Source organism: Electrophorus electricus, chromosome 22, assembly GCF_013358815.1.
Source record: "Electrophorus electricus isolate fEleEle1 chromosome 22, fEleEle1.pri, whole genome shotgun sequence".
NCBI classification, from domain to species: domain Eukaryota; kingdom Metazoa; phylum Chordata; class Actinopteri; order Gymnotiformes; family Gymnotidae; genus Electrophorus; species Electrophorus electricus.
In genome coordinates, this window is record NC_049556.1 from 7,482,147 (window position 1) to 7,609,435 (window position 127,289).

Genomic DNA, 127,289 nt, shown 5'->3' on the forward strand with positions numbered 1-127,289 from the left:
GACTAATTTCAAAATATTCTATTTTCTATATCATTCTACCGTACGAGGGAAGTTGTAGGATGTTGTAGGAAGTTGTAGGTCCCGCTGACCTTTGGTCTCAGTATGAACTTTGTAGAGCCGCATGTACTGCAGCAAAGAGGGTGTGCAAGGACTTCCTTGATTTTCCCTGGCGCATGCATATTTCTGATCTCCTCAGGATCATGTTTCCCAACAGCACAGCCAAAACAGCTAGAACTGCATCAGCTCTGCTTTTCAGCAACTGGAGAATAACTTTAGGAGGTCTGACTAAAAAAAAGCTAAAACACCGTATGCTAGTGAATATTACATAACTAAAAAAATGCATGCATAAAAAGTTGTCAAAGAAGATAAGCAAATTTCCTACCGATGCCTGTAACTTTAGTTCTGTCATTGTTTCTCTATTATTCTGTAGACCTGATTAGTTAAAGACTACCTGACCTGAAAACCACTTTAATGCCCCATATAACTGGCATTCAGAATATAGTTGTTCAGATTATTATTATGTTATTATTACTTGTCTGGAATTGCAAATAATAACTAATAGTGTAATAAAACTCAATTGCGCCATTACTATTCAAGTATGAATCTTGATGACCTCATAAACGCATTTATCAAGTTCTTTATTGCATCTCTCTTCATTTTGATAATCATGACCAGAGGAAACCAGTTGTGATTGTTTGGCATGTTGATAATTCACCACGAGATATTGATTTCAAGTATAGCATTTTCATACTGCAGCTACAGCATTTTTCTTTTCTTTATTCTTACTAGCTTAAGCCACTACAAAGTCAATGAGAGACGAGAGCTCTGCGGATCCAGAGTGTGTCTTTTTGAACTGCTATTGAAATAATTGTTAGCCTTCAAGTAAATGTAATTGGTGCCAACTGACTTTCAAAGTCCATAGTCCATACCAAGTCCATACAGTGTAAGGCAGAGGGTTCAATAGGAAATAATGACGACGAATGCAGACGATACTGTGTTTCAGAGATAATGCCTGGGAGTGGATCGTTGTACGTGCTGAGCATACTAAACACCATTGAACTATTTCCTTTCCATTTTCATGTCTCTGCATACTTTGTCAGACCCCCAAGCAACAAACCTAAAATACTACGACAACACTACAACAATCTTTATCAAAATTATTCATGATTGCTTAAATATGAAGAGCGATAAAATTCAACACTTCTGAATTAATAAACCATCAACATGCAAAATGGGTTAAAAGACAACATATAAATGTATTCGTATAAGCTGTGGTATAGTATAAGTATATTGGTATAAGCTGTGGTAAATTAATATGTAATATATGCTTTTTTTATTTTTAAATAAATGCAAGCATTATTCATCACCTTGCTTGCTGAAGGTCAACAAACCTTTGAAAGGAAAAAGGAATGTATTTCAGAAAACAAATAAATCGACTCTTCTGCTGTAGCTGAAGCCCCACAAATATATCTAGGGATAAAAACTTGCATTGTTTTCACAGTTCTACAGCAAACACTTAAAAAAACTTAGTGTTAAAATGTACCTGATAGGACTGTCTGGTGGAAAGAAAATCTCTTTGTGGAGTAGATGAATTATTTGGCTCTTGGGGTCTTCCTTTGCAGCACAGTAAACCAACCTCATACATGCTCCTATACACGCCAATCTAATTTTGTAGAAAGTGGTGGTTGAGCTGGTATGGTGGAGAATGTGCGAAACATCACGAACTGGACGAGCCACACAAGGGTTTGTTCTCTCAGTGAGAGAGCAGTCCATACAGCTCCATACTGAAACATATATCAAGCAGAAGCTCAAAAAAAACCAACAAAAAAAAAAACCTGCAGTGATTAGCCCTGTTTGAAGGAGGGAATCCTCCACTGGCTGCAGGCTGGTTGCTATGGATTTCTCTCCAAAGCGCTTAATGGCACATCCCACCACTGATGTCAGAGCTTGGAGCTGTGTATGTGTGTGCATGCGAGTGAGTGTGTGTTTGAGTGCGCGCGTGTGTGTGTGAGAATGGAGTGGGGGGGGGAGGAGGAGTAGGTCGCTGTAGCCTGTTGCTCATGTTCAGGCAGTGTGCTGGTAGCACTCCTGAAACGCAGCGCTTGTTCTCAGATGACGTGGAGCTGGAGCTCTGAACTGCAGCTCATGTCGTCTCCTGCTTGCCTCCTGTTCGTCTCTTGATCGTCTCCTGACCGTCTCTTGGCTCATCTCCCTCTGTCCCCCAGCGTTCTCTCTGCGCTTCATTTACTGCTGATTTCCAAACACCATGAACATGATAAGCTGCAGGTGAACTAACCCAAAACTGCGGTAAGTATTTTAAACTGATGTGCTTGCTCTCGAGGGTTTGCTTTCAGTTTTTTTAGTTACAGAAAAATCACTTTTAATTTTGCAGAGTAAACATGCATCTAAAATGCCAAAGTAGGACAGAAAATTTTGATTTTGATAAGTGAGAATACTGCCATAGAAAATTTTGTGTTGCTTTCTTGTGCACTGTGCTAGTATGTAATGTGTTTATATATGCAAAAAAAGCATAGCCTACAGTGCTGGGCACTGTATTACAAATGCAAGGAAGTGTGAGTCTGCTCACTTGACCTTTTCATTACACCATGTCTGCGCGCCACAGACTTAATCTAATGATAAATATGAGCACGCCGTTATCTGGTAACTGAATTAATCTTTTTCAATCTAATCATTCATGTATTAAGTTGGAATTCAAAATGTATTCATAAAATCTGGTTTTCAAAGAGAATCACAGACTTGCACATAAGAGTAACAGATTTATTTCTGTAACAAATTTGTTTAAGTATATTTATCATTGATCACATTTTAAGACATATTAAGTCAAGTGATTTTATGAGTTGAATCACATAAATGAGAACATAAATCTTATTGTTGCACCCGTAATAATCACCTTATCATAAAATCAGCTATAACATGACATATATTGCAACCACCTATGCTATACTTGTGGTATAATCAGCTTGTACCTCAAAAGTACATAAACATACCATATGGGTGTAGATTAATATCAGAACTTTGCTGCGCTTGATGATGTAGGTTTTCTATATTACATCATTATGACTATATTTATCACTACATTGATTTAATAAAAATAGCTCCAGGTGGAAGAAAACAATACATCTGATCAGACCGGTGCTAGTGATTTGGAAATATTTTGGCTGGTGGTTTGAATAGGTTTTCTACCTTGTCTGCTTTCACATGATAAAAGGCTACTAAACTGGTATTATTATTAGGAGCACTCACAACAAGTTCATAAGATAAATAAGTAATTAAGTATCAATAATGTCTTGATTGTCAGTGCTTAATAGTTTGTGCTGTTAGTTCTTCTTAGATCCAGTGAAAATAGGAAATTCAAAGGTTAAAGAACTAAAAACTAATTAACACTGCTAAAATAGCTTTCAAGGTGGTAGGCTGCAAACATCATTTTTCCTGTCAAATGAAAAATGGTTAGTTCTTTTCAAGCACTTTTCTGAGATTCATCAGTTGAACAGTAGGATAAAGTTATCTTTAACAGGCATACTAAATCAGAACAATGGCATATGCACTAGTGAACACAATTTTCTTCTTATCAAGGTCTTTCTGAGCAACCAAACGGAAAGGGAAATTAACAAGTCCACCTGAGCTATATTTGTTCTCAGCTGAAAGTAATATATCTAAATTTTCCTCGCAATGCCTCTGAATCTTTGTTGCAGTTTCCATAATAAACATTGTAACTTGTGTTAATCCAAAGGCACTATGTAATTACATTTTTGGCAGGACCTGATCTGAAGTAGCTTTAACTTTGACGGGTATGAATTATCAGCAGGTTTTCTCCCTAGGAGATCATATACTCTGCTCATCAGTCAGAGAGACACTGTCTGACAGTATTCCTGTTGCTATACATTAGTCTAAGGGGATGAAGAGTTTGCCAGGATATCAATCTGAATCCCTCTGAGTGCTATATTGCCATTATGTGGCTATAGGACTATAACTCTAATGGCTATCTTGAGGTTAGAGGCGATTACTATTTTCACATCATGAATTTGAAGTATGGAAATAAATGAGAAGAAAATTAGTTGAGTTGAAGTAAAAGGGAGTGATTCAGTAGCCATCTTTGAACCAGGTCACTGACATGGTCTGAGTAGAGTCAATCTCAGCATGCTGATCATAGATCAGCTCTCCGGAGACACAACTGGCGAATGTATGCTAACTTATAGACATGCACACACCACACATGGCAGCATGATAGATAAAACCAGCATACACTGCCATGCATACCACCTAAGCTGTTTTCTGTGACTATATAGAACAATGCCATTTTAGGGATCACTCCTTTCTTGAGCAGGTTGTGGCCCACATGTTGTTTTTCCCACATATCTGTGAGTACAATTGTGATGGAGACAGTGTTGTCTTTGTTCAGTTCAGATTGAATGTCCAGTTTGCCAAAGCCTTACCAGCTGAATGTTCCATTTAACTATAAGACAAAGTGTTGACGTTGATTTAAACTGGCTCTGCCATCTTGCTATATGATCTTAGTGTTCTTACATAATGAAAACTCTGACATGCACACCCTCGCATTCTCCTATGTCCATTTACCAAGCAAACAATGATACTGAGTCAATAACAGCCAATTCATTTGAAATTTTACTGCAAGCTTATAAAGGTTCATCTCCACAGACATTCTGCAGGCTGGTTATTTGGCTTAGAGCTAATTTTATTGATTTTAACAAATTATCTTTATAGCAATTATAATAGTAATTATTGCTCATTGTTCTCAGTTGTTTTAGATCTTCACAGCTCATCGTGATATGGGCAGGTGGGTCATGACACCCTGTTAAGGTAATAGAGTTTTATTATGCAGTGAGTTTTTTCAAGCTTTTCCAAATTATGTTGATTTATTTGAGATAAACCTATTGTTTGATATCTGGTAAACCTAATAAATTTTTTTACTGATCTTGTCAGGTATATATTTGGACATTAAGCTATGGTTTTTAAATTTTACTATTGCTGTGTTCTAAAATGTGCACACCCTCTCACACCCCTTTACTTAGCTTTATAGGAAAGTCACTACAGTCAGTAAATGATTACTGAGTTATTAAACAAGTTTGGTAGTATGCAATTATATGGCAGACAGTGGAAACTCTGTTTTGAAGACGTCTGTGGGTTCGCAGTGGGGACCAATCTCAGGGACCACCTCAGCCCACCTTCCAAATATTACTGATCACCACACCTACAGGACTCAAACATTCCTCACCACACCCCTACGATTCAACCATTTCATCACCACACCCACAGGACTCAACGATTCCTCACCACAGCCCTAGGATTCAACCATTCCTCACCACACCCACAGGACTCAACCATTCCTCACCACACCCCTAGGATTCAACCATTCCTCACCACACCCACAGAACTTAGCCATTCCTCACCACACCCCTAGGATTCAACCATTCCTCACCACACCCCTAGGATACAACCATTCCTCACCACACCCACAGGACTCAAGCACTCCTCACCACACTTACAGGACTCAGTCATTCTTCACCACTCCCACAGGACTCAACCATTCCTCACCACTCCCACAGGACTCAACCATTCCTCACCACTTCCTCAAGACCATTCCTCACTAGCGCCACAGGTTACAACCATTCCTACCATGCCCACAGAACTCATCTGTTCTTCACCTGTTTGACATTTGATGAGAACAGAGATCCTCCTGTACCCTCCTGTCTCCTTGAAAGGTCATTGACACCATCCAGCAATTCTGGATGTCCTGCTGCCCACCACCGCCCCACCCAAAACCGTGATCTGCTCAGCTCTTCTCTATGTCTTCTTTTTATTCCCTGCCTATGCATGTCCTCCTCTATGCCGTCCCTCAGATGCCTGCTGAGCAAAGCCGATGAAGAGATTAACTTGAACACTCAGCCAGCATCAGCGACATCACTCTCGAGGCACTGTGTTCCTCCACAGACCACTATGCTCTTGATTCCTGGAAGTGCTTTGACATAATGGAGCTTTACCGCAGAGAAAGCTATGAGCTCACTGGCCCGCGCCTGCATAGTGCAATGAAGATGGACGATAAATGGGTAATAATTTGTGGTAATGCATACAGTTGGTGGCAAAAAATCTTATGTAATACTTATGTAATTCAAATTGAGGTCTGGATGAGTGCAGCCCTATGATCTATATTTGAAATTATGAAAATACACCAGAAAGAGAGAAAGAAATGAGAAAGAAGAGAGAAAAAAGTTATGTTTAGTGAATGTCATGGATCACTCAAACATTTTGAACAGATGCTTTTTAGACAGCCCCTATCGTATTCTACTAGGCATAACCCTGATAATATGCATACAAAAAGAGAAGGATAACTGGCATAAGTGTGCGTGCATGCGTGTGTGCGTGTGTGTGTGTGTGTGTGTGTGTGTGTGTTTGTGTGTGTGTGTGTGTAATTTCAGTAACTGCCCTAACTATTTTGCAATTGCAGTTGCATCCATATACAAACTGGCCAGTGATAATACAATTTTTACCATAATAAATATGACTACACACAACCTATAGAAATAACAAAGAATAACAACAGCAGCAAAAATGTGTCAGGACCAGTGAAACTGGCCATTGTGAGGCTGAAAAATTAAAACCATAGACAGCCAAAACATGTTAAAATCAACTACTGACTCTGGCAGCAAGCTGGGACAACATTGAATACTTCAACAACACTGTACAGAGCCGGTGCAGTCAAATACAACTTGAGTTTAATCATTTGTCCAGCCCCTAACCGTTCTCTGCAAAGGGACAACTATGTATCAAAAGGACTTTCCTATATTATTAATTTCTGCATTATTTTTTGTACCCAGCAATAATAATCATTATTTTTACTGTAAAGTTGAAATGATTAATTATATTCAATTCGAATAATATTTTATTTATGTTCTTATTGATTTGTCAGTTATCTAAACTAAACTAATTTTTATGAAGTTTTATATAAGATAATGAACTCTGGAATTAGCCTGAATCAGCACTGTGGCTAAGGTTCAAATGCTCCTTTGCCCACAGTGGACCATGGTGAAACCTGAGACAACAATTATGGAATGTTATAGAATGCAATGTCATTGTTTTAATATATGCACTGATTTATTAAATCCACCCATAAAAAAATCTAAAATCTGTTTTTTTTTTCTTTATCTGTTCGTTCTTTATCTGCCAGTGCTGGTACAGGCAAAGGTCCTACAATGTAATTTAGACTTGTGATCTAGACAGGCATTTTCAGACCCCAATACTTCTATGTTTGAAACTTTTTGAGAGTGTGGATGTGTGTGTGTGTGTGTGTGTGTGTGTGTATATATATATATATATATATATATATATATATATAAACTGGGAGAGAGAGAGAGAGAGAGAGAGAGAGAGAGAGAGAGAGAGAGAGAGAGAGAGAGAGAACCAGGACAGGACAAGAGAAGACATAGCTCAAAAGATGTAAATGACTGCCCCGAGGTCCAGCGATGTGTCAGAGCTCTACATGGGCTCAGTGGGACTGAAAATCAATGCATTTGCAGTACTTTCCATCAGAGTGGAGAGACACTGTGTGCATACCATGTCGTTTTCCATTTACCCTGGACAAGCCCCTCTTGATTGAACTTAGTTAGTACTGCATTTGGTTAAAATGAAATTATTCCCTCTTCAGTTTACCTAGATATTTTTTTCACCCATTTTTTGTGAGTGTAAAGCCAGGAACAGCATCAAAATTAAGATAGGTGGTGAGGACAGCTCAGGCAGAAAAATCTGATACATCTTATCAAGGGCACTTACAGAAGAACGACAGGCATCTTCAGACAAGCACACACTCCAGGGTGAGAGAAAAGCAGAGTCCTCCAGCCTAAAGCCCAGCTCCTGGAGGAGCTGCCAGAGGGAAAGGGCACTTTGGTGGGCAGGAAAGGGGAATGCAGAAGTCAAGCCAAGAGAAGGAAAATATCCAGGATGCAAAACAAGGCAGCGGAGCCGGATGGGTGGGAGGCACCAGAGCAGAGCATGAGATGCGTGGGAGGGGGGGGGGCCAGGGTTGCCAAGTGTTGTCAGAAACGGGCAGAAACTGGAGGGTGCTCACATGGTCACCAAATGGATAGCGTTTCAGCTTCCAATATGACAAACCAAAAGCAGTGCAATAGATGTAATGGATGATGTCTAACTCGATTATCCAAAGTATTGGCACTGCCAGAAAATCTGAAGTGAAGATTTGGTTTAGCTGCGAGAATGCTGTGACCTGTTAGAGACGATGTTCTAGACAATGGGCAGTATGTTACTTAGACTGACACCTGAATGCTTAGACCTGATATTAGTTATGGACAGTTGTGTCTGGGAGGCTTCCCTCTAGGCTTTGCTTGCTATTTCATGGCCTTGGACCAGACTGCCTCCATTTCCCCTTCACTGTTGCAGTCTTCACACTCATCAGCATTTTCTGAAACACTACTGTTTTTAGTTGCTCTAGCTTTATGCATCACATGCATTGCTGATCCTTGTTGTATCTTGTGGTCTCCTAGCTCCTAGCGATTTGGTTATTGTTAGGCTTTCCCTTGCCTGATTTTTTTTTTTTTTTTGTGTGTGTGTGTGTGTGTGAGTAATTGGATTCGGAATGTGCATATGCTTTGAATTTAACTACCTGCCCGTACCATAGACCTACATTTTATGACTATTATGCCTGGATGAATACTAATAAAATCCTTACACACAGGTATCCTGCCAAAATCTGCCAGATATTACAATAATCTGATAAGTGTAATAATACACATTAGTGAGAGATTATTCTGGATATTACAATAATCTGATAAGCATAATAAATATTAGTCAGAAATTATTCCAGATGTTCTAATAATCTGATAAGTGTACTACATATTAATCAGAAGTTATTCCAGATGCAGCTGCACTACCCTGGTAGGATATTGGTGAGTACCATGACCATAAAAGTGCACAAACACACACACATTTCTGAATTTGATTTTATGTTATTCCAGTTTAATAAACATATTATGCACTGATATACAAACTATACAAATGTTGACTAGATATGAATGTTTCATCTACTGTATTATTGCCTGAAATCAAACATCATCTTCTTCATTAGCAAAACATGATGGTATGCAGCATCTCCAATATTTTCCGTGAATTTAGTATGCACTGAATACTCTAAAAATATGTTTTGGGATATGATGCATCTTTGAAGTCACATCACATCATATGCTTAATGAATTTCTAACAGCACTGGCACTTTCACACATGCAGAAACAGTCACGGGGTTACAAACACATCTCAACATGCACAGAAGCCTGTAATCATTTAGTCAACTGTTCTCTGAATGTCAAATAGCTAGACTTCCAAACACTGACAGCCTAGATTTACATACAATTTAAATATTGAACCAACTGGACTGTTCAAAAACAGAACTGTTCAAAAGTTTTACATGAACTAGCAATTTCAGGGAAGCAATTTGCACATTGGGTAAACAGTAGATAGTGTCTGACTTGTATGAGATGGTGCCATAAACACTGAGCCATTTTTGAAGTCGATTTATGCACAGTCGCTTTATAGAGTACCAGAAGTCAGCAATGTAGGGTTGGAAGGTATGCTTGTCCTGGTTTAGACAGAATCAATTCTGTGAGTCAGAGGCAATCTGGAGAATAAGCCCTGGAGCAAAGCTGTGATCACACTGTTGCTGGGAGAGAGAGAGAGAGAGAGAGAGAGAGAGAGAGAGAGAGAGAGAGAGAGAGAGAGAGAGAGAGAGAGAGAGAGAGAGAGAGAGAGAGAGAGAATTATGGCAAGAAAATCCAGTCAAAAAGGATATCATTAAAACAATAAAATGAAAATGCAACCCACAGTTGCCATTTCGTTTTACATACACATGCGTAAATATTCTGCCTGAATGAAAATTTAAATGAAATTGCGACATTTTCAGTTTAATCTTTCATCCAAGAGGGAGTCATGTGGCAAACTGTAAATATGGCTATTTAATTTGCTTTTTTATTTTTGCATACATGTATGGAAAACGAAGAGGATGTCCAAGTGTTCCATCCATCCAACGACCTTATATTTAACCCGCACAACAAACGGGACATGCAAAACCACAAACACGCAATGGCATACTTTTTCAACCGCTTGATCATTTTCGGTTCTCTTAATCAAGATGCCAGAAGAGATCTCTTCTCGGCTAGCCCAACGCACACATCAGGGCACCGTGCCGGCGTAGCCCCCCGCCCTTTCCCACTTAATTATTCCTGTCTTATCGTTGCTCTTGTGTGCGGCCCTCCGCGGGGCCCGAATCTGGCGTGGGTACGAGCAGCGAGAGCGGATCTCGCCAGCTGATCCTCCCCAGCAGAGCGGGACCTTCTTTTGACATGCCAGACACAAAGGGCCAAGCGTAATCATTATCCGGCAATGACTGACATTGCAGGTGCTTAATAAGCATCCCGGTGACGCACTCCCGCCCTGGTTTTAGGCAGCCGAGAGCCCCCGTCTTGTTCTGATTGGATCGCGACCGCACAGGGGCACAGCCACTAATTTGTGACTTGTGAACGTACGGCGTTTTAATCACAGCAATTGATTTAATTAGTTTGGACACAGGCCAGTGGAAACGGTGGAACTGCAGCCGCGAGAAATGCCTTCCTTCGCTTTCGCTGCTGATAAGATGTATGTATGTACACGATAATTTGAGTCTGTTATGATTGTTGCACAACGTTAATATCAATTGGGGTGTAGATCAACGCAGATCAAATGAAGCATAGATACAGAAATCGAAATGAAATATAAAACAAAACCTTTGTGCGCATTTTGCTGGTCCTGGTATATTCTATTTTGCAAACAGAATTGTGCTAATATCCTACAAACTTGTTCTATAAAGTTCACTTGTATAAGTGTCACCTTATGCATCACAGGGTGTTAATGTTCAGTGCTTCAGTGCAGATCTAGTGTGGTGTTCACAGCTGCGTGAGAACTAGTCTGTGACTCTTGGCCTGACCTAGAGGCCAGCAACACTGGTGAAAAGATCCTGATTACTAAATGCAAGACTAATTGTTTCCTGCTAGGTACTACTCACTGTGGTTTGCGGCCAGCATACAGCTAACAAAACCACAACCACACACATCCATAAGTGTGAAGCAAGCAGAGCAGAGCTCCTGAAATAGAAATCTCCACCTGTGCCAGTCCTGTGGTCCCTCTGTGGCAACAAGTGCATTAGTTCAATCTTACAACTCGTTGGCTATTTTAAATGCTAATAATAATAATAATAATAATAATAATAATAATAATAATAATAATAATGACTAGTAGTAATAATAATGCATTGTTATTATGGTTGTTGTTGTTACTATTATTATTTTAAAAATCAGGGAAGAAGTTGTCATATTCTATAGACTTCATATTTGTTGAGTCATAGCCTGCTACCTAAAAAGCCATTAGTAATTGTGTTAATGTGGCAGTGGTGGCCATCAAAATAGTGTTTTTTGGTGCACTCATCTGAGGCCATGCACTCATTGTAATACCATTAGGTGTCTGAGCTATGGGCTCTTTTGGCTAGGTAATTAGAGTTTCACTGGACAAACAAGGTGGCATTCAGTCTTTGACAATGAAAATATACTGGTCTACTTTGTGGAACACCTCAGCTCTGTGGTAAGATCTTAATGTTTTTGGAAAAGGCTGTTTACAAGAATCTTAAATATATAAGGACTTGTCTGCACTATTTATTAACATCTTTTAACAGAAACATATCTTAAGGTATAACATATTTGTAATAATAAAATTGTATATTTATATTATCAAACTCTTCACAGAACAAATTAGAAACCATACCTGTTGATATTCCAAACAAAGACAAGAATGCCCTTGACTGAAAAATTCACTTTATTTGGAATGTTTATCTAGTTTATTACTTAACTGTTAAATAAGGAGATCAAACATAAACTGTCAGCCTTTAGTCTGTCTTTAGCCTTGTAGTAAATACACAGTGACCCAAATGAAATTATATTGAAGAGGAATGGTTGGATATGACCTTTGACAAAAGCAGTAAACAAAAAACAGACCAATGACATCATGTTGTCTATAGCAACTCCCAGAAATCAACACTGACTCTGTCCTACAGTGACGTCAGAGCCATATGCTCACTAAATGGAAACAGCATAGTCCGGGAGTTGTGGACAATGACACATTTTTAGCATTGCTATAAAATTGTTCAGTATCTCAAAAATGTCATGTTTTTTAAAACATCATAAATTCCCCTGTGACTGGTCCCCTTTAAGTCAGGAGAACATTTTCTTCCTTAGTCCTATGTTAATGTGGTGCTACATTTTACACATATCCTAGCACAATTTTAGCTGTTGTATATTAGCACAGGCTGAACATATGATTTAGTATGTTTAGCATCTGCACTATCTACACATGCAAACAGCAGAAATGACTCACAGATTTCATTTGTATCCAGCTGGACTGAACTCTGCAGGTGTTAATTCAGCACCTTGAGGATTTTGGTGTATGGGGACTGTAATGAATGGGCTTAATTCAACTGAGGATTTCGCTGTATAGGGACCATAAGAATTGGGCTTGCCCTACTTGTAACTGCAGGTGAACAGGTAAAGGCTTATGTACAGTTGTTTTTCTGTACTTTAACAATGTTGAATGAATTAAATGAATGTTTTCAATAGAAGATCAGTTACTGTGGAACAATAATTCACATAATTTCACTTTCTGTTAATATATTCCATACAAAACAGTAGTTCCTATTCTGTTACCAAAGAAACTTGGTTTTCCATTGAAACCGTTTGTTATACTCCCAAACAAATTAAGGTTAAAGAAAAAATAATGCCAACTATTCTATAGCCTGTAAGTCTGTAAACTGCTAATGTGTATATGTGCAAAAATGTTGGTATCCTTCTTGCTAGTATTCAGTTGACTGAGACCAGCTGTGGTGTTGTTCAGGTCAGGACCAGCATGTGAGGGCTGGCGGACTGGCATGTGATCCGCCCTGAGGAGCAGGTGGCCGGGTGAAAGATGACTTTGCTGGCTGGCGATGGCTCTGACTATGACTACAGCGCCCTTAGCTGCACCTCAGACAACTCCATAAACCCACCACCTGTCCAGGAGCAGGAGGCTCTTAAGGGCGTCTACTATAAGCGGGCTCAGCGTCTCCTTGCGGTGACCCCCACCGGCGACGGTTCGAGGGCGAACGCCCCGGGCGGGGCCCCAGCCAGTGCACAGCGTCCACATGCCATCATCAACGTGGGTGGCTTGCGTTACCGCCTGCCGTGGAGCACGCTGGAGGAGTTCCCGCTGTCACGCCTGGGCCGGCTGAGACTGTGCAGCAGCTTTGATGAGATCATGCGCGTGTGCGACGACTACGACGTGGCACACAACGAGTTCTTTTTTGACCGCAGCCCGTGCGCCTTCCGAGCCATCCTGACGTTCCTGCGTGCTGGCCGGCTGCGTGCGCTTCGCAACACGTGCGCCCTCTCCTTCCGCGACGAGCTGCTCTACTGGGGTGTGCCCGAGGAGAGTCTGGAGTGGTGTTGCCGCCGGCGCCTACTCCAGCGTGCCGAGGAGTGCGATGAACTGGAGCGTGCCGCCGCCGAGGAGGAGGAGGACGAAGAAGAGGAGGAGGCGGACGAGCAGAGCGAAGGCGGCCGTGGGGGCTCACGGCTGGCCCGCTGCATGGCCAAGCTCAGGGACATGGTAGAGAGGCCGCACTCAGGCCTGCCTGGAAAGATCTTCGCCTGCCTCTCTGTGTTGTTTGTCACCATCACGGCTGTGAACCTCTCCATTAGCACCATGCCCGCCATGAGGGTGGAGGAGGAAGCGGTGAGTGAGCACTGCAGAAGAACTGAACCGTGGTTTTCAATTTTAGATCACTTTTTGAAGCGACTACAAACTGTATTACTTGGTTATATGTCAGACCTGTACAAACGATGCCTGCTAGAATCAATATAGAAAGCATCTCTCTTATGTAATCAAGGCTCCTTTTAAATTTAATCAAACTAGATTTGGGGCTTATCTGATATTTTACACAAAGTCAGCCTTTAACTGTACAACCAATGCTAATATGTTGATTCAACATTTTAAAAAGGACTCTGAAAAAAAGGAGGCATAGCCTTTCTAAGAACAGATCCACTGCTACAACACAGGCACATTGCAACGTCAGATGATCTTAAACCAGAACTAATGTGCTGCAGTTACAGACTCACACATTTAGCAACCTCTGTTGCTAATTGAATTTAGAGGCTCGTTATCTGGGGTGGCATCAGTCAGAGGACTTATTAGTGTGACTGCCCTCTGCTAAGCAGCAAGGCAGGACCCATCATTTTCAATTAGAATTTGAACATTGCACTGCCTTGAAAGAAACTGTCCACATTCTAAAATCATATAAATAAGGGAATCAAACCTGTACAAATGGCGCCTTCTACCATCAGTATACAGGCCTAAAGCACTTCCAAAAACAAGCACGGGGAGATTATTAGAGTGCTTTCATGATATGCCTCCAGTATGAGTTTAAATTGGAGCATAATGCAAACATTCTGAGCTCCAAAAGAAAAATGCCAAAATAGGGTTTTTTTTTGGTTTTTTTTGTGTTTTTTTTTTGCTTTACATTTGCTTGCGCTCAGATCACAGAGTTTAAAGGAATTTGCTGTAGCTTGTACATTAGCCAATATTTGAAAAAAAGGAACACCCTAGAATGTTCAATTGATGAACTTTCCACAGCAATTTTGATAAAGGTTTATGCATGCTTCTGTCACTTAGGCACCACTTAAGCCATTTCCGCCTTTGTGGGGATTCGTTTCCTAATGCAGTGAGCTTGGGTTAAAGTGGAAACCAAAAGCTCAGCTAGGATGTGGTGGCTTTGCCTAGGCAGGCCAACTGCAATTTCCTGCAGTACAGGGACAAATACATTATCTGAAATGTACACCTATGTGCAAGGTGGTCTGTTTGTGCCGCAGGACACTTAATAACAATATTTCCGTCCTCACCTTCGGAAACCTTGTTAGAATTTCAATATGCTTAGTCATTGCTAGCATTCACAAAGCAATAATCATCACATATGCAGCCGCTGGAAGAAAACAACACATTTGTCACTTTCGAGAAAAGTACAATGTGCAATCACAGGCTGGTTTGTAATGGCAGGATTTGCTGAGCACAAACAGAAACAGACGTGTGCGAGGAGAAACCAATTCAGAGAGAAATGTAGAAAACGTTTTGAATTTGAATGTGGTGGGAAGAGGATGTAACAGGGTGCTTGGCCAGGTCTCATGTGGTATTGTTTCCCTCTGCTGGTCTCTGCTTGGCATTGCACCTACAAAAGCTAGGTCCCTAATGCCGCGAGATGAACCCTAGTGCATCGTTTATTTCCAACTCTAACGCACCTCATCATGACCTTCATAACATCCGAAAGTCTGCAAGTTGGCAGATCTCCAGAAAACTCCTGCTCTAAAGTATCCTAGAGAAAAAAATAAAATAAAAATAAATAAATAAATAAATAAATATATATATATATATATATATATATATATATATATATATATATATATATATATATATATATATATATATACAAATTGTTCAAGTTTCTCATACTCAAAGTTTCTATATTCCATGTGAGAATAATGTGTACTGAAGTAAATTATGTAGAGCTAATCAAAATTGTAGTGAAGTACAGAAAGTTTTCAGAGAAACCTGACGTATTGGACAGAGGTTTTTCTTCAGCTGTACAAGCAAGTGAATATATAATAGCGTTAATGATATGATATGTGAGGATCACATTAGATCTATGGCCTTAATTAATTAGAAATATTTGAATTAAGTGATAAAATACTAATCCTTCTTATTCTCTGTCTTAGGGAAAGTGTTCTCAGATGTGCTACAACATCTTTATCGTGGAGACAGTGTGCGTGGCCTGGTTCTCGCTGGAATTCACGCTGCGGTTTATTCAAGACCGCAGTAAACTGGCCTTCCTGCGGCGCCCGCTCAACCTGATCGACGTCGTAGCCATCTTGCCCTACTACATCACGCTAGTGGTGGACAGTACCTCTTCGGGTGAGAAGAGGCTGGGATCGGGGAGCAGCTACTTGGACAAAGTTGGCCTCGTGCTGCGCGTGCTGCGCGCTTTGCGCATCCTCTACGTGATGCGTTTGGCGAGGCATTCGCTCGGGCTCCAAACTCTTGGACTGACGGCGCGCCGCTGCACTCGCGAATTTGGCTTGTTGCTTCTCTTCCTCTGCGTGGCCATTGCGTTGTTCTCGCCTCTCCTCTACCTTATCGAGAACGAGGTGGCAGCCACACAAGAGTTCAGTAGCATACCCGCCACGTACTGGTGGGCGGTGATTACCATGACGACGGTTGGTTATGGTGACATGGTACCGCGCAGTATCCCCGGGCAGGTGGTCGCACTGAGTAGCATCCTCAGCGGGATTCTTCTCATGGCCTTCCCCGTTACGTCAATCTTCCACACGTTCTCGCGTTCCTACGTCGAGTTGAAGCAGGAGCAACAGCGGTTGTTGCAGCGACGGACTCACTTTATGCTGCGCAGCCGCATGGCTGGCCTCGGCAGCAATATGTCACTTGAAAGCGACGTCCTCTTCCCTAGCGCCTCGTCTGATCCAAGAGACGCAAATGACTGACAGAGGAATGACTGGAGAATACTGTGGACAAGGACAACCATGTTTAGAGACATTGCTTTATCAAATCCGAAGTGAGAGAGCACTCCTGAAGCTTAACGTAATAATCTCAAAGTGCGCCGAGCTTTTCAGTGCACATAAACATAAGCGACCTCATAAAACATAACGCATGTTAAAATTAGCGTCAGTGTTTCCCAGTTTTATCCTTCTCAGTTCCGGCGAGGGAGGCAGGTCCCTTTGCTCTTAACTATTAATAAATCTACTCGGTTTTTTTAAGTGGTTGCATCAAGGAAAAAGTAACCTACCGTGTGTGTATGTTTTTGATTCAACAAATTATTTCTAAATGTTAACGACTTTGATGCATGAGTTTAAGTCTAAATGGAGCTCTTGTCCCCATATATTTTAAACAGCCAGATCATTGTAACTCCTTTGTGTTACTATTATTGTAAGTTTCCAGAATGTGGTAATTAAGAACATTGATTTGAAGTTATTTGGAATGTCACTTTTTGCCGGTAATTATATAGGACTATTTTTAATTTATTTATTTTTTTTGAATAATTTCTTAAATACATATATAGCATACGGACAATAAATTTGTTTTGATTTCCTTTGGTGTATTTTACTCTTCACATACAACAAATAATTTGTTTGTCAAAGATACAAATGTTCAAAAATACAGAGACGAGTTACTGTGCTATGGTGTTAACCTTAGTTTAACTATAGTATTTTTCCACAGAGTAATGTCGGGTTAATTTATTTGGTTTCGATGTTCGTAGATTACCCTGTCCATGTCCAAACCCGTTTATCTCATTTAAACACCAGAGGGCAGCATTGTGACACATACTGATACAAAAACCTAATTGTAATCTAAGGTTTTGCTTTCTTTTGTTTTTTGGACAGAAAAGTGGAAATTTCCAGAAATAACGCATAACTCATTATGAAACTGTCATTTCAACTGTTGAATTATGTATCCAATATGCACATGACTTAGAATCCAGATGAGACTTATCAGTCTGATTTAAGTAATCAGTAAAAAGGACAAGCAGAAATCAAAATGAGTTTTCACTGTTCATTTCCCAAATCTAAGAATTTTTTGTAAACCCCAAACATGGGCGCATTTTCATTTTAATGATATTTTTAAAAAGCTCTGGAGAGGCATGCTTACCATGGCTTCTCAAAGTACTTTTGAACTCTGGAGAAATCTTCAGAGTTTAACATAAAGTTATATCTCAAGAAGCAGTCTATCTGTTTTCTAAAATAGCAAAGCAGGTTTTGAAGCATATCAGAAAATTAAACGCATCCTTTGAATCCCATGGAAATACTGTTTTGGCTGGAAGCCTAGAACTATTTTCCCTATCATTATGTTTTGCATTATGTCTTTTCACTTGTTTTCTCCACCAGATGCACTTAAGAGAATTCACCTACACAGCGCACCTGTGTTTTAGAGGCCTGAAATGCCTGAGGTGGCCTAAGAGCAGTGAGTATCGACCATGCTTGTTACACGTGCAGCGCCGGCATGCGGACTGGGAAACCCGCTCCTCTTCTCATCGCAGCATGAAATGGACTTTGTCATCAGTCTGGTATGTAGTGAAGCCAAGGGGAAAAATGTTGCTCACAAAATGTGACAAAGAAGCTATCAATCTGAAATCAAGCGACTAAGATACCTGGTACAGGCATCCTAGGAGTTTGTTTAGAGCAAAATTGTGGACGGTCTGGTGGACCTCAAGGACAATGTTGAGAAACTTACATAAAAGACTTATGAATAACAGAGCACATTTAACGCTGAGCCTATTTCAGGGAGGAGGCACCACTGCCTTCATCTTGAGCTGTCCCACAGAAGTCAGTATGACGTTGGAGTGCCCTAGTTACAGCAATAGGTGTCCCGGTTACCTTAAAGTCCTGCTGTAGTCATGAATATCTTATCCAATGTGACATGGTGTTCTCTGCTCATCAATGAAAAGAGACAGGGTTTCTTCCAGCAGCAGTTACAGCTCATTAGTGGTGTGTGCTGGTAATTTGCCAGCTAAAGCAATTACTTGTTCACACCAGGAGAGGGTGCAAGAACAAATCGTTTATTTCCTATGAAAACTACCTAAACAGCCAATCACACTACAAATGTTTAAATGTTTAAATTATAGCTACCAAAGAGAACGTTGATTATGTTCAGTTTAGAAGCTGCACTTTAGTAAATGAAGTACCTGTTCATGAGATAGGTGAATGAATTCACCTGTTCATCCAGTGCATTTATTTATTTATTTTACTTCTAATATGTTCATTACATCTTTGTTAGTTCCCTCAAACTGCCCAGCATCACATTTCCAATAGACTTTCAAAAGACCTTTTTGTCCCAATGTTGCCCACTGGTCCCTTCCAAGAGCTTGTCATTTTCCAGGTATGGAGCAGCGGTTCTTTATCCTGTGGGAAGCAGCCAGGTCTTTTTATTGTTCACAAATACGAATATTTATTGATTATAGTTATTATGTATCTGGCATATGTGGCAGGCAAAAATCTGTGGAGACAACCACCCCCCCGCTGGTAAAGACTAGAAGCTTTAGGAAGCGACTAATGAACATCTGTTTTTGTTTGTTTGTTTGTTTTCAGTCTAAGTGCTTGGGTGTAATTCGCACTCTTGTCAAGCCTGACTGAAAATGGACTTGCTTGACCTTACCTGGTATGAGTCCAGTTTCTGCTGTCAGAATAGTTCTTAGAAGTGTTCAGTGGGTACTGTACACCCATATGCATTCCTGCCCATTTTCTTATCTCTTATAAAAGCCTGGAATAATTGATGAAAAAATAAAATAATTTATATTTATTTTAACAGATATACATAAAACCCTCTTCCAGACAGAACATCTTTAGCATAAAATGAATTGTCACAATACTTTTAAAGTAAAAAACAAAACAAAAACAATTTTAAACACTACATAGACTAGATAATATGTGGTTTTAGTAGCCTATTTCAATATTAATACAATATTCAATGCAATTTAAACAAGACCATAACTGTTTAAAATAATCTGATTAGTGAAACAATGGATTTGAGAAATCCATCTCTCCTCGCCAGTTCGTGCAGACAGGACCGAGTTGTTCTTTCGCCCCCTCTAGTTGCTAGAAGGAACACACCAATGAGAGGTGAACACACCAATGAGATACAGCACATCGCTCTTCTTATGTCAAATTACCACACACCCTACTCTTTCTCTTCCGCCAGATTTGCTCATTGGAAGAATGGATTTGATTTCCCGTTGTCTTAACGTTGTTCCTCATCAACGCTGGTGAGCCTAGGAGCGTTTTTACGCATTAGCATTCTCATGGTTCTTTTTGGTAACATTTTCATTGTTAAACAATGGACTGCCCCTTTATTGCAAAATATTGTCACATTTAGGATGTATGCTACGCGGATTCTCAGGCAATCCCCGACATGACCTCACTAACCCGCCCCTCCAATACACTGTATGGATTTCTCACCGCGTCGGTTATCCTTATAAACGAGCGTTGTTTAATATCCGTTTTCAGAGTAGATTTTTGACAATGGGAATCTGAGTTAAACTGTTTCTGCCCCTACTATAAGTGAATCAACACACCCGTTCAACAAAGGAGAAACGCCGGGGTGAGTATAATCGCTATTTTGTATCGTGTTTTGATGGGGGAACCAAGATTATGTAGCTAGCTACTTTAACAAAACCTCTAGTAGGTAACAGCAATTGATCAGATGAAATTGTACCAGCACAGCAATGCCTGCATAGATCCAGGTTGTTATTGACTAAGGTACTCATTGTCGCATGGCTCAAGAAACATACATACAATCACAATTAGACTAATGTGCGAGTTCATAATCAAACCCCCTAAAATCCTGTGCAGGAACACCAACGCAGCCAATCTGGTTCATTTTGTGTAGACTAGCAGAGTAGAAACCTTTCTGGTTTCATTTTTGGTTTTCCATCCGTATGTGAAATATTGTTCTTATTGTATTACCGGTAAGGAACTAATGCTTCTTGCCCATAAGAAAGTCTGTGAGCCATCCAGACTCATCCGTCTGTGCACCAACTTACTCTCCTGCGTTGCTGTCTGCGGGTGTTATACACTCGGGATTATGTTTCTCCCACTCATAATGACTCAAAATGCTCAACATTGCGATTTCCCCGAGGCGCTGTTTTTCTATTTTTAAAGATCCTTAAAATCTGGAAATCGAATGCGTTGGTTCATGTCAGACTGATAATTTTACAGTATTTTTGGTTTTCCTAAGGCATTTGTACAAGCTTTCTTTTTATCACTACAAAACCGAGAGTTGTTTTTTTTTATAGTAAAAACCTTAACTCTTAACTAAACGGGAAAACTGGAATAACTTTGATCTACAAGGGGTTTTCCTTAGCAGACCGTTATGGATGAGGGATTTTCCAGTATGGAAAAACTGCATTTCTGCTAGATGAAAGACTCTAGAGGTAGGCTTTGCTTTTGTTTGTCCAAAATCAAGATTAGTTGTTTTTTATTTTCTCCCAATTTGTTGAACCACTTAAATCAATTAAAATGACAAATTTGAACTGTCCTTTTATTCTGCAGAAGAGTTTAGCTGGCCTTAAGAACTAAACCAGTGAGTCGAACAGTGTCAGGGTCATCGCTTCATATTACCTTTCTTTTGGAAGAATGTACAGTCAGAATGAGCATGTTATTTTATTGTTGGATGACTAGATCAATTGAATATTAGCGCAGTAATTAGAAAACTACGACTACCTCTTTTAATTGGTAATAAATAGCCTACCCTCTGGAACTTTGCATGCAGTTGGAATTTCCTTCGGGATCAATAATGTGTTTTCTTATCTTAGCTGTATGCTGTCAAATATTTATCTACTGTTATTATCATGCAAGATAATGCAAGAGACATTTATATTCCCACTGTCTGTATACACACACACACACCTGCACAACCATGTCCCTGATGCTTAGTTTTATCTTGCATTGTAGGATCTCCCCCTAGGCTGGGTTGTTGTCTGTAGGGATCTGCAGTGGCACAGTCACTGCAGATACAGTAAAACCAAGCAGTTTGTTGTTGCTAGCCAAACTCCAGCAGGTTTATGCTCTTCCCTTTTTTGGGGCTGCCCCTCCCTCCCTCCCTCCCCCAACTGTTTGTGTGCTTGCCAATTTACAATCGTCTCCTTTTTTTTTTTTTTTTTTTTTTGCGTTTAGTGCCATGTTCTTTATCTGTCCTTTACTGGGGCAATTTTAATGGTTGAATGTCAATTTTAATCCAGTATGAATTCTGACCAGATTTTAGACTGCGCATGTCAAACAGGTTATGTCTGTGTTTTGTTTGCATGTGGTGTTTCTGCATGCATATGTCCCATATGTTTATTTATTGCAACCCCCCCAAACAATGTGTTTAGCAGTTGCAAAAAACAAACAAACAAAAAACAACAACAAAACCCCCAGAGGCATTAAGATGCTGGTATGCTTTGACCCCCTCCTGAAAAACAAGCACGCTCAGGCACACATTTCAGCGTGGGAACATTCATTTGCCAGCCAGACCCAATCCCTTTCTGCTCCAACTGGGAGTCTCTTCACATCTGCTCTCGCATCACATTCACATACATGCCTGCAAAGGTCAGCATTTCAGTTCACAATGCATATAGAAGCAGAGCTGCATGGGTGGATTTAAAAGGAATATTTTTAATGAGCATCTAAATTCTATGTCCAGGTTTTGTTTTTAAAGAAACCGATAACGAAAATTGCCTAAACCAACGATTATCATCCCTTTGTAGTACAGTTAACTAGGGCACCCTGGAGTCAAAGTCATTGATTTAGATTGCCATCTTTGTGTTTTTTCCGGCACACACTTGACATTTTGAAATTTATTAAAACCTTTATACAGTATCACTGTGGATATGTCAAAATGGGAGCAATAAGCCTATCAAGTGGACTTTATACATCTCAAAATTGTGCAAAGGCCTCAGAGCGAATATGATGCACAATTATGATAGATTACGCAAATGACTCAAAATTAGATCACTGGCAAAGCAGCACTGGAAGGCACAATTCCTGTTAATTGGTAGCATGCCGATGCACTGGTGCCTTGGTCCACTGTGGCACACTGGAACTCTCTATCCGTGTGGACTCATACACTGGGCTTTGCGCTGTGCTGTCAATGACTTTGTTGTTTCCCTGAACTGGTTTGAGATCTGGCACATCATTAAAAGTGGCTTCATCTTTTGAAATGTGAGTCTCTCTTGAGAGAGAGAGAGAGAAAGAGAGAGAGCACCCAACGGAAAATCAGAGCCCAGACTCCCCCAGGGAATCAGTTTGAGATAGGTTGCTGAAATGTATGAACTACCCCATATGACCAAATTATATAGTTTTCAAAAGGATTCCAAATGGCGAAGACTGGAGCCATTTACATCATTCATTAACGAGAGTTTCAGATTTGTGTCAGTATATGTCTTGAATACTAGACATCAATAGGTTGCCTGTGAGTAAACTTTGCTTGAAACTTGAAACTGTCTACCTCAGTGAATGCCATACTAATAACTGTTTGAAAACATTTTGATTGCCTTGATGTATGGGTGTGGTGATGAAGAACGTAATGACCTATTGCTCAACATAAAGGTCTGTTGCTGCCTGAACTCTCTGATGCATCGTGAAGTGTACACTGATCCCTGATGTGATGGATGCTTAACAGACAAAAGCCTTTAACTATTACAACACAGAATGACATTCGCTTTGTCCATGAATTTTGCGATTCCCAATGGACACCTGCTTTTGAGGAGAGGATCGCTGTGGCCTCCCACAGAACTCATTAAACATTTCAGTGTGTCGGCACCTCACTTCTGGTGCTGTGTGTAACTGCCTCATCATATTCTGCCACACTGGCCCACTTCTTCTCCTAATTAGTTCCCTGTGATTTTCAAGGACGCTTGTCTGACTGGGGAAAAGCCACCTGTTTTCACGGTACACAGTGACGCCATTTCTTTTTCTTCTCTTCCTGGATGCTGTGTGGCCACAGGTTATGGTCACTTTCAGTCCTGTTCTAAGCATGTTTCCAGGGGCATTTGTATTAGGCAATGATGTCAGTACTTTTGAATGTGGTTTTCAGCCTGAGCAGAGTGCTTTGCCATTCACTGTGCTGGTTCTGCATGCTGCGCACCGATTGTCCTTAGCAGTCACTGGTGAAGACAACATTAAATGTGCCCATGTATCTGCCAAGTAAGAATATCTGGTTAACTACTAATCGGAAATCAGTGTGAATGTGCTTGCCTTTGCAGAATGAGAGGTTGTTTAATTAGCTTGCTTAGGGTCTTCACAAAAAAAAGCCCTTTCACACTGGCCAGAGCTCTTATCTGACGTCCTGCATCTGTAAGACGTACTTGAGCCATTTGAATGGATGCCGTGACATCGATTCATTCTAAGGAACACAGTGTGACTCTGTCTTCTCAGAGTTCAGGCCACTTCCTGTCAGCTCGGCAGAGGAGAGGGGCCACAGATGCTCTACATCTCATCTCAATTCCTCTACTGTTCTCTCCTTTCTTTGAGCATGGTTTTTTTTTTTCCTACCTCTCCTGCCCCAGGGTGACATGAAAAATGGGCAAATGGCATTTAGTGCAACAGGGATGTATTCTTCCTGTTTTACAGCCCTACAGAAATATGAACCCTTGAGTTAGTTATTGAGTTCAAATAAATTCAAAGTTATGAGTTTTGCAGGATACATTGAAAGTCAGGTCATCCTGTATATACAACCAACCTTTTACTAGTCTCCTTGGCCTAATTCATTTATGTCGTAAACGCACTTGTAAATACTGTTTATGCATATGCTTGAATGCAGAATAAATGAATATATATGCATTATATATGCATACTTGCACAAGAAATCCAGACATCACCTATGTTTTTGTAATTATTATTTAAACAGGTAATTCATAAAAGAGAACAAGTGCAGAGAAGACATATTACCCTAGTCAGTTAACGTCTAGAACATGAAATCAGTGGAAAAATGATTAAGTTTGTAGGTACATCTACAGAGTAGATGTCCTACCTATAAACTAGCAAAAGCAAGACAGTATTGAAGAAAACAATGTAGTTAATTTTTGTGGGGACTGCCGCCAGTTTTCAATATGCATTATGTAAGATTCAAAATGTATTTGAACTTCCAGACCAGATAACATGTGCTAAATACATTAGAATATGCTGAAGGTTGTAAAACAATCATTTTCTGCAGTTGTAATGGTGTTGTGTCCATAAGTTCTAAATACAGATATACTGTACAATAGATGTTTACAGCTTACATATTGCCTTATTACCTTACTACTTACGTACTACTCCATAGATTATTAGACAGCTGAAAATCCTTTTGGAAAACCCAGGAATATAGAAGTCAATCAGAATGGTGATGTGACAGTTTGGTCTGTAGTTGGTCTACAAAACACTATCAAGGGTGCTTCACTTGAACATATTAAATCTGGATTGTTAGTAGACCTTCTTGCAGCTTGATGGAATTACCATTATACTTAAGGATTTTTATCCTTTCCTAATCCTTTTTTTAGTGGGGCACCGCTGCTGTATGTTAGGTTGTCCCAGTTCCACATCATGAAGAGCCATCTTTGGAAAAGCTGTAACATAGCAGGATATGCACTATGTATGATTATGATTGTGTGTGTGTGTGTGTGTGAGTGTGTGAGTGTGTGTGTGTGCTCAGTGGTGTTTAGGTCAGGTGACTGTGAAGAAAAGTACATGAGTCAGCACTCCTTAATCTTCAGTCTTCTAGTAGTTGTTGCAAAGCTTTGAGGTGTGTTTTTGGGTTATTATCCTGCTGCAGTATGAATTTTTGTCCACAAACATTTAAACCAAAGGTTATAAAATGTTTCTGAAGCATGGGTTGGTATTTCTTTTTTGTTAGGGTTTACCTGATTCTGTGCAAGTGCCTAACTTCAGAGTCGGTAACACACCCGAGACGGACTTTTGTACTAAGGAATTGACGGTCAATTTCAGATATGTACTTACTTGCCTTTCAGCAGTACCAAATTCAGTCTTTTCAAATATTAAACCTTTCATCCAAACTGTTATGCTGATTATGTGATTTGTACTGAAAGCAAATGATATGGACCTCTGTCCAAAATGTCCTATTTCTCTGGAAACCTTGTGTACTCCACTACAATTTTGGATCTCTCTATATACCTGCTAGCTCTTTCCGTAATGGTTTTTCTCTGGTATAACTAAATCCATCATTAAGACATCAGCTTGAGGAAAGCTGGACACTGGTGAATCGCAAGGTCATTTACATATTCAAAAAACACCCCGAACGACGATGGAAATCGAGTTGCCATTTGGTGGGCACTCTAATCTCTGGAATGGAAATACTGGGGCCATGAGGCAGTTGAGTGTGGTGACATTGCGTGATTGGACATCATTTGTGTATTTGCCTGGTCCCATTTTTATATTGGCCCATTCCACTGATGGACCGTAGTTTGATGCTTTTGTGTAAGCAGTTTGCCTGATTATTGCTGTGGCTGTACTGTCCGTCCCTCTAGAAAGCGCTGCTGGGTGCGGTGCTATTGCGTGTTCCTTGCGTGTCGGGGCATTGTTGTATGTTCTAGCTTTTGGTTCTTGCTTCTCCTTCAGGACGGACAAGCTCAGGAGAACACGGATACGCTTTGGCTGTACCACATGGTCAGTCTATGTCAGCTATCCTTCCTCCCCCTGCTGTGCTGCCTGCATGAGATGCTCCTAAATCAGTTCCATTTCTATACCTGTAGTGGCTTCCGCACATCTGTCTGTTTTTATGTGCACGCTGTAAGCATTTCACACCTCTGCTTGGCTGGTAAGGTTATTACTCAATCAAAGTACACTCATGTCTGAGCAGGTTAAAAGCAAACCTGCATGAATTCCATGTCCATATCTCTTGCTGTTTGCCTCTAAGATTTAATATACTATATGTAGACTCAATCCAGGGAAGATCCGCTTAATTTCCTCTTCTATTTTGAGTCACAGATGAATATTGTTTCCTTGACGATGTCCGGAAATCGGTTGAGTCTCAGCCTCTGCGTCTGTGAGCACTCATGCTCTCATGGCTTGATTCAGGAATGTGAGTGATGACTGGAGCACTAGCATCAGTGAGTGGCCTGTCCATATGCTTTTGCTGTTTGCATTGCGCTCGAGAGCATGAGGCGTGGTATGTTTGTTACTTGCTGACGGGAGGTGCCAAGGAGGAGCGTTCATGGGAAGAATGCACGCCCTGCAGCCCAGTCTGGTGCAAGGTGCCCCAGCACACTGCTGCCATATCAGCTGCTGTGGGGGGGTACGCAAGAGATGTCAGGACTCGTCTTTTTCGGCCAGCTCGACATTCCTGAGCTGGAGTTGAGTCATTCTCCATCTCAGTGTGCCTGGCCCTCATGCTTGTGCGCACACCATACACACACAGACACATACACATACACACACACACACACACACACACACATATAAACACACACACAGGGAAAACTGGGCTATACTTTTCACCATTTTGCAAGTTCATAATGTTGAAAAACTGTATCCATTAGTGAGTCATCTGTATCAGAGGGTCTCTTTTTTTCTTCATGCCATTTCAGTAAATGTAATGGACTATCTGGGCTCCGTGTTTTCAGTTGCACTCAGCTTCTGACAGTATAATTCCTATGCCTTCATTGCAAAATGTTTAGCATTTACATAAAAGCAGAGAAGGAAAGAATGAATAAGAAGGCAAGAATGAATAATGTATATATTGCACATCAACATACTTATATTTGTAACCATTTAAAGCGTTAGTACTTTCACTGGCTGTCATATTTTTGCTTCCTTCCCCACCTACCCCTGGGAAATATTCAGTGGGGATTCAGGGAGAACTTAAGAAAAGCAGAAGGCAAAACTGTGGGGATTATCTTTCGTTTCTCCATTTATCACCCCCCTCCCCCTCCCAAAAAAAAAACAAAAAACCAAAAAACCATATGACCACTGATCAGCAGTCTCTGAACATGTCATGACCATATTTAGATGAGGAAGAGGAACAGTGGCAGAATGATTATTTACAGATGATAGCAGGGGACTTTTACGAGTGCGTCTGACTAACACAGCTTTTTAAGTAACGGACTGCAATAAACCAGGCCGTTTATTATTAGCCGGATTATGCCGAAGTGCTGCTCTTTACTAGGTCATACAGGTAACTAATTTGGTGTGAGGCCAGGGAGGTTTGTCTCTGATCATTTTGACATCCTGTACATCAGGACAAAGTCACCGCCGAAGATGTTCTGGAATGCAAAACTTACCATAAACGCTTCATTACACCTGTCTGTTAAAGGTCTGTCTACAACAAAGTTAGATTTGTGTTAAGGTATTTTTGTTTTCTTCAGACATCTGAATTTAATTCGAGATTTCATTGCATCTTGGTATAACAGACTTACAGCCAGCTAGTGTAGTGAGTCCTTTGGTACATATGAATCAGGATCTTCACCTCCCTTTTATTCCACAACAGGAGGAGTGCATTTTCCAGACAGACCTCTCAAACCATGATGGGTCCCAAGGTCATTTAAATGTTGGCCTTAACCTTATCGAGGGTTTTTTTTGTGTGCCACATTGCTGTAATCACACAATGAAAACCTGAAATGCATGACCACGACCTGAATATTGCACTATTGATGCCAAAGAATTTGCTTTTATTTGTGACTTCACCAAAAGTCAAGGAAAAAAATTATTAATTTAGGATGTAAAGTGGCTTTATGTAAGGGGCAGGGAATTATAAAACCATCATGTACTCACAGTTGAATTTGATATAGTTTGCTACTGTTTAGCAAATGCAAGCCCAGTTAGCCATTGAGTGTTCTTTCAGCTTGTAATGCACCCTGATGTCTTTGGTATTAACTCCCTGACAGATGTAGATAGGTGCACTGACATGCTTTGATTTAGATGAAGATCAAGTCACATTTTAGGAGTCTCTTAGGCAGAACTCCAAACATCTAAATCTGAATGTTCACCCACAGGGTATTTAGCCATTCAGTGATGTAACCCATCCTAATTTCCCAGGAGTACAAGGTTTAAATGTGGGTCTTGTTGTCATCCCTTTCCGACATCTGGTGTTAAAGGGTGCTACCCTTTCATGTTCTGCCTTGAATTACATACCATCACATTTGCATACATCAAGGATGAAAATGTTGCATCTCACTTCTTTCCATTGATCAAATCGATTGCTGTGATTTGCACTATGGCTGAGGCACGCGGTGTTGGAAGGGTGGGGTAAGAACAGGCTCGCGTGAGTGAGCGATTTGAGATGCATTCATTTACTTGCAAATGCAGTAATATGTGTGCGACTCACTGAGTTGGAGCATGCTGGATGAACCCTTGGAACTGTTTACTGATGGGCACACTAGCTGCTTAAGCTACGCAGACAATATTTGCCATGGAATTTTTTTTATGATGAGATCTGTGATGGTTTCATAGTTGGTCTAATGTGAAAGCATCTTAAATCATCATTTAGTTGTAAATTGTACATGTTTGAAAGGAGAAAATGCGTTTGAAAAGGTAAGATAATGAATCGGTCTTTATAACCCTCTATTAATGCAGTGAGCCAAGAATGTGCGCACTGCATTGCGAGACCTCCAGGTCTTCTAGTGCTTGACGGCAACCTCCCCTCGTGTATTTCAAACAGTGCTAAACAATGTCTCCGTCCGCGACCAGGGAGCTTGAGCATTTACCGCGATCTCGCCTTTACCTCCCAAAGCCCGGGACCTCCCCTCCCTTCGGCTCCAGGAATGCGTCCGTGTTGACCCCTGACCCGCTTCTGTCAGCCGTAGTAAATATTGACTCCGGCGCCTCTCGGCACAGCTGTCCTTGTAGGTCGAAGAGTTCGGCTTTTGGCCGGCCACACAGACGCTGCTGTAATCTGCATTGCGCTGCCTGTAGCGTCATTGCACCAAAAATGAATGACGTTCGGTTCACGTCGGGTCAATGTTTGTGCAGCGCTTTTAAGCAGCAACGCACATCGTCGTGATTTTAACATGAGCCGTCACTTATGTTCAACACTACACTGCCATTTAGTTTGCATTCTCTGTGCTGCCAGATACATAGAAACCTAGGAGATTAACGTTACAGTGCAGGCTATTTAGTTGCTGCCTTAAAAGACCAGGTTTGCGTCACGACTTTACTTTCTTACAACATTTATCTTCTGCCTCAGATTAATGTTTGACTAAAAGGTGCCTGACATTTGAGTCCGCATGGACCTGGTCCCCGTCACTGACGTGTTTGTTTTGACGCTGCTGTGGAGAGCCAGTGTGTAGTGTAAACATGTAGCCGGAGTCATACTCTACCGCGTTTCCTTGGGTGACAATGTAAATACACCTTGATCGCAAACCATCTGTCCACAGCGAGTGGGACATGGATAGGGTTGTCAACAGCAGAGTCTCCTTTTAGTGCTATTTGGAAGGACTCTATCATGAAGAGCATTGGTGAAGCATGATCAAATGGCACTATATACGGATAGTAGGTGTTAATTGTGGTATACCAAGTGCAAGATCACACCAGTGTAACTTGAATCAGCCCTCACAAATGGAAGATTTTTAAAATAAATTCTGCTAATGATATCACATTTAAAGTGATGAACCATGCATCGATGCGCTAGTTCCTGTATTAATGTTTAGAGGGGTTATTATTGTTCTCTTTTTAACTCAAAAGCGTTTCTGTTGGCTGGTCAATATAGTAAGTAACACTTATTTCTAGAGCACATTGCAACTGTTTCAAATTGCTGTATAACAATGAAATGATTAAAAAAAATGAAATGGACATGAGTGTTTTTTCAGTATACATGTGCAGTTTTTTAAATTTATGAATGAAATCATGTTCTTGTGTATATCACCTCATATCACAATGACTCCAGTATCATGATGTTATGCACATAACATGCTGGGTGTTTACCATCCCCTGTCCCTGCACACACACTCTAAGCAGGCTGGACTGGATGCATAATGGTCAGAGCTTGTGTCTGAGTGCTGGATTCCGTCATCAGATGGTTTTGCCCTCGTATTGCTTAGCGAACCCTAGATGGAATGTCATCACAGCCTCACTGTGTGTGATTAAGGAAATGATGTGGATGAGCTTGCTTAAGAACATGATCTTGGATTAGATTGATGTGCAGCGATGCACAATGAACGGTCCCTACTCTCCCTCCCTGTCATTACGGCCAGCGCTTCAAGATAAGATGCCCTCATGTCCATGCACTTGCCCTTAGTTTTAACTGCTAATATCCATTTAGTAGTCTGCAACAACGGTTTGCATAATGGTCAACACATAGACTAGACCTGATGACCTGTAAGCTTCGTCATATCATTACTCATATCCTCCATTCTATGTGTCTGTGTGTTTGTACAGCATATTCCATCCTTTTAGCCCCGATATGGGTAAGACCAACTAGAGTGCCACTCTAGGCTAAACACTGAGTAATGTAACAGGCCCAGCTCGCCAACTGCACGCTGCTGTTTCATTCTCCCTGTCAGAACGCACCACCCCTTCCGTTCCACTGTAACGCAGCACGGGACTCTGGAAAACATTTTCATCCATGTGTTTCCTCCAAGGCAGCCACCACCGGACAGACTGTACTGCGGGAGCGTATCCACGTCCAGCAAAACGTTTGATGTTGGCCCATGCAGATGCAAGAAAGATGAGATGGCTATCCCCAGCATCCCAGTAACTGCTGCCCTGGTTGGGTGTAGAAGCTGGGAGAGGAGTGGAGGTGGTCTGCTCTACTCAGAATGCCACAGGCCTCACGGTGCACTCAAGCTAATGGAGTCCGAATGGACCTTTTTGGTTTTGATTTATGGGCTGCAGCTCTCTCTCATGTTGGCTTTTAGGTTTGGGTGGATCCGTGCGTGGGTGGGTGTGAAACACCTTTAAAAAAAAAAAAAAAAAAAAAAAAAAAAAAAGCACTTGAACAGCATTGTAGAAAGACATGCTTTTTTTTCCCCCCATTGCAAGAACTACCTTGATCAACCTGACATATGGTTTAGGGGTTGGGTTCACTTTGTGTTAATCTGCTCATATTGAAATACCAATCAACCAAACCCTCCGCCATCTCTGAATTGCTAAGTGTGAGAAGGAAAAGAGCTTTTCTGAGAAGTGAATGCATAAAAACGTGACAATCTGTTAGTTGAACTTTGACAAATGTCATCTTGTAACATTAAGACTTTTTCATGTGTTGTATCACTGTTGTGTGCAGCTACATCATAAATTGCAAAAGCAAAAACCTTCATTTGGAAAAAAACAGACAAACAAACAAACTAGAAGAAATCCTGCTAGACTCAGTTCAGCTGAAATTACTTTACTAAAGATCTTGGGAATTATGGGATTTATAATCCTCCGGCTCATCTCTTGAATAATTAAGCAAATCCACACCCATGCCTGGCCTCTGACCAACGGTGCTCTGAGCAGGTGCTAACCAGCCAGTTAGCTTTAGCTACTAGCTGCAGCTGTGCTCAGAATGCAGGTCTCTGTCCTTTCTGTGTGGTTTGGTGGATTTGCTTCTGGTCTTCAGTCCGGTAGGGGTCAGATTTAAAGAGCGGACCTATTGTGCACCTGCCACAGAGCAGAAGGAAGAGAACTGTGGTGATGTCCCCCAGTTCAGACTAGATTTTGAGGAGGGCAATGGAAATAGTTTTGACTTGGATTATGAGAGATGTAGGTCACTTGGCCTTCAAGGTTGAAATTTATGAAAAGAATATTCTGCTTCATAGAGAGCTCATGTTCCAGAATGTTGTTTACTATCTATCAGTGGTGTTGTCTATATTTACATATGCATAAGGTACCAAATTTTATGACATCGAATATACTGTTAAATTCACTAGTAGAGTACAAAAATAATGTTGTTTACTAGTCCTGCCAGTATCATTAATCATCTTTAACAATCCATGGAGGACATACAAATCTGAAGCAGTAACAGTGTCTCAGAAAAACAGGCATTCAGAGAAACAGAAATGTGTGGTGGTTTTTTATTTATTTATTTATTTATGAATGATATGGTAGCAGAAATGCATTTATGGTACTTGGAAAACTCCCTTATCCAGAGCAACTTGCATATTTATCAGTATGACTGTACGTGTGCTCCCTGGGAATGGAAATGACCTAGCAGCTCAGCTGATGGTTACAGGAGATGTGTGCATGCATGTGTACATGCTTGGGTATTTCCTATACGCACGCACGCGCGCACACACAAGGCCATAGCTTGTCTGTGTGGTTGTGTTCCTTTGTGTTTTGGCATGACTGTCTTCTTTGTCCATGCATGTCACACTCCGTCCATGTGTGTATGAATAAGCGTCTGTGCATCGAAATGCAGCAGCTAGCCGAGTAAGTCTGTTCCAGCTGCTCTCTACTGCACAGACGACCCTTGGAGCCTCCGAGCCCCCTCCCCCTCCCATTTGTCCTAGCCTGGAGCTCCAACCTGACGGCTGCCTGTCACGGTGCCTGAAAAACATGCCCCCTCTCGCCCAGAGTCCCCACTCTACATCCCCCCCCGAGAAATTGGAGCCTGGAGCCACGAAGCTCCAGCTGGCTGACAGGCGATCCATGCCAGTAGTGCATCTGATCTGCAGGAATCTCTTCAGCTGGAAGTCGACAGTGGAGGCCCTGCATTCTCGTCTCCCAGAGCGCTCCCATACGGAATGGGGGCCCTGCCCCGACCCAAAGCCATGGCTCTGATTTCCTATGCAATTTCCCAACGGTCCTTTGCACTCTTCTCTGGGTTACCTGACTTCTCATCATTTAGTGCTGGTGAGAGGCTGCATGTGGCAGGAACTTGCTCAGGAATAAAACTTATTGCTCTTTAATGATTTCCAGAAATGCTGGGTCAGCAGAATTATTATCATGGCCTCACACAGTGAGTCACTTGGATAAAGCTGTGTAAGACCGCTGCTCTCAAATAACTAACTTCCTTAAGCACTTAGTAACCAGAAGCTGATTAAAGCAGGAATATGGGACGCCACTCTAGCTTGTACTCAGATTAGAGGCACACAAATCAGCCCTGCATGTGCAAAGCGGGAGATTGATTAGACCCGAATAGAGGTGTGGATTAAAGTAACGATCCCCTTGCCGAAATTGAAAGCAATTGAGTGAAATGCATTCATAGAAGAACTCCTAGTGTAGGAAAAGTGCCATAGTAAGCTTGATGCTAAGCTTAATTCCATCTAAGACTGTGCAGACAGAGGCCATTTTGACACTGGAGACTGTCCCATTTAGCGCCGTTCACTCATGTGCAAACACCCCCCCCCCCCCCGCTCTGTTTAATGTTAAGTTCTGTGCAAGTAATGCATGTTCTGATCGACCCTCTAATGTCACAATCGACTTGGCTGGCTGTGCCATGTCATGCCCTCCACATAACATGAAGGTCCGTCCCGGCAGCCGCTGCAGACGAGAACCAAAGCGCTTCCGTGTAATGATGCCTATACTTATGAATGGGAATGTCGGGCAGGAGCCGCTCTTCAATTATCCAGAACTGCCCCTGGCGTATCTGGATCTGCTCCTGACGAAGACAGCAGTGCTACACCAGACTGCAGCTGCTTTGTGACTTATACTGGTGGTATTTCTCTCAGTACAGTGCACATGCAAATATTCCAGTGAGATCACACAGTCGATGAATTATTAAGATGCTGAGCGTATGGTTGATTAAAAATACTGATTAGCCATTGTGGTTTTTTGTTGTTGTTGTTGTTTTTTTTTTTTTCCCTCCACTTGTGATGTGTTACTGTCCTTACATACTTACAGTTAAATAATCAATTGCTGTGTTTAGAAAACTGCAGATTAAAGTCTAGACACCTTTTTTGGGAATAATTAGGGGGAAATGCCCTTAAGATATGCTGTGACCCAGACTGATATGGTTAAAAGTAGCTTGAACTGAGGACATACTGAACTAAATTGCCAATCAGTGTCCACTGAAATTAGTAGAGCCGTAAACTTGCTGTTTCATTAGAAGATACTTTACAACTTTGAAGGAGAATGCTTTGTGAGACTTATTAAAGAACTGATAGTATTTTTACCTATTCTATGTTTAGCTACTGTATTTGCATCTTTGTGTAACTAACTCACATGTAACCCAGGTAAATTTCAGGATAAATGTATTTGTATAATTTATAGGTTATTCCAAACAAGTAAACAGTACTTAAAGCAGAATGGTAGTCAATAGGGGGAAAAAAAACCCACTGTGGTTGGTCCATAATACAAAGTTAAACCGTGAATCTGAAAGCAGCTTTTCCATTTGTCTGGGTGAATAACTTGCTGTGTGAGCAGAGCCCAGTAGCTGTGCCCTGACCCCATGTTCACACTGCTTCGCTGGCATTAGTTCCAGTTGGCAGGGCCTGCAGCATTTCCAATAAGAGCTAGAAGAAGGCACAGAGCACGGAACTGCCACTCAGCCAGTGGTTTGAGGAATAGTGTCTCTCGCCTCCTGGGACTTCAGAACCTCTGGCAAGCAGGCACTTGAAGTGACAGCAAGTGATGAACACTGCCTGAGTGAGGAGACCGGGGAAAACGAAGTGAGGGGCCAGACGATGTGGGGGCGTGTGCGCATGTGTGGGTGCATGTGTATGTGTCTGCAGATTGTGTAGCAGGCAGTTTTATAATGTGAAGGAACGCACACATCAAGGGGTGTGTCTGTATGAAGGAGGAGGAGAACAGTGTGAGGATCTGATTGCAGCAGCTGTCAACGTTGTGTGAAGGGAAGCAGCTGTCGGCTCTTACTGTATGGCAGGGCTCACTGTGGAATGGATTGGGTGCAACCCGGAACCGCTAGAGGTCACACACACAAATGCACACCATGTCCCTTTAGTTTCTTATCTTTCCCTATGTCCTTTTATAGCCTTAGCTTGAAATGTTGTATGTACACTGAATGTTCATTCGTTATTCTAGCAATGGTTTGTTTGGAATGTTGGATGGACTGTTTCATAACGGATGTCGTTTTTTTTTGTTGTTTCACAAGTAAATTTCAAAGTACACATGACTATTTTTAAAGTGCTATCAATATTAATTTGTACACTTTAAAAGGAATGCTACCATATTTCTACATAGCAGGTATGGTATATGGTATACATTTTAAGGGAGTAATGCATAAATCATTCAAATTGCATCCTGTACTAATGGTATTAGAACCAGGTTTTCTCAAACATATATCTGACGACTTTAACAAAATGTTATTGACAAAATCTGGAAAAAGGTCTGCTTTGTGAAACACATCTGCAATAAAGATGGCACAGATAACATGGCTGTTATTTAGAACAAGTGCTTCTAAACCTATAACAAATATATTACTGCAGTTATATTCTGCATCATATATAAGCAGATCCTATGTTTTTCACTAGCATGTTTCACTAGTGTGTTATTTCATGCATGTGCTTCCTCTGCAGACTAAGGCCATGGGGGCAACAAAGAGTAAGCCCAGAGAGCTGGGCCCGCGCTCCCGCAGCATGGATGGAAGCATGGGGCCGTGTGGCGGGGGGGGAAGCACCGGAGGGCACCACCTCAGTCCATCCCAGCAAGCCCTCACGCCCATCCGAAACCAGGCAGGGGAGAGCACGCAGCGCAGCGTCCAACCCATCGCCAATAGCAGCGAGCTGACCCCGTTCGGAGGAGTGGACTCCTCCATGAACAGTGGCACCTCCCCCCACTGGAGCGCGCTGGCAGCAGGTAGGAACAGCTCCATCTGCTTGCCTCGGCAAACACCTGAGGGCCTACAAGGGCTAGCGTGTGAGCTTCAGAAGCAGCTGAAGAATGTTTGTCAAGACTCTGTGTGGGTGTTTCTCTCACAACCAAAGGGGAATTTTAAATAGAACCATCTATTACAGAATAGTAGGACGTGAGACTTCTAATGTGGAGACAAAATGTTACATAATTAAAAAGTATTGTTGAAATCTAAGGTGCTTGAGATTGGTCTATCGCTTCTTCCTACAGGGGGCGTGACTACGTTTGTGGCATTGTATGACTATGAGTCACGCACTGCCACCGATCTGTCATTCAGGAAGGGGGAGCGGCTTCAAATCGTCAACAACACGTGAGAAAGCACATGCACAGCCTCACACATACACGCTTATGCACACCTCCCTCCCCATCAAAAAATACATGCTCATGCTCTGTTGTCTGTTGTGCACTGGATGTACCCCTCGAGGCAAACATCAACATACCCACCTTTACCCCTATGTGTGCATACACACATACATACACGCGTGCGCACGCACACACACACACCTTGCCTGTCTGGGTTCTGGCTGTGTGCACTGACTGCTGGGCCACCAAAGAGCACATAGCACCCCCTTCCATTACTGGTAACCATAGGAACAGGCTCCCCTCTGAAGGCTCTGGATTTCTGGGATATCTTTTTTTTTCCCACTCCTTTTTTGAGCCTCCTGCTCACTAAAGCTCAGCTGTGTCTTTGCCTTCTCTTCCAGTCTTGGGGCGTGAGGGTACGCTCTCTCTGCCTTTATGCTGCCGACGATCACTTCCTGCGAGGGGTGTGTGGTGCCGTCGTTAGAAAAGAGCACCCTCTGCAGTGTAGCCCTGCATTCAAGAGAAAAGACGCAGGGCTAAGGGTTTTTTGTTCATGGTTAATATGAAATCAGTAGAAGGGCAGCATAAAATACTACTTTGAGTACCACTCCAACCATTACCCCTCCCCATTCAAAGATGACCCCATTCAAAGGCTTCGATAAGAGAAAGAAATGGATTGTTAATTATGTCCCTTCTGACTCTCAGATTCAGTACTGGGTTAAACCAAGTATAAATACAAAAAAAAAAAGGTGTCATCACATTTTCCATAGACATCATTTTTCCCCCAAATATGCTAAATACGAGCTGTAATGTATCCATGAGTTGAATCAGTTATTGTACTTAAAGTCTCAGGGTTTTGTCTGTGGCTTTTGCTCTAATTCCTGCTGTCTGTGTTTTTAACCCTTTGAACCCTTTCCATGCCTCTTTCCTGTGTGTCTCCTCTCACATGCGGTCGCTGTGTAATATAGGAGAAAGCTGAACTGCAGGTTAGTGAACACTGTCCTCTTCTGTCACCTGCCACCCTCATGGCCTTCGTGCACACGCCTCCCACGTTGTTCCGCCATATTTGCCTGTCCACCAGAGATCTGTCTAGGCTTCCGGAGAGTGTTGGAGAATTCCCTTCTCCTGGAAAACTGGACCAGGCGCTGTCATTATCATTTTGTCCTTCAAGTCCACTCTCTGCTCCAGCCTTCATTGTGCTAATTTCATTTACATTTGCTCACTTGCAATCCCAAGTTTTCTTTTTTTTCCTCATTTTTGACCACCTCTTTTCTTTTGTCGAGCCCCATTTATATTCAGCACAATCATTGCGTGGGATCCATCACTGTATTTGTCTGTCATTGTTGCTTCATATCCCCATGTCATAAAGATTAACCGTGTCAATATCCTACTATAAATAATTCATGTATTAATGTCTTTCACATGGCATGCTGTGAATGAATACTGCTGGTGGGTTATGAGTGTATAGACGTGTGGCCTCCCTCAGTGTTTACGGGGTAACGGCAGTGTTGTAAGGAGGCAGTGGGAGCTAGCTCTGAGTTTGGGAGGTTGTGTGTTGAGTCAGCATGTCTGGGCGGTATTAAGATGCCAGCATTATTGCTTCAGTAAAGGGGTGGAGGAGTGAAAGGGTCAGTGATTCAACTCAGTGAGGCTGTTAGAGCCTGTCTACTCAGCAACTGCAGAGACTGATAGACATTTCGTAGCTCATTTCAGATGTTAAGTTTCATGAGGCCACTCAATGGTGTTAAAATCCATGAACCTCAAACTGTGAACCAGCAATAAAGAATTCAGAGCTTAGCAAAGAGTAAAGAAAGTGAAATTGAGTAACCCTGTAAAATCTACAACTGTGTGTGTGTGTGTGTGTGTGTGTGTGTGTGTGTGTGTGTGTGTGTGCGCGTGCATGTGATCTCCTTGTAGGGAGGGAGACTGGTGGCTGGCCCGCTCACTGACCACAGGACAAAGTGGCTACATCCCCAGCAACTACGTTGCGCCATCGGACTCCATCCAGGCTGAAGAGTAAAGGCCATTTTCTCCCTCTCTCCTATCCTCTCTCCTCCTGTACTGCCCCCTTTTAGGTTCTTGGTGCCTGCTCCTGCCTGCTTTTTTCCCCTAGTTCCTTATATTCCCCATCATTGTTTGTCATCTCCCTTCTCTAGTCTGTTTTGAGGCTTTATTCCGCTGAATGTCTCATTTTGACCTGCACATATTACTTCTCTCCGTGAAGGCTTGTCTTGTGTTTTTTTTTCTTCATGAGCCGTCACATCCTTCTTTATGACAGAGTTCAACCTGAAGGCGACGTCCTCACCACCCACTCGTCCATTAGTCAGTGTCCCAAGCTTACTTGCCTTTTTTCTCCACACACACACACGCACACACATACGCATACACATACACACACGCACACACGCACACACACACACATACGCACACACACACACACATACGCACACACACACACACACATACGCACACACACACACACACACACATACGCACACACACACACACACACACACATACGCACACACGCATACACACACACACACATACACATACACACACACACACACACACACACACACACATACACACACACACATATATATATATATATATATATATATATATATATATATATATATATATATATATATATATATACTCAAACACAGAGTTATCCGGCTTTTCTCTGATCTCACATGACGAATATTGATGTTCATAACTTCAGGGAGACCAAAGTGCATAATTACTAGATTAATGTCATGGATTTATTAGCAAAAAAAAGCAAAACATATGGATTCCAAGAGCAGATATATGCCTCATCCTCTCCAGTTAACTCATTTCACATTGCACTGACTGAAACCACATGCTTCCTCTAGCCACTCCTGTTGTGGAGGAAGCTGAACCTGCTTCACCATGCATTAACTGCTTTAACTTCGCAAAGTTTTCAAAGCATCCTAAATTATTAAATCGAGGGCTTGAGCGTTCCGTTGTGGAGCTTGAACCGTCTACATCGTATTCCATCTGCAGAGGATTGCACTCGACTGTGCAAAAGTGCTGGTATTCGTCCACTTTGCCCCTTACATTTCTGGTATGTGCCACTCACACAAATGTGCTTAGATAAAGTCAGCATTTCATTGGCTGTAAGGTCTCGCTTTTTCCACCTGTGTCTTGCCAGTCACCTCAGACTGACTGTGGAAAAAAGGTAAAGCCCGGTGACTAAGCAGACTGAGCAGTTTCCTGCTCTTCTGGTCTGTTCTAGGTGCTGCATAAAACTGGCTAGTCTGCTCTGCTACTCTGCGATGCTTGGATGCACACAGATCCTCCACATTTAATCTCATGTTGTTTATTTTGTACATAAAATTCTCTCTCCCCCCCGTTGCCCTAGGTGGTACTTTGGGAAAATAACCCGCAGGGACTCTGAACGTTTGCTCTTGAATCTTGAGAACAGAAGGGGAACTTTCCTGGTTCGGGAGAGTGAGACCACCAAAGGTGAATAAACATTCAGGGAATGTTTTATCACAAACGTCACACACTTCTAACCATTTCAGAACATAAAACTAGAAGCAAGAATCAATGGTGCTCGGATGGTGTTTAAATATAGGCTGAATGAGGACACTTGCCTTGCTGCATGCCACACAGGTTAAAACAAAGCTTTGTTCTCCTTGTTGAAGAAGTCACGGATGCTAGGGGCAACGGTTCCCATGAATGCATATTCACAACAAGATTGCATAATTCTGTTTGACTCTACTCGTGTAGGTGTGTGGAGGTGTGTTTGGGTGTGTGGGTGTGTAGAAACAGGAGTAGGTGGGGGAATGTTCAAGGTGAAGGAGGGGACATAGTGCAGGAAGTGAGAGACAGAAGTAGGTCATCACATAGCGGTCATTATAGCCAGCAACCATGTCTCCCAGTTTATACCCTCAAAGAGAGAGGGATTGGGAGCAGGAGAGGGAGAGGGGGAGAGAGAGAGAAAGACAGAGAGAGAGAAAGGGTATGATTGAGTAAGAAATAGATAGGGACATATTCAGGGAATTAAAATCAGGCAAGTGTCATGAAAGCATAACCCATGGGAGTGGCTGAGCCAGTGTATGTGGTCTGGTACACAAAGATAAAGAATGTCATTGTTGGAACACTGCCCTCTGCTGGTTTTTTTTAAGGTTTTTTTTAGAGCAATACACGTTGTGTTATTGTTCAAGTACTTTGTAACCTATACAACATTTTGTTAAGCATATAACAAGTGCCTTTTTTTATTTGTCAACAGGTCCTAGCAGTCTCATAGTATTAAGTGTTTGGGCTTCATTGTTCTCATTAAAACCCAACTGGTTTTCTGCCTGTGTGGAATTGCAGATGTTGTGTCTCATGTCTGTATCGTTCCTGTCTCCCTTCCTCCTCCAGGTGCTTACTGTCTATCTGTACTCGACTGCGACAATGTGAAGGGGCTGAACGTGAAGCATTACAAGATCCGCAAGCTGGACAGTGGCGGCTTCTATATCACGTCCCGTACGCAGTTCATCAACCTGCAGCAGCTGGTTGGCCACTACCGCAGTGAGTCAGCGCCTCCCAGCACTGAAAGTCTGGGGACTGTGGGAAGTTGGGCGCTTCTATTTGTGGGGGGGGGGGGGGGGGTTGATGCGACTCTGTCAGATGTGGTCCGTTAGAGGAACATAGTGACATGAATAGAATCTTGCTTGACTGCACAATGTCAGGTGCTGATGATAAATGATGAAATGTATGAAAAGTTGCAAACAAATTGTTGAAAATGCTCCATTTGTCTGTCTTGGACACATGCCGTGTCCAAGATGAAGATGATCAGGCTGACGTTAGGATAAACTCAACCAAACCTTCCTTTTCCCCCCAGAGCATGCTGATGGCTTGTGTCACAGTCTGACGGAGGTGTGCCCAGTGCTGAAGCCCCAGACTCAGGGCTTGGCTCGAGATGCCTGGGAGATCCCCCGTGAGTCCTTGCGGCTGGATGTGAAACTGGGTCAGGGCTGCTTCGGAGAGGTCTGGATGGGTAAGAACACAATCTCATCATATAGCCACTGCAAGGTCAGTCAAGAGATGCAGTTTCACCATACAGCCTATTTTCTGGTTATTCTGTGTAAGCAAGTGTACAACCGAAATCCATGACTGTCAGATTTAGATTAGCACATTATTTAACATGTGCACTCATAATTATCTGTAGCACTAGGCCTAATGCAATATTCCACAAAATATGGCAACCAAACATCCCCCTCGCTACCCTCCAACGCCCCACAACTCATGTTCTGGTCAGGCACTTGGAATGGGACGACACGTGTGGCCATAAAGACCCTGAAGCCGGGCACCATGTCCCCTGAGGCCTTTCTGCAGGAGGCCCAGGTCATGAAGAAACTGCGACATGAGAAACTGGTTCAGCTGTACGCTGTGGTGTCAGAGGAACCCATCTACATCGTCACAGAGTACATGGGCCAAGGTGATCCAAACCGGGGAGCTTTCTCACCTTCCCACTGCACTGCCGTGGTTAAACCCAACTATGCTTAATCTGTTTTACACTGAGCGCACATGAACAGAAGCTAATTTAACTGTAAAATCACTTAAGTGTGTGTTGTAAGTTGCGTAAAGGTAAGCATGGGACCGATGCCATGTTTTGATCTGGTTCAACACAGGAAGTCTGCTTGACTTTTTGAAAGGGGACATGGGTAAGATGCTGCGATTGCCCCAGCTGGTTGACATGGCTGCCCAGGTGCGTGATTCTTGAACCGCATTTGTTACAATTAACAAATCACCGAATCAATATGTTGCTCTTCCTGTTGGCCCAACAGCTGCTTATAAATAATTGCATGTTAACCGATACCCCATTACTGTGATGTGTGCTGAAATGTGGGCCTGACATAGATAGCCACAGGAATAGTGTGGTGTGTTCAGGGTGCATGGTAAACTCAGTGTGTTCGGTACGCTCTGTCTGTGGTTACATCATCCTCAGATCGCTTCAGGCATGGCGTACGTGGAGAGAATGAACTACGTGCACCGAGACCTCAGGGCTGCCAACATCCTGGTAGGAGACAACCTGGTGTGTAAAGTGGCAGACTTCGGCCTGGCACGCCTCATAGAGGACAACGAATACACTGCCAGACAGGGTGAGCACCACAAGAAAGGGTAGTGAGTGTGTGTGTGTGTCTCTCTCTCTCTCTCTCTCTCTCTGTTTCTGTCTCTTCAGCCCATGGGAATTTCTGAAACATGTTGTACGTAATTGTTCTTCTTGGCATGCATATTGGCATCTCCTCCTTGTGACAGGGGCAAAGTTTCCAATAAAGTGGACTGCACCGGAGGCTGCTCTTTATGGTCGTTTCACCATCAAGTCAGATGTTTGGTCTTTTGGGGTTTTACTGACCGAGCTAGCTACTAAAGGCAGGGTGCCATATCCAGGTACGTTTTTTTCCAAGGGAATAGTTTTACATATTTCATTAAAGTGATGTTGAAGAATGGGGCCCAACTTTGAGTCTCAGACCATACATATATCAGCAAATTGTATGTAACTGTAGACTTGATCACTTTTTGGTTTCTTGAGTGGAAGACGTATGCATTTCTCATATTAGCCATTAGTAGCCATTAATAGTAGCCATTAATTGCTCGTTATTAGTTATTAATTAATTGCCATTCCAATTAAGCAGTTTTTACTCCCTTTGGAAGTGGAAACTCTGTGGTAGCCACATTGTTCCCTGTATCCCCTCACAACCTGTCTCTTCTGTTGTTGCTCTCAGGGATGGTGAACCGGGAGGTGCTTGACCAAGTGGAGCGCGGCTACAGGATGCCGTGTCCGCCCGAGTGCCCAGACTCTCTGCATGAACTCATGCTTACCTGCTGGAGGAAAGAGCCTGAGGAGCGGCCCACCTTTGAGTACTTGCAGGGCTTCCTGGAGGACTACTTCACCTCCACCGAGCCACAGTACCAGCCAGGGGAGAACCTGTAGAGGACCAGTGTGGGCTGAGGAGAGGAACTGCAGGTGGAGGAACAGGGGGGTGGAGGTGTGTGACGTAGACAGCTCTATAAAGAGTGGTGGCTCAATTGCACAGTTAAAGGAGAAAGAAACATTTTATTGTTTTAGCCATATAACTCTTTCTACAGAACACCTCTTCATACCCCCAAACAAACAGATTGATGGATGCACCATCGTAATTCCTTATTTCCCTAGCTCCTTTTGTAGGTCAGTACGGATCAGTCTTTAGCTGCTTTTCTGACATCACTGTGCTTCCATCTTCACCTCTCTTGAGCTCTTTTCCAGGATGATCTAGATCTGTCACTCATCCTTGCTGATGCCCCACCCCACCCCTTACCCCACTCCTCTGTTAAGGGCCCCCCTCCCCCGGTTTCTGCCCTTCGTCCTAATTCTACCCTGACAGACAGGGCTGGGAGTCTCCAGCCTTCACCGATGATCCCATGGTTCTTTCCTGCCAACTGCAGTCTCACAAGACAGAAAACTGGCAGATGAGACAAGACCACCACTGTCAAACACCCACAGGACTTTAGCTGTTAGCTGTGTGAGACTGACTTGAAAAGAGACATCTGAGACCTGATGAGCGGAATAGACTTATAAATTCTTGCTGTCTTCCAACATTCATCCAGAGCCTCATCTAACGGAACTCCTCAAAGTATTTCATGGCCCCTTTTGGAGAAGATAATGTCCCATTTTTTCCCCCCTTTCTTCAGCCTGGATAAACTGGAGAACAGTGAAAGGCTGTCAAAAATAGTGGCTGTATTTTATTTTGAGATTATTTATGGCATTTATGTCAGCACACTGACAAGGTTTTGTGGCAGAAGAAACATTGCCACATGATGCTGAATTGGACAAGGCACATAAAGTATCACAGGTCAAACTCATGGCAAAATAGATCATTGAGCCTTCAACTTCAAAAATCATTGTCTGGCTTTTTCATTTATTGCTCTTATTCTACTTTTCTGATATTACTGAATCCTTTTTGCCGATTTGACCCAAAACAAAACTACTGATAAAGTCTCTAACATGGGGACTGTACAGTCTTTATTATAAGTGATTATACTGTATGTGTGAATAGTGGAAACTTTTTTTGTACCATTTTATTATATATAAAGTGTATTTTTATTAATGTGATCTTTTGGTATCATCAAAAAACGGGTGGGTGTGCTTTATAACTAGATTTGAATTGTGAGGTATAAATATCACTGATTCATCGGAATGAACGACTCAGATCTCCAAATGCTAAGCACTGGGCATTCATCTTTGTGTATATCATTTTTGGTGTTTAAACAGATTTTGGTATTTGTGGGCTGCTCTTACCTTAAGCCTGCAATAGTTTGAAAAAACAGTAAGTATGTTAACCTTACTTCAGACTGTTGAAGTGTCCTGCTGATTGGTTATATCGCAGTAGTCAACAGTAACACCTGAAACAGTCATGCAGTGTGCTGCAGGGCTGTAAAACACACTTCTTTTTTTCTTTTTTTTAAAAATAAACACATAGCAATGGTAACAAAGGGAATTTGGAAGACCTTGTATGTGTAGCTCAGTTTTGTCATCAGCTATATCACCGGATCTCAGATCACATGCAGAATTTTAAAAATAATATTAAGAATAAATAAACAAGAATAAGCATTACGTTCCTCTTCCCAAGAAATTTCATCTGTTTTGTTACAGGAGGCAAAATGCTGTAAAACTGCAAAGCTGATATATAGTTGAGGCTTGTAAGAATTGTAGGATATTTCAGTCATAATTATGGTGATCAGAACTGTGAACGGTAGGTGAACTAGCATAAATGGGTGCTCACCGATGCGTTTCACGGGGTCTGGGGTTAGACGTGCTTTTGCGTGGTACTGTTGCTGATAGAGGACATTTCCTGTGACACTGGTCAGGTTACTGTAAATACCTTTTTTTCTGCATACCACTTATTGTAAATCTTCTATTTATTCATTTTGTTTAATATTATGACCATCCTCAAACTAAAGCATTATGGGGTGGTTCTCCAGATACTGCTGAAGCAAAATCTTGGAATGTTTGCATTAGAAATTATTGGGAGAATAGGACTAGGCCTAGTTAGTCTGAAGCACTGCCCTAATATAACTGATCCATCATTTGCAGAAGCTGTTTGAGAGCACTCAGCCTGTTCCTCCCCAGCCATCACTCAGTCTGCTGTCTGTGGCTCTAGGTTGTGTTGTGAAACCATTCCTGGAATGGCACTGACATTGAGATTGAACTGGATCAATCAAAAAAATACCTAAGACGAGTTATTTGACAGTAGCCAGTTGTGCTAATCACACTATATTTCAATCCCCCCACCCCTTCAGTCTTTAACGGGAAGCTTTTTTCCTGTATTTATGTTATTTGATGCACTCTTGACCTTACATTATCACTCTACATTTTTTTTAAAGTTTAAGTTAAAGGTAATGGGTATTTTGTTGTTGTTGTTGTTGTTGTTGTTGTTTTAGTTTGGCTTCATGTAAGTTATTCCCATGTAACTGCACCATTTTCTTGTTGGTCACATTTTTGGTATTGTGTGAGGTCCTACCATAGTTGTTGTTACCATACCATAGTGTATTGTTAGTCTAGGCAATTGTGGTTTGAGTTACATTCTAGTTTATGGTGAGGGACTGGATGAATAGTTAAGCAATTTCTCAACAATCTGCTATTGTTGAACCTACACACATCATTTTCCTTTCTGTAAACATGTTGACAACTGTTTAGTGTACCCAGCCTATGCAATTTTTGCTCCTGGCTTTGCTTTTTTTAACTGATTATTTTTCTTGTTTGCTTACACTATACTTTACAGTTCTACAATGACTTGTTTCAAATTGAGAAGTCGACTTTGCAAGGAGAGTTGTATACTTCAAAAAATTATATGTTGTTATCTTTTCTAAAGTGCAATAAACTACATTTCTAAAGTTTGGATTTAAGAGTGAACTTGAAAGTGTTTTGGACACATCACAGCAGGTATGTAGTAGAAGAGAAACAGAAGCAACAATATAGCTGTAACCTGAGGCCTATCTATATATCTCTATCTATCTATCTATCTATCTATCTATCTATCTATCTATCTTATATATATTTATATATATATATATATATATATATATATAATGAGAGATATAGAGATAGATAGATAGATAGATAGATAGATAGATAGATAGATAGATAGATAGATAGATAGATAGATAGATAGATGAGAGAGAGAGAGAGAGATATTATTGGCAGTGGTAGCTCAGTGGGTAAGGTACTTGACTTGTGATTGGATGGTTGCTGGTTCACCACTGCCACTGTTGGGCCCCTGAGCAAGGCCCTTAACCCTCAATTGCTCAAGTTGTACTCAGTCATATTTGTAAGTCGCTTTGGGTAAAAGCGTCAGCTTTTTTTTTAAATTGTATTGCTTTGTGTTTGACACTAGGGGCACCAGATCCTTGCAAAAGTGGACGATTGTCTTTCTTTTTACTGATGGAAATTTTAAAAGTAAAAAAAAAACAAACACCGGAAATCGTAAAAATTGTGTGAATCGGTTACATCAGTTCCTTCATTCGTTCATTTAATCATTCATTAAGAAGTATCATATATTAAAGCGTTTAAATAAAAATACGAATGTAGTTATTTAATAAATATCGTCATATAATACGTTTGTGATCTCATTCGATTTTACGTCAAAATTAATGGAAGTTGATCGAGTTGTGCGTGTTATAATCTGACCGTCAGTGATCTAAATCATATGTCCCGTGTCATGTTTTATCAATGAGTGAAACATATAGAAACTGAGTGCGGTGAAAACCATTCTGAAACAAGGTTATTATTAACTGAGGCAGATCTCTGTAGCAGTCTACACTGCTGCCCGACACTGGCGTAGCTTACTGTAGGTGTATGACGTGTATATAGCCAACAGTAACGCGTAGAAAGTCGGGTTCTCTGAGTCCGGAAGATTCAGGACTATTGGTGCAGGTAGAAGTTGAGGGATCATGATTACACGCTAATGTCACGAACAGAAACAGTGGACATTTCAAACAAAGGCGCTGTTTCTATTGTACTGCATAAGAGACTACCGAGCTTCAAGATAAAAGTTGGGTAGGTACACGACAAGTTATCCTAGAAACTTGTGTTATCGATCCAGATTGCGGTACCCGTGTCGATTCTTGTGGCATTTATACAGTCATCCATAAAAGAACATGAACCTTATTAAACCATCGTGTTGAATCATATTGTTTGTTGGCATGCTGTAGCCTGTAATTCTATTGGCTACCTTTGCTGACATACATTAAGTTACATTAAATAACGACTAGTAAATAGTTGCCTAAATGAAAGGTAATGATTTGCATCCTAGTCGGCTTCCAGGATGTAAAATCACATTGAAACTTTTGTCAGAATTCGAATGTCGTATTTTACGTTGAATTAATGTATGCAGTGCACATAAGTAAATTTAAGTTAACCACTTCCCAGAACAAACCGCATGGTATTGCTACACTTCCTTCACGAGAAACGATAAGCTTGTCTGCGTTGACGGAGCTTATGACTACTGTGTGCCTCAGATAAACTCGGGGCATTTATGTTTTAAGGGTGATGTAGAAACATTTTTGCAGAGGTCTGAGAGCTTGCTGAAGATCTCACTGACTGGGGCTTGGTTTCTTAATCAACAGTTAATCGTTAAAATGATCTCAATCCCATAGCGGTCGTGCATTTGAGGTGTGTAGGCTTCATTCGTGTGCATGCGTTTTACTCCAATATTGATTCAGTTCTGTTATTAAACTCTTTTATAGTTTGGATGTGTATTGAAAGTCCACAGTTTGAGCTAACAACTCCGTCAAATGGTGAACGCATGGCACTTAATTTTTCTTCACCATTGAAGTTTTTTTGCGAGCGTAAATGGTTGCTTCGAAACATTGACCTGGTAATTAAACAGTGGCATCTAACAATCTAGCCGGTACCCAACCGTCTGTATTTGGCATTCAAACTAGCCGAGAACGAAACGTTTTGTAACACTTTGTCACTGGTAACGGCCGATGTGGCTCTTCCGTGCAGAAGGAAAAACTCACCAGTGCACTATGGACTGCTTAGTGAGCAGGAAGCGTTAGGCTCGCTTGACTTCTGTTACTGGGTACATCTGTCAGTGAAGAACTCTGTACGTTGGCACACCAAGCCAGTCTGTCTGAGCAGGACCTGCTGTCAGGAGCCTGTATCTGCCCTTCACTTTCAGGGTCACCAAGTACTCTGGACCACAGAGACGCCCTCTAGATGGGTTGAAATATGGAGGATGGCAGAATAATGCCGGTTCCTGGAGGGTGGCATCTCACTCATGGAAAACTAAAGAACGTTAGATGCAATTAATACAAAATGTAGTCCTTTGACTTCATTTGTTGCCTGGCATTGGTATGAAACAATCTACCAGGTTTCCTGGATCTACTGTGAAAGTACAAGAAGTATCAAGATCAATTCGGTTATAAAATTCTTCCATAATCCTCTCTTTCAAGCATCATCTGGTTTTTGTGAGCTGGGGGAGGGGGACTTCTCTTTGGAAGCGAATGTGTAGCTATTTGTTGTTGCAGCATTGCTGTGCATACTAACAAGTAGCTGTAGCAGGAATGCACTAAAATATGAACTGAAGTCTACATGATGTAAATATGGGCTGAAGGAATTGGAAGACTCAAGTAGATGACTTGAGTAGTACTCTTGCATTGTAGAGAATCTACAAGTTACATTTTAGCTGTCCATGTTTTATTTTCTTTGCTAACATGATCTTGTTATTTGTACACTACAAAGTTGTGGAAGTGTTATTTGCAAGCTGCAAAGGTGTGATGAGGATGAAATGTGGGTGTATTTGTAAGTACACACTTAACCTTAACGTTAATGTTAAGGTGGGCACAGCATCACATTTCCTCTCCTTCGCATGCCCACCAGCCCGATGAGCCAGTTGTTTATCCTGCAGCTTGAAGAGGGGTTCAGTCAGCCTTGCATGTATCAATCAGCCTTAGGCAGTCTATACAAATGCACACAAACAGACTAAAGGTTCTGGGAAAACCATATGTAAAAGGCATCAGGTTTAGTCCATATATTACATGACTGCTATGTAAATTAACAGTTAAGGCCACTTGATGGCCATTCTAGGAATGATTTTGTGGGCCTTATGCTGGGATGTGTGTGGTGTTTTTGTTTGTTTGTTTTTTTTAAATATATCTTTATATGTTGACGAAAGGGTGGAAGCTCAAATCCTGCGTCAGCAGTTGTAAGGCTATATTAGCAACATGATCACATTCAAACTATCATGTTAATATTCTTTCTGGGCCTCGCCATTCCACATGGGAACAAAAAGAAATTTTGCAGTTGGACGTGAACTCTGGTCACTGTTTCTGTCCCAACAAATATTTATGATCTTTTAGTATTTATGATCTTTTAGCTGTATAAACTTGAAGGTAAAGCAACTCAAATCTAAGCGATAGACTTGACACAGATTTTTACTCAAACACAGGAGTACTGGGGCCACTCATAGTGCAATCACATCTTTCTTTCAAATATAATAAACATTTTCCTGTGTCCCAAGTAGTGAATGCTCTAAACATGCACCACAGTGGTGTAGGTAGTACACCCAGGAGGTGAAATGGTGTCCTTCCATTGTCTTGATTTCTTTAACATGACCAGATGAAAACGGAGAGCAACATGGAGCAAAAGCGAAAGATATAAAGCAAGAGCCAACTTGGTGCTGTGGCCTTTTTGTCATTTGTTTAATGATTAATGTTTTTATTGCATGTTGTAAAGACTACCTAGAGACAATTGATGGCACCCACTGTCTACTTTTGAAATGGCTTTGTTTTAAAGACTGAAACTACCATAATTTAGTTGCAATAGAAATTGGAACTAAATTAATAAGTTAATACTAAGCAGCACTTGTATCATTTCAAGGCAGTGCTGAAAGTTGTGTAAAGGAAATCTAGAAAATATAGATTGACCAGTCACATGTGCACACATCTGTTCTTGCTTGAACTCAGAGGAACCGTGTGTTTAGCTTATCTGAAGTGAGCAGTGTGAGGCAAACAGCACACACCCTTACCTTGCTGAATCTCTGGCCTGCTCTGAGCTAGGTCACGTTGGTCATGGGTGCTAATGCCGACGGGAGCAGACATATGAGCATGTGCCCATTGTACCTTCATCGGCCGATCGCTCTGATGTGGTGAACCCTGATCAAGAGCCTCTTTTAACATGGTCCAGGATTCGTTATTGACCACTGTAAGAAATCAGGTGGACTGAACCTCTACTGGCTGCTTTTTAAAACTTGCTGTATTTGCAGCCGTGCAAATGAGCATCTCGAATCTCTTTGGACAGAAGATCGTGTTTTTGTTCATACACTACTGTTTTATTGTTCACTGGTGGTAACCTGTCTTAATTGGCGTGGGTACAGTTATCATTAAACTACTGTTGCGTGTGCCAGAGAACTGTTTGTGCACATTCCACCACATATTTCCTGTGTTTTTGTTATGTAGAGCAGCAATATAATTTGTTTTTTGCTTGCTTAATAAGTTCCTGGATTTCTTTCTTGTCTTTATTTATGTATTTATTTAAACATATAGAAACATATTAAACATATGGAATGCACCACAAAGCCAGTATTTTAAAGCCCAAAGCAGCCAGACAATCCTAAAGCTAACTGTCTGTCAATGTGCCTTTACTACGACATTGTAATTATGTGTTGTGCTTTCCTGCAATACTTTAATCCAAACCAGTGTTATTGGACAAGTCTAATTTTTGTTTCCATGGAAAAGCAACCACCTTCACTGGTTCATTGTTCATAAGTGCCCCTCTTATCAACTTCCCCTCCTGCTGATTCTGTTCATCTTACATTATCTTAAGAGAATGGCCTTCTGCGCTGGTTTACTAATCATTGGAGCCCCTGCTGTTTTATGCCCAACTAATCATGGAAAAGCAAGTGGAGATAGAAACAATTTAAGCAGGAAGGCTTGTCAACTTATGAGCATTTTTACTGGGCGATCTGTGCATTCCTCAGTATCATGGGTAGATTCATCATGTACTAAATGTGCAGCATTGTTTATGGAGGCTCTGGTTGTAACTCTGACATGTCTTTTTCATCCCAAGCAGAGCTCTGGTAAAAAAGCTCTGCTCTAGTTCATGTCCTAACCTGCTTTTGGCATGGACGTGGGAGGCACTGGTTCTGAGTATAGATACTAATGTGTTTAATTAGCTGATGGTGTTTTGCAAGTTCACTATTTCCAGCTGTGAGTGTGGTTGCTAGGGAACTTGTGAGTATGACATTGGACGACTTATTTGCAGCTTAAATGTGAAATGCTTTTTGAGATGCCCTCTGACAAATCATCACACAGAAGACAAAAGTTTCCACATCTGTTCTCATGACCTTTCTACACTAAAAAACAGTCACAGGATTTAGAGAGCTTACATTTTTATGCTGAACTTCATGTAATGAGCTGTGGTGGCTATGGATAAAAATTTTGGATAGGAAACGCTGTACATTTTGAATATAGCTATGGCAAATTCTAAGTTCAAAGGTAAGCAAACTTTGTGAGCTAGATTCTTTAGTGCACATGTTCAGAGAAGCCTGTAGGTTTTCTTATTATGTGTAGTTTTACGATGTTGTGTAGTGCTATTATGATAATGACCTAAGGCTGCTTTAATGAGCCTGCCTAAGGCTGCTTTAATGAGCTGCCTTTTAATGAGCCTGCTTTAATGAGCATGCCTTTGTCCCACAGTTCAAAGATCCAGGGCAAAGGTGTGTCCTCTGAGCAAGAATTTAGTGTGTGTGTGTGTGTGTATGTGTGTGTGATTTATTGATATATATATATATATATATATATATATATATATATATATATATATATATATATATATATATATATATATATATATAAAAATGGTGGTTGTGTTTTGGAGCAGAGCGATAAAACTTAAATTAAATATATATAATATTAAATTGGGTGTGACTGAATCTCATCCATGCACAAGTCAAGACAAGTTTATTTATCTAGCACTTTTTCATACACAATGGCAATTTAAAGTGTTTTACATCACAGGTAAATAACAGGCTTATTTCATCCTGAAATCTGTTACCTCAGAAAAAAAAAGAGACTGCATAGATAAACAAGACTACTCATATAAAAGGGAACTGTAATAGAACAAAAGTGTCAAAATGAAAGATCTAAATAAACTAGGAAATAAAGTGTTAAATTGGCGCCTAAAGAGTTAAATTAAACATGTAAAGTGTTGAGAAAAGATAAATAATTTATTCTGTCTATTTCTTTTAAGAATTTAGATGATTAAAAGAAATGGACATGGATAAGATGACCCTGCTACCTCAGTTCACTTGCCACTAAACGCATCCTAATATCCACATGCTAATGTGAGCTCTTCCTTGCTGGTCTTATCCTGCAGGCAGCGCAGCAGTCTGTAACCCCGAGCACTGTACCCCATCAGTATGGCTGACCAGCAGGGGCATGCGAACCAGGCTCACGTCTTGTTTGAAAACTTCGTAGCCGCCAAAACATGCAAGGAGGTTCGTCAGACCTTCGCCGAGCTCTGTCGCCACCTAGAGGTGGACCCCAAAGACTACCAGCACTTTTACATCAGGCTAAAAGAGAGACTCAACTTCTGGAAAGCTAAAGAGCTGTGGCAGAAGATTGACAAAAGAGCTTCCCACCCAGACTATGAGCAGGGCAAAACCTGTGCCAAGACAAAGGTATGATTGTGCCAAAGCTTTGAACAAATACACTCAGTCCAATCATATTTACTGCAGCCATGCTTCTTCTGTCGATCTTAGACTTTCGGAAACTGTTTTCCTTTGTTTTGCTCTGATCTTTCAGTGTTTAGTGCTGGGAGCGGGACCATGCGGGCTGAGGACTGCCGTCGAGCTGGCTCTGCTCGGCGCACGGGTGGTCCTGCTGGACAAGCGACACTCCTTCTCCAGGAACAATGTTCTGCACCTGTGGCCCTATACCATCCGGGACCTGCGCAACCTCGGTGCAAAGAAGTTCTATGGCAGATTCTGCTCCGGCTCTCTGGACCACATCAGTGGGTCTCTAGAGGTTTTTCCTCTGTTGTGGAGCTCATTCACTATCCCTTGAAAACCAAATATATCTTGCATCATTTACATGAAATATCGGGAGCTCTGTGCCAAATGCTTCTCTTTTGGGTGTTAATTTATGTATTCATGTAGGTGTGCAGTGGTTTATGACTGTGCCCTTGGCTGATGTTGCTTACTTGTAATCTGTGTCCGAGGGTTAATGTTAAGACGTGTGTATGCAGGCATCCGTCAGCTGCAGCTGATCCTACTGAAGCTGGTTCTGCTGCTGGGAGTTGAGGTTCACATGGGAGTGAAATTCAATGGCCTGGTGGAGCCACAGGAATCGGGGGCCACAGGTACACAGTGCAGCCCTCTGGGCCACGGGGACACCCAGCTCACACTTGAGCCGGCTAACTCTGGCTCTCTTCCAGGCTGGACGGCCTCCGTGCATCCTCCGTCCCGTCCTCTGTCCTCCTATCAGTTTGACGTCTTCGTCTCCGCTGGAGGAGGAAAATTTGTACCTGCCGGTAGGTTATGCATGCATATCCACACACACGCCCCCACACACTTTTACATCAGCTATTTGATGCCATTCGACTAGCGATTGGCTGTACTTGATTTATATTTTGCTCAAAGTTCCGTGTACGTGTGTCAGGCTTTAAGATAAAGGAGCTGAGGGGGAAGTTGGCCATCGGGATCACGGCGAACTTTGTAAACCGCCACAGTGCAGCCGAGGCCCAGGTGCAGGAGATCAGTGGCGTGGCGCGCATCTACAACCAGAAGTTCTTTCAGAATCTCCAGACAGAGATGGGTATGGTAAAAGGATACTGTGGAGACATAGACGTAGATTGATGTGTACATACATGATCACATGCATTTATACTCGTGTGTCTAAACATTCTTGTACAATACTCTTAGATCGCATGCTTACGTGCTAATGAAATGCGTACACTCGCATGCCAATATGTATGCAGAAACGTACCCCATGGACTAGAATAGATACTTGTTTCTCTCTTTTTTTAAAATACATTTTTTTGTTTGTTTCCCTTATCAGGCATTGATCTGGAGAACATAGTCTACTATAAAGATGACACTCACTACTTTGTCATGACTGCTAAGAAACACAGCCTTTTGAAGAAAGGGGTCATTAAACAAGTAAGACCAGCAGACACACGGACACATTAGAACATAGCAGTGATAAGCAGTGAACAGTTGATTCAGTGAAGTTAAGTGGTATTTGTAAGTGACACATACATATATACATATGCGCATGCATGACGACACACTCATGCATGCACACAGACAGAAGAGACATGCAGAGACCCACAGAGACATTGACAGATTCACGTAAATCCTCTATATATTATCAGGGCTCTTTTTGGTCTCTTTGCTGACTCTATATTGGCATTGCATAATTGTTCCATTATAGCAAGTAGATTTAATATTTTCTTAATTATTCAAATGGAGACCTTCAAAATGTTTTGACGATACCAATAATACAGTAACTTGGGTGTCATGTAAGTTGTCGTTTCTTACAGCAGATTAGATTTAGTGTGTAATGTCTTTCGTAGGGAAATGTCTTAGATTCAGTCTGACTGGGAGAGGGAGGGAGGGAGGGAGGGAGAGAGAGAGAGAGAGAGAGAGAGAGAGAGAGAGAGAGAGAGAGAGAGAGAGAGAGAGAGAGAGAGAGAGAGAGAGAGAGAGAGAGAGAGAGAGAGAGAGAGAGAGAGAGAGAGAGAGAGAGAGAGAGAGAGAATCATTTATGAATATATTTGGCAACAATTGAAGTTGTATTTCTCAGCTTGGTTATTTTTAGTATGCTCTCTGAAACTTTGCTGCATGTAACTCAGTCCTTTTCATTTTAGTCATTAAGAATTGAAGTACAGTGTCACAAATTCACAATTTGCCTCTCTCTGTCTGTCAGGACTATGGGGATGCTGAACAGCTGTTGGCGCCAGCTAATGTTAGCCAGGAGGCTTTGCTGCGATATGCGTGCGACGCGGCTCGGTTCTCCACGGGTGGTAAGCTGCCCGAGCTGGAGTTTGCGTTGAATCACGCAGGCCAGCCAGACGTGGCCATGTTCGACTTCACCAGCATGCACCGTGCTGAGAACGCCTCGCTGGTGAGGGAACGCAGAGGGCAGAAACTTCTCATCAGCCTGGTCGGAGACTGCCTGGTTGAGGTGTGTAGGAGGCAACTGTGCACACACGTGTGCCCACACACACACACACACACACACACTCATTCACTGCAGAATATAGCATCATCCTTCTTCCAACAAGTCTTAAATTATCTTTGAAGGTCTTAATTACCATTTATCATGTTTTGTTAGTAAAAAAAAAAAATCGGATTACTGTTCCTCTCTATGCCAAGTGTGGTTGATCAGCCAAGATGTGTTTCAAGTCTGTTTCCAAAACTATATAAGCAAGATTGGACACGTTTCAGCGGACCAACCTCATTTGTAAGGGATATGGTTATTTACGGTGTTGCCCCTGTGTGCAGCCATTTTGGCCCCTGGGCACGGGTATTGCTCGGGGCTTCCTTGCTGCCTTTGATGCAGCGTGGATGGTGAGGAGCTGGGCAAAAGGAGTGCCCCATCTGCAGCTCCTTGCTGAGAGGTACTGGAGGGCCACTCTGCATTTTAATGATACACTAGATTCGATTTAGAGCTTTGGCAAATGTTTCCATTGCTATGATAAATAAGCAAATATATCTATTGCTATGATTTACTTTGGTAAATCATTTCACCATTAAAAGCCTGCTTTTGTATGTTGTGTCTATGATTTATGCAGCCCATTTGAAAAAATATTTTATAACCGTTGTTATATTATAGGTTTCTAGGCAAAAACCAGTACCCCTTCGGAATAATATGAAGGTTTTATAACAGCCTTGGTATTCTAAAGAAGTCAGGGTGTAACATGCAGTGGGATCTATGTAGCCTGGCTCTGACACATTTAGCTTAAGCAGACTTGACTGTGAGGAAAGGCTGTCCATCTCATCTCTCTTTTGCTAAAACAGGGAAAGTGTGTATCAATTGTTATCGCAGACCACGCCAGAAAACACCAGCAAGAACCACTCAGCGTACAGCATCGATCCCAGAACGCGTTACCCCAACGTGAACCTGTCCTCCATCAAGCCCAAACAAGTAAGCGGAAGAGCCACGTTTAATGTTTGTTCCCATGGTTGCGTCGAGTGACTGGATGGCCAGGATGTATATGCGAGCAGCAAGTGAAACTGCTTTGTGGTGCATGACTGCGTGTGCTTGTGTGCATTCTATAGGTGCAACATCTGTGTGATGCTGATCAGTTGGTTAGTAGTGTGGCAGCTAAAAAGAAGAAAGGCCCCTTGCCTTCTAAAAGTCAAGGTTAGCGATAAGCTACACCCAAGCCTCTTACCTACAATCAGTCTCCTCTACGGAGTCATTTGAATTCCTTAATTTTAATGTAATTCTTTAAGGTTAGGCAGTGCAATGGAGACAAAGACAAAGTTGTCAGTGGGTTTTTTTTGTTGTTGTTGTTGTTTTTTTTTTTGTTTTTTTTTTTTTTTGTTTTTTTTAAACATGCCATATTTTAATATTTAGTCCTTTTAAACTATTCCCTTAGATGTTTGCCTAAAGGTACAATTGACCCTGCTGCCACAATTTAGACACACAAACTGCTTCTAAATGTATAGTGTGTGTGTGTAGACTCCCTGCGACGCATGGCAGACTTGATGAGATGGTGTCAGCAACACACAGCCTGGTGCAGTCAGGTTGAGGTGAAGGATTTCAGTCAGTCCTGGAGGTCTGGGGTGGCTCTCTGTGCCCTCATTCACCACTTCAGACCCAATCTCATGTAAGGTTCCTCCCACTGCATTTGAACAGGGTCTTGCTGACCCTAATGTGGCCTAGAAGGATATTACTGTCTGAGGAAAGAAACCAGAAAGCAATGCAATAGTTTTGAAATTCTCACATTTCAAACCTGGATCACTGGGTTATTTATGGCATGTTTTTATTAATATTAAAAGGTCATTTAATGCAAAATTTTGGGATGAACCCTGTTAAGTTTGGATCACTGTACTTTATGCCACTTTGTGAAACATTTAGACATTTTGTCATCTCAGTTACGTGCGGTATTTAGCATGCCGCAGCTTGTGTGCATCTAAAAGTATTTTGTGGCTTTGAAAAGGCACCTGGCCTGCCATCTGGCACCATTCACTTTTTTTTCCCTCCCAACCCCCCCCCCCCCCCCCCCCCCCCTCCCCGCCCCCCCGTCTTGCAGAGACATGTCCTCTCTCGACAAGAACACAGTGGTGGACAACAACCAGCTGGCCTTCACCGTTCTCCAGAGAGAGTTCGGCATTGAGCCCATCATGTCTGCCAGTGACATGGCCTCCAGCAAGGAGATTGACCAGCTGTCTGTGGTGCTCTACCTCACCCAAGTCCATAATGCTTTTACTGAGATATCACCACCACCAGGTAATAGTCTGAACAGCACCTAGAAATCTACAACTAGCTTTGCAGTTTTTCTTTTATTTAGTTTTTATTTATTTATTTTTTATTCCTGGCAAAAAAAACCAAAACATTTTCCCAGCTGAAAAATTTTATAAAACATAATTTGGAAACCAACTTCTATGACCAACCTAATGACGACAGCTAGTGATTCGTCATGTCAGACGGTACCGCAAATATGTGTAAGGATATTAGACTTTTTATTCACATAATTTAATTAATATTATATTGCCAATAGCTTGCTAGGTAGCAGTAGCATTAGCTGTGATGGGCGGCAGCTCCTGGTCAATAGTGGCACTGCCTCTTTAAGAGTCCTTTCCCAGCATGCTTTGCTGTGAATGGGCAGTGCAGTGCTCTGCTCCTCAGCTGGGCTATCTGTAGCTCGGGAGCTACTGCACCAGGCGACACATAGCTGGGAAGAGAAATGGCTCGCCAGGGCTAAGGGCGGGGATCTCTCCCAGCCCGGCCACAGCCGACGTCAGCGAGCGCTAATCCCGCTCAGAGGGAGGTCTAGGCAGCCGTCGACGGAGGAAAAGGTATTGGTGAATTCGGAGGAGCTTTCAAAGGCTGGCTGATGGGCTGGGTGCGTCTTTCGGGGGTTCGGATGCTGCGTTCACTTGGGAGGGAACCTCGGCCAGATGTGCAGGCAGGTCGAGCTGTCAGTCATGTGTGGATGTGTGTGTTCTGGGAAACAGGATGGCGCCAGGGTTATTTTTCCAGCCGCCGCGAACACATTAGTGAATGCGGATGCTCTTTTGTTGCTTGTTCTCTAAATTAATTTATTGATTTAGGAAAAAATGAAGTGAGGGGAAGAATTTCCTGTATGCATAGCAGACATATAAATATAAGGTTTCAGTACATGAGATATGAATCATGAGGTATGCTCTGAACATAGCTGTTACGAATGTATTTATCCAATATACAATGTTTAGACAAAAAGTTATCATATTAAAATGTTCCTTTTAGCATTCCATTTTAATTTCAGTTGGTTGTATTTGTTGTATTTCTGCATTTTAGAATCTTTTTATTTTATTTCCAGTTGAACAATTTAAAAAGTTTACTTGCTTGCTTCACTTCACCCTTTGTATGTCACCGAAGCCTATTGTACGTTACTGAAATGTCTGTCAGAATCTTCTTTGCCAAACGCATCCCTCAGCTCATATTCTGGAGAGTCCATTTCACCCACCCACTAGATGGCCTCTGGTAACTGGAACCCCTATTCGAGAGCCGGGCTCCAGGGGATTGCTGATTCATGTGGTTTGTCCCGCCCTCCACAGAGTGGTCTAGCTCCAAGTCGCTGTCCCTTGCCAGAACCCGCTCTGCTGTCTTCTTCTTGAACAAACTGAAGCACAACTCCCTTCAGAGGCGCAAGGTGGGTCCCATATCAGAGCCGCCCACCTTTTTGGCTCTCGCAAACGCTCGGTTGCTCTGCTGGGCTGCGGGTATTCCAGAGGCTTTCAGCGGCTCTGGCTCTGATGAGCCGAGCTGAGCGCGAAGTGCTCTCGAGCCGGCAGCATTACAATGGGCCGTTAGAGTGTGGTCACCTTTCAACTGCCTCGTTAAGCGCGTTCACATTTTGCAACTGCCAGTTGCCTCATACTGCTGTCACTGTTGGGTAAGGCACAAAAGGAGAAATTGAAGGGGGAAGAGAATGTGGGAGACATAAAAAGAAATAATGCACTGTGTGAGTGATTCTGTACAATTTAATTCCAACCCCCGGAACAGCCAAACTACCTAACTGATTCCTCCGAACAGTAGCAGACCATGATGATAAAAATCATTGTATATTTTTGGCTGCATTGCATAACGCGAGTGGTAAACAAGGTCATGTGACTTGTGCCCCCTCAGGAGCGGCTGGCAGCCGAGAAAGAAGAAAGAGAACAAAACATGAGGGCTGAAGATGAGGGCAAATGCGTGAGTATCACGATGTCGTCTCTCCTTTTAGTGGGGGGACTTGTGTGTACCCACAGACATGCGCTAGCTGATGGCAGCCCTGCTGTGCCAAGCCCCTTGTTTTATTTCCGTTGCCTGCTGAGCAGGTCAGACACAAATGACGCTTATGACTATGGATGCGAAGTCCCTGCTTGTATGGTTGGGTTTTTTTTTTGTTTTTTGTTTTTTGTTTAAGCTTTGGTGCATCAAGCCTGTGTTGTAGTCAGAGGCTGTTGCTGCCTCTCAACCCCCCGCCCCAAGTAGGTGACCATGCCGTGTGTGTTGTCATGTGCCTCTAGCCTGTGCCCGCCACGACCGCCTCGGAGGCGGGCACCAGTGAACTGTGCTACTTCTGCCACCGGCGCCTCTACGTGGTGGAGCGGGGCAGCGCGGAGGGCAAGTTCTTCCACCGCAGCTGCTTCGCCTGCCAGCAGTGTGGTGCCACGCTGCGCCAGGGCGGATACACCTTCCTCTCGGACACAGGTGAGCCCCCGGCCAGCCTTCAGAGATGAACCACCAACCGCTGCCTTACTGTTAACACTCCATTACTGTAATATTGATGCATGACAGTGCTGTTTATACGATACCTATGATGACTTGGTTAATATGGTTTTTATATGTGGCCATGAACCAGGCTTTGCAAAAATGTCTGTAGCATATGGTCCAGCTGCATTATGCGTATGACATGTATGAACTTATGAGTCGTTTACCATGCTGAACGAGGCCTGGGTTATGGTGTTGGCTTCATGTGTGCTGCCATGATTCACTTTGTTAAGGGCGGAATGCAGATGGTTAAGGGATCTGCAAATGTGCTTGAGATTAATGTGAAAGAAGAGCATATCCATAGGTGTTCATTCAAAGAAATTAACCTATTTTGTGTGATTTATTGTCCATATGAACACGCAGAAAATATCTGCAACGTCTTGACTACTATGCCGCTAGGTATATTTTTCTGCAGTTCACGATTGACTGTAGAGGAAGAAATAGATTTGGGAGACACTGCACACTAATACATATTTGAAAAGTAACACAATGTTTTGGTGCACTGCACACCAACAACCTGAGTTAATCCTGTAGTTTGTAGACACCCTTATGTGCCAAATGTTTCCATTGTTCTCCAACAGCTGTTTAGCCTGTAGAACCTCAGCCTATCTCTCGCAGTAAAATAGGATTGGCTGAATTATTCACTGCAGAGATGAAAAATGCATGCAGATTGGCCATTATGCTTGCCAGTGTCTTGCCATGCACACAGGTCTTCCACTATTTGCTGTCTGCCCTGTTCACAGGGAAGTTCTTCTGTGAGCAGCATTCCGAGCCTGTGGAGGAGACCGGGAAGGTAAAGTCAGAACTGGCACAAGCGGGTTGCCCCACGGGCGCTCAGGTATGGAACTCGACAGAGCTAACCGTACTGTGCATTATAGCGCGCTGACGTTTTACAATCTGCCATATTCACATTGCGGTAACGTGAATGGATGTTCCACGTCTTTCAGGGGGAGTAACTCGTCCGTAACTGAATAGGAAAGCATGGTTTCTTCTGCAATAGGAACTGATGTAATTTGGACACCAGGGCCCAGTTAGGGTAACGGTGGAGTAAACATTGGGTTGGGTTTATTTTTTGGCAAAGATGAGGTCTGTTTTGCTGATGATTTGTGTTGAGAGAACTTGAGTGGAAAGGTAACAGACAGAGAGAGAGTTGTGTGTGTGTGTGTGTGTGTGTGTGTGTGTGTGTGTGTGTACACGTACACAAAGTGGCTCAGGATAAAGTAGATTGGTAGCCTGTAGTATTGAATGCCTTCTAACAAGACCCTTTAAAGCTGAATCAATACTGTGTGTACTACACAATTTTATAAGCATGCTTTTTATAGTACAGTATAAAATAATTTCACCTAATTTATGTAATGGAGCTCATGATTGCCCAATTATTATAAAGGTTTGTTAATGACACACCTATTATGCATTATTGCCATAACATGGTACTACATTAGGTCTGTTTTTAACTGCTATTTATACAGGACCCAATCCAGGATGGCATGAGTGAGCTCAGCAAGGAGGAGAATCAAAAAAGTAAGGAGGGCGAACATGACAACGGTGAAACAAGAGAATTGAATGAGCTTTCTCAGACACGCCGCTCTGTGAGGAGAAAAAGCTCCTATAAAATCTCTATAGACCCAGACTGTGTTGAAATGACCGAGTCCGACATTCGCGCAGACCGAGAGAACCAGCCAGCAGCCAGTGGTGACCAAGAACCCCCAAAGCCTGTTGAAACTATAGCACTGTGTGGCAAGAGCCAATCACCGGAGAGTGACGCAGATTGCCCACAAGAGGGCATGGAGCCCTTCTGTCCCGCTGCCACACCCGTGCCTGCCCCTCGTGGCTCCCAGATGACCACCCCAGTCCCTAAACCCCGCACCATTCACAATGTGGTACCTTCGCTGTTGTCTGACCCTGCCCCAATGCCGGCCGTGGGCCATGGGGAGGAGCTTGAGAGCCCACCCTCCCAGGAGGAGGCTGGTAGTCTTCCTGAGCAGGCAGACTCCAAGCCCAAGCAGTCACGGCGGAAGCTCCAGCTCACAGATGAGAAGACCCAACTGATGAACCTGAGCTTCAGCCAGGACTCCGACTCGGAGACACCTGTATCGTCGTCGGCTGCCTCCACCTCCTCGTCCTCCAAACCCCACGATGGTGGCGAGGAGGAGGGTTACTGGAGCGGTGGACCAGGCAGTGGGCACCTACGCGATAAAAAGAACCGGCAGTGTTTCCGGCGGAAGGCCGAGCCCCAGCGAGCTGCCACCACCCTACAGGGCCGGGTGCGATCGAAGTTCTCCCCCTGGAACCTGTCCTCGCCACGGCTGCAGCAGCGATTCACAGTGCTGAGGGTCCATCCCGCAGGTAGGACTACATCCTTCAAGCTTATGCATCTTTTCAGTGATCTTCTGTTAACAAAGGGACGATTGTTTCAAAGCCAGGGGTGTCATTTGCAGCAATGAATAGTACCACTGTAAGCAAACCTATACATTTACATAACTATACATTTTATATAATTAGAAATGGTTCAAAATTGCTTGGGATAAAATCCTATACTCCACTGGCAGATGTTTTAGATATGAATTTGTTATGTAATGAAAGGCTCAGTAAATTGTAAACAGGCTGAATTAACTATGTTATGTTAGAGGTGAAAAAAAAGCCTAAACTCTGCTGTGAACCCCAGCCCTGTTCACTGCTGCTTATGATTGGATTTCATTAGCAGTGCCAGCTCAGCCAGATTCCGAGGAAGAGGATGAAACTGATGCCGTTGAAGATGAGGATGACGAAGAGAATGAAGAGACACTTGTGTCAGTGGATCGTTATATGGATGGCCAGGTTAGATGCTGGAATGAAACGGCGGTCATATGTGCGTCCGGCTCAGTAGGTGCCAGTCTTGGGTCACAGTATATTTAAGCCCTCGAGGTGGAGTGCTGTCTCTAATAGGTCACCAGCTGAATGCAAAACTGCAAGTCCCTTTTCTCAGGCTTGCACTTGGATCTGAACACACTGAACTGTTTCATGGGTCCAGGCCGTGCAGCTGAAGCTGTCCGAGGCAGAGAAGCAGGAGCTGATGAAGATGAGAACTCTGGAGCGAAGGGCCAAGATGAGCGAGCTGCGGCGCTTCCACAAAGCTCAGGTTGGAAGCAGCACGTTCTGCGTGTGACGCCACATACACTTTTCCATCCATTTAGCCCCTGCTAAACCATTTTTTTTTTTCTTTCCTGAACCGCGCTCACCGTTTTATCTGGCACGTTGCCTGTTCTAACCAACTACGATTAGCTTCACCCTGCAGCAGCATTTAATTTAACCTGAACGCTCATGTGTGATATGTTAGAGAATGGAAATGGGCTACTGCCTTTCTCTTTCACTCCCCCACACACCCCAACTGAATAGTCTTTGGTAAAATCTGTGACCAAAACTGTTCCTAGATCGATTAGACTAATTTACAATTATTATGTCTAGTCCTGCACCGGTAATTTCTTTCACTAATGGCTCTGTTGTTTGTTGGATGGGATCTGCAGTCTATCCAGAGGAGGCTAGAGGAGATTGAGGTGACGTTTAAGCACCTGGAGGAGAAGGGAGTGGTGCTGGAGAGATCTCTCAGGGGAGAGCCTGGTATGTCTTGGTTTCGCAACACTTTCTCACACACACACTGTACACTACACATTGCATGCAGTTCACATCCTTTTGTTCTGTAGCACATGACTGATTGTTAGGATATTTTGAGTACACTGTTTTATGGGTTTTTTTTTTTTCTTTGCTTTAGTTTTGCTGTAGTCAACAGCATAATTGCAGCAAATAACTGAAACTTCTTAAGCAGTCTTCTGCGCTACACTATACATCAGTTCTTGTGTTTTTTTTGGGTTTTTTTTTTGGCAGGCTACACCTATGGAAAATGCCAGTGTAGTAGAAATATATACACTTTATATACACTTAATTTGTACTTTTCTAAGTACTTTGTTTTAAAATGTTTTTGTGAGTTGTGAGAGTCCTCTCTTCCATGCTGATTGAGATTTTCTAAAGCAACCAGTTTTGTCAAATATCCATTTTCTTGAAGATCATGTTACATTTTGTCAAATGTAATGGGTTTGCATGCATGAGAAATGGCCACAGCATCACTGAAGTTGAATTTTTGCTTCAGCTGTTTTGAATCTAATACACTGAACACTGAATGATCTAGCCGGGCACTCACGGACACTGCAGAGCACCTTGCCAAGAAAAATTATATTTTACATAGTCTAATTCAGTTAGAATCTTTACATTTTTGTTCATGATTTCTAGCATAAATATTCATATTTTCTTAAGAGAGCTTATCACAAGGTGGCAAGAGAGCACCTAATTTAATAACGAAATGATGGATTACCAAAACGATGTGGCGGCTCTAACTGCTGTTCTCCCTCCATACTGCCTTGGCTAAATTCATGTCTGTGCTCCTTCCTAAGGTTCTGATGGCTCCTCTGTTATGATAGACCAGTGGATTGAGCTGGTCCAGCAGAAGAATGCTCTGGTTTCTGAGGAGTCAGATCTCATGGTGGCGTAAGTCGCTAGCCTCATTGTGCTTATAGCAACTCAGTAAACCTGGAGTGTACTTCTCAGATTCGAAGCAACGGATGCGATGGTTAATTATAATAGCAGTTATCATTGTTTTATCCTGTCCTTACTCATTTTGTTTATGGCAGGACTTTGAACTGGTTTGGTTGGGGGGGGGGGGTGAATCATTCCAGCAATAATGAAAGCCTTGCTATCTTGTTCTCCCTGCCCTGTTGCTATTGGCAACCTTTGTTATGAGTGTCTTTCAATATATAAACTTGCGCTGAATGTGGGAGCTGGAAAGGTTGCATTTAAGACCTCTTTAGAAAGCAATATATTCAGCACATATTTGTAATCAGTCATGGTCAAACCTCCAATATCCCTGCCTCTGAATGATGCACATAATCCCATTACTACATATGTTGGCCACATGATATCACAATGTTGTCATGGCAGTGTACGCAGCAGAGCTGATTCTGACTTCGGCCGTATTGTGCAGGTCTCGGCAGCTGGAGCTGGAGGACCAGCAGGGTATGCTGGAGCTGGAACTGCGCCGCTGCATGGAGATGGATGGTATTAGCGGAGACACCTTCTGTTTTCACAGTTCTCCACATTCTGCATCGCTCACTCAAGATTTATTTTTACAGCGTTATCATGCATGTTGTGATTTGTGCTTTCGGTATTTGATTACGTGTCGGAGCATTCTGGCAGTAAGAGCCTGTAATATGCTGCGTGGCACACCTGCCTGCCAAATTGATTGTGTTTGTGTGTGTGTGTGTGTGTGTGTGTGTGTGTGTGTGTGTGTGTGTTAGACTCTGAGAAGACAGCAGAGCAGCAGACTGAGGAGGAGCAGATCTTGCAGAAGATGCTGGAGGTGGTGGATATGAGGAATTCACTTGTGGCCTTCCTGGAGGAGAAGAGACTTAAGGAGCTGGGTGAGGAGCAGCTGGGCTCCTCACTTGTGGAGTCCAGGAGGCAGCCTGCTCCAGGAGCCCAGGTACACTGGGCATGAGGGAGCACATGCATCACTCACCCACGCACACGCGCAGACTTCAGACATGGCCTTGTGCCGACAAACACTTAAAAACCAAAGACTTATAACCCTTTGAGGTGGGGCTCATAACCGTGTGCACATGGGCACGCTCGGGTTAGGCCATTGGCAGTACATAGTGGGGTTCAAACCATGCAGTGCTGAGGCTACCTAATGATGAATTGTACCAGAATGATCTGGAATGTAATAAGACCACCCCAGCCTTCACTGCCCTGTCACAGCCTAAAGAGATACCAGGAGAGTTTTCTTGTTGTAACTATAATTCTGCACACGGAGTGTACTAGACACTGCATCAGAGAGCTGGACTTGGAACAGTGATATTGCGAACACCCCTCTCCCTCAACAACATTATACTGTAAGTAACAAAGAGGAGGTGTTGAACGTGTTTCCTTATATTATATCTGTAATATTTATCAGGGTTGTCTGCCAAGCACATCAACATTCAGAAGGTTCATGGTGTCATTCCAAAAAAATATATTTATAATGTATTGTTTGTTAGAGATGCTATTTGAGTCTGTTTGCTGCTGCTTATTGATACCATGCCATAGCCACAAAATGTCAGTGCAAACACTGTTAAAGAAGTACCAGTTAAACACATTTTGTTAATCTTTGCCACATCAAAGAGTATATTCCTTATGACATTGGACTGTTGTACAATGTAAAATTTTATTTGTTGTTTATTATCATCACAGTAAAAAAGTGAGGTGGTCTTGAAACTCAGGGTTTGGTGACATGATCCACACTGATATGATAATCCATATCAGTGTCAACATCCAGTAAATAGAAAAGCTGTATTTCCATCTGAGGTGCTTGAAAAGTTTGGATTTGATGATGGATGGCATGAGGCTCATAGCTGAAGTGGTAGTGGAACAGTTTTCTGGGGTGGGGGGGGGGCCCTCATTTCTCATTTTGTCTTTTTTTTTAACTGTGGCAATACATAGTGTCCTAACAACAACAATAAATACAGTATATGAAACATTTGTCACGTTGCTGGATTGGTCTTTGATGCATATGGGGTGATTGTGCATATTCTTGACTTGGTGTGCCGACATGATGTTAGATATAGGGCAGAGCTGCAGACTTCTGAGAGGAGATGAGGCGCAGGTGATCTTCAGCAAAGCAGGTATAAGCTAAAATATCACGGAGGAGCCCAACTTTTTCACAGTGACCCAGCTACCTAACAACTGATGTAGAAGACTGACATAGATTGAAGAAGACAGCATTACTGTAGTGTTAGAAAGGAAGACAAGGGTCCATATGTTTTCACTTAAGCCCCTTTCCAAAGTCTAACGCAGTTCACTCATGGTTGATGCTTTTCCTGTCGGCATTTGTATATGGTTTGTAAATCTTTACCCTTGTTAAAGATGAGCAAGGAATGTTACGCAAAATTGACTTTGTTGTTCATCATCGTGAATGTACATGAATGTATATGGGAGAAATCTAACCTTTTGGTGAGTTAAAATTATTCGAAGAATAAAAATCCTTATACCTTGTATTTTTTGTAATACTTGATATATTAATAATGCTTATGAGATGGCCGCAAATTCTAGTGAATTGGAAGAGCAGTGTTTTGCCTTAATCTGTCATGTCACTAGGGGTGTGCCATTTTAGTGTGGGAGATCAAACAAAATGTGAAGTTAACATCAAGAATAACAGACGGAAGACAATGTCATGAGATGAGGCATGTGAGGTATGAGACATCTAAAGGGGTTGGTGGGCAAATTCAGCATAGCATGTCTTATTGGCATATGGGCTCAGAAAAGAGCAGCCAATACCAGATTCTCCCCCGAGACTGTTATGAGCACCAAAAGCTGGAAGGTAAGCTTGGTAAGTCAGATATTGGCCCAGACATGGCTCTCTTCCCCCTAGTGAGCAAGACTGACTCAAGTGGCTGACGCTTTCCAATGTATGTTGCGTTAGTGAGTCACCATTTGAACAGAACCAAATGGAAGGTCATGGGAGCAGATCGACAAACCTTGTGGTTTTAAAAGGGCCCAATACTGCTGCTACGGTATCAGTGGGGTGAATGACCACTGATGAAGCTTGATCAAAAAATACATTAACGCAGCGACAACCCGGCCGAGGCAGGGCCCGAACCAGCAAACGCCCAATCACAAGTCAAGCACCACAATCAAAAGGTACATCATAACTAAATAGTTAATCTCATTAGTGAGACTCATTGGTGCATATTCATGTGCATTGCTAGGTATAGATACAAGAGAAAGTTTTAAAAGTTTTAAAGCCCACTTTTTCCTCCAGTAAAGTCCTATTTATAATTGCAGTTTTGTTTATATATTCTTGTTTTTTGGAAGGTCTTTATTATGTTTGTTAATAATACACAAAATAAACAGGGATAAACCTTGTTTTAAAGATGCATGATATGTCTTTTTATTTAAGGTAAGTGCTGACCATGGAAGGCCCAAATATTAAATGAGTACTCTCAAAAATTACAAATTAAATTAGTTCCTAGAGCATCTTGACCAATCTCAGGCTTGCCAGTCAGCTTTTCTGTGGATGTTTTTGTTGAATCATAGCATTCAAATAATCATACAGTGAAGCAATATGGTGCTGGCCTAACTAGTATTTAGCAGACTCGGCACAAATTGGCACTTATTCTGTAGTAGCCTATATACAAACTAACCTCAGCTGTCCTAGCATGCATCTGAGCTAATGTCATGTGCCTGATGTAAATTTTACTTCTTGAAATGACAGTCATAAATGAATTTAATAAATTGTCCTAAATTAAAACCCAAAGCAGTACCAGCTCAGTCAGCTTAAAAATCGAAATGTGCTTCTATGCATAATGAGCTGAGCGTGACCTTTTAGCTCCCATCAGCCTGCATATTAAATATCATGTAGTCTTCCCCCTCACTCTCATGGTGATAAAGCCCACGGAACAGAGGCAGCATGTGTGTGTACAGGATCTGCAAACCATTAATCACATACTGCAATAGTGACTACACAACAAAGCACTATCTAGGAGCTCTGTAAATGGGAGCAATCGGACAGCACTATGAACACTCATAATTATTGACTTACTGCTGGTAATAGTGCTTTTGTGTGGCTGAAGATATTGTTAGGGTTAACTGCTGATGTTATCAAGTGATTATGTATAATTTTGTGCACATGGCTATGGCTCATCATTATCGTTCAGTGGGTTACTGACTGTTAAGATGACCGTCAAGCCAGCTTTGAACATTAGAAGTCTGAATAATTATTACATTACAGAGCATATAGAGTTTTGCAGTTCTAAGAAGCAACCCTTCCTGCTCATGCTTCCTCTTCTTTTGTGAGAATGTATCCCCGAGCTTGGCTATTTCTGTGATGCCTGGTATAGTATACTTTTACGATAGAAGATCCATGGAGAGCATTTTGTGTACTTTTCAAGTTGATTGCCACACTAATTCCAATTAACTCAATTTGGACTGATTGTCAGGTTATTAGGCCCACCTACTCTATAGCTTATATATACACAACCAATCCTTTTTTTTTAGGTAATTCTATGTACTTAGACATTCATGATTCATTGACTGATGGTAGTTTGCCTTGTTCTCTTTACAGTTGTGCCATTTTTTTTTTTTCCAGTGGCCTCTTTCACTAATGTATGAGGGAAAAATAGCATATATAGTGGCTGGATAGCTTAGAGGATAGGCACATGGCTGGATAGGCATATGGATGAGTGGGGCCCAGAAAGGCATCACTGCACCACATCCTGGATCCTGAAATGCTTGTGGCTGTATAACATCACAGGACTCTAAGAACCTTCTTCAAGAACTCATGGGGTCTGTGGAAGACTATGCTAAAGGTCAACTTTAAGCCAATAGCACGAGTCACGCAGTGTGGTGTTTATCAAGCAGATGCCCTGTCCCCGCTGCTATTCTGCATAGGCCTGAACCCCCTCAGTGAATTCATCACTAAGAGTGGCTACAGACAATGGCTATGGAATGGACCGGCCATCTGCCACCTCCTCTACATGGATGACATCAAGCTTTATGCCAGAAGTGAATGAGACCTTGACTCACTAATCTATATCACCAGGATCGGAATAAACAACATCGTAAGCAACAACATCTGAACGTGATTCAGACTGGATAAGTGTGGTCAGATAGTTACAAGGAGAGAGAGGGTAGCTAGAACAGAGGGGCTCACACTACCAGAAGGTAACATAACAGATGCTGAGGGCAGCTACAAGTACCTTGGAATCCCACAGGTAAATATGAGTCATGAAGAGCTCACAAGGAAAGCAGCTACAGCCAAGTACCTACAAAGAGTAAGACAAGTCCCGAGAAGTCACCTGAACGGGAGAAACAAATTCCGAGCTATCAACACCTATGCTCTACTAGTCATCAGGTACCCTGCTGGCATAATAAGTTGGTCTAAGGAGGAGATTGATGTCAAGCAATTGGCATCAAGACAAGGAAACTCCTCACAATGCACGGAGGGTTTTATCACAAATCCAGCACTCTGAGACTGTACACTAAGTGAAAGGTGGGAGGCCACAGACTAGAATGCACGGAGTACAGGACTGCAGTGCAGTTATTAATCTGACTTCAGAATACAATGGTCTCATCACATGTGGTGGAAAATGGCTTTTATATTTACTATAAAATGTATGGCAGCCCATTAGGTACAGATACATAACTAAAAATGGCTAAAAACTAAAATGAACTGAAACAAATAGGTGCCAGGAATATGAGCTTGTGGTTTTAATATCAATGTTTTTTTTTTCTAGAATTCCCAGAAGATCCCAGAAATCTATTTCTTGAGTGTGTTGACTTTCCCAGAGTACCTAATCCATTTTTTAATTTAGTATGCATCTGTTTATACCTTGCCTCTGTGTCTAATGGTCCATTACCTAACAGTAAAAAGACTGTATTGTATGCTCAAAGCTTTCATATACCACCATCAAACAAATTCAGGCATCTGTCAGCATAATATTAAGGTACATATGCGCAGTACTATGTACTGTACTAAATTGCACTGGTCTACTCATTTTGTATTTTGTATTTGTCCTGTCCTGTATTTATTATTGTTTATTTAATGACATTTTGCACTATATTGGACTGTTTGCACTTGTGTAGCATGTTTTCTGTTGCACTGTTGTTTTTATGTTGCAGCATGGTCCTGGAGGAACATTGTCTCGTTTTTGTTGTGTACTTGTATATAGCTGAAATGACAATAAAACAACTTGAACTTAAACTACATAACAAATTACTAGAAGTTTCTTTCAATATTACCACTGTCAAAGTACAACAATCATTGGTTGTTGCTTGGTTATAACTAAGCAAAGTATTAGCATACATGCACCTAGTCAGTCAAGTGCCCTGGCAGAGACAGCAGCAGCTAGCTGATGAGTGCTCTGACCCCCATCACTCACAGCCTCACATTCTATACTCCAGAGGCTGCAGGTGAAACAGTTTTTTAAAGCTTCTCATTTAACACTTTAAATGGAGTGGCTTTGTAGAACAAACACCATGGGTCCATAATATTAGGAACTGCACTCCAAACATGGGTACTTCTGCCATGTTTTGTTGTTCCATGAACTCTACCTGGCTTGGCTGGGAAATGCTTTCTTTTGATGCTTAGGTTAAATAATAATTGAGAATTTTCTTTGTTCTATTGTGCTGTAAAAACAGGTCAGAAGGAGGCTAATGGCCGGAAGAAGAGCCCTAATAATATTAAAGAAGTGTTGGATTTAGTAGAGCTGCTGGGATCGTAAGTATATATTTTAACACAACTGTTAAACTAAAAACATATCTTTTTTTTTTTCTTTAAAAAATTAGCAGTGTTTACACTGTTATATAATATTTTCAGATCTGCTTGTTGATGTGCACTCAATTCCTAGTGATCACAAATTAGCATTCTGAACACCATATGTGAACAGTATAGTGAAATACTTTGATCTTGTGCATTAACACTGTTAGCCTCCAGTCATGTCTGCAGTACCTCTGGCTCAAATTAAAAAGGTAAGTCCTGTGTGTGAATATCTGCAATTTAAGCAGGGGATATACAGTACATGGGTCACCTAATTGCTTGTATATAGTTTTGTGGTATATGTGGAACTGTGTTTAGTAAGTTTGGTTGCATGCACTATAGGCTGATGAAGGCTAAATAAAGCATAGGCTACTTTACCTTTTCTATGAATCAGTACAGTACTGATGTCTGTCCTTCTGATATTGAGGCTATTATGTATCTATTAATTAATCAAAGTCTAAAAAGATTAAAGAAACTGTGGTCAATTGTTCCTAATCCATGCTATTTAGCTCAAATATAAAATAAAATAATTAGGAATGTCATATTAAAACTACAATCTAATCAAAAATGAATTATATAACATGTGATTTTCTCCCTGTAGTACATACTAGAGGTTAATATGTTCATACTGTATAGAGCAATTAAAACATGGTAAACCTTTGGTACCCTTTTCTTAAGCAACTTTCTTGGCAAATATGTTATCTTTACTAGAGATTAGCCTACTTTAAAGTAACAGCACTGTAAATAATTTCTAGTACTGATTTTCTCCCTATATCTAGACGTCCAACAGCTAAATCATAGTTACTCAATGGAAAAGGGCTATAAAAACATAGGAATTTTAATATTTATTACTGCATTTTTATGCATGGGATATGTGACTCTTAAGGCACTTCATATTAAAAGCACATTTATATACTGTATAAGTGCTGTATGTCAAATATGAAATTATGAAACTGTTAAAGAGACTTGCAGATAAAAAGTGTGTAAATGGGATTAATGCACTGTGTATATTACTTGCATTGGAGTGTGTGTGTGTCTGCGTGTGTCTGACCCTGGTGTGGTCTTCCAGTTATTAGCCTCTCCCTGGGCTAAGATTACAGTACTTGGATTTGCAGGCTTGTCTTTATGTTCTCATGCATCTCTCATGCATGTGGTATGCCATCCATGCAGTCAGCAATATCTTATGTTCCTGAAGGCTAAAAACTTGAATTAGATCGACTATCACAAACAAGGCTTAATAACAATGCTGTACAATGCCATGTGCACAAAGAATAACTTGACCAGTTAGGCAGAAAGATTGTTTGAGGAATTTGTAAGAGCCAGTGACAGATGACAGATACATTTAAAGGTTTACAGACCATTGTCTTGAGTCCTATCACCCCCCCACCCCCACCCCCCCTAACATCAAAAGTGGTTTGCTCCTCCTGCGTGCAAATCTATTGTCATTTGTAGCAATGTTGTTGACCAACTAGAAGTTTAGACCTGGTTAAAATGAAACCAAATATCAGGATTTCAGAAATGAAAGTTGTGCAAAGAGAGAAACAAACAAAAACAAACAAACAAAAAAACAAAAAACAGGTGAGCCTTAAGTGTGCTAAATAATAGCTAAATATGTTGTAGTAGGCCTAGCATAAGCTTGTTAGCTAGCTAAGTAGCTAATAGATTAGAAATATTGGCGGTCATTTATATAAAAAAAAAACCCCAAAAAAACCAAAACAAACAAGCCTGCCATTAAAACAATATTCCAGGCCAATATTATCAATATTATCTGCAATACTCAAACAGATTTGGATGTAAATACTTTGATTGACCCACTGACTGGCACATGGAGCTTTTTTTGGAACATTTTGCTTTTTTTTTTCTGTAGAATCACACATGATATCTTATTCGCACCAAGACAAATTCACAAAAGACAAAATTGCTCACTCTTCTTTATCAAAGAAGAGATGTCCCTAATTGGAAACTACAGAAATTATTGTTTTTAAATAGGAGGAGTACTCTTATTTCGATATGGCTGGAAACCCATAAGCTTGAGTGCACTGAAAAAAGTCATAAACTAATTACCAAGTTCCTTATGTGTTGGGTCAGGTGAGTTGGATCAGATGTTAGAGTATAGAAAGCATAAAATTGTGTTGCGCATATGGGCCTCACTTTGGGAGCCACTAGACTAGTCTTTTATGCAAGCCATGTAAAGGACTTAGTTCAGTCCAGATTAATAGTTAGGCTATTGCATGCATGTAAACATAATTAATGATTTGTGATCTAGAATGGTAGTGTAGTGGTAGGTCAGTGGTTAAGGTACTCGAGTAGTAATCAGAATGTTGCCATTTCAAGCCCACTACCACCAAGTTGCCACTGTTGGGGCCCCTGAGCAAGGCCTTTAACCCTCAATTGCTCAAATTGTACTCAGTCATAATATAACTTGCTTTGGATAAAAGCATCAGCTAAATGAATTAATGAGTTAATATCTGCTATTTGTTTTCAGAAAAATGATACTTTAATGCTTTAAGGAACTCAAGAAACCCCAACAAGACAGGGGACTAGAATCGTGGGGAACCACTGTGGGAATCTAGAAATGGTACTCACTCATGGATGCAGTGTTGGGGGAGAGGCCATCTATTAAGCCTCCCCTCCTCATTGCTTCTGCTTTGGGGGAACATTCCAGGGCTCAGGCAGTGGCTTCCTACGGAAGCAGAGGCAGGGCAAAATCCTGTCAAAATGAAGAAAGACCCTGTCCTTGAACTATTGGAATGGGAGGATGAGAGGGGCCAAGAGGAATAAGGAGAGAGAAGAGGCTGATCAGCCTTTTAGAAAAACTGGTGGAAAAAGATTTGGTACAAATAAGTAAAATTTACAAAAAAAAACTACTCATCAATGAGAAGATAAACAAAATATTTATGAAAACTGCATTTATTGTACATCATGAGCATGGGAACAACTGAGCTGTTGCCAATTCACTGGACTTGATTTCCAAAGCTGGTTCAGTCAGAGAGCTTCTTCATTGTCATTCTATGCCGTCTCCTTGAACAATGGCATAATTGCAGTCTTGGTACTGGTAGGTTCTGGATTCTGCTCGTCTTTTCTGAAGATTCTGGAACTGACTAATTGCTGGCCACACACAAAAGCTTCTGTGTCTATCAGGAACAAGCATTTATTTTACATTTTTGGCATGTAGCGCACTCTTATTCAGAGTGACTTACGAAGTGTTTTGTCTCCTACAGTGCATTCAAGCCAGTACAATAGGTATACATTGGAGTCCAACATGCCATTGAACTAGGATACTGTTATATAGAGGAGTCAGTGCTGATACCTTGAAAGAATTACAAAATGAACATAAAAGTGCAGTATCAAACAGCAATACCAAGCATTAATGGCTAGAAGGGTTCAATTAATCAATAGTAGTTCCATATTTTATTTCCGTAAGTGCAACATTAGTGGACATTCAAAATACTCCAGAAATAGATCAATCTTTAGTCTGCGTTTGAAGACAGGAAGGAACTCTGCTGTTTGGACAGCCAGTAGAAGTTTGTTCCACCATCGGGGTGCCAGGACAAAGAAGAGTTTTGATGTTCATCTTCCATGAGATCTGAAGGATGATGTTTCGAGTCTAACAATTCTTGAAATCCGAACTTCATGAGGTATGGATCAGGCATTGACCTTGTCATCATGTAAGGAGGGTCTGGTCCATTCTTGGCTTTGTATGCAAGCATCAGGGTTTTAAATCTGATGCATGCAGCTACCGGAAGCCATTAAAGGGAATGCAGCAATGGAGTAACATGTAAACTTTTGGATCAATTATAGAGGCCTACAGGGGGAACACCAGCAAGTAACAAGTTGCAGATTTTTCTAACAAAAACATCAAATACCTGCTCATTCATATAATCCTCCAATCAGCCAATCATGTAGAAATGGGTCAAGAGTTTGTTAATGTTCACACTAAAGAACATAGGCTACAGATCAGAAGCAATTTGGAATTTGTTTTGGATTTCAGAAATTGAGGTAATGATTTTTAAGAAGCTTTTTATTGATATAGTTACCAATTGATATAGTTACCAATTAACTGGGAGTGTACCTGAGGTTGTATGTAAGGACCTACCTTTGAAGCCAGAGCCTTTTTGCTCTTGGCACCATGAAGAAATTCCAACAACCAAATCCTCAGGAAAAAACTGGACCTCCACAAATATTGGAACCACACCCATACAGCATTGTTCAACAAGAAGGCATAAGTTAACAGCAAGGACTGAACAAACTTTGTTTTCTTTAGAACAAACACTCTACTCAACTCCAGATCCACTATTAGGAGAGTACTAAATGTCACGGTGAGCCTGAAGGTCTCGCCTGCAAGGAAGAAACCTCAACTTCAAAACTTCCATTAAAAAAGACAGACTGCAGTTTGCATTGGATCACCAGAACCTCTCCTTTTGGAATAGAGTTCTCTGGCCAATTGAAACAAATTTGGTTTGAATGACCAGTGCTGTATATAGAGGTAAAAGGGTGAGTGTTTTCATTGAAGAACATCTTCTGAACTATAAAGCATGGTGGTAGCAGCATCATACTGGGGTGTTTTGTTGGAAAAGGGACTAGTTCACATAAAAATAAACATGACATCACAAGGATCATCTAAAATTATCTAGAGGATTTCTAGAATTATCTAGAAAAATGGAAGCAGCACCTCAAGACATCAAAGTTAAAATTTTACTGAAACATTTCATTCTTACTTGCAGTCTCATTAAAAGTTAAGATGTTTTCCATGATTCATTCAGTCACTATGAGGTATATTCATATGTTATACATTTTTATATTTTCCTGTTTTCATATGACTGGGCATGTCCGTTATAATCACTGGTGTTTAGGGAAAAAAAGCCTGTAGAGCCCTATAGGAGATATCTAAAAGTGCAGCTAAAAGCATACAATTAAAACCACCTTTGTGACTATGGGTAGCAATATGTCTCTGCACAGTTCTACAGCACCACTAGAGGGCATGCCATCACAATGTTACAATGAGCCCAGGCACGCTCACAAAATGCTATACTATACATTTAACCAGACTTTCAGTTCATACTCCTTAAATAATATGTGCATGCAACACAGGTAAAATTGCACATGTAATGTAGGTAATGTTAAGAATGAAACTAAACACTCATTGCTGCATACTTGTTTTATTTGTGCAATTCAATTAGTAAAACTTATAGATCTATGCACTTATTGACTTATTAGGGTGGTGTGTAAAACCTTTTTGCAGTATCTTAATCCTAATTTTATAGCCTCTGTATTCTACACCGAGTTAGATATATAGATTTGGTGCACTAGTTATGTAGCATTAAGGGCTTGGGTAACTGAAACGCAGCATTTATATAAGTCACATTCTCAACTGGCCTAGATGAGAAATGATTAACATAACTCTCATTCATATTACTACTAATGAAAATGTGAAAAGCGTAAATAAATGTGTGTGTGTGAGTGTATGTTTGTGTGTGTTTGAGGGTGTATATGTGCAAGGCAGTGCTTTTAGACCTGTTTCAACAACATTTTTTACAGGTTGGATGTAGATGAGGGAAATGTCATTAATACAGAGTTGGTTTGCATTGGTAAAAAAAAAAAAAAGAAGAAAAAGAAAAGAAATAAGTATTATGCGAAAGCTGGAGGTGCAGCTAATTATAACAGCTCAGGTCTGGTCTAGGTGATCGCCAGCTTGCTGGTACCGACGTGCATCTAACCTAAAGAGTTTAATTCCAAACCCTATCGAATACATGCACATGGGGATCTCTGGACTGGACTGGGATGTATATGCATTAAATTATGTGATAACACAGTGATGTCCATTGGTGTAAAGTAATCTAGGCCTCATGTATCATTTTGCTGGGTTCAAATTCAAAACATCTGTGGTGATCTGGTGCTATTAATGTATTCCTCACTACAATATAATACACTCATCAGTTTGTTTTTCTTTCTTTGCTGGGCATAGAAGACTTTTTAGCTCCCAGCAGCCTGCATATTAAATATCCTGTACTCTTCCCCCTCAATCTCATGGTGATAAAGCCCACAGAACAGAGGCAGCATGTGTGTGTATGGGATCTGCAAACCACTAATCACATACTGCAATAGTGACTGTACAAACCAAAGCACCATCTGGGAGCTCTGCAAATGGGAGCAGTCGAACAACACTATGAACCTTCATTATTGGCTTATTGGTAACATGCTTTCATTAATTGCAGTACTGTGTTAAACACAGAGAGAATGTTTCACAGCTTGATAAGTCATTTATAATAAAGTCAGGGCTATGACCGTTATAATCTCTTTCTAAGTATTACACCCTGTATAGTGTCCTTGGTAAAATCTGGTTACAGTTGATTGCAGGGCTTTTGTCTTGCTGACCAATCCCACACCAAGGCTAATCACATTTGCTGTACTAATATGACAGTGAGAGACATTATCTTTGGAGATTATAACACGGAGACATGTGGATTCATCAGTTTATAGCTGCCTATTACCAGGTTTACCAGCTATATGTGTGGTGTTGAGGATAGTCTGTTTAACTTCATTGAATACACTAAACCTTACTGCTCTGCTTTTTAGTTTGGAACTACAGCAGAACCAAAGTATGGAATATACGTGTGCGGGTACAGCAAGGTGTTGTCCCCAGCCACGTGGACCTGAGTTCAGCGACACAGGATACACAGAGGCACAGTGTGAAAAATATACCACTGCAGTCCAGCAGATCAAGCTGCAGGAATCAATGGTCTACTTGATGTTTTGCAGACTTTATGAAGTGTGATTTTACTGATGACAACAAATGTTAATTATAGAGCATTTCTCATACAGGAGCATGCATAAACTTTTCTGGACTCAAATTGCTTTACAAATCTTTTCAACATAATTGACAGTAAAAAGGTAAGTAAAAAATAGGTCTAAAACGAACAAAATATTTAAATTAAAGTTCAGTACAAAGCACTACACAAAATTAAAGAGATGTATTTTTTATGCTGTAGTGAGCTTGACCACTTAATAGAAAGTGGTAGGAAGTTTTACTTTTTTAATGAATACTTCAAGCATGTCTTTTAGGGGGGTGTGTGACTCCTATGTTGCAAAAAGAAATAAACCGTATCTAAATGCAACTACTTGTGCAGGATATCTGTTTCGGTAATCTTATCTATTGAGTAGTTTTTCCACAACAGTAAGTCTATATTGATGGAGAAAATGTGCATTCCCAGCAAAGCCACAGAAATTCTAAAATTCCCTGCACACATGGCTGGAGCACTTCCACTTGCTGAGTGTCCATCAGAGAATCCCTTCACCCACAACTGCTTCCTCACATGCTAGTTCCGCTGCCTTTTTATCCTGCAGATATTGCAGTCCTGTAATACTAACAAAACTCTATTGGTCCCAGGTGGAAGTTCTACTCCCCACTCACAGCATTTAAAATTTCTGAGAACTTGTTAGCAGCTCAAAGTTGTCACCATTCCACAAAAGTCCAAGTCCAACCCACCACAAAACACCATACAAAATATACTAAACAAATAGCAGTACACAACAAATACATCACAAAACATTTACCATATGCACACGTATGTACTATGTATCCATATACATATATGCATGAGATATACATATGCTTATATACAGTATATAATAAATCCCTGCCCTTCACTAGGGACAATTCACCACATAATGTTCCAGGTTGTAACATTCAAGTTCAAAGTTCAAAGTTCAAAGAGGTTTTATTGTCATTTCAGTTATATACAAGTACACAACAAAAACGAGACAATGTTCCTCCAGGACCATGGTGCAACACAAAAACAACAGTGCAACAGACAACATGCTACACAAGTACAAACAGTCCAATATAGTGCTAAATGTCATTAAATAAACATTAAATAAACAATAATAAATACAGGACAGGACAAATACAAAATGAGTAGACAGTGCAATTATTTAGTACAGTACACAGTACTGGGCATATGTAAAGCGAGTTGTGCATAGCAATCAGTGACATGCTACCCTGAACATAGCAGTCACCGGTAGCAGCCAGAACCGTTCAGAGTACAGTGCTGGTTTAGTACAGTACTCTAGCAGCAAGTAGGATAATGTGCAAGGTTTTGACTTCAGCACTAGTCCGATGCAAAACAATGTGTGTGTGTGTGTGTGTGTGTGTGTGTGTGTATAGATATGTATGTATGTATGTGTGTGTGTGTGTGTGTGTGTATGTGTGTTAGACTGTCTATAAGCATATAGAGAAGTGCCCATTTTGGAATCTGAATTGGAATTGGAGTTAGCCAGAGTTCAGGAGTCTAATGGCTTCTGGGAAGAAGCTGTTGCACAGTCTGGAGGTGCAGGACTGGATGCTGCGGTACCTTCTTCCAGATGGCAAAAGGGTGAACAGTTCATGTGAGGGGTGCGTGGGGTCTTTCACAATGTTGGTGGCTTTCCGGATGCAGCGTGTTATGTAGATGTTCGTGATGGAGGGAAGAGAGACCCCAATGATTATCTCAGCTGTTCTCACTATTCTTTAGAGGGTCTTGCGGTCAAAGGCGGTGCAGTTCCCAAACCAGGTAATGATGCAGCTGCTCAGGATGCTCTCTACAGTACCTCTGTAGAAGGTAGTGAGGATGGGTGATGGGAGATGGAAGTAAAGACGTTGCTTGGCTCTCTTGGTGATGGAACTGGTGTTCAGGGTCCAGGTGAGGTTCTCCGCTATGTGAACACCAAGGAACTTGATGTTCTTGACGATCTCCACTGAGGAGCCATTGATGGCAAGCAGGGAGTGATCTCGCCTTGCTCTCCTGAAGTCAACAACCATTTCTTTTGTCTTGTCAACATTCAGATACAGGTTGTTGGCCTTACACCAGCTCACCAGTTCTCGCACCTCCTCTCTGTATATTGACTCGTTGTCTTTGTTGATGAGACCCACCACGGTTGTGTCATCAGCCAACTTGATGATGTGATTCGAACTGTGCATCGCTGCACAGTCATGTTCTTTGTATTCTAAATATATTTAAACTTTCAAACAATTGTTTAATCTAACTCAGATTTCATTTTAATCCCAAAGAGAAGAAGAGAGTAGGTCAAAGGATTATTTTATAAGGACTTGAGCAATGATTGAATGGTGTAGACCAACTCTGCAGTATTTGCAAAAATGACCACATTAATAAATGCTCCAATTATCAATGTTAATTACACCTTATGTAAGCTCCATCTATTCAGTTGAGAATAAATTCTTATTTGGTTGGCAGGTTGCAAGGGGTAAGAGCAACTGTGCACAAAATTGATCCATCTGCATAAAGAAATATGTAGACTCTTTATAACAGACTCTCCATGCTGCAGTATGCAATATGATATTCACTGAAAAGCTGAACAATATAAGACTAAGAATTAATCCTTGAGGAACACTTTTGATTACAGGTAATAAAAGAGACAATATGCTATTTTATTAGATTGTAATTTTTCCAGATTTCTTTTCCACTAACCATAAACCAGGATGTGTAAACACAGAAAATATATTAGATCAGTGAAGCTATGTTATTTATATCAGAGTGGTTAGTTAATAAAAATGTACAATAACAGTGTACTTTAATATGAGTGTTAGACACTCCACAAGTAAATGCAATACCTCTTCAATACTCCACTTCTTTCAGAGCCTCTACAAAGGTAATGGAGAAAAGTAGACCTACAAAGCATAAACGGTATTACCAAGTAAACATGGAATTTCTAGAAAGATCTTTATTCCCACTTACGTAAGACAGCACTGCTAAAATAGAATTATCTAGAGATCACCATCTCAGGACGCCAGCAGCGCTTCCTCTCAGGCTCCCATGGAAACATCAAACACAGGTTTGCAATTAACCAGTTGTCTGGCACAGGTCCCATTCCACTCACTCATAGAATCACCTCACCAGAGACTATCCTCCAGGATGTGAAGGATAACAAGGGCAATCTTGCTGATACACTTTTTCAGTGATATGCTTTTTGCAGAGATGGGGTCCTATATTGTTGAAACATGTGGAACTCTGGTTAGCAGAAGACATTTTTACCAAGGTAAGTGGTAACTAGATCTGTAAAATCAACATCTGACTATTTTTTCTGTATGAAGTAATTAGAATACATAATTTCATTGTGTCTGACACATTTATCTGTGTACTTAGCTATACATTGATTCCACCATTCAAGCAGCATGTAAATATGACAGGATCAATGTATAGCAAGATAATTCCACAATACCATAATGAGTATATACGTCTCTATTCCTGAACATGTTTGTGCTGTTATTACAGAAGACATTTTCATCTGCGAATACAACCTGTATAAGTGTCACGGAAGTCAGTAATACAAAGAAACACTAAATCACCCAACATAGTAAATATCTAGTGTCAGGTGTTTTATTAACGGAATTATGGATAAAAAGGATAATGGAGTCTACTGAGCTATGGCTGATGAAAGTGGGAAACAACATTGATTTAATGAAAACGCACCTGGGAGATTGGCGCGCCCCTCCTATTCTGTTGTGAGAGTGTGCAGTCTACAACAAAGGTTATTGCTGTGCCCCCCACAAACTAATCTGTCCAGACCGCGGCGAGATTTTGACAGGAGAGTCAGAACGGAGCATCTTATAGTGAGTGCACTTGTCTCTAGGTAAGTCAAAGGACTGGACACGGAATGACTAAGCTGATTCCCATTCCATTCATAAGTGGAATGTACGCGGGACGGTGTGTAACGGTTACACAAATCTTTTCCTTTCAGCATTAATTGTGCACGTCCAATTTACTTAACCGTGTGAATGTGTCATTGACGCTACAGTACAACGTAAGCAATCTACAGTGACTTGCGATTTCTCGACTAATGTATAGTATAGCATAGGCATGTGCATATTTCATATCGGACGCTTTACCAATGTCAGTCCCGTTAAGATCAGCACATCGGCCCCACGCTGTTCTCTGCCACTGCTTTCCGTGCTTAAATCTCAGTAGTTGTCGTAAGAAACGAAGAACGTGTTGGAGTTGTTACAGACCCGAAGGTAAGGTCAAACGCGAAACAATTATCGAAAATGTATAGTTGAGTAAATCTAATTTAACTATGCAACACCGTGTGTTGACCTTAGAAACGATTAATACGAAATATGCTATATATATATATATATATATATATATATATATATATATATATATATATATATATATATATATATATATATATATATATAATTTAATTGTACGCTCGATAAGTTTGTTTATACAATCCGTCTTTGCTTGTTGATGATGCATAAATATGCACTGTAATGCATCGGCCAGTACTGGGCAGGTGGCTTCAGTGTAGGTTGGCCACCTGGGGCACAAATGATAATCCAATTCCGAGGTGCATAGTTTGCGTTTCTGCTGGTTATGTAAGAAGACCCTGACGTGCTTGTAGCTGGTTCGTTATGTGCGCGGTGGTAGTCTGCAAAATAGACAAATATGCAAGGACGGTTTCCTTGGTACAAAAGTCCATGGGAAAGACACGTAAAAAGTGTGTAATGTGTATTTTAACGAGACAAGAGAGGTATTTTAGTGACTTAACTGGTCTATTCATATGTACAATTATGCAAATGATGTGTAAAAACGAGAGGTTTATAGTTGCTGTCACATGTACAACATGCCTTGAAAATCTTAAGAACATCTATAGAATGCTTGTGTTTCTGTTGCGTTTTGCAGAATAACATTAGCCAAACCCTCTGTCCTCATGACTGAGATTATTCAGCTAGTATTTCATCATCTTTGACCTCCTAAGGTCGTAATAGACCTCTTGAACTGTATGGGGTAATACTTTTGGAGCTAGGATGGATCAAAGATCTTTAACCTGTTATATAAGGGGAAAGAGGTTAAGTCTTGTAGATGCACCAGGGACATGTATTGATTTCTAATCCTTTTCAGTGCTGTTGACGGGCTAACCCATGAGCATACCCATGGACTGCATTTTATTTTCTGACACATTTGTCCTTCAGACCACTTTTATATCTTTTTTTTGTGCTGAATGAAAATTGTTCAAAAATATTTCCACAGTGTCTGTTGCTTTTGTGTGGGGTTTTATTCAAAAATTGATTTTTCAATTACCCTCAGTATGTCTACTCAAAAAGTCAAAGTGTGCTTGTACAGTCAACTAGCTCTCCTGAAGGATGACTTCAAATTAAATCTAAAATTGTGAAATTTTCTTTAAAGTTCAAGCAGACCTATTTGTCAAGTGTGTGGGTCTTTAAATTTAGAAATATCTAAAGTGTATAAAGATTGAAAATTTATTTTCCAAACAGTTGTATATATCTGGCGATCTAACACAGAAAAGCATGGTGCCCATAATAAAGCTAAATTCTAATAAAATAAAAGTAAATTATTCCTTAGTGTCTGACTAGCCAAAAAATTTTAATGGTTTTAGAATTAGTGTTCCTGGAATTAGTGTTGGGTAATGCAGGTCTGAAGTTGGATGGCGTGTGGGGCACATTGGCATTAGTACCCAAACCTACAGAAGTATTAGCAGCTCAGCTGATTAAACAAAACCTCAGGCATGCAGGAGTGTTCCTGCAGTTGACATCAGCTGGTCGATGAGTTTCAGGAGCAGGCTGACCTTCCTGGCTTGTGTCACACCGCAGACTGCGAAATTGCCTCATCTCTGTACAGCTCAGCCTTGGATACACCTTAATTGAGAGTTTTCAGTTTTACTTTAACTCTGTTCAGTGGGCCACATGGCTCCTGGGATAGTACGACTTGTCTTCACTCCCAACAAAGGTACATCCAGGGTGTTTCTATTTGTGAATTTAACTTGTCCCTTAAAATGTGAGTCAGGAGGTGCTATCACATTATAATTTTCCTTGCCATATTTTTCTTGTGCTCCAGAAATCCCTGTAGAAGCTCTCACTAAAATGGGTCGCAAAGAGGCTGACTATGAATGGAAGAAGATCACTGATAATATTGAAGAAGTGTTTGACATCCTGGAGGTGCTGGGATCGTAAGTACATTCCTTCCAAAATGTTTAACCTAACAATACCTTGTGTTATTTTTTACCAGTTAGCTTACAACACACATCATTATTATACAGTAAATAACAATATGACATTCATAAACCAGTTGATAGTGTAGTGTATGTAATATAATTATGAAAATATAAATCTAGATCTTTATTTGAGGTATTGTATCATGCAGTATCATTGTATCAACTTAGAAAATAACAGAAGAAAGTGGTTGAATAAGGTCACAACTTACGAACAAAAAGATAAGCGATAAAAAGGTTACTTAAATAGATTCTCAGTAAAGATCTTTGGCTAAGTGGGTGATATAAATATTCTAATCCAGGGGCCAATTAGCTGTTATTTGTTCCTTGTTTTGTTGTTGGCTCAGGAGGTATTGGGAAAAAGCAGTAACAATGTTGATGACACCTCACTGAGAACACTGTTATCTGTCTCAGGGTAACATCCAAGTGTTTTGGCTTATGCTGACTGGAGATATTTGTGAAATGAAATGGATATGCTGTCATAATAATAGTTTTATTTATGTGCTTATAAACATTTTCTAAAGGTTCAACAGATGCATTTAGAGACTGCACATTTGTCCTTCTGAATTATTCTGGTTCTGTATCTTGGGATTATGAAAAACAGCCAGCATTTTAAACACCTAGTGAGTCTCTTATTTCTCCCTATTCTTAGAAAAAATCTGTGAGGCACAATAGAGTTACAGACATCCTTTATACTGTGTGTGTGTGTGTGTGTATATATATATATATATATATATATATATATATATATGTGTGTGTGTGTGTGTGTGTGTGTGTGTGTGCTAGGCAAAGATGAAACCAGAGATAAACAGTTAAACTCTAGAACAGGGACACAGGAGAAAAGAGACTAGGAAATGTAAATACACACTTGGAAGTCTGAAAACCACAGGCAAACAGGAATATATATAGGAATCTTAATGAGAACATGAACAAAAACACAAGCAGGTGATAACAGTCAGGGGGCATCAGAGCAGAGGCCAACGTAGAGGAACCGGGGAACAACTGGGAGTCATGAGACCCACTTCCACCCCCTCTGGTATTAGGGGTGTGTGAGTTATACAAGGTTAAGGCTGATTCTTGGATGGACTGAGTATGTTAATCTCTCTGGCAGACAGGAGCAAGGATGACCTCCAGAACAATTAAGTGGATGAAAGGAGCTTTGTGATAATCTATACAGAGTCTGCAGTAGCAGCAACAAACATTCTTATATCTTCTTTTTCCATTGAAATGTTGCTTCAGCAAGAGGTGGAACATTATCATTCTGCACATGGCCTTTGTTACCTTTATATTAATTCTGGAATACAGTGAATCATCTGTTACGCTCTAAGAGCATTTGTTCCTCTTGAGGCCTACTTGGTGTCTTTGCATGTTGGTGTTCAAATGGAAACATGGAACAGTGGGAAATGCTTTGTCTGGGGGATATGAACTACTGGCCTCCTATAACAAAAACAACCTGGACCAAATCCCACTCTCCCTTAGCATAAGTCTTCTCGGGGACAGGAGGGGGTGTACCACTGCAAAACAAAGCTTCTAAATTAATGGTTCTGGCAAGATAGGAAGATATTTCTAAGGGATGCAAAATGTTGCAATTGGATTCCTTTATAGTTCATTTCATTGCATTTGATCTGTGACCCCAACTGTCAGATAACTGCTGGGATGTCTTGGAATGTAACATTTTCATTACCGAGGCTCATTTATGCAGGCTTGTGCAGGAACCACAAGGAGGATATAATTGACTGAATGTTGGGCAAATGTGGCTATACTTAGCAGCTTTTATTATTCAAATTTATAGAAAAGCAGAGGTTGATTTTCAGTAGCAGAGACCATGCCGGACTCTGGGGAGCCTGGAAGTGGTGGTCCAATTAAAAGCTATTCAGTGATGCTCCACATTCTTCATGAATGAGTGCGTGAGTGTGCGGGAGCAGATGATGATGTGAAATAGAGCAGTACAAGCAAAGGGGCCTAGTATAAAAGAGTTTTAGCACTGGGAATATGTTTTTTAGAGAATATAAAGTGATATCGAGTGGATAGGGTGAGATTTTCTTATCAATAATGTTCCATACATCCATACATTTTAAAGTCTAAAACAAGTGGTAAAAGTAAATGTACTTTGCAACAATATGTGTCCCAAAAATGTCACTTGCCAGAAGAACAGATAACGCATTATCTAATATAATGCATGACAAAATGCATTTATCAGAAGTATTCAATTTACAGTAGTTAATAAATACTTTACCAGTTTTTTTTCTTTACTTTCAAATGAATCATATCCATCAGTAGTTGCAAGCTGCTTTAGTGAGAATGTGTTATGCAGTCGAGGTGCCAGAGAGCTCAGTGCCCGGGCTGAAGGGATAGACCGCACCTAAATGCCTGAGCCACTACTATTTCTGTTGCGTAAGGGCTTTCAAGGCCTAATCCCTATCCTAGGACAGCTATTCCAGGTTAAAGCTTTAGAAGGCAGGAAAGGTGCAGAGAACAAGACATTAAGCTCTTGTCATGACATTTTAAGACAGATCACCTTTTCTGCAATTAATCAATTGATTAATTGATTAGCTGCCAATTCCTTTCAAACACCAACCTAGTTCTGATTAATGAAGCAGACCATGTATTAGTAAAATTTTACATTTAATATTGCTCTGGTAGATTTTATTTCGATTTTTTAAACTTAAAGCAGAGTGAAGGCCAACACCACTGAAGTTAATTGCATAGGGCATTAGATTACTTCTGAAGCATTACATTTTTTTTTTTGTCCTCATGCTTTAATGGAAGTTCAGGTACAAGTGGCTCTAGATGTTATGAAACAGATTCTGTGCAGGGCTGCAGGGAATGCCGAAGAGGCTCTATAGGATGTACAGGGTCTAAAAGGTCACTCTCATTAAAAACTGCTTTATTCTCAGGAGGAGGCTACATTCTGTAATTTAAATAATAGCAATTTGGGGGGGGGGGGGGGGGGCATCAGCTGTTGAATGCCTTAACCAATCCTCCATCTATGTCTCTTTCGGTGTCTCACTCTCTGTCTGTCTCCCACTCTCTCTCTCACTCTGTCTGCCTGTTTAGAGGCGCATTCTCTGAGGTCTTCATGGTGAAGGAGAGAAAAACTGGGAAGCTTTTTGCCATGAAGTGTGTGAAGAAAAAAAGCAAAAGAGATGTGAGCTTGGACAACGAGATTGCTGTGTTGAGAAGGTACAATTTCTCCACATAAAATCGGTAAAGGCTATAAATAAATGGTTAGCAAAATGTCTGTCCCATACTAGCTTTTTGTTATAGAAGTATCTCTATTATGATATCCTAGGATCAAACATGAGCATGTTGTGGGGTTAGAAGATTTCTATGAAAGTCTGACACATTACTACCTCATCATGCAGCTGTAAGTAGTTGCCTGCCTATTTTCTCACGCCTTATATATGTATGTGTGTATTAATATTCAAAGCACCTATTTAAATACGTTTTCTCTTTTCTTTTTCATGCTTTTTATCTGTCCAGTGTTTCAGGTGGTGAACTGTTTGACCGGATCTTGGACAGGGGGACGTATTCCGAGAAAGATGCTAGTCTAGTTATCAGACAGGTTCTGGAGGGTGTCAATTATCTGCACAATAATGGCATAGTGCACCGTGATCTCAAGGTATGGAGTAGTAACAGAACTGTATACACACACACAGGCACACACAAACATATTCTACCCTTCGACGTTTGCTCAAATCATGTCTGACACAGAATCTGCAGTGGTGGAAGATATCTGGTTTTGCTCCACAGCCAGAGAATCTGCTGTACTACAGTCAGGATGACAACTCCAAAATAATGATCAGTGATTTTGGCCTTTCCAAGATGGAGGACAACGGCATCATGTCCACAGCGTGTGGTACTCCAGGCTATGTGGGTAAGCAGACGTTTAGACTATATGTTAATTTACATTAGAATGTACACATCTCATTACTTATTATTAAAGTAACCTACTGATGTCCCTTGGCTGCAGCTCCCGAGGTACTGGCTCAGAAACCCTACAGTAAAATAGTGGACTGCTGGTCTGTTGGAGTCATCACCTATATCCTGTAAGTAGTGTATTCTTCTATAATTTCATCCAGTGCAGGTTCCTCTGATGTCTCTTACAAGACCACTATGTTACAAATTCACATGTTTAAGGCCAAGCTTTGGTAGCAGTAGAGCACTGTATTTAAAAAGAAGGGTTTAAGACTTATTCAAAATTTAGATTATAATTGAAGGACTGTACAAGGTACTAATTACTCAGTCACCAGTTTTGGTCATGTTTTTGTATTAAAATATGTTTACCACCAAGATGTAATGGTTGTGTAGTGTAGGGTATGAAAGGACCCCCCCTAGTGGATGAGCTTCATAACTGTGGCTTCACAGCTTAAACTAAGAATGCTTCTTGTATTATTTGCTCCTTTAGTCTCTGTGGCTATCCTCCTTTCTATGAGGAGTCTGAGACTCGACTCTTCTCTAAGATCATGAAAGCCCAGTACGAGTTTGACTCTCCCTTCTGGGATGACATCTCAGAGTCCGGTAAATATCTGCCTTCACTTTGGAAACCTGTGTATATTTTTATATGTTAGTGTGGTCCACTTATGATAGCACAAACATTGCATTTATTTTATGTATGCTATTATTACTTTAGCAAAGGACTTTATCCGCAACATGATGCAGAAAAATCCTAAATTGCGCTGCACAGCAGAGCAAGCTCTTAGACATCCTTGGTAAGAACATTCTCTACTTCATTGCCTCTAATCAGTACTAGGATATACTATTGGATGTTTGTTTGTATACATGTGAGTTTAAGCAGAATTACAACATATTGTCAGTACAAATAGCTGTCTTTGACTTTTCGTGTAGTAGGCCCTAGGTTCATGGCTTTGTTTAACACTGTGAATAAAGCCTATTATATATTAAGAAATGTGGAGACAGGTTTGTTTATGGTTTTGGCCTCAGGATCATGGGTAACACAGCCCGAAGCCAGGATATTTACCACTCTGTCAGCATGCAAATCCAAAAGAACTTTGCCAAGTCCAAGTGGAAGGTAAGCCTGCAAAGGTGCTCACTATTTTAAAATTCAACCTCTTAAGAGTCAACCTCTTAAATTCTAGAGATTGCCTCCACTGTTCTATTCTCAGTGGGATTATTCATCCAACCTCTGATCTGCTTGCACAATGTGGCTTCAGCAACAGCCATTTGATAGTCTCAGTGTCCCCTTTGTGCGCCTTTCCAGTGCAGACTTGTTTCAGTTAGTTGTGAGCTAGTATGATCTTGTGGTATTTCATCTGTGGGCAAATCTCAAACAAAAACCTATCTGTGTATTCCAGCAAGCCTTCAATGCTACAGTGGCCATCAATCATATGAAGAGGCTCCATCTTGCCCACTGTGTCAAACAGAGCCAGACTCCACCTCAGCCACCTGACATCAAAGTCACATCCACATCTAGCCCCAAAGCAGAGTGCAAGAACCTGGCCTCCGACAATCTGGAAGCCAACAACGGCTTGCCATCAAGCGGTCACATAAATGTCCCTGCTGGTCCTACAGATGTGAAGGGTCAATACATGTCCCTGAAGGTCAGCCCCAGGGAAATCACCCATGCTGGGACCCTCACAGTGGTCAAGAAGAGCAAGCATGTGTACCTCTCCGAACCAGCGAATCTAAACGGGTACAGACCTTCACTCAGTCATTAGAACTGATATTAATGACTTACTGACAGTGTTGGAGAGGTTTGCAAATCATCCACTAATCATTAATCTGATAATAAAATTATGCAGGTATGGAAGGACAGATACAATACGCATTGGTGAAAAATTTCAAACAGGCGTCTGTTCCATTATGTGACCAGTAAGAGAGGCACCGTGAGGACATTTTAATAGGTAAAGTGAATAAAATTACATTATATGAATCAACTACCTCCATATTCCAATACCAGCTAACACAAATGTGAGGCTTACATTATGTTGCCAAATGATGCTCCAGATGTAACCTGTGTGTTTGTGTGTCTTCCTGCAGGTCTGGGACCTGTTTCTCACTGGCAGCTTGATGTGGGCACATCCTGCCGCTTCCAGCCCTGGCTTGGAATGTTTACAAGGCAGTTGACCTGTTGCCTGTTGCCCATTCTGATACTGCTGAGGTTCAATGCCTCCATACCATCACTCACAGAGACACACATGCAACGCGCACGCACGCGCACACGCACACGCACGCACGCACGCACACACGCGCACACACGCGCACACACGCGCACACGCGCACACACACACACACACACACACACACACACACACACACACACACACACACACACACACTTAATAATGTCCAAAATCCCTCTATAAGCAGACAACTCACTACCATGATGCTTAGGCATAACTTAAATCCTTGTATTTTACCACGAGGAGCCTGTTCCTCAGAACTGACGTAACTCCACATCCCTGTATTTCATGTGTATCACTCCATGTCATCCAAAGCTTCAAACCTTCAGAATACCTTCAGAGTATTGGTGAATTTATTTTATTCATTTACATTGTTTCCATAGCATGTGATGATGCGCAGTGTACATGTTGCTATATTTCAACCTGTCACTGAATACTATTGAATACTGAGCTCAGTACTCGCTGAATCTGGTTGGGGAGACTGACTGGCTGGAATGCTGCCTGAACAATCCAAATTAGATTTATAGTCGTAGTCAGAAGGGTGGTTTTCTCATTTTAATTAACCTTAGAGCCAATGATTATTTTTGTACTAAATATATAAATATTCTTTACATGCAGACTTACGCATTTTGTTTTATAAAATGTCAAAAACTAGCGAGTACTGTTACCACCATAAAAGAATGTCTTTCCTTTTTCTGTGTACCAATTTGCCAATATACCTGGCACTCCTAAAGTGTAGGTTTGTTGTAAAGACATTGTTGCGAGAGACTGCTGTTATGAAGTGCTACAGTTTAAGTTTATATAGACTACTCATATCAATGTGCATTATACTATACAACCTTTTACAAATAAAAGTGCAAAAACCTATTCAGCTAATTTTGTCTTTGGAGATAGTTTGAGTGAACAGTACTTCTTGGGGCTTATAATTAATTTAATTAATTAGTTTTATTCAAAATGGAGTGTAACTATAAAATTCTCATTACATATATTGGAAGGTAATTTTCCATTTAGCAATTTATATTCAATTTTGGATTACTTCTGTTACATTTTACTTGTGTAGGGATTTTTAATGCCCCACTTCACTCTTAAGGTTGTTTACCTTTTTTTACTTTTCACTTTTTTGACTTTATCAAAGTCACTCCATAGAGGGATGATGTATAGCGAGGTTTGTGTTTTCCGTGGAGAGGAAAAATCCAGAGAAGAAGCAAAAAGAAAAAAGGATAATATAGGATATAAGAGATATGGCACCATGACAACAAGTAGTCCAAAGAGCCAAGCAAATTGGTCATAATTTGGTATTTTAAAAAGCACAGTATCTCACCAGAATACCAGTCCATTTAAAATGTAGTTTAAAGGCAATACACATCATCGCTTTCCAGGGGGATTAGGTAAGCATAACAATGCACAGGCGCACAGGCACGTGTCTGACCTCAATATTCCTCGCTGAGTACTGCCAAATGTAGTCTGTGAGTGAAAAGGCTCTCATCAGGTCACCTGCCTGGGAGGAAGATTAAAGGCGAGACTGCCATCATCATCATTGTTTGAATTCGTGTACCCAAGCATATGCCGCCGTAACTCATGCTACACTAAGTGACCTCTGTACATAGTCAGTGTGTACTCAAAGGCAAATGCAGTGTCAGCATAATTAACATGGGCTATTCTACTCCAATATTGCACAACAACAAAAAGTATTTGAACGATTATAGAATATCTTTAAAATGCTAGAAATGAAGAGGATTTTTATTAGCAATTATTTAAAAAGTTTTAAAAATAAACAATGCAGGAACTCTGGAAATGCATGATCATCTGCGAACAATACAGTTTATCAAGGAGGTGCTCCTTTGTGTCCTGCTACGTGCCACATTGACACGCTGTCGTGGGCAGGCTGCACTCGGCTGGTTTCCCAATGATGTCTGTGCATCCAGGGGAGAGGGCATAGCGCAGAGCAACGGGATATGGGTCAGAAGTCCCTGGAGTGCCCCAGGACATGCGGCAGAAGCTATGTCTACAGTGAGTCAAACAAAACCCGTTGCTCAACATTACCCTCCTCTTTCACCTCACATGCAAAACAGTCTCCGGGGGATGAGTGAGTGAAGCTTTTCTTCGTCAACTTGAATGTACCAGACAGTTGAAAAAAGGTCAGCAACATGTCTCAAAGAAAACACTGCTCTAATGCTAAAATGCTACAAAGCATAAAACAGTTAAAATGGTACGCACATTCTCAGCAAAATCTTGTTAGTTTGTTCTCAAATGATAACACTTACGTAGCTGCAACAGATGTACGCAAATATTGGCAATGCTACTTTGTACTGTATTTCACAATTTAGAAATGCATGTTACAGTAGTTTAACAGTTTGTATATCTATGGCCTTAGCTATAATAAAACTACAGTTTTATTCCTCAGGAACTGCCATATACTGCTAAAGATAACTACAGAAACTACCCTTACACAGCAAAATTGATAATATAAGGAATAATATACCACTAGCTCAAGTTGTCACTGTTTTGTTGCTCCGAGTATACAACTGTTTTATACTGTCTTTCATTTCAACAGCTTTGTTACTGCAACTGTTGGCAGAGGCCCAAATAGAGCAAGGTTCACTGAATACTATGCATCATGCCATGACCAAATCTCTAGCCTGTATAAAGAACCCACAGAAACTGATCAATCAAATGTAGAAAATGTGCTATGGAAAAGCATGTTTGTAGGAAATTACTGAGAGTTTTAATGAAGACATTAAACCACTCAGTAAGTGTGGAAAACATAAGGAGATGGTTCCAGCACAGTCCAAAAGTAACAATGACACTATATGTATTGTTTTGGCTCTGTACATTGACAATCTGCATTTGAAATTAAGCTAAACTGTAAGTTAAATGAGAGTTGTTAAAGAATATCAGCTTTATTTGAAGGTATTTCATTCATTGTTGGGTGAACCACAGAATCCCATAGAATCAACTGGACATTTAAAATAATCAACACAAGACAGCTCTTATATCAAAGAAAAGTCCTAAAAGCAACCAATAATTAGGCTGAAAATTCAAGATAAATTAATGAAAGAATAAAGCTAAAACTAACATTAAATGTGTCAAATCAGTGGAATGGTACATTATAAAAAAAGAAAGCAGTGATTAGCTTATCAATAGCAAATGGCAGACAAAAAAGATACAAAATCATCTCAATTTTTCAAATCCAAACAAACAGGCCTCAGTGGACAGCATTTTACCTGGGACAGGACAATGATCTAAAACTTGTTAGAACAACTATAAGGTCTTTTAGATCCAAAAGGGGAACATCCTTCAGTTGACCATGTCAATCACTCACCCAATGCTATCTTGCAAATTTAACTCACAAGCAACAAAACTATAACTCCTGAAACAAACAGAAAGTAGAGAGCTGGATTACGATCCAGGTGCCAGGTGGTCTAAAAGTCACAGACCACAGTCATTGAAGCGGATATTCTGTGGTTAACCGTGTCATTTCAGGTCTGTTCTCCTAAATTAGAGTGCAAAAAATAAAAACTTTTAAAATGGCCTAATAAGGACTATACTGCATGTTCTGTGATCTGTCTATTTCATATCATGTGGGACTACTAAAAGTTTGTTGTCAAACAATAGAGTCCATGCTGTAGCCATATTGCTCACATACAATGGGGAACTGATATCAGCATTCCCATAAGACTTGTAGGACCCACCACAATATCTTGCAGTGTGGGACAAAATTTCCTTCAGTTCAGTGCATTCATGGGCTGAACAATATATACATGTAGACAAATCCTGCAAATTGATAGTCTTAATAAAATTATATTAATCACTTAATGATCAACTGGCATTCATGTATTATGTATTATTGTGCAATAGAAGTCACAGAGGCTTTAGACAGTCAGTCGGCCTCAACTCTGCTCTAAGGAAAGGTGAATACCTCAAAGTTAAGCTGATTAGAGGCAAGTCTATGGCGGGCCTATGGCAATCATTTTCAGTCGTGACTAATGCAGAACAGCTACTATTTGCTTGCTGTGGTAGATGTAAGAAAGTGTTAGTGTACAGTAGCTACCAATGGAGCAGTAGCCTACCACTGTTTTAAAATGTGCCAAGTTCACAAGGGGCAAGCAAAACTGTCATTCACTGTCAAGTCCACTAAAGTGGTGTCTGACCAGACCCGATGTCTGCTATTTCAGGACAAATATTTAATTTGTGAAGTAGAGTATGTAAAAAATGGGATATTATTTACCCTCGTATGGAAGTATGCCAAAACATCTACCTTGTATATGAGAATGGAATAAATCTTCCTGATTTTCAGTGGGAGTGGGAATAAAAAATAAATAAATTACGGGCAGACCTCTAGTGGGGAACAACAAATGTCTCGTCACGTGATTAATGAATGAAGTCACCCTGTGTCACCCTGAAGTCATACTGTCTGACCAAGCACACTGGAACTTGCACAAGCACACTTGCGCTTCTGCTATGTTTTTTTTGTTTTTTTTCATGAATATTCATGCTCAGTGGGTGTGGTTACAAATGCCACCATTCTTAAATAGGGAGTGTGTCTGCAGTGAGTTGGACATTGATACCTGCAGATACACTAAACAGGCGTCTTTACATTTCATAAGTAAGTACTTTTTCTGCACAGATTAATATTTTTTTTTTTGCCTTTTGTGTATTTTTTTTCAGAGAGTATCTTAAATACAGTATATTGATACCGAATACAGGTCCTGAGCTAACACGTTTGATGAACAAAACAATAAAATGGTTTATGACACATTACCATAGTTACACCTTTCTTTTTACCCACACAGGAGCAACTTCTCACTGCCTTTGAACAAAATGGAGACTATTCAGGAGATCATGCCATTTGCATGGGAGATGCTGAGTGCTGGACCCTCAAAGGGCTCCATGAAGGTGTATCTGGTGGGCGGCACCTTTGCGTTTCTGGGGATAGTCAGCGGGATGGCAGAGGCTGCCTGTTCACTCTTCTCCGAGCAGGAAGAGCCCTTCCTGGAGGAAGTGATGAAAGTGCCGTTAACGGTAAAGGACCAGGCCGCCGAGCCACAGACAGCCATCCCTGAGCCAGATGACATGGAAGCTGACACAGAGGCCAAAGCCAAAGAGATGCCTGTGCTCAGGCAGCGACGGATGAGTTTCAGAGCACATGCCTCCTAAAGACAAGCGCTGCCCCACAACATGTGCTTAGCTGGGAACAAGAGCAACATCGAATGTTTTTCCTTTACACTGCAAGCCGGACAGACAGGAAATGGCATGTGTCAGTTGGGATCGTATGCTGCTGAGCAGCTGATTTTGGGTGCTTTGGGAGCCGCACGTTATCATGTAACTTGTAAGTTTCAGGCAAGGTGATGTAATGATTTTCTATTGAGTGAATATTATTTATGTATTAGGTCTCTACAGAGTGTGCTGATTGCAACTAAATAAATTTTAATTGCTCAAATGGTTGTCGATCTTTTAGTCAAGTAGATCTTTTTTTGTTTTCACAGCCATATACAATGTGCAGAACATAGTGAGAACTGAATCCGTACAAGACTTGTCTTTTAATGATTCTAATAAAATACATTCTTACAGGTGAATTTCTAACCTAATCCTGTGAGTTGTATACCACAGCAAAAACAAAAACAAAAAAAAACTGTTTAGGCTACTCATTTATATATCTGACAGTAGTTGTACAGAGGGTGTGAGAGGTGAGGGAAGATCAAAAGAGTCTTCATTATATATAACTGCTTGACTCGCGCATAATCAAAAGGAAAAGCTGACAAAGCAACGCTCAAAACACCAGATATTAGCAAACGCAGCAGCAGAGAGTGCAAGGATCTGGGACTGGCGACAGCTCCGTAGATCTGACTGGCAACGTGCAGCACTGATGATAGGTACCCGAGGGCTTATAAAGGAGAGAACAGAAGAGGGCACAACAAGCATAGCATTCAGCTGACACTTTTATTCCATGCAACTTGCAATTATGACTGAGTACAACTTGAGCAATTGAGGGTTAAGGGTCTTGCTCAGGGGCCCAACAGTGGCAGCAGTAGGCCTTGAACTGGCAGCCTTCTGCTTAGTAATCAAGTACCTTAACCACTGAACTACCACTGCACTAATTAGAAGGAGACTGAGAACGGAGCAGGTACATTTGTGAGTAATGAGTGGGCAAGTGTTTTATATATATATATATATATATATGAAAAGCTTCAGAAATACCGAGGGCTGAGAGAAGAGCTAGAAAAGATGTGGAGGGTAAAGGCAACTTTAGTTACCATGGTAATCACAGCAAACTGAGAGAATGGCTCTAACTGATACAAGGAACAACATCTGAGATCTCAGTAGAGAAATGTGCAGACTTGGGAAGAGCTAAAATACTACGCAGGACTGTCAAACTAGTAGAGGACTGGAACTTGAAGGTTAGTAGAATTTTTATGTTTTGGACACACCTACTCTTTGTTTATTTTTACTATTTTCTACATTTTATAAAACAGGGAAAGTATCAATAAAATAACACACACGATTATGCTTTGTTAAATGTTGACTATCTTAGCTTGTAGATTCTTCAACGTACCTATCACATACTTTGATGACAGCTTTGCAAACTCTTGGTGTTGTACAGTGAGGATCTAAAGGTTTCCAGAGAAACAGGATGTTTTGTACAATGGGTGGTCGTTTATCACCTTTGCAAACAAATTACTTTCTTCTTGTTGGTGAATAGGATTGCATTCTTCTCGACTGAAATGTTGTCTTCCCTGGGACCTGTTGGAGCCGCTCCTCCAGTTTAGGGGTCATAGCCTCAAGCTCCCCTAGAATCACTAAAGACAACTTGGTGTTAACCTTCCACATTTGTCCAACTATTGACACACCTTACTTTGGATGCTTCCAGCTCTTGTGCCTGCCACAACTATTACAACTTTTACTTTCTTCATTGTGCTTGTCTTGTAGACCAAAAAAAGGTAAAAATAATAAATAATCATTTTCAGAAATTTTGCTTGCTACCTTTTGATGGTTCAAATGACTTATTACTCTCTTAAAGGCTAGCCAAAGCATGCATAACTCAATCCAGTGCCAAAGGATTTATTCAAAAGCAGCTTTTGTGGCAGCTGTTTGTTGGAATAAATCTTTTTTTAATGTATTTTTATTTATGTTTGTCCACTGTCATGAAGGGCTTATTTATGTGTTATGTAGCCTTCTAAATAATTCATCCAATAAAGTGTTACCAATCAGTTCCTCTGGTCTTCTATACCATCAAAAAAGTCCATCCTCGTTGCACACTGTTATAATACAGATCACATTCACTTAAGTTTAAGGATCAGCCTTAATTAATACATTTTTTGAATTGCCAGCTATAAGACCCAAAATAAGAGAAAATCTGATGCTGTGATTATCATCTACACACATGAAGACATATTCACATGATTCTGGATCACAAACTTATGGCTCAAACCTCAAAATCCCCAAGGTTCATGAGTGGTGCAACAGAAAAGAATTCCCCCTATTATTGCAAGTTTGATCCTGTATGATGCCACAGCCATCTGTGGCTGGAAGCTTGAGGGAGCAAAATTTGGCTGCCCTCTGAGATAGAGAGGTGTGGTATACACTCTCTCACCTGCCAGTCACAGAGACAGTGGGCGATCACGAATGTCTGTGAGCTTGTGGATCAGAAGCGGGTAGACAGTGCTATCCTCAGAATGTGTTATGCTGCCCTCTATTGTTGCGTGAGCTGCAGCTCAAAAAGATGATTGGCTGCATGCGCTTTGGAGGACGCATGTTACAGACCTTGTCCTCTCTGGTTGGCAGCTGTTGTGTGACAGCAGAATTGCTCAGTGGGTAGGAAAAATTCGGTTTAAAAAAAAAAAAAAAAAAAACCTTTGGTACTAAACGCCCAAATTCTGTGCAAAATAAAAAAAAGTTCAAATGTCCAGTAAAGTGTCTGGTTTTCCTCTATAAGGAGACTGTAAAATATACTTTATATATCTGTATCATTCTCTGATTCTGAGAAACAAGGCATCAAATAGGGGGGCAGGCTGCGGAAGATAAGACGAGCTGTGAAAGAGGAAAGGTCTAAATACAACTTGCTTAAAGGTTTGAAGCAAAACAGGCAGTACTGTTTCTTGTTATATATTCTACTTCTATTACATTTTCTTGTGACTACTACCCCTTCATGCCCCTTCTTTCTGCACACACTCAGAATTGCTGCAAGCTGCATCACTTTGTAATCTGAGCACTCTGTCCTTGGGTTCAAGGCCACTTTTCCCTCTAGTGTCCATTATATCCAAAAAGGTGCATCAGTGAAGGGCAGCTGCATTCTCTTTAAGAGACTGACTGCTCTGCTTTAGTGATTGAAGTAATGCGCTATTGTCTGAACTACTCTCATCACTTCCATCTTTGGTGTTTAGGACATATTGTGCCTGGTGTAGTATCCAAGAGCTCATCGCAATCTTCAGGAATTAACTTTCTTGTTTAAAAATCAATAATATATATTCAGTTGGGGAATATCAGGCCCCTGTACTCTGTATAAACCTAAAAACAATTTCAGAAATTTTAAACCAAAACACTCCTATTACAGGTTCTGGTTCAATAGTTTGTTCAAAAACAAGAACTGGCTCAAACCAAAGTCAACTGAACTTGTGAGTCTATCTTTCCACCACTGGAGACACAGTACATAGTGAGGGAGCAGTACTTTTTATGACAGTTATGACATTTGCACTGCAAATGTTACTTTCAAATACTGTTTGAAATCATTTTAATTTCCATCACATAACTGTGCACCTCTGTAATAATGAAAATCAAGAGTCTGAACCCAGTAAACCCATCTGAATAAAAGAATAAGGAGTCAGGATACCAAAAATCAGGAAACCTGTTACAATCAGTCCCTCCCATCTTCCGTGTTCCATGTTTTCTCTGTCTTGTGTATTTTAGTTCCATTCCGTAGTTTCGTTTTCTCTGCCCCTCGTTTGAGGTTCCACACCTGTCCCTTGTTTCGAGTCTTAAATTCATGTATTTAAACCCTGTCGTGTGCTACGTGTTTTGGCTGTTTGAATGTTGGTTTGGCTGTCTTAGAAAGCTCGGTTTTTTTTTTGGTTTTTTTTTGGTAGCCTGTTTGATGCTAGCTGTTTTGTTTATTCTTACCTCCGCATGTTACTTCCTAGTTTCTGTTATAGCCTGCTTCCCCTAATAAGACATCCATAAGGGGCTGGCAGGATGGCACCAGTTGGAAGGAGCACAGGCGTCTGGCCCCACATCAGGGAACCAATGGCAGAATGAGGACTGGGAGTGATGGTGAAGCTAAGAGCAGGTACCAGAGCAGCAGCACAGATGGTATGAGGAGTGGAAGAGGGATCTTGCCAGGAGCAGGAACCGGGACAAGGGCTGCTGGTTCTGGATCCCTGGGACTGACGCAGTGGGGCCCAGGGATCCAAAAGCACAGAGCCACACATACAGGCTGGCAGACGGTAGCAGTCCTAGGAGCATTTTCAACATATTTCACTGCTTTCATTAAAGACCAGGCTGCACACTGTAGAAAAAGCCCCTGTAGAAAAAAGAACATCTTTCTTAATATTTTAACTGGTCAAAAAATTTGTAAAATCTTACTAAGACATTTAAAGTTCTTTGTCTGGGTCATAAAGTGCTTAACTTTTCATGGTGAAAAACATGGACTTCCTGTCCTGAAACAGTCATTTGGACCACAATCATGCAGGTGGTAGTAGCAGTACTTCATGTAGCTGCACCGTGTTTAGTTCTGAGATGGTCCTGGGTTTGTGGAGCCCACTGCTTTATCCCGCTCTCATATGTTTGGTCTGCTGGATATAATTCACGTGATCTGAATTAACATTCAATTTAACATTAACTTTTAGTCAGCTTCATAGATTCTTCCCCCTGTCCCAGTTCAGCTGCACTCTGACTTGCATTTTTCTTATAGGTGTGAGGTAGTGAACTGCCTGTCCTGGGCACTGTGTCCAATATTTATTACTGGTTTTAACTATAGGTCACAACACTGAATCCCAGAAAGTGTCTGAACTGAGAAAGATAAAGCCCATCATTGCACCTAGTACAGGAAGCAATGTCTCTAACCTGATCTGTAGGGGCTTGGTCATTCTCTGAATATGGCAGCAAACTTGTCCCTCATGTTTGCAGCTTTGCAAAAAATTAAATTTATCAAAATTAATTTGTATTTGTTGCTGAGTAAAAATGCTTTGTTAGCTTTTTATCATTAAAAATGCTGTTTGCCTGAAATGCTTTGTCCTTCAGGCCATGTGCAACATTTATTATATAAATACATTTTAAAAATGACATTTCATGCTGATTAATGTCTTATTTTAAGTGATTAAAACAAATACAAATGTAAAAAATATTAAAACATTTATAAAGAACATCTATCCTTGAATTTCATGTCATTGGTGTCACTAAATAAAAATACCTTTTTTTGAAATATGAAGTCCTTCCTCGGTCAGCATTCAGACGGCAATAGGACCATTGCAAAGAATGCATGGTAATTCCACTGATTCCTCACAATTTTATACGTTTTTGTTTAGCTTATTTTTCAGGTGAAGCCATTTAATTTCATTGCTGTTTGTCATTTTGTCATCTGGGGGAAAGGACTTTGAGTCAAGTATTACTTCACTAAATCTGTTACCATTTGAGATTAATGAAGAATGGTTTGAGAGGCTGTGGAGTCCATTTTGGAAAAGGCCGGTTTTATATCAAATTGTCAATGGCGTTACTGTCACTGGTGTTACAGCTTTTGTTTGTAACGCCAATGACTGTCACTAATTGCACAAATTTTTGTGCAGTCTTATGAAAAATTCAAAATTAAATGCTACTAAGGAGAATTTTCACATGATATTTGTTTATATTTTGGTAGGCATGGTGAGGTTAAAGAAAAAAGGCTCTACAGGCAGCATATGGATGCACCTGTTACGTAGAGCAGCATATCTTCAGAAAAATCAGAAATATTTAGATGATTAAAGTGGGAGAAGGAAGGGAATAAATTGGCTTTCGCAGTGGGAACCAAGGTATGAGCATCGTAAATGGATCTTATTTCCAAACTTTTGGTTTTACCTCAGATTACACATTTGTAACAACAAACTCAACAAAATTAATTTATTAGCTGCTTATCAGTAAAATTGTATGTTTTAAGTAATAACTAAGTAATACGTCAGTGCCCATATGCATGAGTTCAGTTCTAGCTATGGATTGTTCTCAAATTTTTCGTACTCATGAACTGAGTGTTGTGATGTTTATTAAAGTTTTAATCAGCCAATAGCTGTTTTAATCAGTTTGATATTGGCTGTTTTGTCAAATGGTTCATTTTAATAAGGTAATCCTTCCAGATTTGCTGTATATTGTATTTTCTTCCTGTTTGCAATTAGATTAAATAATTACATCTGATCCAAGAAAAACAAGTGATTTAATAAAATGATTGAAATAATACTGCCATGTTATTAGTATTCTACTTTTTTTGGTTCAACAGTAAGCATCTCAATAAAAAATTATTTCACACTCCATTATCAGTCCTTGCATGGTAAACAGAATGGCCTAAACATGCTTCACAGCTGAACTTTACATTTCAGTAGTTATAATGTATTCATTAATAAACCTGTTTTTACACTGAAATATAGGAAACCTTTTTCAAATAATTTATTGATACATTTTTAAATTACTAAGAAGAAATAAGATGACATTTGTGTGATTAAGATTGCTGACATGTTGATACTTGTTAGACAAAAAATGTTAGAGGCAGAAAAATAAAATTTAAAGCATATTCTAAACCAGAAAGTGGCTGTTTTTCTGAGAATGACCAGGGTATACACATGGCTTGTATACAACTCTAGTGGTATATATGGCATGTATACTACTGTGGGGAGTATATACACGGTATGTATACTACTCTGGTGTATATGGCATGTAGGCTACTCTGATGGTTTATATGGTGGTCTCTCTACCTCTACATAGTCTCTGAGTAATGAGCAAGTCTCTTCCACTGAGTAATGAGTTGTTTTCCCTGTGTCAAATTAAGACTGATCTCTGCCTGTTCATTTCAATTCAGTTAAACCATATATTTCAACCTTAGAAGGGTGGTTTTATGACAAGGTTACCCAAGTAAATATTTTTTCATTTTAGAATTTTAGAAAGTCCAGCATAAACATTTCAGCTAAAAAAGCTTAGAAAGTGAGGATCAATAAAAAAAATAATAAAAAAAAAAAATCTAAATAAAAAAAAATTAAAAATAAAAACCAGTCTTCACCTTTCATGGACCTGTGCTGTTCCACTGCTACTGATATCTTAATTGGTAAGGTCTTTGTTGCAGTATCTGATCCATTCCAGAACAATGGAAAAAACTGTTAGTAAAAGTGTTTACTGGTTATATCAGTATGTGGGTGCTTACTGGTTAGATCAGTGAAGGTGACCTCCCCTGTCCAAGTCCAGCTCCACTCTTATGCTCTGGAGTTTGATTGTAGATGTGAGGAACTGATCGCCTTAACCTGGGCAGAGTACCCCATATTTATTAATGTTTTAGTGTAGCACAGATTGCATCGCCAGGATATGTGTCCATTTCACAGTACAGGCTCTCCAATCACCCAGTTACTAGCAGTTGCTAATTTCCCAGCATTGTGTCCCCGAGTAAAACCCCAGGACACACACATACTCAAATCTCTTTGGATTATGACAAAGCAGTGATTCAGGTGGAGGTGTGAATTGGCGGTGTTGGGGTCCAGTATAACAGGTGCTAAGGAGAGAGAACAGAATGAATCATGTTTGTGATGAGATCACATACACAGGCTGTAGGACTTGATTGTAACGTGTGGTGGCCCGAGTGCCACAGGGTGTGGGGCAGGATGCACTCACTCCAACGTTTGGGACGTACATTTATTAATATAGAACACTAACGGCACTCACAAGAATCACACAATAAATACAAATGAGAAACGATCAACATTAAATACGAATAATAAACACGTATACATGTAACAAGAACAAACATAACGTTTAACATCACCGTTGAACATTTACACACCACACTGACACGTTACGGTAACGATGACCAACGACGCTGCATTCCCTGACCTGGGTTTACATACACAAACAAACGAGGTGCAGGCGTGGCCACAAACAAAGGTCTTCCTACTGCATGTGGCTGGCCAAACCACGTGCCTCGTGGGAGGCGAGCGTTCCGTGACATTGATAACTAAAGCTGGATGTCTTTATAAGAAGGTCTGGAACTACACATCATTGTTAATTGTGTTGATTATTGGTTTAACCTTCAGGATATTCCATAGTTGGATTATTTGACGTTTATTGTTTGCGTGCAGTTCACATACATCTTTTTCTTAGTATATATGTTGATGGTATTTAAGATGTTAGTACGCTGTCATACTATGTAGTTTTTCGGTGTTCTGGCCAAATAAGTACTCATCTTATAGTTATATTTGTGTTTGAGCTGCATCATCATATGATCATGTTTTAGGGGTGTAGTTTCTCCACATAGGTTTGTAGTTTACAAATGTCTGCTTGGAGCCAAAACAACATTATATTTGTTTTTATTAAATGGAAAGCCCACAAAGTAAGAGCTCAATTAACACTTTGACATTTTAGAAATACTGCTCTGGGGCACTAAAACATTAAATAACCATAGAGCATCACTTCACTGATGTGGATATTTGCTGTTCACTAACAAAGGCCAGTGTAAGAAAAGGGTCCTTAGTTGTCAACACACTCCTTATTAATATGAGTGTTTGTCATTTGTGTATAATTGTGCGCATCACCTTTAACTTCTGTAGTGAAGCACCTACTGCTCCTTAGCAGTTTCTAGCTGCACTTAAGCACATTTCAGTGAGCTGACTTTTTAAAAGTTCTAAACCACTAACATATTTCCTTTTTGAAAATGGGGAAACTCTCAAGGTAGGCAGGTTCTTTTAAAACATATGTAATTTTAAAGCCTGTGGTTATTCAAAACATGTTCTGAGTGAACACACATGTGAGTACCCTGTGATCAAAGGGTAGGTAAATTTCCCAACTAAAGACAAAGACCATGATAAGTGCAATTATAAATGATGAAAAACAATTCTGATAAGGGGTGGTTTGAAAGAAGTATAAAAGAAGTATAGTACACTTATAGTGTATAGTATAGTTTGAAGAAGTATAAAACCACCCCATGGTTTGAAACAGCAATCCTGTCATTAAATGATAACTCCTGAGGAGTACAAAACTAAACTAAGTTTGCAAGATTAACACAAAGACAAACTTAAGCTTAATCAACTGGACAGCAATCTTATTTTCTGTGGGTTTTTTTGAGGTCTGACACCACACACACGTGTTGTTGGTCCTCCAGACTGAAGAGTTTGAGTTTCTTTGTGCAGACTGAAGGGCACCACAGACCCTGCTGAAACTCTCTAACTCCTGCTCTTTAGAAAAGTATTACGTGGGTTCTTTAGTGCAAGATTAACTGAAGCACTTTTTTGGAGAATTGTCTCTAACAATCTGGACATTATTGAGATCCCTTGGTTTCCCAGAACTGCTGCAGACAGGTTTTACACACACTATGGCTGTACAATAGTAAAACAGGATCAAGATGCCACAGCAAGATGCCGCACCATACAAGTCATGAAAACTCTTCTTCTCCCAGAGGGTTTGTGCTATATCCCCTGAAAGCTGCTGATTTTTTTTGTAATGACTCCTTCAATCCAAGATTCACTTTCACCTTTTTGCAGTAGCACAAGCACAGGCAAGAGTCAGTGAAATCAGAAATAACATTAAAAAACAAACAAACAAAAAAAAAAACGCTATTGCTTAAACTGTCTGCAACAGTATCTGTTAGTGAAGTGTATTTTGATGCAATAAAGAACAGAATGACAGTATTTTCTTCGTTCTGTAGGTGCAGGACAGGTAAAGGAGGGGTGAAGCTGTGAAAGGAATTAGTCAGTGTATGCATTTTCCACTAGATGGAGACAGTTCCTGCCTAGATATTTGATATCATGTTATATATATATCTATCTGATACCCTCTCAAATCAGTTAAAGCTATCATTTTTATATATATATATATATATATATATATATATATATATATATATATATATATATATATATATACCATTCACTTCAGTGCCAACAACAAATTACTGTGAAGAAAATTTTGCTGAACAACAAAAAACAATAATAATTTACAATTGTAATGGTGCACCTCTAAATATTACTGGTTTAAAAGTAGCACAAGTTGATTAGGATCAATAGGCAGATGCTCAGCCAAACAGTGCAAATTTAGTGGTGTAATGAAAAATGCAAAAGACCATAGCAATGTGGAGCAGTATGATGATTGTGGAAAGCCAGTGGTGATTATAACATAGACGGTGATGAGTAGACTTACTGTGAATATGAAGTGGTGGCCTGCCTAATGGATAGCTGCAGCAGATTGTATTATGTGCTTTTCTTGATGCATGGTCACGCAGTTATTAAGAACAGATAGCAGAACATACTAGGTAGCCCAATATTCGACACACTGACATTTCCTGAGCAGATGCAGTGTATGGATCTACCAATGGCATTTGCTCAAATCCTTTTAAAACCAATCAGAAGAAAAATGTTTACAGCTGTCAATATACACTTTTGTACTTATCTGAGCCATAGCTGAAAGAAGAATATTTTACGTATTTTGTTATACATATTTTTTTATGTATAACCATGATAAATCTAAATAACAATACAAATCTATTGTATGTATTTATTCCTAAACAGATCCTTTTTTTTTTTTTGCTTGTATGTGATCGCATGTACTGCAGAATCACAATCAATAGGATGGAAACTGCAACATAAAAGCCCATAGCATCATATATCCCAGCTGATATTGGTATTATACTGATAACACACACACGCACGTACACACACAATCCAGCATTTTATAAAGACCTTTTTGAAAGAGGAGCGCCTTGCAGTACTTTTGCATGGGCAATGTATTTTCCTCTGTGCTTCATGTCTGTATCCTGTGCGATGATATCTGTGGGTGTTTTGAATTTAGCATTTTGCTATTTTAACCAGCCTGCTGATTGTATAAAGTGGAGTGATTTTCAGCACAGTATAGGGGCTCATACCTACATAAGATTCTGCTTGTATTGAATAGAGCTCATGTATTGACCTTATATAATACATTAATGTGAGATGACACTGAGAACACACATGATCCTATAATAATGTGTGTGTTCGCTGTTCAGAAATAAGATGGTTGAAACCATGCCATACTAGTTTCATGTACAGCTTTATGTAGTGAACAGCAGTCAAACACAATGAAAAAGCAGTATATCTGTCTGTCTATCTGTCTGTCTATCTATCTATCGATCTGTCTATCCATCTGTCTGTCTGTCTGTCTGTCTGTCTATCTATCTCTGTCTGTCTGTCTGTCTGTCTGTCTGTCTGTCTGTCTGTCTCTCTCTCTCTCTCTCTCTCTCTCTCTCTCTCTCTCTCTCTCTCTCTCTCTCTCTCTCTCTCTCTCTCTCTCTCTCTCTCCAGAGTACCTCAGACCCTACTGGAGCTCTCTTATTCTTGCTCTCTACAGCTGTAAAAACATTCTATAATACAAGGTTACATGGATGGTTTATTTTTCGATAAAATAAGCAAAGACTTTCTGCCTGAAGCTAAGATCCTTTCTCGCTCAAGAGATACTAAGAGGCAATTAAACTAAAAAAAAAAAAAGAACACATGGCAGATGACACCAGATTACATCATTGTTCACTTGTATTGATCTTTCATTTCACATTACATAACAGATTTTTCAAATAAAACAATCAAGTATTAAGATATAGGATGACAAAAAGGTAGGCATCCAACAAATGTTTGAGCACACTATGTTGTACAATAGACTGATTTCTTTGTAAAAGATAAAGTGGTGAGAGAGCTCAGTATAAGAGGGTGGAGGAGAGTAGAGAACCCAGTGTGAGGAAGAGACTCATTTTAACATTCTCAACACTGTTACACAGATCCCCCTCACAGCACTTCACATCTGAGATGGTGCCAGCCACCTGCACACTCAATGCATCCCCATTACAGTAGCTTTTGCTTGAGCATCCTTTTATAGCCATCTTTTTGCCTGATGTTTCAACTGAAGAGAGAGAGAGAGAGAGAGAGAGAGAGAGAGAGAGAGAGAGAGAGAGAGAGAGAGAGCGAGCAAGCAAACAAAAGTCATTCTTCCTAAAAAAAAAGAAAAACATTCCTCTTACTCTTTGTACCCCGCAAAAGCAGTGAGACTAGCACTAAGCTATTTCTGGGTTTTTAAAAGGATTGTGAAATAATGGTACAAATTTAAATTGTACTATAGAAGTGTACTATTTATAATTTATAATTTATAGTGTACTATAGAAGCTATATAGTTGCCATACTGTACTTTGCAAGGTTTTTTTTTTTAGTTTTTTTTTTTTTCTTTTAATGCTGGAAACCTGTTGGGGAACAGGTTTGCTAGTTAACCACTACATTACTAAAGGGAGTATAACATACTCTGAATGAAAATGTGAGTTCTTCAGTATCTGTTTACATAGAAATAACCAATAAAGGATTGTGAGCCTGTAGGTACAGCTATAAAAAAAGTCACCACTCAATATATTATCACATACTAAATGGCAATGCATTAGTACAGTAGGTTCACACAGATTGTCCACTAAAAGGCAAAATATTGCTATAATTGTTTTTATTCTTACAGAGCAATCTCATTTAATCCCCATGAAGGATTTTTTTTTGCCTAAGTGGCCTGGATATTTTTTTAGGTCATTAGCAAGTCAATTTAAAGCAAAATAAATATTTGCACAGGACATTCACAAATTACTTTGGAAAGAGTCAACATCAGATTTGCTACAAAACCAATAAGCTCCTGAATGTATGTTAAATGAATCACAGGTAAATAGGAAACATTGTGGCCCCCTGAAACATTTTCACTCTTTATAGCCAGATCTTATCATATGCACACTTGATATTGATACTTCCTATGTGTATATACTGTTTTATTTCCAAACGTTTGGCATACAACAAATGTTCTAGACTTAAAGGTTCACAGAATGTTCTATATCTAGAACATGCGCCAACAGAATGCATTTTTTCTTTACCTGTTGCACTGATACAGTAATATTGTTCTCCCTCACAGTCCACCATTTCTGAGCAGTTCTTGCCCAAAATGTCACACATGTAACAACTTTTCCCATTGGGAAACTGCACTGGTAGAGCTTGAGAGGGTGGTGCGGGTGTACAGAGGAAAATGAACAGATGAGTAAACATTTTTCATATAGGTCATTCTGCACAACATATCAAAAATAATGCACAAAGGGCAATGGCAGAATAAAACATACAATACATTTGTATTGTTAACTCCAAAGAAACATGTCATACAATATAGGCACTTTATGTTCTGTAAGTAAGTTGGAGTTGAAAATTGGAATTGGAAATTAAACTTGCATGGTCTTTGTTCCTTTTGAAAAGCTATTGGTTGTACCTGGCACGCGTTGACTGTTGCAGAGGTCAGTACTGCAGCACTTAGTGCTGAAGGTTTGATTAAAAAATCCAGCGCTGAGACTTCCGTTAACACACTCAGCAGGGACAGCACAAGTCTTTATATAGAAATCCACATGTGTACCATCTGTGGAAATTCATGTGTGTATTTTTGACTTGGATTAAAATAAAGAAATAAAATAATGATAAACAAATAACTAATTAAAAGCTAAAATAAAAATAGTCAAGTCAAATGTATTTATATAACGTCTTTTACAACACGTATTGTCGCAAAGAAGCTTTACAAATGTTTGAGACCAAATTTTTAAAAACTAAATGAAAAATACAGAATAACGTTTAATTATTCTTACTTACTGGTGTTTTCAATGGCGGTCTTACTGGCACACAGATCAGCACAGTTTGTCTTTGTCTCTGTGCATGTTCCATTCACCCTTGGTAAACACTGATAACATTTCAGTGCCAGTGCTAGAGGACAAGACCAGTTCAGAATAAAAAAAGCAATACAGGCAGTTACAGTTTATATTTCTGAAAATTTGTTTTGCACCAAAATATTACATAATTTAAAAATTGCTAATTACCAACAGTTTTGCTATACAGTTCACCAAGTGGCACACAAACTGTTATTGCACATGTTAATTAAGGGTATTGGCTTAAAGTGTAACCGATCCTGTGCCAATGTTAAACTGCATTCTGACTAATTACTACAAACTCTGTATTGATCAAATCATTGTTTCTCAAAGCCATTCCTCAAAGGTGAGTTGAAATAGTTTAAAAATAAAAGAGAGTTATGACATGAAACTTAAATAAACACCAAAAGTATTGAAATTAAGTAAACACCAAACACCAAAAGTATTGAAATTAAATTAATTATATTTGACCGTACATAAACTCCTGTACCTTTGGAAAAAAGCATGCAGATGAGAACAAGTGTGACATGCAGCCCCATTGTTGACAAGTATGAAAAGGTGAGAATGCTGGAAATAGCATGTGGGATTTGATACAGATCTATATAGAGCGCATAAAAGTGGGTGTGGCTTCCTGAAGACTCCTGGTGTTCTACTATTTACTGTGCCTAATTATGTAACGATGAGTGGTTAGCAGGCGGATGCATACGTGGGGAAGAGCGAGATTTATTAGAGGCAAGTCCAGAGGCAGAGAGGTTAGAACAGTCCAGGGTCAATGAGCCAACATCTAGAGTCCGGGAATACATCTTAAACAAAAGCACATGATGACCAAAAAGGGAGCAGGCTACACAATGATAGCTGTAAAATAAAAATAAAAGAACAAACAACTAACATTAGTGAGAATGAGGGCTAGTTAAGAATAGGCAGAGAATAACACGAGGTAAGAATACGAACAGAATACAAACAGCTAGAATTAACACAGGCTAGGAATGACATAAATAGGTATCGATGCATGGACAGGAATAAGGACAAAACCAGGAAAAGGAGCAAGCAACACAGGAGCAGAAGAAACTGAAGGAACAGTTACTGGGGCTGGCCTGGAGGCTGAGGAAACAGTCACTGTCGGTCAGACAACAGCTCAGGAAGTCTTGGGAGTCTTTAAAGAGTCATCAGGCAGGGCTGTCAAGGAGCCATGGGAAGCAACCACCAAAGAGTCAGAGGGCATGGTTGCTGGAGAGCTGTTGGTTGTACCTAAGGAGAGCCATGGACCTCAGACACTTGAGATGCTGGGCGTCCATGAGACGAAGTCACAGAAGAGCCATGGGGAGTGGGCAACTGAGGAGCTGGAGGACCATGGGTCACAGTCATAGATAAAGGCTTGCTGCAGGTCGTAATCATGAGCATAGACTGGGAGACTGTTGGAACAGTTTTAGGAACAACCTGAAGGTTCAGAGGTCTGACTGAGGTTGTTGGTGTGTCCTGGAGGTCTGGAGGTGCAGCGGCATTCAGCAGTGGTGGGTCCGGAAGTGTGGCAATGCTCATTGTCATTTCCAGAGGTGGTCTGGCGCATTCCACTCCAGGGTCTGGAGGCCTGGCTGTGTTAAGCGGTGGTGGGTCTGTGAGGTCCAGGGGCGTGACCACAGGAACACACATGGCCAGGAAACAGGAACAGGTATAGTGGCATCTGTTAAGCCAGGAACAGGCTGGTTGGCATCTCTCATGCCAGGGAGAGGAAGTGGCAGCATGGCATCTTCCATGCTGGTAATAGAAGCAGGGAATGGCTGGGTGGAGTCCTCTATGCCAGGAACAGGAACTGTTGGGGTGTTGTCCTCCACACCGGAGACAGGGACTGGCAGGGCAGTGTCCTCCACACCACAGACAGGGGTTGGCAGGACTGCATCCTCCACACTGGAGACAGGAACTAGTAGTAGATCCAGAGGTACAGCTGCTGCTGAAGACAAAATGTGCAGCTGGACATGAAGACAGCCACTGGGACAGAAGTGCTGCAGGGTATGACCACTGTGGCTGGCTGAGAGGCCAATCTGATGTCCTCAAGCAACACAGTCTTGCCCCTGAGTGTGATGCCTTCCATGCCATGGGAGGAGCAGGCTCTAGTGATATGGAGGATCCAGGCAGCTGACTTGGTAGCATTGTGATATCTGCAACATAATGCACAGACAAAGAGGCCTCAGAGAGGCTATACAATGCCAACAACTTGCCAACCTGGGCCAGTGGACCTAGCAGTTGAGCAGCTAGTATACTCAATTTAGGGACTTGTGGCTTTCGCCCACTTGTATTAACATGGTTCATCGTCTGGGGAGCCATGATCACTGGCAATGAGGCAAAGAATTTGTTTGAGCTGACAGGATCTCTAGAGTCCGGCCCAGAAAATCTAGCCCTTAAGTGGCAAAAAAAATCCCTCCAGTGTACTCATGTCCTTAGCTCTATGTGTGAAGAGAACACTGGAACATGAACACTGCTGGAGACCTCAGCAGTAAGTGTGTTCACATTCTTGGGCCCTTCTAGGTCTTGGCCTACGAGCTGCACACTGCTGATGCTGCCACTGTAACTCGTAGGGTGTGAGCACCAACCGGGAGTCGCCACCTTAGGGTCTGGTGTCTGCTTCACCTTGGCAGACATCTTGGACCTGCATCGAAAACCCCTTGTCCCCAGATTGCCAGGAGAGTTAATCTGCCTGGTGTGGTCTTGCTGAGAGGACTCTTCTTCACAGCAAGGTGATCCCGTACTTGAGAGGCAAGTACTTGCTGTGATCTGGTTTCGCTGGTCATTCTGTAACATTGGGGAGGTTGAGGGCGAAGACATGTGTGAAGTAACCTCACCTTGGATGTGTGAATGATTATAACCAGAGACAGTGGAAGCCATATTAACAACAAGGAAACAGAAATATGATAAAAACAAATGATTAACAAGTTTAATTTAAAAAAAACCCCCAGATAAACAAAATATCCAGAATAAAAAAGAAACAACAAAACACACAGACTAACAGGCTAAAGGGAAGGGGATGATTGCAGCTAGGCAACTAAATGAAACTAAATACAAAGGAATGACTAACGGAAGAGTAAAGGCGATGCATAAACTTAAGACAAGCAAGCATGACAAAAGACATACTTAGGGGAATACGCAGAAATGGGATTCTTGGCTAGAACAGAGACAACTAGACTAAAACAGAAGACAATAACAAGAAACAAGACTAAAGGGAAAACCAGAGAGTCACAGATAGACTTAAGAAAGATGACGCTAAACTGGACAATACTTGCATACAGGTATTGGAAGAGAGAGGTTGAGAGGTGACACAACTTCCTGTTTTTGAAACTGTTTTGTGCCAACACCACTGTTTTGGCATAATAGCCCTTACTACTCTAGCTGTTTATCTTTTTTTCCCCTTGGGCTTAACTACATTCTACCTGGAAACCAGCATCTTCCATCAGACATTGAAAACTACTTTATGATCACAAACTACATGCAAAGGACTACCAAAAACATATGTCTCAGGCAAAGCAGAGGCCTTGGACATACATCAGCTTAGTATTATTGACGAATGCATAAAGGACATCAGACACTGGATGTTAAGAAACTTTCTCTCACTTAATCCTGACAAAACAGAAGTGCTTCTATTAGGCACAGAAACAGATAGGTCTCACTCTCTAATTAGTCAGTGAGCCTCAATGGTCTCCCAATCAGATCTTCTCTAACAGTTAAAGATTTTGGAGTTATTACGGATTCCAGTCTCTCATTCAAAGCTCATGTAAATAATATTTCTAGGACCACCTTTCTCAACCCTACGAACATGGATTAGGAACATGCTCTCTTCACATGATGCAGCAAAGCTATTCCATGCATTTATTACTTCAAGATTGGACTACTCTAATGCCTTACTATCTGGCTGTACCATTAAGTGCCTAAAGAAGCTTCAGCAGGTTCAAAATGCAGCAGCCAGTGTTCTTACTAGAACTAGAAAATTTGATCACATCACTTCTATCTTAGCTACTTTACATTGCCTCCCAGTAAACATTCACTTCACCCATCGTAGGGTTTGATACTTTAGTTTGCAAACTTCATTCTAAAATGATGAGGTATGAAATTGTTTAAGAAATTTGTGATTAGTTTCTTTTGTTTCATTGATTTGTGGTGGATGATTTTAGAATGTCTTGCAGGAATTCTTTTTCCCTATCATGAAAAAGGCTACCTGATAAGGGTTTGACCCCCCCCAGCCAGTATAGAGGTAGAAAGGAAAGGAGGAAATACACAGGGAAGGGGGTGTTAAACCTCTAATCTGTGAGATACCACCAAAGAACATCTGTGAGAAGAAATCCAGACTTTTCTTTGAAACTAACCCTAACCTCTTGCTAAACGGTTAAAACAGACTCAAGTTATATGTTACTTTATTTTATTTTGTTTATGTTTCATTTCTTATCTTTAGATCATGTTAATGCAAATTCACTCTTCACTGCCAATACTTGTGATCAAAGGCCTACCTTCAAAAGCCTCTGACTCACCAGCTCCGGACACAGAACGATAACTTCATCCAGCTTTGACCACAAGGGGGGGTGATTCAGTTCAATAGACTCGACCAACAGAGGCAATGAAAAATGAAAGCTGGCCATCATTAAAGGTGAGTCAAGTTCAAGTTCAAGTTCAAGTTAGGTTTATTCGTCACATACATAGTCATACACAGTATAACGCGCAGTGAAATGGTGGAGAGTGCTATGTCCAAACTGAGGAAGAGAAACAGGGGTGCATAGAGAAAAATATATATATGCAGATAAATATATATATTCTATGTATGTACAAAAATATATTAACAATGTATGTACAATGTATGTATGTATGTATATTATGATTATATACACAATGTACAATGTATATGGTTGGGTATATATGTACACAATCTACAGAATGTACAGATCCATTTTGTATAATAACATATCTACAGTTGTTGTGTAACAGGGTAATTGAGTATAAATCTATATTTATACTCAATTACGTTTTATGTTACTTTATTTTATTTTGTTTATGTTTCATTTCTTATCTTTAGATCATGTTAATCCAAATTTACTCTTCACTGCCAATTCTTGTGATCAAGCAAATCCGCCTTATTGTTTTGATTGAGTCCCAAGTCTCAACGTATGGGCAGCAATGAATCATTCTAGAATTGTCATCAAAAGAAAAAACGGGCCACATAACCACATATACCAAGACTCCTGCTTCTGAAAGGTCTACCTTCAAAAGCCTCGGACTCGCCAGCTCCGGACACAGAACGATAACTTCATCCAGCTTTGACCACAAGGGGAGATGATTCAGTTCAATAGACTTGACCAACAGAGGCAATGAAAAATGAAAGCTGGCCCTCATTAAAGGTGAGAGAAATTGTTTGTTCGCTCATTTTAATGAAACAGGAACTGTGCAAAATTAAAACCTGCCACAGTGCTCTGAATTGAGCTCAGTATAAGAGGGTGGAGGACAGCAGACGTCCCAGCACGAGTAGGAGACTCGGCTTAACGCTCTCAAGACATTTACTCTTGCAAGCATGATGGATGTCTCTCACACATGTTCCTGATTGCACATCTACTCAGTCACCCTTAATCCATGATCAAAAAACCTGAGGAAGACAAAAATAGACAGAATGTTTAAAAAGGTACATATATTAAATCCAATTATATCTGCCACTATATCTTTAGACTTCAGTCTAAACTGAATTAAAACCGCAGTGAAAACTGAAAACTGCAGTGTTGTGGCTTTTTGGGTTTTGCCTTGTAAACCATCTAATGCGAAACATGTTGCTATTTATACTTGTTTCAGTTACATTGAAGTGCATGATGTTTCCTATGTACAGTTTAAAGTGGCTAGGTTTACACTAGGTTTTAGCTTTTAAGGTACTGTGTTTTTGACCAATTAAAATGTCATCCATTCTGCAGACTTTTCTATAGCTGGAAACCGAACACTGTGTCATATGTGTAATACTGTACTGTTCTTTTTTCTATGAAAATTGATTAGTTCTGACAATTTGGTAATGCTTGGAAATTATGGAGGTCAGTACTACAGCATTTGGTGGTAAGCAAGTATTCATATGAAAGTCCATGTGTATACCAGCTACAGAATAAAACAGAAAAATAACTTTATTTAGTGAAGACCTGTTCAAGATCTGTTAGTGACAAATACAATTTATATTAAAGTAATTCTTACTAGTGCTTAGGTGTTTGGCAGTGCCGCTACACTAATATGGACTAATATTCCATCACTTTGCCACTGCAGGTCTCTTGTGCATGTCCTACACATATTAGTGAGTGCAGTGCCAGAAGACAAAGGAGATGCAGCTTGATATGCCTACACAGAAAACCAGCAAACTCCATCTATACTTGGCATGCAAGTATTTGGTTCCTGCCGTGTTGTAAAGTTGACTACTAAGAGTGGTCCCCTCTTTTACTTAATTTGTCATTGCCAGTCCCGAGTTGTGCTGATCCAGGTTGTAAAAGCATTCAGACACAAAGTGGTTAACACACAGTTTATTTGCTGAATGTCGCTAGGCTGTTAAAAGTAAACTTTGCCCAATTCTCTCTTCTGTGCTCTGAGGCTGGGGGATGAAAATGCGCTTTGTGCTGGTCTGTGCAGCCAACAACAGAGTTGTGCGCTTGCTTAGCTCTTAGAAATAATGTCAGTGGGTTTGGCGCTTGTGAGAAAAAATGGCTCACTCTCATAAAGGTAATTCTCAATCTGTGGGTGGAGCTACTTAGACTGGGACAGTATAATTCTAATGACCCTCATAGGTGATGTGCATAAGGAAGCCAAATATGAACAAGTTGTTTTAGCCTGTGTTATCTGACGTAGGCATTCAGCAAGAAACTGACTGGGTTGTTTAGTTTCAAAGTTTGTGGGTATTTCCAGATACCCAAATGCATATGCATGAGCACTGAAAAAATGGATTTAAATGTGAATTTTAAATAATATGTCCCATTTACATGAATGTTACACATGCAGAGTTCATATGAACATATTAGACTATCACATCTGAACAGTTCAATTTGGAGAGAAATTGAGACAGAAACATAAATGTAGCAAAGTATAACCCCTTTAATAAGTAACATGTTTTTTCCCCAAAACACATACAATATTTAAAAATAATTAATAATTAAAAACAAAATTAATATTAAATGTTACCTGCTGTTTCATTGTCCTTAAAAGTGCAGCTATTTGTGTTCTTTGAAAGTTATGGTAAGAGTTGTAGTAGGAAATGCAAGTACAAAACTGGTTCAAATAAGCTTCCAGATATAGGGACAAGAAACAAAACATTTGTTCAACATTAAGCCCTATGACAACCATATGTAGAAGTATGGAGATCTGAACTTTATTACTATCATAAATTGAGTTAAAGAAATTAAAGCCACGTATCATTTCACAGTGATAAAATTGATTAGGACTTCCTGGAGACTGCTAGAGTTCAACCCTTTTACATTCACTATGAGAAAGTGTTACATTGAATGCTACTTTCTGTTAACATATATTTCTGTTAACATAGTCACCTAGCTACTTTTCTGAGTACATGTGACTCCACAGTTACAAATATTTAATGTAAAAAAGAGGGACTCTCAGGATTCTGTTTTTTAATGTTTCCTACAAACATTACAAACATTAGACTAACTCATAGGTCAGTGTTCCAACATCCGTAAGCGGCAACTGCTATCACAACTTGAGAACAACGAGATACAGCACATATGCTACGGCAAGGGGGAGCCCTGATGACAGGTCAAAGGGGAGATATCATCATCATCATCATCATCATCATCCCCACACCCCAAACATGGGAATCAAGACCCAATGAGTCCATGCACCAAGGTCATTACCAGAGCTGCTGGCCTGAGATTGAAAATTATGCTACGATGGACAGACTACCAAGACGTAGCAGACTACCAAGACGTAGCAGACTACCAAGACCAAGAGCACCTGAAGGACCTGAAAGGCTATTGGAAGATAGAATGCAGACCTACAGTAGTACTAGTAATGATAATTAGTGCTCACTCTTTCTGTGTCCAGTGGCATTTGTTGTCCAAAGTCTATCTTGTTCTCTCTTCAGCTATTGCTTTTCATGTGCAGCTGGTAATGACCCCAGAGATGACCCGCTAAGAGAATGCTAGCTGGAAAAATGGATGTGAAGTCATGCCAGTCACTAGAAGGGGGACTCAGGTAAAAGTTCACACATTAAAGTCCTCCATAACCATTAATATTCAAACAGAGGATTTTAGTCTAAGTACTACGCCACACAGTACTATAGCAGTAGTCAATCAGAGTGCCGCTGTTTAAATAGCAATATGTAAAATAGGCAAAGCAAGGAATAAAATACTATAACAATCAAAAACTGTTTTCCTCATAGCATATAAGTGCCACGCAAAGAACGCATTGGTATTTTTATTATATATTAACTGCCTATTAAGCATTGAGTAGCATTTTAAATTGTGATTGTATTCTGTTTTGACTGGCTTTTTTCAGCAGTCTAAAAAACAGTTTAGACAAAATGAGGAAAGTCTTTCCAAGTTGGAAGCCCACACCCCCTGTAAGTGCTGGAAACTTCCTCATAAAACAAATACATCCATGCTCACTTCCCATTTCTCATACAAGGTGAAAGATTCATGCAGTAATGGACATTCAAATCACATTGGGACTAATCACTTTGTTTTTCACCAAAGGTGAGGAGAATCATATCATTTGTATATATATTTAGCATAGTCAGCACCATAATTACTTTTAATAAATGTATTGTTTAATCAACACTGTCCTGGTGTTACTAGTATTATTAAGGGAAAATGTATGCTTAAGTTGTAATGGTTTAATGTCTTATGTGTTTGTGTTGATAATGATGTACAAACTTATTTAACGTCCTGATTAATTTATTTTGTTTATTTATCATAGCCACTACAGGAATAATATGCAGTAGACTACACAAAACAAATGCATGTATGCCAAGTGCGTGTGTATTTTGCTATTTCTCTATGCAGTCAGTTCACTCTGGATTCTCATTGTTTTCTAGCACTGGCACTCAAATGCTATGAGTATTATGGACCGGTACCTAATGAATACAGTTACACAAATCCGTGTCCAGATCGGTGTGGTAGCGTCACTGCCAGCCTAAGCACAAGTAAGAATGAGTTTAACACAAATTATACTGTCACTAACAGATCCTGAACAGATTTCCACTAATTAATGTTATTTTCATGATTTGTTCTATAGATGGTATACAGGTAGACTATAGTATACATACTTGTATACCACCCACACTGTGTATTAGTGGCAGGGTGAACGTTGGGCTTTTGAAATTGACCGCTAATTCCAAATGCTGCGACACTGATCAGTGCAACAAGCAAGTGGTCCCAGGTAAAAGATTAATCTACTTCTTTCACAAAATTCTGTGAACTGTACCTTGTCCAGAGCATCTTTCAGAAGTGCTTTGGACAAGGGCAACTGCCAAATGCTATAAACATAAATACGATACTTATCTGGTCTTGGCAAAGCTTATGTCAGTGACCTTGACTTCTCCTTGTTATATCATCCTTAGCACATTACATAATCTATTTCTTTCAGAAAATTCATTGAACTGTTCCTTGTCCAGAGCAACTTTCAGAAGTGCTTTGGACAAATCCTATAAACAGAAATACTATACTTCTCTGGACTTGACACAGCTCATGTCAGTGACCTTGACTTGTCCTAGTTTATCATGACTTAGACCTGAGGGAGTGGACCCTAATGAGCAAATGGGCAGAGTGTGTAGAGCATGACATCTAAAGAGGAAGTGCACAGTGAGAGAGAACACCAGAGGAACATTACTAAACTGGAAATTTAAATCACAGTCATGTATAACAATATAGTAGCGAGACCTTCTGAACCATATTTTGCAGACTGATGTTGATTAGCTTCCTCTCTTTCTCTATATGTTTACTTGCTTTTAGCTTTACCAAACCAGCCTCCTAATGGGAAGAAGTGTTGCAATACCAGAGACTGCTCAGATACTGTGAACTGTGAAGGAGATGAAGACCACTGCTTTAGCGCAACAGGTAAAAATCAAACAATCTGCTTACAGGATAAAGCCGGTTCTTTTATGCATGACAAAAGTACAAAGTATTCTGCTTATGATGGTTGAGGTTTCCAATTCCAGCTGTAGAAAAGCCTGCAGTGTGTAGTGTCCTTAGTTGGTCAGAAACAGGGGAATATTTCATACCCGAGGTTCTTAAGGAAACGTTTTACTTACCACAATTTTTCTTTGACTAAACTCATAACACAGGGCATTGGAACAGCAAAGACACTGAACTATCCACTGGTTAGAATTTTAGAAAAACTGATAAAAGAATAATTAAATCAACTAAATGTGGGGAGGACTGTGGCAAAATGGAAATATCTATACATTACTGAAGTCTACATGTACAACTGGATTTAGTATTTCTCTCTGTTCTTCCTGTCTCTCACTCAGTGGTTTTGTACAGCGTTAATGCAACCGTGAGTGGATGTGCAACCAAGAGTGTGTGTGAAGGCCTTTTACCACTCATGCATACAACAAATGTAATAACGGATGTGAAGTGCTGTGAGGGGGATCTGTGTAACAGTACTGGCAGCTTACACTGAGTCTCTTCGTCTTTGTGGGGCATCTGCTCTCCTCCACCTTCCTCAGCTCAGCTTTGTGGTAACCTCCATTCAGGAAATGGTTTAAACAATTATTACCATGTTTGCTCTAAATTATCAAATCAGTGTGCATGCATTCATACTGCACCTACAGCAATTCCTAACTGATAACTTTGTAATTTCTCCATTTTGTGTATCAAGAAAGTATGACGATGTCTAATGTAGTACAATAAAAGAATTAACCGTGGTGCAATCTTGTCCTTTAATTTCTACAGTTTCAGTTTAATAGCATAATGATGCCTCCTGTGCTATGTGACTTATTCAAGCTAATGTGACTGAGAGAACATTAGAAGAATCACAATATCTACTAAAAGTAAACTCCAATTATGAAACTGTGGGAATTTTCATTCCCAGAAATATCTGAAACCGATTTCAGAGCACAACAAAATGGAAGGAACACACTCAGGATCTACACAGGTTCATTTATTGCAATTAATGAAAATAGACATGGGTTCTTCAAAATCAAAACAGTTGTTCATGGGAGTTATAGGTGTGTGAAAAGATTAAGTATGAACTCTTTCCATTCTGGCAGTAATTAACAAATATCTGTGAATATACTATTGACAAACTCCGGGGGGGAAAGACGGAAGTTATATGCAGGTTGCTAAAGAACAAAAGAGTACAATGGTACAGTCATGGTCATACATATCATGCACGCATCATGCATTCATCAAACATGCTGTGCACTATTGCAAAAACAACCCTGAGTAAACAGTATATGTGAGACAGTGCAGAATGAGTGGGATAGCAGTGGAAGTGATATCATTAGATGTCATTTTATTGTCTAAGGTATTTAGCTTGATATTCCTACAAGGTGCAGAGTAATAGAGGTGGCATCTGAGAGGGTGGGAGTGTATGTCAGAGTACAGGCCTTGTTGGAGTACTACTGACTATGCAGCAGCCTGATGACCTGCAGGAGCTATTTGACCCTGAGCCTGCTGTTTTTGGCTTTGTATGCTTCTGAATCATATTCCTGGACGGCAGCAGTGACAGATTACTGTGGCTTGGGTGGATGGGCTCTCTTATGGTCCTCTTGGATTTCCTCAAACAGTGTTTGGTGTACAGTACAGTCTTGATAAGAAGAAGGAAAGAAAGAATCATTTATTATACACCTGCCAGAAAGCATTTGCATTTGTATTTTTATAATATTTTATAATATTTTAACTGCCTATTAATCATTGAGTAGCATTTTAAATTGTGATTGTATTCTATTTTGACTGGCTTTTTTCAGCAGTCTAAAATACAGTTTAGAGAAAATGAGTAAAGTCTTTCTAAGTTGATACATGTGTGGTTTAATCAACACTGCCCTGTTGTTACTAGTATTAGTAAGGAATAAGGAATCATTTTGTGTTGATATTTAATTATTTATGGACTGATTTAACTTCCGGGTTAATTTATTGGGGGGGGCGGGGGGCTAAGTGGTTAATTACTCAGAGCCGTGTCAATTTCAGTGTGGCAGCATCACCAGCCTAAGCATAAGTAAGAATGATTTTTAAACAAATTATACTGTCACTAACAGATTGTGAACAGGTTCTCACCAAATAATATTATTTTTGTTATTTGTTCTGTAGATATTATACAGGTAGACTATAGTATAAATTCTTGTGTACCACCCACACACCTAGCTAATATATTATCTCGGCTGTTGGCATATCTAAAGGTAAACCGCCCAAGAAACGCATATCCTAGCATAATGCTTGTGGGTTTGGTGCTTGTTAGAAAAAATAGCTCACCTTCATAAAGGTAGTTCTCAATACGCGGGTTGATATAGTCAGATGGGTGGCAGTATAATTCTAATGCATGATATGCATAAGGAAGACATATCAATTACTGTTATGCAAAGCGTTAAGGTAGCTGTGAATAGATATTCAACCAAGAGTTGAGCAACCTGCTCAGCAGGTTTTATTCAGGTTTTCTGCAGTACGGCACCCCTCACCAGCTGCTAACAGCATTACACTTCAAAAGCAACAACTTGGAATCACTCAACACATGTTGAATCACTCACAAGCCACTTCTACACATCTACCATGTTCATCCTTTTGTAAAATCTCTGGCGATTGTGTTTTTTCCTTTCAACTCTGGCATTTTCTTCCCCCTCTGGTTCAACAGTCTGAAACTCTCTCTACATTCAAATCTAACATCTTAATTGATGTTCCAATCACTTCCATGGCCACAGGCATATAAAACCAAGCACCTTGGCATGCAGACTGCTTCTACAAACATTTGTGAAAGAATGGGTCTCTCTGAGGAGCTCCAGCATGGTACCATGACAGGATGCCACCTATGCAATAAGTCCAGTTGTAAAATTTCCTCACTACTAAATATCCCACTGTCAAATGTCAGTGGTATTATCACAAAGTGGATGACAGCAACTCAGCCACGATGTAAGCCATGTAAAATGACACAGCAGGGTCAGTGGATGCTGAGTCAGTCACTACAGACCTCCAAACTTCATGTAGCCTTCAGATTATCTCAAGAACAGTGCATAGAGAGCTTCATAGAGTGGGTTTCCATGGCCGAGCAGCTGCATTCAAGCCTTTCGTTACCGAGCGCAATGCAAGCATTGGATGCAGGGGTGTAAAGCACGCCACTGGACTATAGAGCAGTGGAGACATGTTCTCTGGAGTGATGAATCACACTTCTCTGACTGGCTATCCATTGGATGAGTCTGGGTTTGGCGGTTGCCGGGACAACAGTTCTTATCTGCCTGCATTGTGCAAAGTGTAAAGTTTGGTGGAGGAGGGATTATGGTGTGGGGTTGTTTTTTAGGAGTTGCGCTTGGCCCCTTAGTTCCAGTGAAAGGAACTGTTAATGCTTCAGCATACCAAGAGAGTTTGGACAATTTCCTGCTCCCAACTTTGTGGGAACGGTTTGAGGATGGCCCCCTCCTGTTCCAGTATGACTACACACCAGTGCACAAAGCAAGGTCGATAAAGACATTAATGAGTGAGTTTGGTGTTGAAGAACTTGACTGGTCTGCACAGAATCCTGACCTAAACCCAATAGAACACCTTTTGGACAAATTAGAGCGAAGACTGTGAGCCAGGCCTTGTCCAACATCAATGTCTCACCTCACAAATGTGCTGCTGGAAGAATGGTCAAAAATTCCCATAAACACACTCCTAATCCTTGTGGAACACCTTCCCAAATGAGTTCAAGCTGTTATAGTTGCAAAGGGTGGGCCGACATCATATTAAACCGTATGGATTAAGATTGGGATGTCACTCTAGTTCATATGCATGCGAAGGCAGACGGGCGAATACTTTTGACAGTATAGTGTATATTACTGATGTGTTACTGAATATTATTTAAATGCTTCTTTGGTCTGGCTCCATTGACACTGAACTGAATGTAATGTGGGCACAACTGAATTTGACAACTCTGCATTACACTCTCACACCTTCACAAAGGTTGTAGCTCAAATTGTCCAGCTAAGAGTTTAAGAATTCCATTACTCTTATAGTATAAACAAAAGGTTACAACATATACTGTGAATATGTTTGCTCACATGCTATGGACTCTGTGTATAAAGAGTGACAAGTCAGCTAGCTAATAATTAACCTTGTAAAAAGAATTTAAAAAGCTGGTGAAAAAATGACAGAAATCAGTGACACAATCTTGCTAGGTGAGAATCTGCCAATGTCCAGTTACAAAATAAATGGGCCATACAACTAATTCATAAAAAAGAATTTGAAAGTCAGTTTTGCTGCATATTGGACTGCGGAAATATGTTGAATATTAATGTTGAGACCACGTAATTGATAACTGTCAGATCTCAGTGAAATCAGTGAAAGTGTTTGGGGAGCCTGTTTACTAATCAGTGTAGCAGGGATTCTTTAACCGATATAGGTCCTTTGAAATAGCCACTTTTTTTCTTTTTAACGTATTGTCACTGTGGGTACTTCTGAAAAGGCTGTAGCTATATAGGGTTGGTTCAAAATATCCTTTAAATGAAAGTGCTTCTAAACTTTGGATTTTCACAAAAATACTTTTTCACAGGTAAGAACAATGCTGCTGCCTCTGTATGCTGAGCGTTCATACAGTGTGATCTGAGGATTTGTCAGGTCATCTGTAATCATCTCTAGTGACGAAATGCTGTCATTGTGTTCGACTCTGTTGGATTCTCCTTCATCGTAGAAGAGCCGCTGAAATTGATATCTGTGTAAGCGACCAATGGATTTCCAATCACCTTCAAAGAGGAAATGGTGTCATTAAAAAAGGGTTCAACCAAGTTGGAGACATTGGAGGTAAACTCTTTGCTGAGACCCTCAAAATTAATATGCTCATAGACAATGATCTTGATCATGGTGTCCGGCAGAGTTAGTATCCCTGAAGTCAGTACAGGAACAGATGAGACTGAGACAGTGGAAAAAGAGCAGGACTCCCTCTTCATATATAGGAGGGCTGCAGTGGGTGGGAGTGGGAGGATCTGCAGGTTGTTCCCAAGCACAGGAAACAGATACCTGCACTGTATCCCAAAACAAAACCGGCCAAGCCAAAAGTTTCCAGCAGCCATTTAAATGGCACTGAAGATTTACAACACATCATTGCTGACGTGCATTCAGCAAGTGCTTCTGCCTGAAACTGGAAAACAGACAGGAATGTGGAATTAGTAGCTTTGGGCTTTGCCAAAAGCTTACGCTGTCACCCTATTAACTGTGCTTTTGACTTGATCTCTAACTCCCTCCCTCCTTTTCTCTCTCCTTCCCTTAACCTTCCCTCTATGCAGATACCTATCTCTATCCTACACAAGGTTCATCAGGAATAGTAGCTGTATAGCTGCTCCCCTCATGGCTCTACTAAAGGGAGCACCCACAAAGCTGCAGCTGCTGAGGCACTCATCGTGCATTAAAAAAGTCAATCATGATGGCTCCATTGCTCAAACAACCTGATCTTTCTAAAGCTTTTATACTTGAGGTAGACACTTCGGAGACAGGGGTAGGAGCAGTGTTGTGTCAGCGTGTAGGACCCAAACAGAAGCTCCATCTCATAGCCGTTTACTCCCACACACCCGCTGAATGTTACTACTTGCGGTAAATCTAACAATCCAGGAGTGGAGACATTGGTTAGAAGGAGCCAAGCACCCTTTTAGTGTGATCACTGACCACAAGAACCTGGGATGCATGAAGTCAGTTAAACATCTGAACATCCTGGTGCACATAAGGAGGATCCTTCAGCACCTGACCGCTCAGCAGTCCATCCTCTCACGCCATGCTCACAAGAGGATGCTCTTCTTCAGTGTGCTGCCTCTGCTGCACCCTGTCTTCAGGATGACACTATCTTAAAGACACTCTGGTCACTGGAGGCCTTGCCTCCACCACAGCTAGGATGACTCCATCTCCATTGCACCCCGCACTGCTATTCTCTGAAAGACTCATGAATTTGTTCTTTTTTCCTTTCCAACACACCTGACTGAAGAGCTTGATATTTCACAGGTCAGACACTCTCGTCCAGAGCAACTTACAAATTTCAGTCATATTACAGAGGTAGGCAAGTGAAGTCTTAGGAGCCTTGTACAAGGACCCTAATTGGTATAGCATAGAGTACTTGTCGAACAGGATTTGAACCCCATGCCCCCTCAGGGGCAGAGTGCTGTTACCCACAGCACTGATCGTTGATTGTCGTTAAAACAAGAATGTTCAGTGAAAGCACCTGCAGTCAACTAGTCTTGAGAAACAACTGGTCAGTTGCCTAAACATGTGTCTGTTAAAACAAAGACATTACAGGCTCAAAAGGAAATAAAAGCATATTTGTGCTGTCCTTTAAATAATGATTCGGTGACCAGCAGTTATGCACAGATCATTGCAAATGCCCCATTAATCAAATGCATGCACTCCAATTGTACCTTCCACAAATATTTTGTTTGCAGATGGGCGGAAACATGCCTAACGTATATTCTATAGTATGGAATGTGATAGAAGCTTTGTATACATCTGATCTAACAGGAATGAAATGCAAGTGTGCCCTAAAAATGACATTGAAAAGCACAAAAAAAGCATTTTGCTAATAATATAACCCTTTTAGAATATACAATAAATGCATGTAAAGCATATTTATGAGTGCATGTTGTCAATGCATGATCATCATAGAAGACCCTTAGATTTTTTAAATAATTCTTTTTATTATTTTATGCCATGTTTAAAAAACGACACAGCAGATATCAAAATTACAAGAGAGATAGGGGAGAAAAAGCATTTTATTCTTTTCTTATCAGGGCTAGTCACGCAGATTCTTTATTGGGTATCCCAGTAGCCTGGAGAACGAAAAGGTTCCCACACCTGAAAAGTTCTCTGGAAATAATAATAGTAAATGAAGTCAAATTTTTTGTGACCACAGAGTAAAGCTACTACACTGCTGCTGCATATTCAACATATGATGAGGGTATGTAAAATACATATGTAATTTATATTTTCATGTAGACCGTGTTTACTACCTGCATTAGATCTTCTGCTCCTTAAATTCAGCATTAATCGAGTTCCCAGAGTTGCTCCTATACTCATGAATTTGTTCTTTTTTCCTTTCCAACACACCTGACTGAAGGGCTTGATATTTCACAGGTCAGACCATCTCGTTCAGAGCAACTTACAAATTTCAGTCATATTACAGAGGTAGGCAAGTGAAGTCTTAGGAGCCTTGTACAAGGACCCTAATTGGTA

At 40.7% G+C, this 127,289-nt stretch overlaps 7 protein-coding genes across 18 annotated transcripts in view; 6 read left to right on the forward strand and 1 right to left on the reverse strand.

The window, feature by feature from the left end:
- Positions 1-2,013: 2,013 nt before the first annotated feature.
- kcng1 (potassium voltage-gated channel, subfamily G, member 1) lies at positions 2,014-17,702 on the forward strand. 4 transcript variants are annotated; one of them, XM_027008321.2, is made up of 5 exons: positions 2,014-2,307; positions 4,779-4,839; positions 5,880-6,086; positions 12,955-13,830; positions 15,861-17,702. In XM_027008321.2, the coding sequence occupies exons 4-5, from the start codon at positions 13,027-13,029 to the stop codon at positions 16,638-16,640; spliced, it is 1,584 nt and encodes a 527-aa protein (XP_026864122.2). In that variant the 5' UTR covers positions 2,014-2,307; positions 4,779-4,839; positions 5,880-6,086; positions 12,955-13,026; the 3' UTR covers positions 16,641-17,702. The 4 variants fall into 4 exon arrangements, with proteins under 4 accessions (XP_026864122.2, XP_026864124.2, XP_026864123.2 ...); XM_027008323.2 differs by having other exon boundaries at positions 4,779-4,816; XM_027008322.2 differs by lacking the exon at positions 4,779-4,839.
- Positions 17,703-19,848: 2,146 nt separating this feature from the next.
- On the forward strand, positions 19,849-46,527 carry src (v-src avian sarcoma (Schmidt-Ruppin A-2) viral oncogene homolog). Of its 2 annotated transcripts, XM_027008301.2 has the most exons (13): positions 19,849-20,247; positions 36,008-36,287; positions 36,552-36,651; positions 37,613-37,630; positions 38,562-38,660; positions 40,033-40,136; positions 41,040-41,189; positions 41,503-41,658; positions 41,920-42,099; positions 42,293-42,369; positions 42,610-42,763; positions 42,921-43,052; positions 43,388-46,527. In XM_027008301.2, exons 2-13 carry the CDS (start codon positions 36,017-36,019, stop codon positions 43,594-43,596), a joined length of 1,650 nt encoding a protein of 549 aa, XP_026864102.2. In that variant the 5' UTR covers positions 19,849-20,247; positions 36,008-36,016; the 3' UTR covers positions 43,597-46,527. The 2 variants fall into 2 exon arrangements, with proteins under 2 accessions (XP_026864102.2, XP_026864103.2); XM_027008302.2 differs by lacking the exon at positions 37,613-37,630.
- Positions 46,528-47,487: 960 nt separating this feature from the next.
- On the forward strand, positions 47,488-67,599 carry mical1 (microtubule associated monooxygenase, calponin and LIM domain containing 1). Of its 4 annotated transcripts, XM_035521512.1 has the most exons (25): positions 47,501-47,697; positions 53,020-53,323; positions 53,448-53,655; positions 53,890-54,003; positions 54,079-54,174; positions 54,303-54,458; positions 54,702-54,802; positions 55,572-55,829; positions 56,150-56,265; positions 56,666-56,792; positions 56,927-57,011; positions 57,333-57,480; positions 57,907-58,103; positions 59,414-59,508; positions 59,985-60,050; positions 60,368-60,551; positions 61,355-61,449; positions 62,081-62,132; positions 62,277-62,957; positions 63,313-63,428; positions 63,622-63,729; positions 64,115-64,208; positions 65,036-65,129; positions 65,623-65,696; positions 65,936-67,599. In XM_035521512.1, the coding sequence occupies exons 2-25, from the start codon at positions 53,063-53,065 to the stop codon at positions 66,133-66,135; spliced, it is 3,726 nt and encodes a 1,241-aa protein (XP_035377405.1). In that variant the 5' UTR covers positions 47,501-47,697; positions 53,020-53,062; the 3' UTR covers positions 66,136-67,599. The 4 variants fall into 4 exon arrangements, with proteins under 4 accessions (XP_035377406.1, XP_035377404.1, XP_035377405.1 ...); XM_035521511.1 differs by having other exon boundaries at positions 47,500-47,697; positions 62,081-62,957; positions 63,316-63,428; XM_035521510.1 differs by having other exon boundaries at positions 47,502-47,697; positions 62,081-62,957; positions 65,936-67,598.
- Positions 67,600-81,883: 14,284 nt separating this feature from the next.
- On the forward strand, positions 81,884-91,108 carry camk1gb (calcium/calmodulin-dependent protein kinase IGb). 3 transcript variants are annotated; one of them, XM_035521539.1, is made up of 13 exons: positions 81,884-81,960; positions 84,783-84,894; positions 87,994-88,119; positions 88,229-88,303; positions 88,420-88,558; positions 88,690-88,813; positions 88,910-88,985; positions 89,345-89,457; positions 89,570-89,648; positions 89,881-89,968; positions 90,252-90,589; positions 90,699-90,800; positions 90,937-91,108. In XM_035521539.1, the coding sequence occupies exons 1-12, from the start codon at positions 81,885-81,887 to the stop codon at positions 90,763-90,765; spliced, it is 1,413 nt and encodes a 470-aa protein (XP_035377432.1). In that variant the 5' UTR covers position 81,884; the 3' UTR covers positions 90,766-90,800; positions 90,937-91,108. The 3 variants fall into 3 exon arrangements, with proteins under 3 accessions (XP_035377432.1, XP_035377433.1, XP_035377431.1); XM_035521540.1 differs by lacking the exon at positions 81,884-81,960 and adding an exon at positions 82,470-82,554; XM_035521538.1 differs by lacking the exon at positions 81,884-81,960 and adding an exon at positions 82,813-82,936.
- A 1,939-nt stretch (positions 91,109-93,047) lies between these two features.
- On the forward strand, positions 93,048-96,519 carry g0s2 (G0/G1 switch 2). 3 transcript variants are annotated; one of them, XM_026996394.2, is made up of 2 exons: positions 93,048-93,089; positions 95,873-96,519. In XM_026996394.2, the coding sequence occupies exons 1-2, from the start codon at positions 93,067-93,069 to the stop codon at positions 96,234-96,236; spliced, it is 387 nt and encodes a 128-aa protein (XP_026852195.1). In that variant the 5' UTR covers positions 93,048-93,066; the 3' UTR covers positions 96,237-96,519. The 3 variants fall into 3 exon arrangements, with proteins under 3 accessions (XP_026852195.1, XP_026852194.1, XP_026852196.1); XM_026996393.2 differs by lacking the exon at positions 93,048-93,089 and adding an exon at positions 93,137-93,217; XM_026996395.2 differs by lacking the exon at positions 93,048-93,089 and adding an exon at positions 95,636-95,685.
- A 22,081-nt stretch (positions 96,520-118,600) lies between these two features.
- LOC118240657 (urokinase plasminogen activator surface receptor-like) lies at positions 118,601-120,576 on the forward strand. Its single transcript, XM_035521738.1, has 5 exons — positions 118,601-118,649; positions 118,991-119,098; positions 119,191-119,334; positions 119,907-120,011; positions 120,425-120,576. Exons 1-5 carry the CDS (start codon positions 118,601-118,603, stop codon positions 120,574-120,576), a joined length of 558 nt encoding a protein of 185 aa, XP_035377631.1.
- A 6,495-nt stretch (positions 120,577-127,071) lies between these two features.
- The window catches only part of LOC118240658 (epidermal differentiation-specific protein-like), a 1,501-nt gene continuing 1,283 nt past the window's right edge, over positions 127,072-127,289 (reverse strand). Inside the window, exon 2 of the mRNA XM_035521739.1 lies at positions 127,072-127,175. Within this exon, the coding sequence (XP_035377632.1) occupies positions 127,072-127,175 (104 nt within the window). The remainder of the gene's footprint in view (positions 127,176-127,289) is intronic.

Coding starts and splice junctions, on each gene's coding strand:
- kcng1 (XM_027008321.2), top strand. CDS start 13,027: ATGACTTTGCTGGCTGGCGATGGCTCTGACTATGACTACAGCGCCCTT. Junction 13,831..15,860: donor TGAGGGTGGAGGAGGAAGCG/GTGAGTGAGCAC, acceptor TCTCTGTCTTAG/GGAAAGTGTTCTCAGATGTG.
- src (XM_027008301.2), top strand. CDS start 36,017: ATGGGGGCAACAAAGAGTAAGCCCAGAGAGCTGGGCCCGCGCTCCCGC. Junction 38,661..40,032: donor GACTCCATCCAGGCTGAAGA/GTAAAGGCCATT, acceptor CCGTTGCCCTAG/GTGGTACTTTGGGAAAATAA. Junction 41,659..41,919: donor CTTCGGAGAGGTCTGGATGG/GTAAGAACACAA, acceptor TGTTCTGGTCAG/GCACTTGGAATGGGACGACA.
- mical1 (XM_035521510.1), top strand. CDS start 53,063: ATGGCTGACCAGCAGGGGCATGCGAACCAGGCTCACGTCTTGTTTGAA. Junction 53,656..53,889: donor CGGCTCTCTGGACCACATCA/GTGGGTCTCTAG, acceptor GTGTGTATGCAG/GCATCCGTCAGCTGCAGCTG. Junction 65,697..65,935: donor CCGCTGCATGGAGATGGATG/GTATTAGCGGAG, acceptor TGTGTGTGTTAG/ACTCTGAGAAGACAGCAGAG.
- camk1gb (XM_035521538.1), top strand. CDS start 82,813: ATGTCAGTCCCGTTAAGATCAGCACATCGGCCCCACGCTGTTCTCTGC. Junction 88,120..88,228: donor GAGATTGCTGTGTTGAGAAG/GTACAATTTCTC, acceptor ATGATATCCTAG/GATCAAACATGAGCATGTTG. Junction 89,458..89,569: donor GGATGACATCTCAGAGTCCG/GTAAATATCTGC, acceptor TTATTACTTTAG/CAAAGGACTTTATCCGCAAC.
- g0s2 (XM_026996394.2), top strand. CDS start 93,067: ATGCGGCAGAAGCTATGTCTACA. Junction 93,090..95,872: donor CGGCAGAAGCTATGTCTACA/GTGAGTCAAACA, acceptor TTACCCACACAG/GAGCAACTTCTCACTGCCTT.
- LOC118240657 (XM_035521738.1), top strand. CDS start 118,601: ATGGACATTCAAATCACATTGGGACTAATCACTTTGTTTTTCACCAAA. Junction 119,099..119,190: donor CACTGCCAGCCTAAGCACAA/GTAAGAATGAGT, acceptor TTTGTTCTATAG/ATGGTATACAGGTAGACTAT. Junction 119,335..119,906: donor CAACAAGCAAGTGGTCCCAG/GTAAAAGATTAA, acceptor ACTTGCTTTTAG/CTTTACCAAACCAGCCTCCT.